This window comes from Cotesia glomerata, linkage group LG7, assembly GCF_020080835.1.
Source record: "Cotesia glomerata isolate CgM1 linkage group LG7, MPM_Cglom_v2.3, whole genome shotgun sequence".
Lineage (NCBI taxonomy): Eukaryota > Metazoa > Arthropoda > Insecta > Hymenoptera > Braconidae > Cotesia > Cotesia glomerata.
Window position 1 is genome coordinate 20,334,950 of NC_058164.1, and position 144,179 is coordinate 20,479,128.

At 31.0% G+C, this 144,179-nt stretch overlaps 12 protein-coding genes across 18 annotated transcripts; 9 read left to right on the forward strand and 3 right to left on the reverse strand.

The window, feature by feature from the left end:
• Nucleotides 1–3,000: 3,000 nt before the first annotated feature.
• Nucleotides 3,001–3,609, forward strand: LOC123269241 (histone H2B-like). Its single transcript, XM_044734843.1, has one exon. The coding sequence runs from the start codon at nucleotides 3,083–3,085 to the stop codon at nucleotides 3,440–3,442; it is 360 nt and encodes a 119-aa protein (XP_044590778.1). The 5' UTR covers nucleotides 3,001–3,082; the 3' UTR covers nucleotides 3,443–3,609.
• Nucleotides 3,610–7,592: 3,983 nt separating this feature from the next.
• On the forward strand, nucleotides 7,593–14,552 carry LOC123269154 (mitogen-activated protein kinase kinase kinase 7-like). The gene is made up of 8 exons (XM_044734727.1): nucleotides 7,593–8,055; nucleotides 8,202–8,427; nucleotides 8,506–8,623; nucleotides 9,739–10,068; nucleotides 10,166–10,568; nucleotides 10,649–10,739; nucleotides 12,920–13,170; nucleotides 14,249–14,552. Exons 1-8 carry the CDS (start codon nucleotides 7,807–7,809, stop codon nucleotides 14,417–14,419), a joined length of 1,839 nt encoding a protein of 612 aa, XP_044590662.1. The 5' UTR covers nucleotides 7,593–7,806; the 3' UTR covers nucleotides 14,420–14,552.
• LOC123269141 (ATP-binding cassette sub-family B member 6) lies at nucleotides 14,548–32,632 on the reverse strand. Of its 3 annotated transcripts, none has more exons than XM_044734708.1 (11): nucleotides 32,375–32,632; nucleotides 28,396–28,824; nucleotides 27,457–27,656; nucleotides 27,205–27,364; nucleotides 20,592–20,803; nucleotides 20,362–20,508; nucleotides 20,063–20,286; nucleotides 19,695–19,975; nucleotides 19,510–19,610; nucleotides 16,210–16,711; nucleotides 14,548–15,024 (listed from the first exon to the last, which is right to left on the reverse strand). In XM_044734708.1, the coding sequence occupies exons 2-11, from the start codon at nucleotides 28,720–28,722 to the stop codon at nucleotides 14,596–14,598; spliced, it is 2,583 nt and encodes an 860-aa protein (XP_044590643.1). In that variant the 5' UTR covers nucleotides 28,723–28,824; nucleotides 32,375–32,632; the 3' UTR covers nucleotides 14,548–14,595. The 3 variants fall into 3 exon arrangements, with proteins under 3 accessions (XP_044590643.1, XP_044590647.1, XP_044590644.1); XM_044734712.1 differs by having other exon boundaries at nucleotides 28,396–28,820; nucleotides 32,375–32,396; XM_044734709.1 differs by lacking the exon at nucleotides 32,375–32,632 and adding an exon at nucleotides 28,907–29,130.
• A 233-nt stretch (nucleotides 32,633–32,865) lies between these two features.
• LOC123269152 (testis-expressed protein 10) lies at nucleotides 32,866–37,733 on the forward strand. Its single transcript, XM_044734725.1, has 5 exons — nucleotides 32,866–33,069; nucleotides 35,708–36,884; nucleotides 36,960–37,191; nucleotides 37,337–37,491; nucleotides 37,580–37,733. The coding sequence occupies exons 1-5, from the start codon at nucleotides 32,869–32,871 to the stop codon at nucleotides 37,681–37,683; spliced, it is 1,869 nt and encodes a 622-aa protein (XP_044590660.1). The 5' UTR covers nucleotides 32,866–32,868; the 3' UTR covers nucleotides 37,684–37,733.
• A 5,143-nt stretch (nucleotides 37,734–42,876) lies between these two features.
• Nucleotides 42,877–46,959, forward strand: LOC123269189 (odorant receptor 4-like). The gene is made up of 5 exons (XM_044734778.1): nucleotides 42,877–43,731; nucleotides 45,171–45,563; nucleotides 45,658–45,862; nucleotides 46,649–46,804; nucleotides 46,884–46,959. Exons 1-5 carry the CDS (start codon nucleotides 43,373–43,375, stop codon nucleotides 46,923–46,925), a joined length of 1,155 nt encoding a protein of 384 aa, XP_044590713.1. The 5' UTR covers nucleotides 42,877–43,372; the 3' UTR covers nucleotides 46,926–46,959.
• Nucleotides 46,960–48,003: 1,044 nt separating this feature from the next.
• LOC123269184 (odorant receptor 33a-like) lies at nucleotides 48,004–52,948 on the forward strand. Its single transcript, XM_044734773.1, has 5 exons — nucleotides 48,004–48,908; nucleotides 49,808–50,224; nucleotides 50,290–50,491; nucleotides 51,456–51,611; nucleotides 52,718–52,948. The coding sequence occupies exons 1-5, from the start codon at nucleotides 48,550–48,552 to the stop codon at nucleotides 52,760–52,762; spliced, it is 1,179 nt and encodes a 392-aa protein (XP_044590708.1). The 5' UTR covers nucleotides 48,004–48,549; the 3' UTR covers nucleotides 52,763–52,948.
• A 1,939-nt stretch (nucleotides 52,949–54,887) lies between these two features.
• LOC123269183 (odorant receptor 33a-like) lies at nucleotides 54,888–67,737 on the forward strand. The gene is made up of 5 exons (XM_044734772.1): nucleotides 54,888–55,708; nucleotides 62,069–62,485; nucleotides 62,554–62,755; nucleotides 63,063–63,218; nucleotides 67,544–67,737. The coding sequence occupies exons 1-5, from the start codon at nucleotides 55,350–55,352 to the stop codon at nucleotides 67,586–67,588; spliced, it is 1,179 nt and encodes a 392-aa protein (XP_044590707.1). The 5' UTR covers nucleotides 54,888–55,349; the 3' UTR covers nucleotides 67,589–67,737.
• LOC123269213 lies at nucleotides 56,057–57,340 on the forward strand. Its single transcript, XM_044734807.1, has 2 exons — nucleotides 56,057–56,204; nucleotides 56,429–57,340. Exons 1-2 carry the CDS (start codon nucleotides 56,069–56,071, stop codon nucleotides 56,911–56,913), a joined length of 621 nt encoding a protein of 206 aa, XP_044590742.1. The 5' UTR covers nucleotides 56,057–56,068; the 3' UTR covers nucleotides 56,914–57,340.
• Nucleotides 67,738–68,231: 494 nt separating the features above from the next.
• On the forward strand, nucleotides 68,232–82,131 carry LOC123269186 (putative odorant receptor 19b). The gene is made up of 5 exons (XM_044734775.1): nucleotides 68,232–68,776; nucleotides 72,776–73,177; nucleotides 73,302–73,506; nucleotides 81,825–81,980; nucleotides 82,068–82,131. The coding sequence occupies exons 1-5, from the start codon at nucleotides 68,415–68,417 to the stop codon at nucleotides 82,107–82,109; spliced, it is 1,167 nt and encodes a 388-aa protein (XP_044590710.1). The 5' UTR covers nucleotides 68,232–68,414; the 3' UTR covers nucleotides 82,110–82,131.
• Nucleotides 82,132–82,905: 774 nt separating this feature from the next.
• Nucleotides 82,906–95,262, reverse strand: LOC123269164 (facilitated trehalose transporter Tret1-like). 3 transcript variants are annotated; one of them, XM_044734739.1, is made up of 4 exons: nucleotides 94,998–95,262; nucleotides 93,660–93,729; nucleotides 93,235–93,582; nucleotides 82,906–85,934 (listed from the first exon to the last, which is right to left on the reverse strand). In XM_044734739.1, exons 2-4 carry the CDS (start codon nucleotides 93,714–93,716, stop codon nucleotides 84,750–84,752), a joined length of 1,590 nt encoding a protein of 529 aa, XP_044590674.1. In that variant the 5' UTR covers nucleotides 93,717–93,729; nucleotides 94,998–95,262; the 3' UTR covers nucleotides 82,906–84,749. The 3 variants fall into 3 exon arrangements, with proteins under 3 accessions (XP_044590674.1, XP_044590676.1, XP_044590675.1); XM_044734741.1 differs by lacking the exon at nucleotides 94,998–95,262 and adding an exon at nucleotides 94,764–94,930; XM_044734740.1 differs by lacking the exon at nucleotides 94,998–95,262 and adding an exon at nucleotides 94,760–94,930.
• Nucleotides 95,263–116,634: 21,372 nt separating this feature from the next.
• LOC123269151 (poly(A) RNA polymerase, mitochondrial-like) lies at nucleotides 116,635–120,935 on the forward strand. The gene is made up of 4 exons (XM_044734724.1): nucleotides 116,635–116,897; nucleotides 116,955–117,166; nucleotides 117,990–118,893; nucleotides 120,268–120,935. Exons 1-4 carry the CDS (start codon nucleotides 116,693–116,695, stop codon nucleotides 120,912–120,914), a joined length of 1,968 nt encoding a protein of 655 aa, XP_044590659.1. The 5' UTR covers nucleotides 116,635–116,692; the 3' UTR covers nucleotides 120,915–120,935.
• Nucleotides 120,936–123,744: 2,809 nt separating this feature from the next.
• Nucleotides 123,745–133,375, reverse strand: LOC123269138 (RING finger protein 207-like). Of its 3 annotated transcripts, none has more exons than XM_044734701.1 (8): nucleotides 133,275–133,375; nucleotides 132,977–133,193; nucleotides 132,461–132,803; nucleotides 132,239–132,387; nucleotides 129,543–130,342; nucleotides 127,275–127,938; nucleotides 125,666–126,064; nucleotides 123,745–124,424 (listed from the first exon to the last, which is right to left on the reverse strand). In XM_044734701.1, exons 3-8 carry the CDS (start codon nucleotides 132,655–132,657, stop codon nucleotides 123,808–123,810), a joined length of 2,826 nt encoding a protein of 941 aa, XP_044590636.1. In that variant the 5' UTR covers nucleotides 132,658–132,803; nucleotides 132,977–133,193; nucleotides 133,275–133,375; the 3' UTR covers nucleotides 123,745–123,807. The 3 variants fall into 3 exon arrangements, with proteins under 3 accessions (XP_044590636.1, XP_044590638.1, XP_044590637.1); XM_044734703.1 differs by having other exon boundaries at nucleotides 132,461–132,859; XM_044734702.1 differs by having other exon boundaries at nucleotides 132,461–133,193.
• Nucleotides 133,376–144,179: the final 10,804 nt, after the last annotated feature.

Genomic DNA, 144,179 nt, shown 5'->3' on the forward strand with positions numbered 1-144,179 from the left:
ATATTAAAGATGACATATTTAAACAAACATATAAATTTTATAATATAAACAAAAGAAAACTTGATGTATTAAATGATGTAGGAAAATAGAGCAATGATAATGCACCATTTAAAATCAAACACAAACTACCTCATAGTCTATTATTGTAAATAATGTACATAGACTTATAGATTTAAGTAAGTTAAGTTAGTTATAAGTCTGTAAAATTTTTAGTTTTTAAGTAAAAATATCTAATAAGGTTTTTCTCAGATTTTTTCCTTAAGGAAGTATAGGACGTACAGTCCGTTCACTGAGTTTCATCTCACAATGCATATCTATAGCTATACTATAGTACGTGACTTAAGAAGGATTAATTTTGTTCGAGACTGTACTTTCAGAAAACTTAACAAGTTTTTACTAGTGATTTAATGAAATTTAGCTTACCGGAATAATCTTTTATGCATTAAATAGCTATATTATAATCAAATAATTGATAATTTATTTTTAATTTGAATAAAATAATAAGTTTTTTAATTTTTAATATTTTTTAAAAAGTTTGGCAACGCAATAAATTTTATCGCGGTTGCGCATGCGTTGACTGCTCTATTCGTGTTTTTGATGTGTACGTGTGTATTATGTTTACAAGTGATGCTATTAAAAATATCAAAATATTAAAGAATTAAAATATTGATTATTTAATTATGTTATGTTTTATAATAAATAATAACAATTTTATAATATTTTTCTTAACCTATTTGATATTTCTTTTAACCTATTTCATTGAAGCTTTAAATTTCCCGCGCGACCCACCATGTACGGCGTTGCCGTCAACATAACCCACATTTGCTATGGCTGACTATTTTTTTAAAATTTAGATTTTTCAAACTCAATTATTTTTATAACTAAGTACCCTCAACTTAATTTTATTTTTTCAATAATTTTTGAAAATTTTTTTTTTCTTACAATGAGTTTTTCGAAGCTTTCTCATTATTTTTTCATCATGAAATTTATTAAAACAAGAGTAGGTGTGAGATTTGGTATGTCATTACAATGTTAAATGACCTGTTTTGAATCTTGTTTTATAAATAAACTATCAACCCTAGGTCTCTGAAATTTTAACACAACACGTATTAAATATATTTCTATCGATCCTAAAAATTTTAAATTGATCTCATTATTACGACTTAACTCCCATACCTCCTTAAGGGGTTAGGGGTAATCAGAATTTTCAAAAAATCAATTATTTTTTTTTTGCATTTTCGTTATGTGTAATATCTTAAAAATATTCTCTGAAAATTTCAAGTCGATCCGATAATTAGTTTTTGAATTATTCGACAAATAACAAAGAGAGCTCGGGTACTTCAAAGCGCTCGGGAGCAGATAGCTAGCGGCAGCTTCAAGAAACCCCCTTTTAGGGTTCTATTGTCATCCTATTCTGGAATTATAAAAGCAGATCCTTACAAAAATACAACCATAAATAAAAAGGAATGTATAGGCCATGTTCAGAAGCGGATGGGGACTCGACTGCGTACTCTGAAAACTAAACAAAAAGGTCTTGGTGGTAGAGGTAGGCTTACAGGAAAAGTAATAGACAAATTAACTGTGTACTATGGTTTATCAATACGTCGTCATTGCGATTCTATTGAAGATATAAAATCTGCTATTATGGCAACTTTTTACCACTACGGTTCGACTGATGAAAATTCGAATCATGATATGTGTCCCAAAGGCGAAGATTCTTGGTGCTCTTACCAGCGCGCTGAAGCAAGTGGAGAGCTTGATACTTATACTCAAGATTATTCTCCCTTACCTCCTGATGTTTTAAAAGCTATTAAACCGATTTACGACGATCTCAGTAATGATAATTTACTTTCAAGATGTGTAGGTGGATTCAATCAGAATAATAATGAGAGCTTCAACCAACTAGTGTGGAAAATATGCCCAAAAACCGTGAATACTAGTTCTACTATCGTACAAATTGCTGCATACATAGCTACTTGTATATTTAATGAAAGTACAAATTCATTATTAATGATTATGGATACCCTAGGACTTAATTGTGAGTCTAATTCCCATCGGTATGCTGAAAAATTGGATGCTGCACGTGTGAAAGTGGCAGATCAGCGCGCCAACGACAACACTCGGGAAGGCAGAATGCTTCGTAGGCAACAGCAAATTGATGTTTTGGAAACTTCCACAATGGCTGAAGAACTATTATATGGCCCAAGAATATATGACTCGATGTAAGTAATTTAATAATTCGTATTTTTGTACGTGAATCTAGTGTGAAACTTTAAACACGTTTTTCTCAAAACTATGTTCTTTGAACTGGTGACAACTGTAACTCGAAAACCGCTCAGTAGATTTTAATAAAATTTATACAGCTTTTAGAATACATAATAAACTCGGGCCTGATCGAAGGATTTTTTTTTTTCAAAAATTTCGATTTTTTAAGACCAATTAACTGTTGATTTTTTCCCAAAAATCTAGACAAAAATTTCCTGAAGCCGCCATTTTGTTAATTTTTGAAAAAAAAAAAAATCCTTCGATCAGGCCCAGGATTATCTATTTATAAAACTAATTTTTTTCATCCGATTGATTTTAGATCAATCTCCAAGGACATATGATTGTCACCGCAAGGACCTTTTTTTGGAACTGGGTCAACACAGACAGCTATAACTTTGGAAATTAAATTTTTTTTTTTTAATTTTCGTGACTTCAAGTCAAAACATTGTATAATAATGCCATATTACTACTTTTGTAAAATAACATGATTTAATAGCAAAAAAAAAATACTGAAAATTCTCATTTTTTCGTGCCTCTGACTACCCCTAACCCCTTAAAATAAAAAATATAAACATAAAGCATAAATATCTAAATATAAGAAAATTAAAATATCTCTATGTAATTGGTTAAGTTGTTCTTACACAAACGGATACAAACAAACAAATATATGTATTAATTACTTGATGTAACATTGTTAAAGATAAATAAAGAATATTTCAAAGTCAAAAGTGCAACTCACCAGTTGCACTCCAGCTAGCAAAGCTTAATATCGCTCAAAATTCAGATTCTCGTCAATCGATAATTATCAATTATTACCATGCCGCCAAAGACCAGTGGAAAAGCCGTGAAAAAATCCGGCAAAGCCCAGAAGAACATTACCAAGTCTGACAAGAAGAAGAGGAAGGAAAGTTACGTTATCTACATTTACAAGGTGCTGAAACAGGTCCACCCTGACACCGGTGTTTCCTCCAAGGCCATGAGCATCATAAACAGCTTCGTCAACGATATCTTCGAACGTATCGCTGTTGAAGCTTCCAGACTCGCTCACTACAACAAGCGTTCCACCATCACTTCACGAGAAATTCAAACAGCTGTCCGTCTTCTGTTACCCGCTGAATTGGCCAAACACGCCGCCAAAGGAACCAAAGCCGTCACTAAGTACACCAGCTCTAAATAAACTTCCTCTCTCTGAATAAAACTGAACCAAACGGCCCTTTTCAGGGCCACCAAATTTTTCAACACGTAAAAATTAATTCCAAGTTTAATTATAAACTAAATGTACTTGATATTTCAATGGTCAACTTAAATTGTACTTTGATTACAATTCTTTAGATTAATTTATCACAAGCTAAACGAAATCTTATTAATGTCTTATTAATATCTGTATAGAACAATTATGTTTTAGTTAAAATTTTGAAACCTTTAAACCATATCAAAATTTAATTTTTTATTTTAAAAATACCTGTCAAGATTAAAAATTTTTAACTTCCCGCTAAGACAATCGAAGATTTTCGAAAAATCGGGAAGTTATTGTTTTCACCCCGTTTTGCAAAAATCGAGGTTTCAACAGATCTTGACGTTTTGAAGCCCTAAGAAGCTTTCCTGACTATTTTTACGATGATGTCCGTACGCCTGTATATATATATATATATATATATATATATATATATATATATATATATATATATATATATATATATATATATACAGGCGTGTGTGTGTTTTTTTTTTTTTTTTTTTTTGGGGGGGGGGAATCCTTTTTACGGATTCTAGGCATAGCTGTTGGCCTGGATATGTGGCGACTCGACGCAGCGTCATACTAAAACTCGACGCTGACGCCCCTACCCACTAAACCCTAAACCCCTTTCTCTTCTATCCTCTGATCCCCCATGGTACCGCCGTAAGGCATTTCTTCGCGTGGGAAGGAATAAGCTGCCGCTCTTCCTTCTGGTGGCTAAGATGTTATTTCTTCCTTCTAGATTCGGTCTTTCGCTCTTTTCCTCTCAATGGATCGCAACTCGGTAAGCACTTTTGTAGCAAAAATGCTTGTGGCGTTCCAGGCAGCTTCTGACGACAACATTGCCTCTACTATTGACTCTGGTTGGGTTCTCTTCTTCAGAATCTTCTCTAACTCATTGCGCTGTTGGTTGAAACGTGGACACACAAAGAAGACATGCTCCGCATCTTCATTGACCCCTGGGCAGGACGAGCACTCTGGGGTATCATCGTGCTTAAAGCGGTGGAGATACTTCCGGTAACATCCGTGTCCTGATAACATCTGCGTTAAATAATAGTTGATCTCACCGTGACTCCGGTTGAACCACACATCAACCCGAGGTATGAGACGGTACGTCCACCGACCCTTATCTGAAGCATTCCACTCTTGTTGCCATCTTGCGATGCTGTGTTGCCGTTCTTCGCTTCTAAGTTCTTCAGGGCTCAGTGTGGTTGACCTTTTTCGTTGATATAGGTTCCGTCTTTCCTCAGCTAGGACTCTGAGAGGCAGAGTACCGGAAATAACACACACTGCTTCCTCTGATATTGTGCGAAAAGCGCTAGCTACTCGTAGGGCACTCAGTCGATATACTGGTCCAACCTTTCTCAATGATTCTTGCGTTTTTAATGCGTCGGCCCAAATGGATATTCCGTAAGTGAGCACCGATGTGACTACTGATGACAGTAATAGCCAAATGCTCTGCTTTGGGCCTCCGACGTTCGGCATCAGTCGTGCGAGACTGGCCCGCACTACTGACGCTTTGGCACTGACATGCTCCACTTGCTGCTTGAAGTTGAGTCGGGCATCAAGCATCACTCCCAAATATCGGATATAAGGTTGTGATGTGATTTCTTGTTCACCGATTTTTAGCTTAATGGTCTCTACCACTTTTCTGCTGGTAATAAGCACTGCCTCAGTCTTGTGTTGCGCCAGTTGCAGGTTCACTGCGTCCATCCACCGGTTAACGCGCTCAAAAGTGAGATCGAACATATGGTTTATCTCGTCAGAGTGTTTGGCAACAATCACTACGGCTACGTCATCTGCATATGCTACGAGTTTGACGTTTCTTGGCAGAGTTAGTCTTAATAGACCGTCATACATAATATTCCACAGGAGCGGGCCTAGGACTGAACCTTGTGGTACACCTCCAGTAATATCATACTCCCTCGGACCGTTCTTCGTGTCATACTTCAAGACCCTATTTTCAAAGTAGCTTGTTACGATCTTAAGAAGGTATTCTGGTACATTCTTCTCTTGGAGGGCCTGCATGATGCATTCCCAATTGGCGGAGTTGAATGCGTTTCTGATGTTTAGGGTCGCCACCAGGCAATACTCTTTCGTTCCACCCTTCCATCTGGTTGTGTGTGTGTGTGTGTGTGTGTGTGTGTGTGTGTGTGTGTGTGTGTGTGTGTGTGTGTGTGTGTGTGTGTGTGTGTGTGTGTGTGTGTGTGTGTAAACCTCTTATAACTTTTGAATGGCTTAACCGATTTGATCGCAGTTGGTGTCATTCGAAAGGTATTCGCCAAACTTAGATTACCTGTAAGGTGGAACCGATTTGGACCAGTAGATTTCGAGAAATTGCAAAAAAAGTAAAAAAAAAAAAAAGTTGTTTTTTTTTTTCATTTTTTGAAAATATCCCCGAATTGGCTGAACCGATCGACCTCAAAAACTAATCAGCTCCTATTCTTTCCCGCTTCACAGCATTATTTATATTTGTAGATAGCTCTTAACTTTGAAAACCTGCATCGATCGCCACCAAAAGCGTCAGAATCGGTTGTTGTGTTCGTGAGATATCGTTGTCGAAAAAAATCGAAAAAAGTGCTTTTTTGTAATAACTCCGAAATTTTTTATCAGATCAATTTTTTTGTTTTAAAATATTTATAGAGCTCAAAAAACTACATCGGTCACCGCCAACCGCGTGAAAATCGGTTGATTAATTCAAAATTTATAGAAGTTTGAAAATTTTAAAAATCGTGTTTCATCGAACTTTGATGAGATTTTTGAGCTTGAAGAGCTTAAAAGCATAGGAAAGCTATCTCTTCGAATTCGGAGAGCTCATAATAATAATTTTAAGCGCCTAGGTATGAAATTAGCGGGAAGATGCAAGGATATGGCCTTCAACCGTTTTCCTAATTTTTTTAATTGTGCTGTATTCAAATAACTTCATCGTGTTCGAGCTCAGATTACTTTCTTCAGAAACTACCAAAATTACCTTCTCCATCTCGTAGAACTCAAAAGCATATCGAAATTAATATTTTGAGCTCAAAAAACTATACTACTTCATCACTAGCGTGCTTAATTTCGAATGCATTGAATTTGAACATGATAAAAAGTTTTGAGAATAATTTTATGATAGTAAAAATTATGAGATAAATATTTGATACTTATTTTTTTAACAAACTATATATTTGAATAGCGCGCTACGCGCGCGCTTTAATTTTAATCAATAGTGAGTCGTGACGCGTTTTTTGCGAGTTTTGACCTAAGACTAACTTCAAGACTTTCATGTATTTTATAAATATAGAAGGATAAATGATAGAAAAAATTTATTAAAAAAATTCGGCATATACCCTGATAGCCAGCGCTTTCTCAGTAAGTGTTAACTTCCAGCAGTTACGGTTAATTTATACATCAAGTTGGCGGTAATTCTTCACTCAACAACAGTTGTAAGCAAATTGACGGAAATCTACGGCCGCAACTTGAATGCAAGTTAACAATCAAACTTGTAGTTAAATTTCCTTTCAACTTTACTACAATTTGACGGAAATACTTATACAGCAAGTTTTGACGTCTATTTGCAGAGTAAATTATAGGTTACTAATAGATAATCGCTCGCTTTGCCAACTCTTTCCGTCAAGTTTGCTTCAAATTGCGGACGTAGATTGACAGTAGGTTATAGGTAAGGTGGCTATCAGGGTAGAAATTTTTTATTTGTTTATCCGACACACACACGTTGAATTTGTTAATAGTTCAAAAAAAATGAATTTAACAGACATGACATTTTGACAGTTTAAAAAATTGCGCGAATGCAATATTCATCGAAAACGTCGGGATTCCCAAATTCCTAAAAATAAAATGACGATAACTTATCTACAATCGTTTCATACAAATAGCGCTATCTACTTTACTTTTCTGTACTAATTACTTTTTATTATGTTAAGAAAAAAATAAACTTGTTAAAATAATTAAAACACTTATAAGTAATTAAATAAACAAATAATAAAAAAAAAATGAAAAACAAAGTACCTGTAACAATTGACTTGAAAACTACATATAACAATAATTTCTCTTAAATTAATTACTACAGTAAATAAATTAATAACTTTCAATAATTAAATAATAAAGTAATTAACAAATTCCATTATCATTAAAAAAAATAAAAAATTAAATTTTCAATAATTTTATAAATCTTCATATAATATTCAATCACTTGCTAAACATGAAACGCGTCATGAGGTTGATTTAACGTCAAGCAGTGTGTGAAATGTCATGTGAATAATATGTAAAAAACTAATTTAACTGCTAAGTGTGAATTTTTGTGTGAAATGTCGAAAAAAACAAAACAAGAAAGTCAGCAATTGGATTTAATAGATTTTGGTGATAAAAAACTTGATTTCAACACATCCGAACCCACAAAAACAAAAACAATTGAATCAACATCATTGTCCTCATCATCATCAGAATCATCACAATTATCAACAAAATCTCCAAGTTTACCTCCCAAATTGTTGAAACAAAAGTCACTTCAACAATTTGTTGAAGAAATTGATTACAATGAAATTGAAACAGAAGAGGTTAGCTTGCTTTATCAATGTTGTTATTATTACTACTATTTTTATTATTGTTATTCATGCTATAATTATTTATTTACATTTTTTACAATTTTTTATATTTTATAAGACTTATTTCAAGAATTGATAAAATGACAACTTTTTGTTAGGTGGTGGGAAAAGGATCTTTTGGAGTTGTATGGAAAGGCAAGTGGCGTGGACGTTACGTAGCAATAAAACATATCAACACTGAAGGTGAAAGAAGAGCATTTGCTGTTGAAGTAAGACAACTGTCACGAGTATCGCATCCTAATATCGTACGACTTTATGGTGCGTGTACTAAAGATCCTGTTTGTTTGGTGATGGAGTATGCTGAAGGTGGATCTCTATACAATGGTATGACTTACATCTTATCAATATGAATTAATAATATTGTTATTGTTGCTTAGTTTTATTGATGAAATTATTTTGCAGTGCTACATTGTGAACCAAAACCAAGATATACAGCAAGCCATGCCATAAGTTGGGCTCTGCAATGTGCTCAGGGTGTTGCTTATTTGCATAATATGAAACCAAAGCCTTTAATTCACAGGTATTAATTGACTAAGATTATCTTATCATTCGCGAGAAATTTAGTTAATAATTTACGCTTAAAAAATGAAGAAAAATAACGTGAACGATTATAAATATCATCACCAATGAAAAATCACTGGATATCTAGATACAACAGGAAAATGGATTTATGATAGTTATTTAATCGGGAATATAGTTTAAATTTGATCGATTAAGAGACTTTTAAACTGACAAATCTTTTTAATTGATACTCATGAAATTCTTTGATTGAAACTTTTTTTTTAACCAATTTAATAACTTATATTTGAATGATGGAAACTACACAGAAGAAACAAACTTCTTGCGCCAAGAAAATTTTAAGGAAGACAAAAGTTATTTTGGAGCAAGAAGAAATTTTCTTGGCTCAAGAAACTTTGACTTCATTCAAGAAATTTTCAATCTTCCTTAATATTTTCTTGAGCCAAGAAAATTTACACTCCAGTCAATAATTTTTTTTTTTTCAGTGTATTTATTTTGTCATTAAAACAACATTCCTTTCGTATAAGAATACCAAGGTGACCGGGCTCTATATCTGCGGACAAAATATCCCCGACAAAATATCCTTAAGACAAAAAATCCGTGGACAAAATATTCTCAAGTTCAATAATATTTTTAATATTAAAAATGTGTTAAATTGACCCTCAATTATTTATTAAAAATCTGTTAATGTCGAAAAAAACACACCCCAAAAACCATGTCAAAAGGGCGCACACGATTATCCGCGTTTGTGTTGGTCTAATATCGAATAAACACACACAAAAACCATGTTAATTTTGTCCACGGATATAGAGTCATAGAACCAATACCAAAGTGTATTTTAAGTATTCACTAATAGGGAGTAAAGCAACATTTAACAAATTATACGTTATCGCAAAATTATTGATGGAAAATCATTTGAGACAATTGGTAATTTAAAATTATGAAATGAAGTAATACAAGAGTAATATAAATTAGTTGATTTTATACATTTTATTGTTTTTGATAACGTTGTTCCTGATAATGATTGTCTTTCTAAGTATAGAGTGAAAAAAAAATTTCAGTCTTTTAAGTATTACTAATATTTTTTTACAACTAATCTGAACCTTTAATTTTCAGAGATTTGAAACCACCGAATTTATTATTAATTCTTGGTGGAAGAACGTTAAAAATCTGCGACTTTGGTACAGCTTGTGACTTGAACAGTTACATGACAAATAACAAAGGTTCTGCAGCATGGATGGCACCAGAAGTATTTGAAGGCTCGCGTTACACTGAAAAATGTGATATATTCAGTTGGGGAGTAATATTGTGGGAAATATTGGCCCGTCGAAAACCATTCGATGACATTGGTGGGTCTGCGTATCGCATTATGTGGGCAGTGCATGTTGGACAACGACCGCCTCTCATTGAAGGTTGTCCCAAACCAATTGAAGACTTGATAACTCGGTAATTTTTTAAACTTTCAATGAAATTTTAAAACGAGCTTTTCATGAATTTTTAATAAAATATACAACACAAAGTAAATAATGATAAATACTTATAGATGTTGGAGTAAGCGCCCTGAAGAACGGCCGTCAATGGACGAAATCGTTCGTGTAATGACTTGTCTAGCTTCATTTGTCAGCGGACATCTAGAACCAGTTGAATACAGCATGTCTGAAGACTATGACGAAAATTATGACGATAACGATGATGAAATCAATCAAGACACTATTGATGTTTCCTGGGATATGTCTTCTAGTCAAATTAATGGTTATCCAGTGAACGGTATTAACAATGATAAAATTGATTTATTAAATCAACCGCAACAATTAAAAACAATACAAAATAGTCAAGAATTTAGAGATTCTAATGTTAATCACAACTTTCCACAAATGATACCAACAAGTAATAATAATAGAGATTCTAATAATCGGTTTCAACCACTTCACGTTGAATGTGATCCTGTAAGTTTTTTTAAATGAAATATTTTTTCATGTTTTAGTAGTTTTTTTTTTTCTTTTAATTTCATAATTATTTTTTTAAGAATGCTTGGGATTTAGCTACGGGTACAGATTCGTCATGGGAACTTCAAAATACAGCTGGTTTTGATAGAATGGGTCCCAAAAAACATAATCGTAAGTAATTTTTAATGTTAATTTAGAAATGCGAAATTCCACTGATTTTATTTTCTTTTTATCATATAAATTATGTCAAATATAGTCCTTCAATTTTTTAACAAAATTTTTAAATTGAATTAACAGACTTGAAAAGACAAAAAAATTCAATTTGAAATTGACAGTTTTAATTTACCTAATGTGTGTTTGACGATAAAAATTATATGTACGTCAAGGATTAACTATGCTACTCTTAATTTTTTAATTCGCAGAGAATAAAACAATCATAATTAGCGTCTAATAACTTTTGACTGTAGAGTTTGGGTTATTTATACTTTTTCGACAAGTTCCGATTGGTTCATCATCATCATTAATGTAATTTATGAAATCAAAGGATAAAAATATCATTTTTAATAATGTAACTATAAATTTAATTGACATTCATTTTTCTTCAGACAACAAAATTATAAATTTAAAAAACTAGTTGCAAATACAATAAGACTGCCATTAGATTCGCATAAAAAACTTTCTAATGAACTTTGATATTTATATTGAAATAAATATCTTCAGGTTCACACTCGATCTATTTCAATATTATGTACTCAATTATTTTATTTCAAAATAATTTACCAGCTAAATTTTAATTAGTATTTTATGTAATAGGAGAAACAATCTGATAGAGTTAAAAAATGTCCAACTATATGTGAGAAAATATTTTGCGTAGACAACGAGCGACAAATACTGGAAGCTTAAAATATTTAATAAATCAAGCAATTATTTTTTAAAAGTCACATCATAAAGTGCGTAATTGAAAATTTCTTCTAAATTAACAGATCAAAAAATTTTGATAAAATTTTACTCTTTTTTTATACATCTGAAACTATTCAATTTTCCTTCGATGGCATTAAATTACTGGAATTTTCAGCATAAATATTTTCAATAACTTGATGGGTCAAATTATCTTTTGTAAATGCTCAATTTTCAAAGAATTATAGACCAAAAGCGCTTCGGAAAATTTGTTTTTAATAATTAGTAAAATAAAAAGAAAACTATCGGATATTCATAAAGAAATCATTTCATATGCATGTATTTCCATTAATGGAAATGCATATATATACTCTTTTACATTGTCAAAATGTCTGAGGGATCAACGAAGATATTTAAAGATGTTTAAAGGCATTACTGTGTAAGACATTGGAATCGGGTAGTATACATTATAAGTTGACGTAATTGCTTGGCTCCCTCTCTTTTATTTTAGCACATAGAGTACACACGGACACACTAAATTATTTTCAGCATGAAATAGCACTTAAGAGTGCTGACTCACACGTTTAATAGCAGAGACCCTGCTGCTAATACTGATATAACTTATCCTAGCTAAACTCTTTACGATCTAATTCTATACAACAATCAATTCATTTTATTGTTTTCGCTAAAATTTTTCGATCAATAAATAGTCAATTGAAAATTTTTATACTCTGAATTGCTGTTCAAAATTGAGAACTATAATTTTTTATTTATTTTTATTTTCAATTAGAATAATAATAAAAATTTTTATTTAATTACAGTTGGTAGAAAATGTGAAATTAAAATTTTTTGAATCGCTAATTGTTAGTTATTAATTTAGAAAACCTTAATTGTAAGATGATTAAAGAAGATAAAAAAGAGTTAAAAGCGAGAGAGAGAGAGAGAGAGAGCGAGAGAGGAAGAGTGAGAAATTTGGTCCAAGACAGCAGGTGTAGCTGAGTCAGCTTCCCCGTTATAGCTGTAGGTTTGTTGTGTTTAGTTTGCGAGAGATTAAACTATCGTACCAGTGTACCAGCTAAATAGAGAGAGACCAGTTACTCGAGTTAATCTTCTATTCAGCGTAATATAACTCTGTAATTCAATAATTTCATTGTTAATTATCTGAAATAAACTTTTGCTAGATGTTGGTATTAAAATAAAAAAAAAATTAATGATGAAAAAAATAGTGGTTGCAGTAGAAAAAAAATAAATATCAAATGATGTTGATTGATAATTACAATTACAAAAAAAATCATTTGAAAAATGTCTTCTAATTTAAATAAAGTCAGTTATTCTAGAGTTGACACTGAATATTTAAAGCATTGTTGGTTTCTTTTACGTTAGTATTGAATTATTATTCTAAACTTATTGAATAAAATTTTTAAACTAAATGTTTTTTTTTGTTATCACAATAGGAAGTAACAACAATGACAATTTGGATGATATTTGCGGACTATTGGAAGCTGATTTACGTCCACTTACACCAGACAATACATGTCAATTATCAAGGACTATATTTGAAGAACACAAACAGCTAGCACAGGATTATCTTAAAGTACAAACAGAAATTGCGCTTGTTAGTCAGTACAAAAGTGAAATGATGAAAAATTTTAATAGTGAAGGTATTAGAAGGCAACAAGAACTTCGGAAGCTTGAAGACGAAAAGGTTTTTATTACTTTTTAAAATATATTTTTAGTTTTTTAGATTTAAATTAAAAAATTTTAGTATTGTGTTGTATGGTGGGTTCGGTTTTTTATGGCAAATTTGTGTATTAAAGTCATTACTTTTTGGGTTTTTAAGTTAAATTTTTTTTTAATAAAATAAATTTTATAGGTAATAAAAATCATGTTTATTTATCTCATTATATCTTCAATGAGATTTTAATACGAAAAATATTGTGAACAAAAATTTTAAAGATTAAAAATAAAAAATTAATGACTAATGTAAACATTAAAAATTTATTAAGAACAAAGCCATATAAAATATTAAAATTTTTATTTAAATTGATAATAAAAATTCAAGTTTTTCAAAACATAAATTCTTATAAAAAAAGAATTAAAAATTTTGTCAACAAAAAAATCACATTTTTTTTTTGTATGATTTAATCTTAAACAAAAAGTTTGTGAAAAATCAAAATTTTAAACAATAAAATTATTAACTAAATTTCTAAATATATCTTGTTAAAAACATTAATTCAAAATAATTATACATCAGTTAGAATAGTATATTACACATCTAGGGCAGGAAAGTAAGAAATGTCGCAGATCACATGTAATTGTTGGCTGAGGTCAACAAATATGTGATCTGAGGCTTTTTTATTTACTTCCCATGGTGTGTAAGGTAAAAGATCTAATTATTGACACTGGCCTAGTTGTTTGGCAATTGAAATTTTATTCTAATTAAAAAAATAAAATTTTCTCAAAAAATCAAGTATCTTAAAATTTATAATTCAAAAATTATATTTGTCAATTTATTAGAGTTGATTTGTTTTTTTTTTTTTTTAATTAAAATAAAATTGCCAGTATCAATAACTGGATCTTTTACCTTATACTATTTATTTTTTTTTTTGTCAAATTCTTATTATATATATGGTCATTTTATTTGTCGATTATTTTTCCAGGGTTACTTTATCGGTGCATAACTTGTAAAATTACTTAGAAATCAAATAACGAATTATAAATTTATATCAAAACCTTAACCTATTTTAGTGTTAATAAAAATATTAACTTTTATTATATCTTAGGAGGCGTTAATAAAGCTTCACGACAACCTGAGAAGACAAGTAGACATGATAAAGGGTATAAGAAGACCTACAACACTAGTAAATTCATCCAATACAATGAATACCATAATGGCTGGTGAAGATGGATGGGTCTGTGTGTCATCGCGACAAGAGCCATCAAGGATATCTTGAACGTTGACTGATTAATTAATTAACTACTCACTGTACTTATAAATACTTTAAATCACCTTCGTATTTTATTTACTTAGGAATAAATACCTAATATTTTTCCATACCATCAAAAATAAAATATGAACAAGTCTCAGTAATAATTATTTATTTAAAAACGAATCTTTTCAATGAAATTTTCAAAAATGAATAGGGGGATGTCCTGGAGGCAATGGTTTTGAATTACTTTCACTACTTTTATTATTTTCCTTACTGGTGTCTTCTGATGGCGCTTCTTGGTCATTTTGTAACTGTGCATGCCACATATCCCGATAAACACCACCATAAGAGATTAATTCCTCGTGTTTGCCACGTTCAACTATTTCCCCATCTTTCAAAACTAGTATTTCATCGGCGTTTATTATCGTCGACAGTCTATGGGCTATTATAATTGTCGTCCGATTATTACATACACGATTTAGAGCTGCTTGAATATTTCTTTCAGTTTGAGTGTCAAGTGCACTTGTTGCTTCGTCTAATAAAACTATTTTTGGAGCTTTTAACATTGTACGCGCTATGGCTACACGCTGTTTTTCACCGCCACTTAGTCTTAATCCTCTTTCTCCAACCTAGAAATTGATTTTAATAATTAAAAATTTTTTTACTGAAGTGGTGATTTAAAAATTTTCGAATATTTAAGACCTCCATTAAAAAAAATTTATACCAAGAATAGAAAAAAAAGTTTACAAATATATTTTTAATATCCAACTTTTTGGCTGATTTTCGTATAATTTTACGTACTTCAACTATAATTAAAACAATTAGAAATATACAAAAAATGCATGTATGATGACATAATAATAATTTATTAAAAGTACATCTTGAACTCTGCACAAAATATAAGTATAAAAAAATAAATTTAAAATTTTTCAAAAAATATAAGTATAAAGATATATTTTTTATGAAGTTTAATATATATTTTTCTGTACTTATGTATCCCTTATATATTTTTAATATATAAGTTTATAATTAAAATGCATAAAATTTATACGAAAATCGACCGAAAGTTGGATATTAAAAATGTGGTTTTAAATAAGTTTGATGTGTTTATGACGCATATTTTTCCCATTTAAAAATATTTTTTTAATAAGGTAAAAGCCCCAATAGATGATCATATACTGGTACATAATTATCTATTGCGGCTTTTACCTTATATATCTTTTCCATGGAGAGATATTTATCATGAAAAAATTTTGGTAAATATTTACAAGTGGGGCACACCATTTTAATTTTCATTTTTTTTGAACGAAATTTCTATTTGATTTTATTGATATATTTAAAAAAAAAATAAAATGAACAATTTAAAAAAAAAAAAAAAAAAGTTAATTATCACAATTGTTTTTAACAAATTTTCAAAAATTTGTAAATTTTTTAAAAATTGTGATAGTCAATTTTTTTTTTTTTAATTGTTCGTTTTTTGGAGTACTTTTTCAAAAAAAAAAAAAAAATATATCAAAAAAGATAAAATAGAAATTTTATCCAAAAGCATGAGAGCCAAAATTTTTTCCAACTTTTGAAGGCAAAAAAGCTATCAAATTCTTGTTTTTTTCTTTCACGACATTTTTTATCATAAATGCACCGTAAAAATAAACAAAATCAAAAAAAATTTGAAAATTTTAATTTTTCACCTAGATATGACCAAAAATAGGGTGGACCATTGTAAATAATTACCAAAACTTTTGTAAAATCTGATCTTTGGATTTTAGTATCAAATATTTAATTATCAAAAAAATAAAAAAAAAAAATATATTTACCTGTGTTTCATAAGCCTCGGGAAACGTTAAAATTTTCTCGTGAATATCTGCGTTTTTAGCTGCCGCAATAACATCAGCTTCTGGCGCGTCTATCGCACCGTACTGAATATTATATTTAATTGTATTATTGAATAAAACAGTGTCTTGAGGCACAACTCCGATGGCACTTCTTAGAGAATCTTGTTTCACCGTTTTGACATTTTGACCATCAATACAAATTGAACCTTGTTCCACGTCATAAAAGCGGAACAGTAGTCGCATAATTGTCGATTTACCAGCACCCGAAGGTCCAACAATGGCTACAGTTTTACCGGCTGGCACCGTAAATGTCACATTTTTCAGTATTGTTTTCTCACCAACGTATCCAAATGTTACGTTGTTGAATTCAACTTGTCCGCGTTTTACTATCAATGGTCCGGCACCAGGAGCATCTATTACTTCTTGGTCTTCACGTAATAGCTCAAACATATTTTCCATATCAACGAAATTCTTTTGTATCGCTCTGAAAAATTAAAAATTTTAATCATTGTTTATAATTTGCTTACAATATACCAATTGAATAAATACTAAAAGTAATAGACGTCTAACAATTTTTAGGATTTTGTTTGGCCAAGAAATTTTTATTAAAAATAATCCACATATAAAAATTTTAGGTAAATATTTACAAGTGGAGTCAACCATTTTAATTTTCATTTTTTTGAACGAAATTTCTAGTTGATTTTATTGATATATTTTTTTTTAATACATAAAAAAATGAATTGAAAAAAAAATAGTATTTTGTGTGACTAGGGATGAAACAAAACGATTTCAGACCAGAGCGAAGTTGCCTGCCCGAGCGAAGCGAGGGCTGGCATCACTCGGTCCGAAATCGTTTTGTTTCATCCCGCGTCACACATTATATTTTTCATATAGGGTAAATACCCCAATAGATGGACACCCCCCAATAGATGGACAGATATTACTTCTAGAAGCAATTACATTAGTTTTAAGAACAAAAATCTTAAGTCGTTATTTTTTTTTATGTCTACAAGTAGTTCTGAGAGCGAAAAGTAATTTTTTTTAACTTATTATTTAAAATAATAGTATAAAAAAATTATTTAAATTGGACGTCTCGAGGTTTTGCTTCGAAAGCGCCACCACTAGTAAGCATGTGACAGATAGCTGGTAGACGTTATTTGTTATTATTATTAAAAATAATAAAAAAAGTAAGATTTGTACATATGATTACGCCTATATTTTACTAACAAAGCTAGAAATATAATATTTTAATGATAAAATCGAAAAGAAATTATAGAATTTAGTGTCCATCTATTGGTGACACTTTTCTGACCTTTATCCAATAGATGGACATTGAGTTTTATGATGAATTTTCTTATTTTTTTTTTTTTAATTTTATTGTTGGATTAATGTGAGAATAAGAGTAAAGATTATAGCAAACAGACATGTACTGAAAATGAAAGTATTATTATGATTATTGAAGAAATTGAAGAGAAAAAAAAAAACGCTGAATAAAAAAGAAAGTTGAGAGAAGGAAATTTAAAAGCAAAAGAGAACAGACCTATTAAAAGGAAGAAGAAGACAACATAAAATGTTTTTAACGTTGTGTTTTATAAATTTATATTGATAATTTATTAATTATTAGTATTCTTTATATTAATATATTTTATACATTACTTTACATGAGAAAGCATTACGTGTTCAAAATTAATAAAATTACTTTATGATTTATTTTGAAAATTACCATCCGATTTATCACCTTTTCTCTTTAATTTTATCAAGCTTTATTTTTTAGTGTAAAAAATTAATAAATTAATTATTTCTGAAATAAATAATGAATCGAAAATATCGCTTGTAAGTAGTGTCCATCTATTGGTATTGACTGTCCATCTACTGGAGATTTTGTCCATCTACTGGGGTTTTGGACTTTTTCTTACATTTTTCTTTTTTATTAATTACTATATACAACGTTTTACGAAGTTTTACTTATTTTTTCCTACTTAATTATATATTTTTACATAAATATAATTTACTTTATCACAACTTATCTGTATATTACTATATTGTTTTTTTAATAGAACACGAGAATTTGCTTAACCGTCCATTTATTGGGGTATTTACCCTAAGTTGCATTAAAAATGCTAGTCTCAATGTCTGGAGCCAACCAGAACTAGATAGTTTCAGATGAATAGCGAAAATACCATTTTGTTATAAAACTTATAATAAAATAGAAAGTAATAGTTTATTTTTTATCAAACATTATTCGTAAATTGAATAGTTTTCTTTTGTCATTCTTATTTATGCTTAATAGAATTATAATCTGTCAGTACAGTTAACGGTTAGAATGACAATTATAAAAGTATAAAATAAACAAACAATTGATAGGATTGAAAATAAAGCTGCAACTTCATCTCGCGGGCAGAAAATCGTCATTTTCTGTCCACCGGGAAGAAATGATTGATTCCTGTCCGGCACAATCGCATTGGTCTGAAATTGTCTAGTTTCGGTTGGCTCAACAGGCATTGAAACTCGCATTTTCAATGCAGATTATATGAAAAAGTTGATTATCACAATTTTAACAAACTTCAAAAATTTTCAAAAAAATTTATAAATTTTTTAGAAAATTGTGATCTTCAACTTTTTTTTTAAATTTTCATTTTTTTATGTATTTTTCAAAAAAAATATATCAAAAAAAGATAAAATATAAATTTTATCTTCTGAAGGCAAAGCGATCGAAATCTTTATTTTTTTCTTTAAGAGCCGGTCCCTATGATTGCAGCTTTTCATTTCTCGTCTAAATAAAGAAGATTTTCGAAAAAAACGCTCAGCTACGTAATAGATTTTTAAATTATCTATTTTATAGCTGAGCGTTTTTTTCGAAATTCTCATTTGTTTAAGAGAAAAACATAAAACTGCAATTAGCTTTATCATCACGAGTGCAACAAGGATAGTACCGTTTCTCGCCGTGAGTGCGACGCGAGAAAAAGATGGGATCGGCACTTAACGACATTTTGTATCATAAATGCGCCGTAAAAACAAGCAGAATCAAAAAAAAATATTCTGAAAATGTCAATTTTTCACCTAGTTATGGCTCAAAATGGGGTTGACCCCACTTGAATATAATTACCAAATTTTAAAAAACTATCAATGTGAATTTTCTTAAACACTTTTTTTGCATCAATTAATGTTTTTAAACCTTTTTTCGTATTTTGATCATTTCATGATAAAATATTCAAGAAAAATAGCTAATTTTATTATAAATTAAATTTATTTTTATTGAATAATTAAAAAATGTATTATTACCTGTAGTATGTTCCAAACCAATTCAATGGAACATAAAGTTGAATAATGTAACCAGCGAACAATACATAGTCTCCTACAGTTAATGTTTTTTCATAAACAATCTAAAAAAAATAATTTTTAAAAAGATCTAACAAATATTTTATAATTATTATAGTTATAAAAATAAACAAGTAATTGTATCTAACCATGTGAAGACACAAAAGAGATCCAGCAAGTAACCCTCCGCACACGATAACATTCTGCAGAGTATTAAGCATATTCAAAGTTATCGATGACTTCCATTCTTCAATTTGAAATTTCAAAATAGCTTCTCTGTAACTATCAACTTCGTAACTTTCAGCACCATAATACTTGACAGTTTCGAAGTTCAGCAAGCTGTCGACGCTTCTTGCATTACGTGCATTATCCGCCAGATTCATTCGTCTCTGGAATTTTGTACGCCACTCGGTGATACCAATTGTTGCGACTATAAGAAATCATTTTAATTTATATTATGAATATAATAATATTTTTGCTGATTAATTGGTGAAAAAATGATTAAAAATATACTTACGTATGTATAAGAACATTGTAATAAAGACAATGAGTCCGAACCAGTGATTAAAAGCGGTAACGAAGAAAATAATAGCAACAATAATGTCAACTATGGTGGGAACAATAGAAAATAATATGTAATTTAGTAAATTGTTTATTGAATCTGTTCCACGATCCATTATACGTAATACTTCGCCAGTTTTGCGTCCGAGATGCCATCGAAGACTTAGACTGTGTAAATGTCTGAAAAATAAAATGAAGAACTTGAATATAAATGTGATGATTTTCTTTTTTTTTTAATTAGAGAATTAAATTTACCTGAACAATTCAACTTCAACTTCACGTGTTGTATACTGTTGTATTCTTATCCATAAAAATGATCGTAAATTGTTTAATACACCCATACCACCGGTACCACCGCCTTGTAAAAATTTAAAAAGGACATAAATAACAATTAAGTCCCACCTAAAATTTAAAAAATCTATTATATAAAAATAAATTATTAATTTCTTTAAAATTTATAGTTGATTTGAAATTGAAATAACTACCTATAATTGATGGAAGATAAATCTATAACACTGTCAACAATTTTTTTACTATATATTGGAACATATAGATTAATCACACGACCACCCGCTAACAATGAAAAACAAAATAATACTCGTAATTGCAGTAAAAAACTCTTTGGCCATAAAAATGGACTCAGTGTTTTTATTTTGTACCAAACATTCTTCCATGTTGATTGATTGTCGTCTGGACGCTATGAAAATAAAAATGTTAATATTAAATCTTACTAAAATTCTAAAATTTACACTTTTTTGTGAAAAGTGAAACAAATTTTTTTTTTTAATTGCATGGAAAAAACTTAGGTAAAATAAAATTGAATTCCAGTTAGCTAAAGTTGAAAAATTAAAACTTTTAATATGATTTATTGAAGCTTAAAAACTAGACAAAAATATAAATTTTTGAGGCAGATTCGTAGAACAAAATGTTTCTCAAATTTTATTATAAATATGAAAAAAAAAATTTAGAAAACGATTGACCCCAAAGGCCATCCCTGCAACTTCCCGCTAATTCCGTTAATACCTGGCCGCTTTTTTTGAGCTCTTCGAGCTAAAAAATACAATCTGTGTGTTGTTTTGAGCTCTCCGAGCTAAAAAAAAAACCATTTCTATGCTTTTGAGCTCTTTGAGTTCAAAAGTCTGATAGAAGTTTCAAAGAACACTATTTTTTGAATTTTCAAACCGCAATAACTTTTGAATGAATGAACCAATTTTTACGCGGTTGGCGGCATTCTACGCAGTTTTTAAAGCCTCATAAAAAATTTCTAAGTTTTAATTGGTCAAACTAGAAATTTCGGAGAAACTCCGAAAAAACACTTTTTTCGGTTTTCTTTCGTTCACGATATCTCTCGAACGAATCAACCGATTTTGACCGGATTGGCGGCGATCGACGTGGTTTTTTAAGGTTGAGAGCTGATTAGTTTTTGGAATTGAACTATTAAGCCGTTTAAAAGTTATTCCAAAAAAACCACATTTGAAAAAAATTTTTTTTCTATTTTTATTGAGATTTCTCCAAATTTCTCAAAATCTATCGGTCCGAATCAGTTCAAATTATCAGGGAATCTAAGTTTGGTGAAGATCTTTCGAATGGCACCAACCGCGATGAATTCGATTCAACCGTTCAAAAGTTATGAGAGGTTTACATACTTGCACACACACACACACACACACACACACACACACACACACACACATGGGTCAGAGGAGAAACTGCTACCAGGCGCGTCTCCCCGTAGCGGATGGGAGAACGCTCGCTGTACCTGGTACAGAGGGTAGGAGCCAAATAAAATACGTTCCCGTGGACAAAACTCCCCTTTAATGGGTTGGTCACACTAACTGACCTAACAAGACGATCGTTCCCTGCTGTGACCCACTGGGAGTGACCGGAACCTCGTGTCGTAGTTTCCGACGATGCAGGCCACGGCTGATGTGAGCTTGCTCTGCCGAGGTGTAAGTTGCAGCAGTGAATCAGGAGCCAGCCACTTCGGGCCTTGATCAGGAAGTACGCAGTGAGTGTTAGAGATCGGAATCTTCACCGCTCCGAGCGAGTCTAGTCCGTCCGTGTATTCCGGGACTGGCTAAGTGTCGGCTAGGCCTCAGGGAACTGGGGTAGGAGTACTATCTCCGAGGGTACACCCGTTCCTAGTTATGACAACCCGCTCCACTCCGTACGATGCGCTGGTGAATTTAAAAGTATGAGTAAAATTCAGGAAAACAACAATAGTGAAAACGGGCCTCATGCCCAACAAGCAGCGATTGAAGCAAGCGCTGAAATGAAGCGGTCGCAAGCGTTGGAACGCCTTGAAAAGCTGACCAGTGAGCTAAATGACCTCGTCCAACCTAAGGTCAATATCCACAAGGAGATTAAGACCAAGACGACCAGCGTAGCCAATGCCCTCCAGAGATTCAAGAAACTTGATGAAGAATGGCGTTTAACAGTACGACGCACTTCTCGCACTACACCGGAGAGAAGCATTCAAGCAACTGTCGTGAATGAAGAAGCAATGGACACTGGAGCCGAAGGTGACGGTGAATCAGTCGCGGAAGACAGAAGCAGAACTAGCAGCAAGTCAACTAAGAGAAAAGATCGATCTTCTCCCGACCCAACGATCAGCCAAGTTGTGAAGAAAAAGGACCTGAAACCAAGCCCTCCGAAAAACACGGCAGTGCAGAACGCCGAAAAAAAAGAGGTGACTGAATGGCAGAAGGTCCAATCCAAGAAGGAGAAGAAGGAGCAAGCGAGAGAGCGGTTACCAAAACAACCGGTGAACAAATCTCGGCCAGAGCCTAAGCGGAAAAAACCGCGCAAATGGATCAGACCTGACGCGCTAATCATCCGCCCAGCTGATAAGGCCAAGTATGCCGAGATACTACGTCGTATCAAACAAGACGTCCCAGAAGACCAGGTCCGCAATACGGTCGAAAAAATCCACAGGACCAATGCCGGAGACATGCTGATTACGCTATCGAGGGAGAGCACCGACAAAGGCCAAGCCTTACAGAAAACTATTGCGGGCATCCTTCAAGCAGAAGCCAAAGTGATCTGTAAAGGGCCACAGGAGACCATCGAGATCCGAGACATCGACGACACGACGACGAAGGAAGACATCCAGGTCGCCTTGAAAACAGAAGTCGGAGAAGCCTGTGAAATACCGCTAGAGGCAATAAAGATCCGTAAGGCCTTTAGAGGTACGCAGATGGCAACAGTCACACTACCAGCGACCACAGCGCGAAAATTACTGGACGGAAACGGCAAGATCCGAATTGGTTGGGTTAACTGTCGAATAAGAGCGACGACGAGACCGATCCAATGTTTTAAATGTTGGCACTTCGGGCACTTTGGATCACAGTGCAAAAATGAAATAAACAGGTCTAATCACTGCATCAAATGCGGTCAAGAAGGACACAAGATCGCTGAATGTAAAAATCCAGCTAAATGTGCAATTTGCGCGGAAAATCCAGAAGCAAAAGACCTCGCCCACTATGCCGGCACTAATAGGTGTCCGATATTCCAGGAGGCGCTTCAGAAGATAACAAACAAAAGAACATGAAGATATTGCAGCTCAACCTCAACCACTGTGAGGCCGCGCATGACCTGCTTGTTCAGACCACGCGCGAACTAGAGCTAGATTTAGTGCTAATTGCAGAACCATATAAACACCTTAGTACCCAACCATGGGAAACGGACAGCACCCTCAAAGCTGTCATCTGGTCCTGTGGCAAACTTCCTTTTCAGAGTGTCGTCAATAATAGAGAGGCTGGTTTTGTAGCTGCGTGTGTAGATGGGATCCGTTTCTACAGCTGTTATGCGCCGCCTAGTTTCTCTATGGAACAATTTTTAGAGTTTCTTGATCGATTAGTCGAAGATGCAAGCCAATATTTTCCCGTGGCAATAGCTGGAGACTTCAACTCTTGGGCGGTGGACTGGGGCAGCAAGCTCACTAATCCACGTGGAAAAGCACTACTGGAAGCAATGGCTACACTGGACGTAGTCCTCCTCAATACCGGCGATGCACCAACATACACCAAAGGAGAGGCAAGTTCAATTGTCGACCTAACGTTCGTCAGCAGTAGTCTATTGAAAGGGAGCTATTCCTGGGTGGTTATGAACACCTACACTGCCAGCGACCACAGTGCAATACTTTGGGAAGTATCGACTGGCCAGAATCCACGAAGAGCAACCAGACAGACCAACGCAGTTGGATGGAAAGTTAAATCTTTTGACCCAGATGTCTTTGTCGTGGCGTTAGACAACGACCCGATCACCACTTGCAGTGCTGAACAGAAGACGAAGGAACTAATGAGAAGAGTCTCCCAGGCCTGCGACGCCACTATGCCTCGAAAACAGGACATGAATCAACGACCGGCGGTCCACTGGTGGAACGACACCATCAGTACCCTTCGTAAAGAGTGTCTTAGAAGAAGAAGATTATCCCAGCGGGGCTATCGACGACCTAACTCTGCAGTGTTATTGACAGATTACAAAAAGGCCCGTCGAGAATTGAATAAAGCCATCAAAGAGAGTAAAAGACGCTGCTGGAAGGAGCTCGTAGAAGAGGTAGAGAAAGATCCATGGGGTAGGCCGTACAAGGTGGTCATGACCCACCTAAAATGCCAGCCAATGCCGTCACCCACATGCCCGCAGCTCCTAGAGAGGATTGTTTCCACGCTGTTCCCGAGGCAACGTAAGTTCGCCTATTCATCACCGCAGCTCAACCACGAAGACATTCCACCTGTCACAGAGGAGGAACTTATGGAGACATGTAAACGTGTAGGGAATAATAAGGCGCCTGGATTGGATGGAATCCCGAACATTGCATTAAAAACAGCTATTAAAGCAGCGCCAGCATTATTCTTAGAGACCTACGATTCGTGCATCAAAGAAGGGATCTTTCCTGGAAGATGGAAACAGCAAAGATTAGTACTACTTCCAAAGGGAAAAAGCCACCGGATGAGCCATCATCTTACCGCCCACTCTGTATGTTAGATACGGCGGGCAAGATACTAGAGCGTATAATTCATCAAAGGATAGAAGCTGTTGTTGATCCACTCTTATCAGACAACCAGTATGGATTCCGGAAAGGACGAGCAACCCTTGATGCAATCAACCTGGTCGTCAATACAGCCAAGGAGGCAATCGCCGGGAAGAGATGGAAAGGTGGTACGAAAAAGTATTGTTTGGTAGCTGCTTTGGACATCAAGAATGCTTTTAACTCCGCCAACTGGGACTGCATTATGCGAGCTCTCGAAGACAAAAAAGTACCAGAATACCTGCTTCGAATGGTAGCAAGCTACTTTTCGAATAGGGTCCTGAAGTATGACACGAAAAACGGTCCGAAGGAGTACGATATCACTGGAGGAGTACCACAAGGCTCAGTTCTTGGACCACTCCTGTGGAACATCATGTACGATGGACTCCTGAGAATCGCGTTGCCATCAGAGGTCAAGTTAGTTGCATATGCCGATGATGTAGCTGTAGTGATAGTCGCGAAACATCTGGAAGAGATAAATCTGGCCTTTGACATTACATTCGGCCGCATCAACCTATGGATGAATATGATGAATTTGGAGCTGGCCAAGCATAAAACTGAAGCAGTGCTTATCACTAGCAGGAAAGCAGTAGAAACAATCAAATTAGAAATCGGAGAACATGAAATTACATCACAACCATTCATCCGATACCTGGGAGTGATGCTCGATGCCCGACTGAACTTTAAACAACAAGTCGAACATGTGAGTACTAAAGCATCAGCAGTGGTAGCTAGTCTATCACGACTAATGCCGAACGTCGGAGGTCCAAAGCAGAGCAGAAGACTATTATTATCATCTGTGGTCACATCAGTGCTCACGTACGGAATATCCATTTGGGCTGACGCATTAGAATTACAAGAAGCATGGAGAAAGGCTGGACCAGTATACCGTCTGAGTGCCTTAAGAGTAGCTTGCGCCTTCCGAACAATATCTGAGGAAGCAGTGTGCGTCATTTCTGGAACTCTGCCCCTCAGAGTCCTAGCTGAAGAAAGACGAAACCTATACCAACGGAAAAGGTCAACCACACTTAGCCACGAAGAACTCAGAACAGAAGAACGATATCGCAGCATCGTACGATGGCAATTGCAGTGGGATGCCGCAGGAAAAGGTAGATGGACTTATCGTCTTATACCAAAGATCGACGTTTGGATGAACCGGAGCCACGGTCAAGTCAACTATTACCTGACGCAGTTGTTGTCAGGACATGGGTGCTTCCGAGAGTATCTACACCGCTTCAAGCACGGCAACTCTCCGGAGTGCCCGTCCTGCCCAGGAGTTGCTGAAGATGCAGAGCACGTTTTCTTTGTGTGCCCACGTTTTGACCCTCAGCGAGATGAGTTAGAGAATTGTTTGAACAAGAAAGTCCAACCAGAGACGTTAGTAGAAGCAATGTTGTCGAGTGAAGCTGCCTGGAACGCCACAAGCACTTTCGCCACAGAAGTTCTTACCGAACTGCGTTCCATTGAGAGAAAAAGATCCAAAGTCAGAATTTAGAAGGAAGGTAGAAACAACACCTTAGCCACAAGAAGGAAGAGCGGCAGCTAATTCCTCCCCCTGCGATGTAATGCCTACACGGCGGTTTCCATAGGGGATAAGAGGATAGAAGAAAAGAGGTTTAGGGTTTAGTGAGTATGGGCGCTAGTGTCGAGTATTTGCATGACACTGCGTCGAGTCTCACATATCCAGGCGAAACATCTATGCCTGGAATCCGTAAAAAGGATTCCCCCCTCCTGGAAAAACACACACACACACACACACACACACACACACACACACATACAGACATAGTGACACCCTCGCGGGAATAGTCAGGAAAGCTTGCTAGGATCTCAAAACGTTGAGATCTGATGAAAACTCGATTTTCGAAAAACGGGGCAAAACCAATAACTTCCCGATTTTTGAAAATTTTCAATTTTCTTAGCGGGAAGTTAAAAATTTTTTAAATGTTCATTAGAAAATTTTTTAATTAAAAAAATTTTTTTTACAGTGTATTTCTTTTTTGTCTTGTTTTGTATGGTCAATGTTAAAGAATAATATATTATAATGAATACTAATTAAAATAACTTACACTTTGATAATATCTTGAATTAACATTATTATCATTCAGTGTATTATAATCAAGCTCAGAACTACCAAATATTCCAGGCGCCCTTAATCCTAATGCGAAGATCATCAAATTGCTCACATATCTCAAGACAAATAATGACATTTCTATTTGATCACTCGGTCTGAAACAAACAATCCATCATTATCATTAATTTATAAGATAAATTTAATTTTTAAAGCTATATTAATCGGTAAAAATGAAATATAAGCTCACGTATTCAAATGGAACCACCATTCGGATTTACCAATATTGAAAAAAGATAAATTTTCACCAATAAATGCAAATGTCCAAAAACCTAGAAGTACTAAACCATGACCACGTGGTGGTACTGATGGCAACAATTTGTGCCGTTCTACCCTTAATATTAATACAGAGTACGGATAAATAATCATGGTTAGACATGTAGTTAATATCTGAAAAAATTTTTGAAAGATTAATTAAAATTTTTTATAAACACAAAATTTAATGATTATCTAATCTAGTAATTGATATTTTTGCTAAAATCTGATAATAATCAGTAACATTATTCAAATTTGATTAATCAGTAATATTAATTAAATTTGATTAAACGCATAAAAAGTTTTTTTGCGAGTAGGCCATGCGTGATAAAAATGAATTTTCTTCACAGAATCAATCAGTGATGAGCGTAAACTGTATTTAATTTTTTAATTTTTCTTATAAGTACTGTTACCATAGTAACGATTCCCATAGCAATCGTTATCATAGCAACAATAAATTAGCAAAACAATCGCGATTTTAATTTATCGTAATACTTGAAAATTTTACAAATATTAACAAAGAAATTTCGCCTAAAAAATAATTAAAATTCTTTTCCATTTTTTATTTAATTTTTTACTCTTTATCATGCATTTTATAATATTTATATTATCATTGTAGATAATTGATGAAGTTGGAAAATAAACCAACGAAGCGTCATACATTTTTTAAAATTTAACATCTATTCTCTGATTAAGAAATCTAATTTGAAATGATTGAAAACAATTTGAAATGATTCAAAATGATTTAACTTATAAATAGATAAACACTTCGCATGAATGGAATCATTTCAAATTAGATTTCTTAATCAGAAATATTCTTAAGTACAAGTTCCCGATTACCCTACTAAATAAATAATGAAAATTAATCACTTACCATGTAACCATAAACTTTTTTATCATCCAATATCGTAGCTTGTAGTATAATCCTAGTAAAACTAAGTACTGGTACAAGATATAAAAATAATTTTTGTAAATTATACAATTTACTTCGTGGTAATGAAGTATTTCGAGGAGTTCCATATTTCCAGTACATCCCTAATTGCAATGTACCAAATATTAACAAATATAATGAAATAACTGCAGTAGAAACGGTGTCCAGGAAGCATTTTGACATTCCATGAGTCACCCATATTTCATCAAATGTTACATTCGGTGGACAAAATGTCATTGATATATTATTATTGCTATCCATCGTATCCATTTTATAAACAGCTTTATTTATTTTTGTACTTTAGTAATTCTTTATCAAATGCCACTTTTATCAAGTATAGTTCGATAATGATTTTAGATATTCGCTATCTATCTAAAAAATAAATTAAAATAATCAAATATTGAGAGAACTATTGTGATTTGCATATCTTAAGTAATTCAAATAATTTTTTTACTTTTAGTTTTATCCAAATCAATGAAATATATCGATTTTATTGGAGTTTATAGGTAGGTTTAAAATTCACAACTTCTAAATTCGAGGCATCACGTGTTTTAGAAAAAAGATGGTTAGTTTTTATCGTTTAAAAAAATGCTGATCCGAAAAAAACCTGTTGGATGTTCGGAGAATAATATAATATGAAAGGTTCTAGTCTAGTTATAGGGCAAACCGGATTATTGTATAATTTTAACATAGAAAAAAATTATTTTCGGCTAAAATAAAAAAAAAGGTTTTAGCTAATTTAAGAATAAAATTTCTAAGCATTTCTATAAAATAGCTTGGTTAGAATAAGCCTTTACTTTCAGTAAAATAAGTTTATAGATACGACCTTGAAACGAGATAAGTCATGATCGAGCTGGATTATAAGTTTTTTATACGAAGCAAAATATTTAAATTATCAGCGTTTCGACTCGATATAGAGCTGATAATTTTCTTTTCTTCAAGGTTTTAATTTAAATTAACGAACTAATAAATCAATTTCAGTTAAAGTTCTTAAAAGATTTAATTTATTCATAGTTTTTATTTTATTCAACGATTTGAATTTCTATGGAGGAAAGTTTAATAATTTTATCACTGCCACGAAGAACTTGCTGCTCACTTACCACTAAATAAAAAAATTAATTAATTAGTCACTTGAATTTTTCCCTGATACTCTTTATAAATTTTATAAATCTTTATGTATATTACCGATTAGCGTCAGTATAAATATAAATGAATAGTTTATTTATTTATCTAGAAAAAATTTTTATTGACAAAAGCGTAGAAGTGGGGCTTCTATTTTCAGCCATAGAATATCTAAAAATTGCCATCTTTTTTATCAACTTTCCTCCACTTTTAGCGGAATAATGATTTTTGGATTTAAAAATCCAAAAATTATAATTTCGACTTTTAAAAAAAATTTATATGGTCAAAAGTCAAAATTTAAATTTGAAGACTCTTCAAATCCAGAAATCTGCTTGAAAATTTAGAAAAAAAAATTTTTGAATATTCTTACAGCTGGTAATGATAACAGGTTAAGTACCACTTCATTGTGATTGATATATTTGTATTAATCTTCATCGAATAAATTTTAAGATAAGAAATAATAGCCGTGAAAAATTATTATCGTAAGGAATTTTTGTGTACTTGATTGATTTCTATAGAAATATATATATTTAAAAAATTTTTGCTGATAAATTTTTTCGAATCGAAGTAGGCAGAACACTTATATATATTTAGCTAAAACTCTTTTTACACTTTTTGTAGTTATTCTTGTTTAGAATGAGTGTTCTCTTAAATATACTCTCAACAAAAGATTTATTTTTAATTTTCTAAGACGACGATCTTTTTATATAACTCAATTATTTGAAAAGTGTGTATTAACTTCAAACAATACATGTGAAGATGCCAAAAAAAAAGTAAAAAATAACAAACAAACAGTTTATTTTTATTGAACTGAAACAATTACTATTGTTAAACTTAATTACTTTACTATTTAAACAATTAAAAAAATTATGTAGGTATATAAAATAATAAATAGTTATTATTCTTTTCAATCTAAGTGATAAAATTAAACAATAAATCATATTAATATAAATATACGTGCTCAGTATTTATAACAAATAAATTTTATTTGGTTGTCATTTCAATATCGTACAATCATTTTAATCAACACGTGGGGCTTATATATATATAAGTTAATTTGATACTCATTCCATTGAAAAAATTGTTTGTAGTAGACAGAATAATCACCGAAAATTATTCAATAAAAAAGATAGACTATTTAACGGTTAACGATGGTATGCCGTTGTTGACATTAATTTAATCAGTAAGGCAGCTTAGTCATTGTTATTACAAGGCCCCATAATTATAATCTTATATCATTTTTCTCAAGAAAAAAAAAATTTACTAACATAAATATTTCAAGCCATAAAGATTTTTATAAAATTTAATTTTATTTTTATTTTCCTGTAAATTTCTTCTCAAAAAATATACTTATTGCAATAAATTATTTTTAATGGTACGAAAGAATTAAATAATGCTGATAAAAATATCGCTTCTGTTGAAACTTATTTTAGATTAAATATTGAGCTATTAATACATTGTTCCGTAATTGAGACATAGAATGTTTTTTTTTTCTTTTTTTATCAGATTGCTTATAACTAAATATGAAATTTTATAAATTACATGAATGAACTATCAAGTTACGTGGAAAAAGATTTTTTTTCAAAAAATAGTAATGGTTTAATAAGACCATTTTTTTTTCTAGAAATCAAAAATTATTTTTTTCTTTTTATAAATTAGAATTATAAGTTTTTTCAAAATTCAGATTTTTTATTCTAAACATTATATACATCATAAATATTTATCGAATTTCGAGTGATGAATATTTTTCAATTTTTAGTAATTACAAATGACCAAATTTTATGATACAAATTTATTAAAGAAACATCAAAACGTTTAAAAAATATTTCTTCGACTTTCAAACCCGAAAAAAAAAACCAAAAATTTTTCTAAAAAATACATAGGGTAATTTTTTTAGTTGCATGGAAAAAAAACGCGGGAACAGTTTATTGAATGTTTTTTTTTTTTAATTTGAAGGAACAAATTTATCAAGCTATTTAATTAATCACAAAATGTCTCATGATCTCTTTGAATTTCTTAACATCACAAAATAAAAATTTAATTTATTTTTAATTAGAGTAAATATATTCTTCAATATCAAATTATAAAAAGAAATATTTATTTTTCATGACAAATATTTAAAATAGTAATTTATATGTTTGTATGAAACATTAAATTACAAGAAATCAATTAACTCTTCAATAAATCTTCAAGATTTATTCTCTATTCCTTGTTCTAATCTGTACAAAAAAAAATATTCAATTCAGGTATTTAAACTACTTCAAAAAAATTAGACGGCTATCAATTACAAGACTCAAATTTTATCCATACATTCTAAACAAAAAAATTGAAAGTAAAAAAGAAAATCTCTACTTTCCAAAAATAATTATTTGTAATTTAAAAAATTAAAAAAAAAAATTTACAGTCCACTAATTACTGATTTAAAGAATTTTCGAGCAGTTAATGATTTTTTAATCTAAAAGTTTATCACTCAACTCCAAACTGAAATCGAATGAGTTGTCATAGAATTCAATTATTCAATTAGATTTATGGAACATCACTTTTGGATGAAGATATTTATGCAACAATTAAATACCAACTGCATCAACATTTTTTAAAAAACTTCCAATCACAAAAAATAAATTTTAAAAAATTTTAACCTCTAACGTTTCATGAAATCGTACAATTGTAATTTATTTTTTCAAAAATAATAAGTATTATTAATGGATATTGAGTAATAATTAGCAACAATTGAATTACGTTATTGGAATAATATTGATTGAATAAACAATTCATTTATTTGAATAAAATTTTTACTTACATGATATGAATTTTTACCTATTTATTTACTTCCGAAGACTTAATTATTGTTGCAAGTAAAATGAATAATAAAAAAGTACATCATAAATAACAAAATGTAAATAGTTGTTTTTTTATAATATTTATCTTTTGTGTAATATACTTTTTGGAGAGTCATTTACAATGCCATGTGATGTCACTGAATTATTACATTATGAATGAAAGAAAAATAAAATGAGCACAAAAAGTAACTACGTACACCACTGAAAAGTGAGAAGCGACAAATCGAAATTTGCTCTGCTGGCTTAATAACTAATTATCTTACCATATTATGGTACAACGTGTTTTTTGAAATTTTGTAAGAGTAGGGGAAGTCCATATGGATATTTTTTTAACACGCTGTTTACTATTTGATAACCTAAAAAAATATTTTACAGTAAATATTGAATACCGCTTAGAATATATTTTTTTTAAGTTTTAATTGAAAAGAAGAAATTATAAAAATAAAATAATAAAATGGGTAAAAACAACAGACATAAGAAAAATATAAAATCCGAAAAATCAAAAGTTAAATTAAAACAAGCGAAGTCAAAATTGTTACCCAAAGGACAAAATATTACTGATACGACGTTTAAAGTTAAAAAAATAGTAATTAGAGAACAATTAAAGGAACATGATCAATCTGAAATTTTGAGTCGAAGAAAATTAAATGTTAAGGTAATTTTACTGCTTTTTTATTTTTATTAATTTTAAAAAATAATTATGAAATTAACAGACATCAGATCATTTTTCTAGACAAATAAATTATTATAAGAATTAGAAATTAAAAACAAAAAAATAAGAATTATATTTTTTAAAATACTCTTTTAATAATAACTAATTTTTAAAATTAATCCAAAAAATGGTCAGATGTCAGCTAATTTTAGTATTTTTATAAAAATTTTTATGGGTATGAAAAAAGTAAAAATTTCTTGACTTTGTTGGAATTTTAGTAAATAAACATTTTATTAATTTTTTTTGCAATCATACTCACTTAATTATTCAAAAGTTTTTAAAAATCAGCTGTTTGCAAATTTTATACTAATCAATTTTTTAATTAGTGTTTACATTTTTTTATTCATTTTTTGATATATTTTGTAATTTAAAATTTTTTCATGCCTACAACGCTTACAATTGTTAATTTTTTTGTAAAAATAATGCTATGGAAGTCAGCAATTGTTTGACAATTTTTGGTTTATTTTATAAAAATAGTATATTACACCCCTAGGAAAGTAAAATAAGAAAAAAGTTTGGAAAATCCAAAAGTGCACGACTCATAATGCTCATTTAATAATGAAATATATAAAAAAAAAAAAAAAAAACTTAAGTCGTTCAAAATTAATTGCCGAAAAAACAGCTGTAGTAGGAAGGTACTGCACAAGCGCCCCTGGTGGAATAAAATGTACATAATATCTATAGATATAGATATATCACCATCCATGTTAATTTTACATGGATATATATAGATATACAGTCTTGTAGTTTTCGTTTTTTATTAATTGTAATTAAACGACACTGAATTAATTAACCATTCGCATTCAGTGACCTACAATCGTCGATTAGAATTAAAAAAAAAAAATTAGGAAAACGGTTGACCCTGAAGGCCATCCCTGCAACTTCCCGCTAATTTCATACTTAGGCGCTTAAAATTGCACCAATGACGTTTTTGAGCTCTTCGAGCTCAAAAATACAATTTATGGGTTATTTTGAGCTCTCCGAGCTCAAAGAGATTGCTTTCCTATCCTTTAAAGCTCTTCGAGCTCAAAAGTCTGATAGAGATTTGATAAGACACTATTTTTTGAATTTTTAAACCACAATAACTTTTGAATGAATAAACCGATTTTTACGCGGTTAGAAGCATTCGACGCAGTTTTTCAAGCCTCACAAAGAATCTCAAATTTTGAATTGATCGCGCTAGGAATTTTGGAGTTATTCCGAAAAAACACTTTTTTCGGTTTTCTTTCGTTCACGATATCTCTCGAATGAATCAACCGAATTTGACCGAACTGGTGGCGATCAACATGGTTTTTTGAGTTTAAGAGCTGATTAGTTTTTGGAATTGAACTATTAAGCCGTTTAAAAGTTATTCCAAAAAAACCACATTTGAAAAAAAATGTTTTTTCAGTTTTTTTAAGATTTCTCAAAATCTATTGATCTGAATCGGTCCAAATAGTTTTCAAAATCTAAGTTTGGTCAAGCCCTTTCGAATGGCACCAACCGCGATGAAATCGGTCAAGCCGTTCAAAAGTTATAAGCGGTTCACATACTTTTACACACACACACACACACACACACACACACACACACACACACACACACACACACACACACACACACACAGACGCCGTGACAACCTCGCGGGGAAAGTCAGGGAAAACAATAACTTCCCGATTTTTGAAAATCTTCGATTTTCGTAGCGGGAAGTTCAAAATTTAACTCAAATAATTGATTTTTTCACAAGTTACAGTGTTTCCGGGGTTTCATAGATGACGGATAGGAAAATTTTTTAACCTATTTTGATGTTTTTTTCCGTTTCTATTGCAGGAAATCAATTTTTAGAAAGTATGGAATTAATCTCCAATAAATTATCTCGACAATAGTATGCAAAATATCTTGATTCCGTGAACTAACAAGGCTATCATACTAAAAATAGTTGCTAAAATGAGGCGAAAAAAATTTTTCGATCGTAAAGCACTCTCTGATGCTTCGCATCATGAGTCGTGCAAATGTCTCAGATCACATGTGATTGTTGGCCGAGGCGAAGCCGAGGTCAACAAAACATGTGATCTAAGGCTTTCTTATTTACTTCTCGAGGAGTGTATACTATTTTTTTCCCTGAGGAAGGCGGAAAGCGGCAACTTCGTTTCGCGCAGCGGGGCTAAAGTTGACGTTTTACGCCCAGAGGGAAAAATTAATTAATAATAAAAAAAAATTACATAGTTTTTTTAATTTCAACGAGTAGAATTCTTATATAGTAATTTTTCATGAAAATTCCTAAAAATTGTGAGCTGTCTATGTACATCAGTATAATAACAAAAATAGTATATTACACCCCTTGGGAAGGAAAATAAGAAAAGCCTCAGATCACATGTAATTGTTTGCCGAGGCGAAGCCGAGGTCAACAAACATGTGATCTGAGGTTTTCTTTTTTACTTCCCAAGGGCTGTATAATATTTTTTTGTCCGAGGAAGGAGGAAAGTGGCAACTTTGTTTAGCCCAGTGAGACCAAAGTTGCCACTTTCCGCCCAGAGGGCAAAAAAAAATGAATAAAAATTCTTTATTTTTACGAATTAATACTGAAAAACGATTGTTACAGGATTTACTGACCCGTTTTCACCATCACAACTCGTCATTCCGACAGGAAGCAATAAAAGAACTAGACGATATCCTTAAGAACCACCCATCTGAAATACTTAATTCAAATTTAAGTACAATATTACAAGGACTGGGTGCATTAGTACTCGACAGAGAACAAGATATCCGGCGTGATACCTTGAAGACATTATCTTTGATTCTAGGATCCATAAAACCCGAACATCTGGCTCCGTTTTCAGGAACCTTAATTTCATATTTATGCTGTGCGATGACTCACATAACACCCGCGATAAAAGAAGACTCGCTAAATTTCCTAGACATAATTGTCGAAAAATCATGTCACTTGATTGCCAAAAATTCACAAAAAATTCTTTCACTCTTCTTGGACTTTATTTCGAAAAACCAAACTCAATCGAATCGTCAACTCTCAACAACATTGAGCTCGAAGCTAACGACTGTTAAATGGAGAAACAAAGTGTTTGATCGTTTGTCCAGTATTTTTAGCACCATCATCAACGATATTCGCTTGAGGTATTACTCCCAAGAAGATTCTATGGAAGAAAAAAAAATTAATATCCAGGAAAAGACTTTTTATCTACCTCTTTACAATAATAATACCAAATTGTTTCATATTAACTTTGATAACAATTGCAATGATCTGATAAGTAAAAAATACAATTCTGAATTTTATGAATTCATAAAGTACATCGATGTCTTGATGCCATTGATTTTTGAGAGCTGGGTTGAAGTTAGACCCCAAGAAACGTCCGGTGAAAATAGTTCACTGATTTCGAATGACACCAAAGATTTTCTGACGTCTATTACGTCCATAATTCAATTGATCATCCAGTTTATTGACATCGTCAAACCGAAAATAGACGACACAAATATTGCCCTTGACTTCTGTAATAAATATAAAAATAATATATCGAAATATTTCATGAACAGCTTTCCTTATTCTTTCAAAGCTGTCCAAATTGTTGCTGATAAAAAGACTACCGTCAGTAAAAGACAGAATGATTTTGAGTCAGCAGTAATTAACACTTGTAATAGGAATTGTTTAGAGCAGAATTTGGCTCTCAGCTCTATTTACATGTGGATTGTTTCGTATAGTCAGACTAATAGATTAAATGAAGTCAGTAAACAAAATTGTCAGAAGATTGTTCAATTTGTTAATGGTAATTATAATTGTTTTATTTTTTAAATATTCGAGTGTGAAATTTATAGTATTATAATTTATTGTTTTGTTTTAGATTCCCTAAATTATTGGAATAACGATCCATCTATTGTCTCACAGTTATTAAAACTTGTCCGATTGATTCTTATTAATTGCAGTAAAATATTGTACAAAAGTGGTGTTAATTTAGAATCAACTGTACGAGCGTTAATTGCTACGAGTCTCAAAGATTCAACGTTGCAAGTTAATATTAAACTGTTCAAAATATTTTGTGATATTTTGTTGGATCAACAGAATGAAATTAACCAGTAAGATACTTGATTTTTATTACGAATTAGAGCGGAGTTTATTTTTAAATTTGTAATGAAATTTTGAGACGAATAGTTTAAAAAGAAATTATTTTGTGCAATTTTAAGATTTTTATGACTAATTAAATAATTTTTATATTTTCAGTGATAAAAATTTTATACAGTTCATAAAAAGCTTACCTGACATGTTGTTGAAAGAAAGTATTCACGATGACATCATTAAAATGATAAATCAAGTTGTTTTAAAATATCGGCAATGGGTACGTGTTGGACTTGAAAATAATCACAGCAGTATTTTAGGTATTTATTTTTTTTAATATTAACTAATTTTTTTCTTTTTTTTTTTTTTTTGATAATATTAAGAACTAAAAATAAATCTTTGTTGCAGACAACGCAAAAAAAATACAGATAATTGGTGCTGATAATGAAAAAGACTCACGTTTAATGATTTGTAATCTATTTTATTTTATGGATGGTCAACTTTATTATTGAATATCTGATAAATTTAATTTGAATTTCGAAAAAAAAATATTTTAAATGAAAATAAAATTTATATATATATTTAATAAATAATGCTAAGTTAAAATATAAAATTGAGGTAATGTCATTTATTATTCAATCAATAGTTATTTTTTCCTACACAATATAAAAAAAGTTTTTATTCAGTTTATATCTAATCGATTGAATTACCTGGAAATGTTGAAGCTTTGTAAGTAATTATTAAAAGTTTAATTTTCATTTATTAAAATAATATTGAAAATGTCGTTAAAAAAAAAATTTCCGAAAATATTGTGTAAATTTCTGAAAATTTGTAACTTATTTCTTCAAAAGTTGGAAAATAATTAAGAGATAGATAACAGTTGGAACGAAAAGATGACACTTATTAAAAAAAAAAGGTAATTTTTGAGGTTTTTAAAAAGAAAACTATTGTAACAATTGATTTGAAATTTTCAGGCCATGTTTATACATACTTCAAGCACACATAAAGACTTTTTCAAATAAAAATCCTCAACATTTTCGTAGTTATCAGGAATCCTCCCAGTAACCAATACAAAAAGTTGCGAAACTACTGCAATAAATGTGACTTTCACAGTGCTAGAAATAAAAAAAAAAAAGTTTATTAAGCTAGAAAATATTTTTTACATAATGACGCAAATAAAAAAAAAAAAAAAACATTAAAATTTTAAAAAATCGCGGAGTTTAAAAAAAAAAATTGCTACAATTTTACTTTTTATGTAGTCAAAAAATTGGAGTGTCATTGTTTAGTGAATTAAAAACTAAAAACCAAAAAAATTTAATTATTCGGATTATTTTTCGTCGAGTCAAAACTACAGCAAATTTGAAAAATATAGTTTATTTAAACTACATATTTATGTAGTTTATTGAATTATTAAATATGTAGTTTATTAAATTTCAGTTTCTAAAAAGAACGCATTTGAAGATGAATGTAACGTACCTTTTGACAGATGATTCGTCTTTTTAAAAATTTGTTGCTCAAAAACTATTTAAGATACCTATTTAAAATAATATTATTTTTAAGAAGATAAACTTTCGGAAAATCAAAAAAAAAATGTCGATTTCTTTTTTTTTCACTCTAGTAGTGCCTTGTAATAAACTCATCAAACTTATAACTTGAAATTAACATATCCAGTGTCAAACAATACTAAAAAATATTTTCATTTGATTAAAATTGTAATTAAATTTTTTTTTCAAAAAAAAGTTTAGGTGTAATATTGGTTACTTAATGAAAGTTTCTTGTTTTCACATGTATTACGTCATATATTTCGAGGCTGTTGCTAACAATCCAATCAATCGAACAAACAAAAAATAATAAATAATAAATTGATTAAATTAAACGAAGCATCGTAAAATTTTACTTTTACTTGAAAATTAATATCCTCATCAAAATTATTTATCAGTGAAAAAATTAATCAAGCTAAAAAAACAAAAAGTGCACTTTTAGCTAACGGACTATCATTTTTTAGAAAGGTAAGAAGAACAATTAATAATGTATGACTCTTGATAAAAAATTCATTACTATTCGATAAACTTTTATTGCAACTTGCATTAAAAATTTATAAAATAATTTCTTCCCTGGAATTAAAATGAAATATTTTCCAGTCGTTTACGCACACTCGAAGATAAAAATTTTTAGCCAATCATACGGTACTCAGCAATATGAGCTTACAAATCGTCCAACCCCTAGTTGCGCAGAAATCATTTGATCATCATATTAAAACATACAATGTCTATCAATAATATAAATTACAGCGACCGCAGAATTACGCGAACCTTGAACCGTGTGACATACAAAATTTCCAAGAAAAATTTAATACATCAGCCAACTCAAAAAAGAACAATTATTAATTTAAAAAAATACATGTATCGTGTGAAATTTAGTTTAATGATGATTCAATTTAATTTACAATTTTTGTACTTGGCTAATTATTTTTTTTTTTAAATTAATTATTCATTGTCTTGATTTTAGAATCATCATCAGTGCTGGTGGATAAAAAAATGAATACCCAATAAATTACCTTCGGTTATTATATGGTGAACCATTATTAATTTATCTTATTGACCATTATAATTACTTTTATTTATGGTGTTCAATATTCTGTAATATCAGGTATTTATTTTTTAAATAATTTTTTCTTAAAAATGCTATTGTCTTCTATAAGAAATTTTATGGAGTACCTGGAATATCAGGTATTTATTTTCTAATAATTTTTTTTTAAAAATACTATTTTCTTCTATAAGAATTTTTATGTTGCTTGTAAAAAATGTTGGTCAGTACTATTTAAGAAAAAAAGTATGTAACTGAATTCAACAGACATCTAATAATGAAAAAAATTTAGCAAAACAATCCCCCACGTAGAAATTTAAAAAAAATTATAAACGCGAATTTTTAAAAATATATTCTCTATAATAATTGATTGGTTATAAAAATTCCAAAAATTGCCAGATGTCTGCTTATTTCAGTATCATAAAAAAATCTGTTTTGAATATTTTTTACTTGCTTAAGTTCCTCTGTTATTAGTTTTGTCTATTATTTGTGTAAATTTTATTTATATAGTTTTTTGATCTACCCCACATCAATATAGAATAAATAGCACTGGTTTTTTTGTATATTTGTGAGTAATTAAAGTAATTTGATGTTGCAAAAAAATTGCGCATATTTTTTCATGCAAATAAATTATTTTGTAAGAATTTAAAATATAGCAATGGAATTAAAAACTAGAATTTAAGAAAAAAAATTTTTATTTATCAAAAATTCATTTATGAATCCAATATAAAATTTTAAACTTTTATTAATATAAATTATTATTTCAATTTAATTATTATTTACTACTCAATAAGATTAATTGCAGCGACAGCACATCTTATGATATTTTAATAAATGAACAAATTCAAAATATATGATATACAAGCTTGATCTGGATTCAGATTTATAACCATGGTAAGAATAAGAAATTATTATTTTTACTATGATTCATAGTTAAATACGATAAATACTTTCAGATTGATGCAGTTTTGGACTAACCATCTTTTACAGAAAATTGGAGAAGAGTTGAGATTTTGAAGTGGTCGAAAATGACAGGATTGACCATTTTTCCCAATTATAATTTTTCTGGAAATCCTTAAAACGCAATTCCAGAATAAATTAAATATGTTTTAAACTCCTTAAAATCAATAATATCTATTGTGACAATGGCGATTGTCATATATGGAAATAAAAAATAAGTTATCAACTTATAAAAAGTTCTAAAATTTTAGTCGTGTTGTATGAATACATCGTAGCATAAAAAGTTATAAAGTTTTGATCGTGTTGTATGGATACATTGTAGCATAAAAAGTTATAAAGTTTTAATCGTGTTGTATGATATGAATACATTGTAGCAGATGTATATACTTACTTACCAACTGCAAACTTTAGTTATGGTGTTATATGTTTCTCTGTTAAAGTTGCATAATAGTAGCAAATTTAAAATAATTTGCCAGCAATTTTTTTAACAACAATGGCTTTTATTGTTTGCAAATAACAATAAATACAATTGACCAACAATACAACTTCTGATGACTCTCTTTGTGCTTCAAGGACTAGAACATTATTTTTGTAGTTTTCCAATTTTTTCAATGATTCTTTAACTTTCTGGACGAATTATATATCAAGGGCTCTACTCTTAAGCTTGAATAAATTAATTTTCTAATAATTGTAAAAAAAAGTTTTGAAAAGCGGTTGAACTTGAAGCTTTCCGCTATTTTAAAGCTCAAAAACTTACCAATTAGTTGATTTTTGAACTCTAAGAGTATTGCTTCAGAACAACATTGTTTTGAAAATCTTATACTGCAATATTTTTTTAACGGATTGTTCAATTTTGTATTTGTTACTATTGTTTAAAATTTGCTGAAAGTGACTTTTTTCATTATAGGTTTCCAGGTTTTTTATTGGATTATTTTTTTATGAACTGTATCACTTGAAAAATTTCGTCAAATGCTGCAAAGTGAATCAAAATTATACAACTCATTTGAAAACGTGTAAATCGCCAAATAAAATAAATTTGAAAAAGTATTAAATCTCAGTTACAGATCACCAATATTAAATAATCGATTTCAATTTATCAATACACTGATAGAAAAGTTAGCTTGCCTCAAAAAAAAAACCTTTCGCCAAAAAACTACTTTGAAGAAACTGATTATCTTGAGTCGAGAAAAAAAATTAGGAAAACGGTTGACCCTGAAGGCCATCCCTGCAACTTCCCGCTAATTCCATACCTGGACGCTTAAAATTGCACTTATGTCGTTTTTGAGCTCTTCGAGCTCAAAAATACAGTTTATGTGTTGTTTTGAGCTCTCCGAGCTCAAAGAGATAGCTTTTCTATGCTTTTGAGCTCTTCGAGCTCAAAAGTCTAATAGAAGTTTGATAAAACACTATTTTTTGAGTTTTCAAACCGCAATAACTTTTGAATGAATGAACCGATTTTCTTGCGGTTGGCGGCATTCGACGCAGTTTTTTAAGTCTCATAAGGAATCTTTGTTTAAATTGATCAAACGAAAAATTTCGGAGTAATTCCAAAAAAATACTTTTTTAGGTTTTCTTTCCTGCACGATATCTCTCGAACGAATCAACCGATTTTGACCAGATCAGCGGCAATCGACGTGGTTTTTCAAGATTAAGAGCTGATTAGTTTTTGGAGTTGATCGATAGAGACATTTGAAAGTTATTTCAAAAAAACCACTTTTGAAAAAAATTTTTTTTACAGTTTTTTTTAGATTTCTCAAAATCTACCGGTTCGAATCGGTCCAAAGTATATTCAAAATCTAAGTTTGGCCAAGTCTTTTCGAAAGGCACCAACCGCGGTGAAATCGGTCAAGCTGTTCAGAAGTTATAAGAGGTTTACACACACACACACACACACACACACACACACACACACACACACACACACACACACACACACACACACACACACACACACACACACACACACACACACACACACACACAGACATAGTGACACCCTCGCGGGAATAGTCAGGGAAGCTTTCTGTGACCTTCAAACGTCGAGATCTGATGAAAACTCAATTTTTGCAAAATGGGGTAAAACCAATAACTTCCCGATTTTCTCAGCGGGAAGTTAAAAAATTCTTGAACCAAGAAAGTCCTTATTGGTTTGAGTGTATTTTTCTTAGTTTAAGAAATTTTATTTATTCCCGAGTCGAAGAAGTGAACTTAGATGAGCTTAAATCAATTGTTGAGTTCATTTAAGTTAATTTTTTCGACTCGGGTTACTCAAGAAAATAAGTTTCTTCAAAATAGTTTCTTAGCGCAAGATTTTTTTTCTTGAGGCAAGCTAACCATTTTATCTGTGTACCTTCTCCGTTGATGACAAAATGAAATATCAAGTTACAATTCAAGACAAAGCGCATGTCAACCCAACCCCAATGCTTGTTAGATTCATGAATAATAAAATACCTTATTATTCTTAGCTTATTATGAGTAATGAAATAAATTACCGCAATTTGAATATATTATTGATCTTTTATAGTTTTGAGAAATAGCATTCAAATTAAATATAATTTATGATTACAAAATTTCTTAATTTTCTATGCAAAATACTATTTAGTGATAGACATTGTGGCGCCCAAGTTCGAGTAGGAAAATATCAGAAATAGTCTAATGACAGTTCTAAGTCAATGTTTATACGTTTTTACTTGTGTGGGTCTTTGGAGACCCTTGGAATGGGACGGCTTAAAAGCACGACTCTACGATTTATACACTATTTTCGTATTATTTTCAAATTACTCTTTTTTTATTTTTGGTCTCATGGACGTCGATTATAAAAATATTGATTTTTTGGGCTCGATCGATCTTATTTCACTGCTACTTCAGTTTATTGAAAACACTCCAAAAATATCATGTTTATTGGGGAATCGTTGCTCTGTATTGAGAATTATTAATAATTTTAATTGTGATCCATTTGACGCTAAGAATAACGATGAGAAAATTATTCAACAGAAATATGATAAATTTAATAGGTAAATTAATTATTTTAATATATTATCAAATAATATTGTTTTTTCTGAATATGTGATGGTTAAAAATCAGCTGAAGTTATATCTTCTTTCAACTTTTTTAAGTACTTTTTAAAAACTTATTCTTTTGAAAAGTTGAAATTGAGCAATATAAAAACGAGTTCTTTTATTAAATTTTTTATTTCAATTAAAAAAATTTGACATTTATATGACTGATTATAAATAAAACCAAAAACTTTCAAGAGTGATGATCAAGCCTAAATAATACATAATAAAGCCCACATTGTTGATCCACTGATAATTATAATTACTATTTAATATCACTTTATTTATCACTGAATCGTTTTATCTAATTAAATTTTTCATTAAGATAGTGGATAGAAAGAAATCGCAATATAATCATTAATTTGACCTTATCAAACTTTTGTAGTTACATTTAGAGTGCTGGACAAAAATTATAAATTCAAGTGAAATTATAAATGTAATAGCCATCCAATGTATGGAATTGAGATACGATGTGTTATCCGGAAGTTATTTAAAGATAAATCTGTAAAAAGAACTACTTATCGATATTTTTGAAAATTTTAAAAGCTGTGGAATAATTTGGAAAATTTTATTTATTTATTAAACAATAAACCTAATAGCTCAAGCCAATAATATGATTACTCAGTGTATTCGGTAATAAAAGGTATTACATATAAAAAATTGATTCTCAAAAAAATAATCAGAGAAGTAAGTTACAGCGTTAATAAAAGCTTTCATGAATTTTAACACATTTGACATGAATTTTTGCACAACTCATGATGCAGAGCATCAGAGAGTGCTTTACGACCGAAAAATTTTTTTCGCCTCATTTCGGCAACTATTTTTATTATTATACCCTTGTTAGTTCACGGAATCAAGATATTTTGCATACTGTCGTCAAGATAATGTTATGGAGATTAATTCCATACTTTTCAAAAATTTATTAAGTACTTGATATGCACGTGCAATAGGAACGGAAAAAAAACATCAAAATAGTTTAAAAAATTTTCCTGTCCGTCATGTATGAAACCCTGAAAACGCTGTAACTTGCAAAAAAATCCATTGGTTGAGTCAAATTTTTTTTTTTGAAAAATTCTTTGAAAGAATTGTTGGTCACCGAATGCGAATGGCTAGGTAACTTAGAGTCGTTTATTTGCAATTAATAAAATTTAAAAAAAAGTCAAAGGACTGTAAGGTAAAAGCCGCAGTATATGATCATGTATTTGTAGATCTATATTCTCAAATATAGGTATACAAATACATGGAGTGATCATATACTGGTACATGATCATATATTGGGGCTTTTACCTTATATCTAAAAATTATAAAATTTTTTTTTGTTAAAATTTTCTCATTCAGCTGATTTTTAATAGTAAATTAAAAAAATTATCCGACTAACTAAAGTATTTTTCATCCAGACAGCTTAATTTGTGGTTTCCTATATTTGGTTTCATATCAATCACGTGGTATACAATTAGTCACATTTTGTTAATGGAGTCACCTACATTATTACCCTATAGAGGTCGGATACCTTACAATTACTCCAATTACCATAAAATTTACTTATTGACAGCGATGGAACAAATTTATTCCGTGTTGAGTCTTGCTAGCATCAATGCGGCATTCAATACTCTGTTTCCAACAATAATGTTTCAAATTTGTGCTAAACTTAATATTCTCAAATATCGTTTTAAAATGATGATCAAACAATTAGAGAATACTGAGGATAATGAGCTGAGTGAAAAAATCTGCAATCGAACTCAAAAACAACTGATTGCAAATTGGGTGGAAAGTCACGTTAAACTTTTAAAGTTAAGTAAATTGATAAAATTTTAATTTCTATGCTATTGTGATTATAATTAATTTTTTTTTAACAGAAAAATAATGATTGACTTATGATTTTAGTTTATTTAATTGTGTTAATACGTTATTCACAAGCGCTATTTTTATTCATTATATTGTTAATTCAATTTTACTGTGTACTATTGCATATATTTTATCACACTCTCCATTTGGTGATATCGCTTTTGTTAGTAATGTATTTTTTTTTGTTGTTAAATGTTCGCAACAGTTTTTACAATGTGCTTCTGCTCATCAAGTTACTATAGAGGTAAAAATTTATAAATTATTTTATTGAATGTTAACTTAACAACATAGTTCTTACATTATTTATAAATTACACTCTTATAGAAGAATTTGTTATTATTCGATAAACTTTATTAACTGTAAATAAATAAATATTTATTAACTGTTAATAAAGATTTGTATCGACCGCAACTCATTTGTATAGACTCATAATTTCAATAGATAATAGACCTTCGTTAGATCAGATGAGTTGATGGTTTTTCTAAAAAAAAGCTGAGAAAATAAAATTATTAAAAAAAATTGGTTGTAATAAATTATAATTTTTTTTTTGCGGTGAAAATTATCAATGTATATTAACTAGTAATTAATATTTTTAAACTGTTATTTAATGTATTTTTTCTCCTAAAAAAATACTTATAAAAAAAAAAAATAAATATAATATTTATTAAATGATCCAAATTTGTCTGAATGAATGACTTTATATTAACAGTTAATAAATTCTTATATCAATATACGAAATAAAATCAGTTGTAAATGAGATATTCTACGCCAAATAAAACGATCAGAAAAACTTTTATTTTTGATCACCTGTTTAAAGATATCGAATTATAAAAAAAAAAAAAAAACCAATCTCTCTTCAAATTTTTGCATGTAACAAAAATTCATCGAAATTTTTTTTTTTTTCATGTACTTAATACAAAAAAAATTTCTAAAAAGTATTTCTATATGCGAATTAGAAGTTTTAAAATTTATTCGTTTTTCGATTTTATTCAGAATCATTTTTAAAAAATGTAAAATTTTGTTCAAATAGTTTGAAAATCTCCGTAAAGTAATTTTTGATACTAAATGGTATACCACTAAAAAGGCTGTCCAAAAATCGATGATCATAATAATGTCTCAGTCAATAATACCTGTCGAATTTGTCAGTGGATACTTTGTTACTTTATCACTAGATTCATTCAAAAAGGTGAGTATACATTTAGAATATGTTACAATTATCCCAAGCAATGTTAAATAATAGGTTTTTTTTTTTTAATTACAATCAGATAATAAAGCTATCATATACGATTTACAATGTTCTGGAGTGAAAATTATTTATTCCTGATTGATTGAGGTGCTGAATAAAACAAGATTAAAGTCATCCAAGAGTTTTGGTCCTGTCAACGTAAATGTGACTTACCTTCAAAAACGTTTACTGAATATGTAGAAAGAAATAATTGTCACATGAATAGTTCTTTGTCAGATATATGGTTTACAGATAAACTTGTCACTGTTAATCTCTCAAATGACTGAAGTTTTATAACAAATTTTTATTTAGAAATTGATGTAGTATAAGTATATACTTTTTCATATGCTTAGAGTAATTAAATATTCTTTGATATTTATTACAAAAACTGTGTATCAACTATAGTTAGTAACCATTGTAGAAAACTGTAACAAAAAATAGTTTTTTATTAGCAAAACATATTATTTAAATTTACCACAAAAAATATATTCATTTAAAATTTTAAATCTAGTTTATCAGACATAGTATATAGAACAATACATTGTATCTATGTCAATGTTTATACATTAAATCACAAATTTGTTATGTACTTTATTAATTATTGTTATTATTATTATTATTGTTATGTACGTTATTTATTATTGTTATTGTACGACATTTTAAATATTTTTAACTTACTATAAAAATAATTTTTTTCAGAACCCAGAATCAAAATGTTGCAAAATATTAAATTATTTATGATAAAACAATTCGATTATTCATTATGTGTAGTAGGGTGTGCCAAAATGTAATTTCCGTAGAGAACCTTTTAAAATTGGAATTTTGAGTTTCGCTTTTAAGAGCAGCTGTGTTTAGGCATTTTCTGAGATATTTCGGGGTGAGACGATAAATTTTATTTTCATAGAATTTTTTAGCAGGAGATTCAATTGTGCACTTCCGGCGAAATTTTGAATTTTCAGCGGAAGTGCCCAAACTAAGCTCCTGTTAAAAAGTTCTATGAAAATCAAATTTATCGTCTCACTCCAAAATATCTCAGGAAATACCTAAACACAGCTGCTGTTAAAAGCGGAACTCAAAATTTCAATTTTAAAAGGTTTTTCACGGAAGTTACATTTTGGCACACCCTAATGTGTAGTGAATAATATTTTACAAGTCTTGTCTCTTAAAGATATAATTGTATAATTCTATAACATTATCTTATTTTGAAGATAAAACATTATGCAATGGTAATATCAAACATAGATGATTGAAAACTTATCCGAAAACGAATAAAATTTTGTCGAATTTCTTCCTCACAATATAGCGGAGTATTAAAGTTTGTCTCAAAAGTTATAACAGAGCGCATGTCAACGTAACTCTACCGTACGTAATGAATAATAAAACACTATCTCAATTACGAGTTATTTTACAAATTATCCTAATTTGATTATAGTATTCGTTTTTAATGGCTTTTGGTTCGAACTTTGAAGCTCTAGGTACAGTTGATTATAAAATTGCATAATTGTCTCTTTGTTGTAGCAAATTAATGTCCAGTCTTAGACATTCAGGTACCTAGACTGGAATAGGGAAGTGGAGAAAACAACCACCATACCTTTAATATTTATTCGCGACATATGTTTGTGTCAATTGACTGATAATCTTGAAAATTTGTAACCGTATTATTATTCATTGTATTTCAACCCTGAACAATAAATAATAAAATAAAAATGAACCTCATTACAAACAGTTGGAAAGTTTTCACCTGGCTAGGACTTTTCAGACCGATTAAATGGACAGGATTGAAAGCACGAATTTACGATTTTTTCACAGTGATTGTTTTATTTTGCAACTACACATTTTTTGCATGCGGCGTTATGGACATCGATTTTACTAATCTTGACTTTTATGCCGACATCGAGCTTATCACATTGATGCTGCAATTCGTCGAAAATACACCAAAGATTCTGTGTATGCTACTGAATCGTAATGATCTTATAGAAATAGAATACAAACTTAAAAATGATCATTTCGAGCTGAAAGATGATGAAGAAAAAGAAATTCAAAAAAAATTCGATAAATTTAGCAGGTAATCTTCCTAACATTCATAAGAAATTATTAAATTTTTAACTTCCCGCTAAGAAAATTGAAAATTTTCAAAAATCGGGAAGTTATTGTTTTTACCCCGTTTTTCGAAAATCGAGTTTTCATCAGATCTCGACGTTTTGAGGTCCTAGGAAGCTTCCCTGACTATTCCCACGATGGTGCCTCTGTGTGTGTGTGTGTGTGTGTGTGTGTGTGTGTGTGTGTGTGTGTGTGTGTGTAAACCTCTCATAACTTTTGAACGGCTTGACCGATTTGATCGCGGTTGGTGCCATTCGAAAGGGTTTGACTAAACTTAGATTTTAAATACAAGTTGGACCGATTCGGACTGATAGATTTTGAGAAATCTTAAAAAAACTGCGAAAAAAAATTTTTTCAAATGTGGTTTTTTTTAATAACTTTTAAACGGCTTGACCGATCAATTCCAAAAACTAATTAGCTCTAAACATCGAAAAACCACGTCGATCGCCACCAAGCCGGTTAAAATCGGTTAATTCGTTCGTGAGTTATCGTTGACGAAAGAAATCGAAAAAAAGAGTTTTTTTCGAATTACACCGAAATTTCCGGTTTGATCAATTTGTGTTTGAAAATATATAATAGAATTTAAAAAACTGCGTCGAATGGCGCCAACCGCGTGAAAATCGGTACATTCATTCAAAAGTTATTGCGGTTTGAAAATTCAAAAAATAATGTTTTATTAAACTTCTATCAGACTTTTGAGCTCGGAGAGCTCAAAACTACACGAAAATTATATGTTTGAGCTCGAAGAGCTCAAAAACGTAATAAGTGCAATTTTGAGCGCTTAATTACGAAAGTAGCGGGAAGTTGCAGGGATGGCCCTCAGGGTCAACCGTTTTCCTAATTTTTTTGTTTCTCTTTTCGAAGGTCTGTTCTCCTTAGTTACGCGACATTGCAAGTATCAGCACTTATATATTACACGATAGGACGTATCCTAGCCATGGAATCACCAATTATATTACCTTATAGGAGTAATATACCATTCAATTACTCCACAAGCAATGAAATATATATGTTAACTTCCATTGATCAACTCTTCTCTGTATCAAGTCTCATTGCTATAAATGGCGCATTTAATTTAGTCTTTACTTCGACAATGCATCAAATTTGTACTAAGGTTCGAATACTTAAATATCGTTTCAACGTTATCATCGAGCAGTTGGAAGATAATCCTAAAATAAATTATAGTGTCGAATACGATACGAAGAAAAAAATTTTTATGACTGAAAGGAATCAAGATGAACTTATCGCTAACTGGGTAGAATGTCATAATGAACTTTTAAGGTTGAGCCACTAAATATACGGTTTGTTGGGATATGAAAATACTTAAATAATTTTTCAAATTTCAGTTTGTATGACTTCACAAAATCCGTTTTTGCAAAAGCTGTTTTCATTCATTATGTCATAAATTCGATAGTAATATGTACGCTTGCGTATATACTGAGCCACTGCGAAATAGATAACATTTTTTTCGGTAACGTGTCTTACTTTTGCGTTAAATGCACACAACAATTTTTGCAATGTTCTTCTGCTCATCAAATTACTTTGGAGGTAAAGTATATCAATCTGTGTATCTTTTTTTCAAATAATTATTCAATAATATTTATAATTTTATATATTAATTTTAATAGGGATTTTTATAGTTAAATTTGGTATCATTAGAAAGATCGACCTAAATTTTTGTTTTTTCTATTTTTACGTATTTTTTGGTGATAGTCGATTTTTTATGTAAGATTTTGAAAAAAATTTGACTAGTTTATTTGCCTTTTATCTATTAATTTGTTCCGTCACATTTGTCCATAAAATTATTGATAATTGATTCACGGAAAGATTAAAACCCGACTGGTTCGTGTTCTGCACCAGACTCAGTCGTGTGCGGGTTACTTTGCACGGATTCTGGTGCATAACCCGACTGAGTCGTGTGCGGACCAGACTGAGTCGTGTGCACATATGACACATGCATTTAATAATGAACAGACTATTAAATCTCAATTTTTTCAGAGAAGGACAATTTATAGTTTTTAGAAAAGACGTTTTTTCTTTTTAACAATATATATTGTTATTTTTTAGTAAAGGGAGATGTCACGGCTAGAGCACAATCAGAAAATTCTAAATTTTTGTATAGTTGTTAAAATTATTAAAATACAATTGTCATTAAATTTGAAATCGATTAACCTCACCAAAAAGATATTTGCATTTAAAAATGCAATTTTTTTTGACAGACAATATAGGAGAAGATAGAAAACCACAGTTGTTTTTGCCGTTAAGGGACAGCCATATTTTTGTAAAATACTGATATTTAATAGAATGCTATATTTATACTTTATATATAACTGTTGGCGATCCAGCCTAATACATACAGCTATATTTATAGTCTAAAAAATTGAGAAATCTGATTGCATGATTATTAAGAAATTATCAATAAGCTATACGGAAAAAAAATTGGACCCTTTTAAAGATTATTTTTTCTGTTTGGAAGCAGATAATTCAAAAAGATATTTTTTTCATTTTGTAGTTTGAAGATCTCCGTGACATGATTTTTACTACCAATTGGTTTGCTACGAAAATATCAATACAAAAATCGATAATTATAATAATGTCAAAATCAATAATACCAGTTGAATTTATCAGCGGATATTTCGTAACATTATCACTAGATTCTTTCAAAAGAGTAAGTACGATAAATAATTAAATTTAGTTTAACTCGAAAAAAATGAAGCGTTCATATTTTTTACCAAAAAATAATTAAGGATACCGGTTAAAATTGAATAAAAAAATTTATATCATGTTGAATTATAGTTGCCTTTGTTAAGAATTCCGATTGAATTATGCAAACCGTAATAAAAATCTGAACAAAAACAGTTTCACTGTAAAAAAATCGCGCCAAGTCCACGTTCATAAAACTATTAAGAAAAAAAAAATTGTTTTTCTCTTTACAAAAAGATATAAAATAAAAAAATTAAAAAATCCAAGTAACCGATATGATTGTTTATGATTTTCGGAAATTAAAAGTTTTATGAACGTGGACTTGGCGCGATTTTTTTTACAGTGAAACTGTTTTTGTTCAGATTTTAGTATTTTTTGTAATTATAATAAAAATTTACAATTGGTACCAACTTAAATCTCGCGTTGGCTGCATTTTTTATAGCAAACTATCCTCTTGAAGCTACAGTTTATGTAAAAATAATTCCAGCGCACCCTGGCGGGTGTAGATGCAAGCTGTGAAATATCTTTTTTTAACTGTAGTTTCCCATCTAATGAAGGATTACTATGCATTCTCGAATTATTTAGTCTGTGACAGATCACTTTGCCCATCGAAAAAAAGTCAGGATCGAAATTTTTGCGTTGCTATAGTTTGTGCTGATTAAATTTAGTAATTTCAAGTAGATTAATTGTTATAAGTGAATATAATTAATTAATAACAGTAAAATAAAGTATGAATCACTGTTATAATATCCAATTTAGGAAAAAAAGTATCGTAGAATTAAATAAAATTTTGCAACCTCAAAATACCGTTCTGCTTACAGTAAAAATAGTCGGTAGTCTGGTGCTCCGTTGACAACGGATTTGAACGGAACTTGGCGCCAGATTCTACCGAATATGTGGATTATTATTCAATGATTGAATTCGATTAATTTCAACCGGAAATTGATCGGTATAGATTGCACTAAATCGGAATTCTTAACAAGATTTTTGATTAGTTATTAAAAAAATTTGTATTGTAGTTACTAAATCTAATATTTGTGATTGTTAATATTTTCTTTGTGTATTATTTAGATTCTAAAATTGTCATACACCATTTATAATGTCCTTGAAGGATAATCTGTTCGTCAGAAAAAAAGGAAATTTGGATTCATAATTAGTGAAGCATGATGCTGTAGATATTCATGTAATTTCATAGAATTAGCAAAATGTGTTATTCATAATTCGTAGAGTATGATTAAAATTTTCTAAAAAATAATTAAATTCACAATGTAGTTAATCACTTCAAGTTTATCATTAATTGTAAAATAAAGTAGAACTTTATAATCAGAATCAATGAAGACTGCAATGAAATAAAGTAGAATTTTGACGTAAATCAAAATAAAAAAATTGGGAAAACGGTTGACCCTGAAGGCCATCCCTGCAACTTCCCGCTAATTCCATACCTAGGCGCTTAAAATTGCACTTATGACGTTTTTGAACTCTTCGAGCTCAAAAATACAATTTATGTGTTATTTTGAGCTCTCCGAGCTCGAAGAGATTGCTTCCTTGTGCTTTTGAGCTCTTCGCGCCCAAAAGTCTTATCAAAGTTCGATGAAACACGATTTTTTTAAGTTTCAAACTGCTGTAACTTTTGAATAAATCAACTGAATTTCACTCGGTTGACGGCGATTGATGTAGTTTTTTGAGCTCTATAAATAATTTTCAACAAAAAAATTGATCTGATAGAAAATTTTGGAGTTATTACAAAAAAACACTTTTTTCGATTTTTTTCGACAACGATCTCACGAACGCATCAACCGATTCTGACGCTTTTGATGGCGATCGATGCGGGTTTTCAAGGTTAAGAGCTGATTAGTTTTTGAGGTCGATCGGTTTAGCCAATCCGAAAATATTTTAAAAAAATGAAAAAAAAAAAACAACTTTTTTTTTCACTTTTTTTGCAATTTCTCGAAATCTACTGGTTCGAATCGGTTCCAACTTACAGGAAATCTAAGTTTGGCGAAGACCTTTCGAATAACACCAACTGCGATCACATCGGTCAAGCTGTTCAGAAGTTATAAGAGGTTTACACACACACACACACACACACACACACACACACACACACACACACACACACACACACACACACACACACGTACGGACATCATCGTAAAAATAGTCAGGAAAGCTTCTTAGGGCTTCAAAACGTCGAGATCTGTTTAAACCTCGATTTTTGCAAAACGGGGTAAAACCAATAACTTCCCGATTTTTCGAAAATCTTTGATTTTCTTAGCGGAAAGTTAAAAAGAAGTTTAGCAAACCTGCTCATTAATTGATCAACAGTTACCTTATCAAAATTTGATTAATAGAAAAATCCTTACCATCAAACATTAAAATCCAAGTTTCACAATAATAATATTCTGTGTTTCACATTGTAAATTTGTATTTTGTGGCGGCTAGCCCATTGTTTGTTTGAAACAAAAAGATGCATGGGGATATAACAATAAATAATAAATGACAATATGGAAGTCGAACAACGTCAGAGTTTCAAAGTACTCACTTATGCTGGCACAAATTTATAATTTCTACACCAGTATGGTAATATTTTTTCATTTATTATTTTTTAATATCTGGATAAGTGGATATGGCGTTTCAAAATTTTGAATTTGCTGCTAGCTATGGTTGATCAAGTATCACTGATAGTGGGATACGTCAAAAATATTCCAAAAATAACTAGCGACCTAAATTACCGTTATGATATTATTGGTCATGACAAATTGCTGATTCATCTACTTCGATTGAAAAACGCTGACGATAATTTTATTCATGCAGAATGATAATCGGTTTGACAGGGAATTAATACTATATTAAAATAAAATATTTTACTATTCAATTTCAGAATACATTCAGATTACACCGTGTGGATGAAAGGTAAGAATAGAATTGACAATTTTTATTTATTAATAATTCTCATTTTCCATAAAAATGAATTAACTATGTCTCTTTATCAACATGATGTTTCGATCGAAAAAATTTTTATGCTTAAACTACTAAATAAATATTTTTATGTGCGATATATATATATATATATATGTCTGAATCAATTTACTATTTTTTCGTTTTACACACTTCAAACTATCATAATATTAGATTATTCATGATAATAAATTTAATTGTTTATTATGTGTAGTGAATAATGTTTTGCAAGTCTTATCTTTTGAAGATAAAATATTATGCAATTCTAATGTCGAATATAAATGATTAAAAACTTATCCGAAAACGAATAAAATTTTGCCGATTTTCTTCCTCACAATGTAGCGGAATATTAAAGTATGACTTACAAGCTAAAACAGAGCGCATGTCAACGTAACTCTACCGTACGTAATGAATAATAAAACACTATCTCTATTACGAGTTAATTTACAAATTATCCTAATTTGAATATAGTATTCGTTTTTAATGGCTTTTGGTTCGAACTTTGAAGCTCTAGGTACAGTTGATTATAAAATTGCATAATCGTCTCTTTGTTGTAGCAAATTAATGTCCAGCCTTAGACATTCAGGTACCTAGACTCGAACAGGGGAGTGCAAAAAACAACCACCATACCTTTAATACCTATTCGCGACATATGTTTGTGCTGATTGACTGATAATCTTGAAAATTTGTAACCGTATTATTACACATTGTATTTCAACCCTAAACAATAAATAATAAAATAAAAATGAATCTCATCACAAACAGTTGGAAAGTTTTCACCTGGCTAGGACTTTTCAGACCGATTAAATGGAAAGGATTGAAAGCGCGAATTTACGATTTATGTACACTTATTGTTTTATTTTTTAACTATTCATTTTTTGTATGCGGCATTATGGAAATCGATTATGCTCATTTTAATTTTCTTGGCGATATTGATCTTATCACACTAATACTGCAATACATTGAAAATACACCAAAGATTGTTTGTATGCTACTGAACCGTAGTGATCTAATAGAAATAGAATACAAACTTTCAAATGATCATTTTGAGATAAAAGACGATGATGAAAAAAAAATTCAAACGAAATACGACAAATTTAGCAGGTAATGTTTTAATATATGTAAATTTTTTTTTTTAATATTTTTTATCAGTGATTTTTTAATAAAATTTTTTTTTGTTATGTATGTATTAGCGATATTCCAAAAATATTGCTTTTATTTGAAAATTATGTCTCAAGTTTCGTTCTAGAGATCACTATGTAGTACCGTTTATACGTACACTTCACATCACACAGTTTAAATAAAAAAAAAATAAAACAGAGTAGTTACCTAGCAACTGCTTATTTATTCTTCATAACGTTTTTTGTGCGCTTCGAGTTAATATTACATTTATCTTATCTATCAAATTTAATTATTTTAATACCATTTCACTGATTTAATTTTAGTTATTAATTGTTATTTACAATGAATAAATGTAAAGGAGATGTTAAATATCCTCTTGATTTACTTAAAAAGAAACTTAAGAAGTATCAAGACTTCATTGACAGCAGTGAGCTTTCTGATGATCCCGATGAAGTTCTTGTAGACCCTGGATCAGATGGTAAATACATCCTGTTATTTTCTTTGGGCAATAAATTCATTTTTTATGATTTATTGTACCTTTTTTGACTGGGTTAAGTCTCTTTAATATAACGAAGTTCTGGATTTTATAAAATCTTTGATTATATGTTTTACTTCATTTGAATAACTGCATCAGGAAGTGTTATTATATACCTCTTACTTTCCTGGTCGCTATCTTAACCTAGCTCTTTTATGTTCTTGCAGACTCGCTTGATGACGACCATAGTCAGAGTGTTTTAACATCTGACTCTGATTCCTCCTCAGAGGTTATCAAAAATGTCACGAAGGCGTCAAAGCAGTCACATGAGACGACTGAGGCTGAAGCTCCTCATCTTAGTGATGCTGTCCGTAAACTTTTGGGCACCGATAAACGAGCAACGAAAGACAAAACTTTCAATTTTCATCCTGAATTAGTGGGATGCTGGAAGGATGTTCTTAAATCTGGTTTGGATAAAGAGGCAAAATTGCGTATGATTGATATAGTCCCGAATAAAGGTAATTGCCCTCTTTCTGCGCCGGTTTTTAATCCAGAGCTGATCCCTCTCTTGCATACGACGGCGCGTTCTCGTGACAAATATCTTTCCAACGACCAGGATATGTGTGGTCGTAGCCTTGTAGCCCTTGGTATGGCTATTTGCAGCATTTTCAATGACGATTCAGAACCTGTGGACAAGGATGAGCTCCTCTAACTTCTCTGCGACTCCAGCAGCATGCTTTGCGAACTAATGTTCCAATTGTCTAAATCTAGATCTAGACGTTTTCAGCTTTATTCTCAGGTTGACGAGAAAAAGAAGACTGTCCTCGAGGAGTCTGTCACTGATAGTTTCTTGTTCAGCGAGAATCTGGGGAAATGAATCAAGGATTCCAATGTATGCGAGAAAACTGGATTATCTCTGAGATCTCAGTCTTCAAAAAATAATTCTGTTAAGCCCAGAAATTTTTAAACTTAAAAAGCCCGTCTGCTCCTCGGAGTCAGTCCAATCAGGCGGGCTACACCCGGTCCTCTTTCAAACAGAACTTCCAACGGGGCAATGCGGTATCGACTCGTTCCCGCACACGGAATCAAACTCCTGCAGTTCAGGCCAACCAAGCCCAGTTCCATCCTCCTGCTCCAAAGTAGAGGTGAGTGTTATTGCTGGTCATCTTAAACATTTTTCACAAGCCTGGTTAAAGATAACCTCTGATCCTTTTATTCTTGAAACTATTTCTGGGTACAAAATTCCATTTACTTCTACACCAGTTCAATCATTTATTCCAACCAATGATTCTGTTTGTCTTAATAATAAATCTCAAATGCAAGATGCTTTGAATGATCTCTTATCTTTAGGCGCAATTCAAGAATGTAACCCAGAAGAGGGTCAATTTTTATCTAGTATCTTTTTAATCCCTAAAAAGAATGGGAAAATGAGATTTATTCTTAATCTTAAGGAACTTAATAAATTCATAGAGACAACTCATTTCAAAATGGAGGATTTCAGAACTGTTTTAAAACTAATTGTAAAAAATTGTTTCATGGCTAGTTTCGACTTGAGAGATGCTTATTTAATGGTACATGTCCATCCAAAATTTTGGAAATTTTTAAGATTCACGTGGAATAATCGTCTTTATGAATTTGTTTGTCTGCCCTTTGGTCTCAGTACTGCCCCGTGGGTTTTTACAAAAATCTTTAAGCCTGTGATCAGTTACTTAAGGAGCTTAGGCTGGTTATCTGTCGTTTACCTCGATGATTGGTGGTTATTAGGTCTAAATTTTGATCTTTGTTCCCGAAATGTAAAAATTTCTAAAGATTTTTTAGAATCGTTAGGATTTATTTTAAATGAATCAAAAAGTAATTTGATACCATCGACTTCCTGTACATTTTTGGGCTTCTCTTTTAATTGACAAGAAATGTCCATTCAATTAACCGATCAAAAAAGATCTCACATTCATGATCTACTTTTAAAATTCCAAAAATCATCTGTTTGTACCATACGAGAGTTTTCTCAGCTAGTAGGAAACCTAACTGCAGCTTGCCTAGCGATCAACTATGGATGGTTACATTCAAAGGCATTTGAACGTCAACTTTATCTGGCTCTTCTGGATTTTGGAAACAGTTACGACAGTGCTATGCAAATTTCTCCTTCTTTGACTTCAGAGTTCAAATGGTGGACAGATAAAATTCTTACTTCAAAAAATTTTATCCGTAATTCTAAATATTCCATTACTATCTTCTCTGATGCTTCATCTACCGGTTGGGGAGTTTTCTGTAATGGAAAAGTGTCATATGGACATTGGAATTCTTATGAAAAGAACTTTCATATTAATTACCTGGAGCTTCTTGCAGCCTTCATTGGTTTAAAAACATTAGCATCTGATTTAAATGACTGTGAGATCTTGCTACGCATAAATAACTCAACAACAATCGCGTACATTAATAAAATGGGTGGTACAAAGTACAAATATTTAAATGATTTGGCTTATGATATCTGGTCCTGGTGCGAGGATAGGAGTCTCTGGATATTTGCTTCTTACATCCCTTCAAAGGAAAATATAGAAGTTGACCGAGCATCTAGAGTAGATAATATCGACACTGAATGGGAACTGTCTGATTGGGCTTACCAAAAAATTATTAATTCTTTTGGTAGACCAGACATTGATTTATTTGCTTCTTCTTCCAATTTCAAGTGTAAAAAATACTGCTCATGGCATCGTGACGCTTATGCATTTTGTATAGATGCATTTACGATCAACTGGAGCCATTTAAACTTTTTTGCTTTCCCACCATTTTCATTCATTTTAAAAACATTAACAAAAATTCAATCAGATCAGGCTTGTGGAATCGTAGTGGTTCCTGACTGGCGTGCCCAACCGTGGTACTCTCTCTGGTTATCCCTACTAGCTTCAGATCCTATTATATTTCAACCCGACAATAATTTACTCCATTCTCCTTGTAGACAAATTCAACACCCGTTATCTCAAAAATTATCTTTGATGGCCGCTCTGTTATCAGCCAAGCCTTCAAACAAAGAGGCTTAAATGAAGATTGCATTTCTTTATTAATTAATTCAATTTCACCTTCAACACTGAAACAGTATTCAAAGCCAATTGGAGATTGGGCATTATTCTGCTCTTCTCAAGGTTTCGACATCTTCAACCCTGAAGAGGAAGTTATCATGACGTATTTAACCAATAAATTCAACGAAGGTTCTGGTTATAGTACTCTTAATACTATACGTTCTGGGCTTTCTCTTATATGCAATTGTAATATTGGTACAAACCCTTTAATATCGCGACTTTTAAAGGGCGCGTATAATTTGAAGCCGTCTCGGCCTAAGTATGACAGAATTTACAATTTAGATCCCCTATTAGAAAAATTAGAAGCTCTAAGACCGTTAAATTCATTAAATTTAAGTGAATTAACTTTTAAACTGGTTGTCTTACTAACTATTATTACTGCACATCGTCTTCAGACGATTGCAATTATAAAAAAACGTAATATTAAAAAAAGAGGAGATGATTATGAAATTCAGATTCCTGACAAAATCAAAACCTCGCGACGTGGTGCTTTCCAACCTCTTTTATTGTTACCAAAATTTAGAGCAAATCCGGATTTATGCATAGTTAATACCTTAGAAAAATACATTAAGGTTACGTCACCATTAATTGCTAATACCTCAAATAATAACTTATTTATTACAATTAACTCACCACATCGTAATGCATCTAAAGATACCATTAGTCGTTGGGTCCGCTCCTTTTTAGTTAAATGTAGCGTGGGTGATAATTATACACCACACAGTATCACACATGCGTCAACTTCTTCTGCTTTAAAGAAAGGAGTTGACTTGAGCATCATTAAAAATTTGGCAGGTTGGTCAGAAAAATCAAAAGTGTTCGAAAAATTTTATAATCGTCCTATTGTTACCGATAAAAATATTTTCGCTAATTTCATCTTATCTTAATAATATATTTTTGTTTCATTCTATGTTAATGTTTCATTCGATTAAAAATTTAATTTTGCTATTGCATACTATTATCTATTTCATTCATATGCTTATATACATATATATATATATATATATATATATAGAATCTGTTCATTGCAGCTCTGAACATCTACATAGTGATCTCGACAACGAAACTTGAGACATAATTTAAGAATTGAGCGAACTCGCCGAAGGCGAGTGAAGCTTAATTATAATTATGTCGATAGTTTCGTTCGAAGAGATCACTCCCTCCCAGGATTTTATATGTGTAACAAATATGTTACAAAATATTGTCCCACCCAGTGATCTCTTCTTTACAATACTTGACTGAACTTTATGAAGAATAAATAAGCAGTTGCTAGGTAACTACTCTGTTTTATTTTTTTTTATTTAAACTGTGTGATGTGAAGTGTACGTATAAACGGTACTACATAGTGATCTCTTCGAACGAAACTACCGACATAATTATAATTGAGCTTCACTCGCCTTCAGCGAGTTCGCTCAATTCTTAAATTTATATACGCAAACATTCAACATATCTATGTTTCCAATAGGCATGTAATACTCGGTCAATTTTTATACAAGTACATTTCATCACGCTTTACAAATGCTATTAGGGCATTCACCGGAAGAAATTTTCATGAAATGCATAATCACTAACAAAAAATTTGATTAGAAATTGTGTAAATTCAAACTTGTTAAATTGAAGATGCAAAATTCTACTTTTGTTCCAATTCGATCTTTTTATACATATGAGGCATTCCACGGCAAATCATCTACTTTTGAACCCAACGCCTTCTTATTTTACTGAAATTTTTTTACCGGTTTTTATTTTAATAAAGGTGGTTTTCAGAAATTTTTTTAATCAACCAAACTAGGTTATAAATATTTTAAAAACAAATGACAATCATCGAGATATTTTCGGTTTTTCCAAAAGTCAAATAAATCGTTAAAAATGGATGTTTCATTTTTACTACTTAAAAAAAAAACAGTTATATTTTTAGAAAGTTGGTAATTGGTTAAAAAACATTGAAAAAATTCTGAGGAACATCTTCAGTGCAACAAAGAACAGTAAAAATTTTTCAGCACACGGGAAAAAAAAACGGGAATAATTACAGTATAAAATGTAAAATCGGTCCCGTGGTAATCAAAACTAGAAAAATTACAGTTTGAAATAACATTTTTCTAAATTCAATTTTTTAATTTAATTTTCAGAGCTTTGAATGTCAATATTACATTCAATAATGTAATTCTTATAAAATCTGTAATAATTACAATCTGAAACTGTAATTTTTTCAGTTTTCATCACGAAGCGCCACGTTGCATTATATACTGTAATTTTTCGAGTTTTCTTTTTTCCGTGCAAAATTGAAAGTGGTCGGATTCAAATGTAGTAGATTTGGTGTGGAATACAACGTATATATAAAAAGACAAAAAAATTATTTTTATTATAAAACTAAACGAAAGATTAAGAAAATTTTTACTAGAAAATATTGGTAGTAAAATCCAATTTTATAAAATTTGGTAAATGTTTCTTCAAGTTTTACGAACTTTTTTTTTTCAAAAATTGATTTTTCCGAAATTATTTAGTATAAAGAGTAGTAATTGCAATCAGTAAATATCAATGATTGCTCTATCATATATTCTGATTGACTATGTTCAGATATTAATGAAACTACTTGTTATAAAATACTACTGAAAATCGTGATGCTGGATTCAAATTCACGACCTCAATTCAATTATGATTGGATGCTTGTACAACTAGTGAATAAAAATAAAACCTTAATTTTTTAAACTTATCGGATACACTATTATTACATTTGCTAATTATTTTGATTCAAAATAACAATTCATAACAACTCTTGTTTCCTTCTTAAAGGTTTGTTCTCCTATGTTACGCGGCGTTACAAACAGCATCTCTTGTATATTACACGACAGGACGTATCCTTGCCATGGAATCACCAATCATCCTACCTTATAGAGGGAGAATACCATACAATTATTCCAACAGTCATAATATTTATATGTTGACTGCTCTTGATCAACTTTTCTCTGTGTCCAGTCTCATTTGTATAAACGGCGCATTCAATTTAGTCTTCACTTCAACGATGTATCAAATTTGTACTAAAATTCAGATACTCAAACATCGTTTCAAAATTATCATGGAGCAATTGGCCGATAATGTTCAAACGGATGACCCTGTTGAAGATATTGCGAAAAAGACAATGGTGATGACTGAAAAATATCAAGATCAACTTATCGCTAACTGGGTGGAAAGTCATAATGCACTTTTAAGGTTGAGTCACTGTTGTATAAACGGTCGGTTGATATATTAAAATACTTAAGTAATGTTTTAAATTTCAGCTTGTATGATTTTACGAAATCTGTTTTTGCAAAAGCTGTTTTCATTCATTATGTCATCAATTCGATAGTAATGTGTACGCTTGCGTATATCCTAAGTCACTGCGAAATAGACAACATTTTTATTGGTAACGTGTTTTATTTTTCTGTTAAATGTACGCAACAATATTTGCAATGTTCTTCTGCTCATCAAATTACTTTGGAGGTAAAATATATCAATTTGTGCATTTTTTGAAGAATCGACTTAATTCAAGAGAAAAATTATTAAAAAATTTCTTTGCTTTGAATTAAGTAAAAAAATTCTGGAAAAACATTAAATTTACTTAAATCAAGAAAAAATTTTTAATTAAAAAATTTTTCTGCTTGATTTAAGATTTTTTATTTCAAATCTATAGTTAATTTTTCTACAAAAAATTTTTTCAGACCAATTAATTGATAGAAATATTTTTTGGTACATACAAAACTATTTACGGAAACTGATGATTTGAAAAAAAATTTTTTTTATTTTTTAGTTTGAAGATCTTCGTGATATGATTTTTAGCACCAACTGGTTTGCTGCAAGAATAACTATTCAAAAGTCAATTATTATAATAATGTCAAAGTCAATAATACCAGTTGAGTTTGTTAGTGGATACTTCGTAACTTTATCGCTAGATTCGTTCAAAAGAGTGAGTATATTTGCTTACTTTTCTGAGAAAAATTTTTGATTGGTATTCGCTCCAAGCTCAACTTTCACATTTACATTTTTTTTAGTATGGACGTAAAGTTAATAATATTTATTAAAATTACTAAACAGTAGTAGATATTGCTTCTCTTTTTGTTTAAAAGTTATATTTTATACCCTTGCTGTAAAATAAAATTCGTTATTTAGTCCAAAATAATTAAAAATGTTGATCAGGAGTTTCAATTTTTAGACGTGACTAACTTAGAAGTGACCAAAAACGATGCATAGATTTCATTTTTTCCAAACCCCAGAAGAGATGAAAAAAAACAGTCTTTCAATAGAATTGCTCAAAAAGGGTAAGAGCTAGAATGAAAAATATCGAATAAAAATTGTAAAAAATTAAATTTTACGTTAAATTGATATCTTGATTTTTTCGCTATTACTATCATAAAAATCAACAAAATTAGGGTGGCTAGGAACTAACGAATAATAATGTTATTTTAAAAAAATTATAACGAGCTGAAAAATTGATAAGTTCACAAGATTTTTTTTTGTTTTTTCTCACTAATTTTTAAACTTTATTAACTTCCCGCTAAGAAAATTGAAAATTTTCAAAAATCGGGAAGTTATTGGTTTTACCCCGTTTTTCGAAAATCGAGTATTCAACGGATGTTGACGTTTTGAGGTTCTAGGAAGCCTCCCCAAATGTTTCCGCGGTGATATCCGTATGTATGTATGTATGTATGTATGTATGTATGTGTGTATGTATGTATGTATGTATGTCTGCGTGCGCGCGCGCGTGTGTGTGTGTGTGTGTGTTTTTTTTTTTTTTTTTTATAGAGGAGGTCAAATACATTTACGTATACCAGGACGAGATGTTTGTCCTGGGTATGTCGGACTCGGAAGTCAATATTATTGACAACAATACCGACTAAACATCCTCCTCTCTCTCTCCCCATAGATGTTACGGGGAAGACTGGATCGGGACCGCGTTAGCATTACTTCAATCCAGTCCGTGTTGCGTCTCACGATGGTTGCTCCTAGTTACTAGTCTCTTTCTGCGATTTTTTCCTTTAAAAGACGCGTGGGTGTTAGGGGGGTGTTAGGGTATTACGGGGGTTCCCTTTCCTTTGTCTAAGAGAACCAATCTCTATCGCTTCCAGACCGCGGGAAACGTGCCAGTTGCCAAGCATGCGTTGTAGGTGTTCAGGAGTATGTCTGGGTATTCCAGGACTACAATCTTGATCACCGCTGCCGGGATGCCATCAGGTTCAGGTGCCTTTCCTGTTTTGAGTGACTTGGCAGCGTCTTGTAGTTCCTTAGTTGTGAAGGGTGTTCCTTCGCTGTTTTTAGCGTAGTGTTTCTTCTCCCGCGGCGGGTGTTTGGGGAAAAGCTCCGCTACAATGCTGTCCATTAAGGCAGGAGATTTCGGCGCTTCTGATGAAGCCTTTCCAAGTCATTTGGTGACAATTTGGTAGGCTTTGCCCCAGATGTCCTTGTCGAGATCATTACAGATCTGTTTCCACAATATCGCTTTTCTTGCTTAAATGGTTCGGTTTAGCGTCTTTTTGGCCTGCTTGTACTCTTTTGAATACAAGTCCTCGCTTGGGGAGCGTTTAGCGGCTCTCGTTGCGCGACGACGCAGCTTATGACATCTTTTGCGAAGTTCTGCTATGTCTGTTGATCACCAGTACGCCGGCCTGTGGAAACTCCTATTTTTCAGCCACGGCATAGAGGCGTCACATGCGGCAGCAATCTCCTTCATCATATTTAGCACTGCCTTTTCCGTCTCGCTGCAAGTATTCGGAGTCGGGTTGTTCTGAAGGATAGACCAACTTCGTGCAAGTGAAGCTCGCAATGCCTCTGGATCAAGCTTTCTGGCATTCCACTTCCGCTTAGAAAGGTCGCGTTGTGAAACCGGAGTAGATGACAATCCAACGTTGAATGTCACAAACTGGTGGTCACTGCCACTGTATTCTTCGGATACAGTCCAGTCTTCGATCATGTTGGCAGTCCTTGGAGTCGCCAGGATGGACTCTTGGTACCCTGGTCTTCTAAAGGTCGTGGTGCTCCCGGTGTTCAGCACTATGAGGTCGAGTCTAGCCGCGACGTCAACGACCTCGTTACCTCTGGTGTCGAAGAAAGCAGCGCTCCACTCAGCCGATTTAGCGTTGAAGTCTCCGGCTACGATGACTTCGCCGTTGAACTTAGTGACCGCATCTTCTATATTTGCCAGTTTCTGTCGGAACACACTAATCCCTTCGTTAGGTGTGAGATAGACGCTCATGAAGTAGGTTGTGAGGGTTTGAATCCAGACAAAACCTGCCCCACTTCCGCTGTTGTTGACGGTAACGTTCTTTGTGTTCACAATCCAAATTGATGCCGTGCCAGTTTCGTCTGTGAACCATGTTTTACCTTCGATGTTTAGATATTGCTCGTAGATAAAGCAGACGTCGATTTTATCTTCAAAGACACACTGGCGCAGCAGGTTTTGCGCCAAGGCGCACCTATTCAGATTGCCTTGTAGTATGCGTGTCATTTCTGCCCTCTCTTGGCTTCTGCAAGTGCTGTGCGGAATGCCCTGCAAGCTCCAGTGCCAGAAATATGGCATAGACCATCCTGGGCATCTTTGTCCGGAGCGCAAAGAAAGCATTTTGGCTTCTCCGTGCAGTTTACGGCCTTGTGGTTCTCTCCGCCACACTTGTAGCAGCACCTGCTTCTGTTTGGTCCCGCACACTGGCGTGTTTGGTGTCCAAAACTAAGACATTTAAAACAGCGGGTTACTTTGGCAACTGGGCGTATACGACAGTTCACCCAACTGATCATTATATGAGCCTTGTCAAGGGTCTTAATCGCACTGGCCTCGTCTACTTCCTCGTGGTGTGGGTTTTGTCAAATTTACCCGTTTGACCTTCAGGCTGTCAGTGAATTCACGTTTGAGTGCTTCACGGACTTCGCTCTCGGTAGAGATTTCATCCAAGTCGAGGATCTCGATCGTTGTTGTTGGTGTTAGCGTCTTGACCGTGCCGATGTTTGCAGTGGCTGACCTTACTGCATCGATGAAAGGCTTGCTGTCTTCGGTCTTTCGAGCCATTTCAAGGAGAACACCTCTATGTTTCGTCTTTTTAATAGACTTTATGTCTACGTTCGTCTCGACAGGGCTTACCTTGGCCTTGATTTCCTTTAGGATATCAGCATAAGCTTGGCCGTCTACTGGTTGGATAAGAACAGCTTTAGTTCTTGTCTTCTTTCTCCGCGGTTTCTTAGAGGCACCCTTACTTGACTGGTTTGGAGCTTTATTAGGGGGAGCCGCTGTTTCATGCTCTTTTTCCTTCTTCTTCCTATTTCGGTCCACTGTAGTCCAGACGTCCTCCCAGGCTGTCTTTTTCTGTGGTGGCTTCTCGATTATTGAAGAAGGGCTGGGCGTGGACAGCTGCCTCTTCTTGTTATTGTCCTTTCCTTGCTGTGGTAATTTTTTAGGAGTGATCAAAGATGGCTGTGGTTTTTTGGTCAGACTCGGAGTTGTTTGAGTCGTTGAGGCCGACATGCCTGGTGATTTGTTGGCTAACCTATATGCTGTAGTGATAGATGTAACCAATTTTCTAATCTCATAATGGAGATTCTTCTTGTCTTTTATAAACTCGGCTGACTCTTCGATCTTGATGCCGAGCCTCTCCATTGGTGACTGTTGACCTGTAACGGTCGGTACAGAGTTGATTCTTCCTCGGTAGGTTTGATTAGTGACAGGAGAAAAAGGTCCTCCACTTTTTGGAGGAATGTTGCTCAGCTGTCCGTTCTCTGCCATCTGGGCTGATTTCGTACTCCCTGTAACCTTGCTAGCATTGCTAGACAGCAGAGCCATGGGGTCTTCTCCACTGTGTGTGTGTGTGTGTGTGTGTGTGTGTGTGTGTGTGTGTGTGTGTGTGTGTGTGTGTGTGTGTGTGTGTGTGTGTGTGTGTGTGTGTGTGTGGCCGTATGTAAACCTCTCATAACTTTTGAACGGCTCTACCGATTTCATCGCGGTTGGTGCCATTCGAAAGGGCTTGACCAAACTTAGATTTTAAATACAATTTGGACCGATTCGAACCGGTAGATTTTGAGAAATCTCAAACAAACGACAAAACAAATTTTTTTCAAATGTTGTTTTTTTTGGAATTACTTTTAAACGGCTTTACTGATCAATCGATTTTTTTTTCTCTATTATGTTATTCATCCTTCCACAAATCAAACATTAGTGTCAGAAATTTTTTTTGCCTTCTATAGAAGAATTATATTTTTAAGCAAGTATGAGTTCGTGACTATTCATAATTTTTAATTTTTATTATTTAGATCCTCAAATTGTCGTACACTATTTATAATGTACTTGAAGGGTAATCTGTTCTCCGGAGAAAAAAGTAAATATGAATCATCTAAGATCATCAGTAAAAAAAATTATGCAGTAGGTATTTGTATTGTTTCTTAGAAAAATTTGTTAAAACAATGGATAAATAATAATTATGATTTTATTAAAAAATAATTAAATCCACGATGTAATTAATTACTCAGAGTTTATTATTTATTGTTAAAAGAAGTATAACTTTTGTCATTATAATTATCAAAGACTGAATTAAAACAAAAAAACATAAACGATTAATCAGGTAAAAGAGAATTCAAATAATTACTTACCACAGATCCTAGTACACATAAGTTTTTGGTACGTAAACAGATCAATAGTTCACAAACTACTGATTTGAATGTTAGTCGGAAATACCTGGTAATAAATAATCATCAACCAACATTAAGGATTCTGCGAAATAGTCACATGACATTATTGAATTTTCATTGAAATGACGAAGATTCACATGAATAACAAAGCAATATAAATTTCAACGAAACTAATACATGACTATAGAGCGTAAATTTTGTAATCCCCCTATCGCATATCACTTATATATCAATATTTTAAAATAGTATTATAAATAACTGTACGTAATTTATGTAATTTTCTTGAAAATGCCTCTAAATTATTAATCAACTGTTACTTGACTGAAAAGCACTTAATATATAATAGCTTGCTCTATTAAATATTAAAATCTAAATTGCACAATAATAACTTTCTGGATTTTACATTGTAAGTTCGTATTTTGTGACGACTAGTCTATTGTTTGTCTGAAACAAAAAAATGCATGCGGATATATAGTAAAAAATAACAAATGGCAATATGGGAGTCAAACTACCTCAGAGTTTCAAAGTACTCACTTATGCTGGCATTTGGAGACCTCGTGAATGGAAAGGGTTAAAAGCACGAGCTTACGATTTATACACCAGTATAGTAATATTTTTTCATTTATCATTTTTGACATCTGGATTACTGGATATGGAGTTTGAAAATTTTGAATTTGCTGCTATGGTTGATCACGTCTCACTGGTAGTGGGATATGTTCAAAACATTCCAAAAATAACCAGCATTCTAAATTATCGTCAAAATATTATTGAAGTTATTGATAAACTGCAGATTCATCCACTTCGATTGAAAAACTATGACGAGGAACTGATTCATGCGAAATATGATCGACTTGACAGGTAATTAATATTATTTAATCATTGCTTATAACAAATTATAGTGATCAATAACAATATTAAATTAACTTAATTCAAGAGAATTTAGCTTGAATCAAAAAAGTTATTTTGAAAAATCCGATTGTGTTCGATCAAGAATTCTTTGTCTTGAATTCAGAGACTAATATCTTCGATCGATAACACCGGCACACAAAAAAAAAGTTGTCAGTACTTTTGACGGGACCCATTTATCTTTATGTATTTCGACCCACTGAATCCGAATTTGAGGTCAGTTTGACCCGTACACTGTCAAATTTTCGAGAAAACTTTGAAAAACCGAAAAAAATGACGAAAATCGGCTGTTTAGGCGATTTAAAATGATTTAAAAATTTTTTTTGACCTAAACTAAGCATGATTTTTAAGTATTTTGATTCGCTTAATACTTATCTGAAGTTTATTTAGACCATAAGTCATTAAAAGTTTAAGTAAATTCCAAAAAACCCTGAAAAATTGCAAAAAAAGAAAAAATAGCAAAAAAAAAGCTAAAAATTCCGGATATTGTGCTAAAAAAAATTTTATAAAATTAGATCAATCATGATTCTCATGTATTTCGATTCGCCGAATATAAATCTCGAATTTATATGGCTCAGACATCTCTAAAAATCTAAATAAATGGCAAAAAACCACTGAAAATTAAAATAAATCAAGTCCGTTATGATAAAAATTAATTTTCAAATAAAAATAAAAAATTTTTAACATGTTATCCGATCTGTGGAATATAAATTTTAAATTTTTTGACCTAAATCCTCAAAAAATTTTAAATAATTCTACTTTTTTTGATATCGTTTTTATTACACCTGTGTCTTGGTGGAATCCTCTTGCAACACTACTGTTAGGCCAACAATCAGGGTTCACAAAATATCCCTGCTTTTTATGTTTGTGGGATAGTCGCGATCGAAAAAATCACTATGTTAAAAAAGAATGACCAACGAGAATGAATTAGAATCCTGGTTCTCACAATGTTACCTGAGAACCTCTAATTGATCCTTCCAAGTACTTACTACCGCCACTTCACATCAAGCTTGCTCTTATGAAGCAGTTTGTCAAAGCTTTAGACAAAGATGGCAACTGTTTCAAATATTTGGGGAGAAACTTTCCAGCTATAAATGATGCAAAATTGAAAAAAGGAATTTTCGATGGACCCCAAATTCGGACTTTATTTCAGGACGATAATTTCGAATATGAAATGAACGAGATTGAGAGAGCAGCATGGGCAAGCTTCAAAGAAGTATCACAAAACTTTTTAGGGAATACGAAAAGTGAGAATTACGTGAATTTAGTTGAAGAGTTGTTGTCCAACTACGATACTTTAGGTTGCTTGATGAATTGAAAATTGCACTATTCAGATTCTCACCTTTCACACTTTCCTGAAAATCTTGGCGATTACAGTGAAGAGCAAGGCAAAAGATTCCATCAAGACATTAGTGTAATGGAAAATCGTTATCAAGGAAAGTGGGATATCAATATGATGGCAGATCATTGTTGGACACTGAAGAGAGATCTACCTGAGAAAATAAGAAAGCGAAAGAGAAACCCTTTATGTAGATCATTTAAAGATAAAAGGGTTAGATATAAGCAGAGAACGAAGTAAAATTAAAAAATAAACGGTTTTGAAAAGATATTTTTAAAGAATTAAAATTTTTTGAGGATTTAGGTCAAAAAATTTAAAATTTATATTCCACAGATCGGATAGCGTGTTAAAGATTTTTTATTTTTATTTAAAAATTGATTTTTATCATAACGGACTTGATTTATTTTGATTTTCAGTGGTTTTTTGCCATTTATTTAGATTTTTAGAGATGTCTGAGCGATATAAATTCGAGATTTATATTCGGCGGATCGAAATACATGAGAATCATGATTGATCTAATTTTATACAATTTTATTTAACACAATATCTGGAATTTTTTGCTTTTTAACTTCCCGCTAAGAAAATTGAAAATTTTCAAAAATCGGGAAGTTATTGTTTTTACCCCGTTTTTTGAAAATCGAGTTTTTATCAGATCTCGAGGTTTTGAGGTCCTAGGAAGCATCTCTGACTATTTCCGCGATGGTGCCTCTGTGTGTGTGGGTGTGTGTGTGTGTGTGTGTGTGTGTGTGTGTGTGTGTGTGTGTGTGTGTGTGTGTATACCTCTCATAACTTTTGAACGGCTTGACCGATTTGATCGCGGTTGGTGCCATTCGAAAGGGTTTGACTAAACTTAGATTTTGAATACAAGTTGGACCGATTCGCACCGATACATTTTGAGAAATCTTAAAAAAACTGCGAAAAAAAATTTTTTCAAATGTGGTTTTTTTTTAATAACTTTCAAACGGCTTGACCGATCAATTCCAAAAACTAATTAGCTCTCAACATCGAAGAACCACGTCGATCGCCACCAAGCTGGTCAAAATCGGTTGATTCGTTCGTGAGTTATCGTTGACGAAAGAAATCGAAAAAAAGTGTTTATTTCGAATTACACCAAAATTTCTGGTCTGATCAATTTGTGCTTGGATATATATCACAGGATTTGAAAAACTGCATCGAATGCCGCCAACGACGTGAAAGTCGGTTCATTCATTCAAAAGTTATTGGGGTTTGAAAATGTTTAAAAATAGTGTTTTATTAAACTTCTATCAGACTTTTGAGCTCGGAAAGCTCAAAATGACATGAAAATTATATTTTTGAGCTCGAAGAGCTCAAAAATGTAATGTGCAATTTTGAGCGCTTAATTACAAAAGTAGTGGGAAGTTGCAGGGATGATCTTCAGGGTCAACCGTTTTCCTAATTTTTTTTGCAATTGTTTGCTTTTTTTACAATTTTTCAGGGTTTTTTGGAATTTACTTAAACTTTTAATGGCTTATGGTCTAAATAAACTTAAGATAAGTATTAAGCAGGTCGAAATACATAAAAATCATGCTTAGTTTAGGTCAAAAAAAATTTTTAAATCATTTTAAATTGCCTAAACAGCCGATTTTCGTCATTTTTTTCGGTTTTTTAAAGTTTTCTCAAAAATTTGACGATGTACGGGTCAAACTGACCTCAAGTTCGGATTAAGCGGGTCGAAATAGATAAAGATATATGGGTCCCGTCAAAAGTACAGACAACTTTTTTTTTTGTGTGCCGGTGGAGATAATAATTATAATTATTGTCTCTTGATTCAAGAGTATATCAACTTCAGTCATACAATATAATAATTTTGTTTTCTGCTAAGTGCTATATATTTTTCATTCAAAAACTAGTTCCTTTATTTAAAATAACAAAAAAATCTTTGAAACAAAACGTTTAATCAACTTTACCGTGTATTTTTATTGAAAAAAAAAAAAAAAAAAAAACAAAATTCTTGGATGAAATATAAGTTTATCTTGTACATTTAACGATGCTTCTAATTTTAACTCGGGATCCACGAATTTTAATTTATGGGTTTGCAAAATAATTGCTCGAATTAAGATAACCAAATATTATGTTGATTTCTGTGATTCGAAAGAATATATCATTTTTAGATAGTTCTATTATATATTTACTTCTCTATATTAGTGTTTTTAGCAGCAGTTGAAAATATGATTTTCCCTAATTAAGCAGCATGATTTAAATTATAATTATAATTATAAATTATAATTATATTTAAAAATGATTAAGAAATTAATGATTTCAAATCATGTAAATCATTCTAGAAATTTTACAATTAGTCATTACGAATGGTTTTTAAAATAATGGAAAATTGGCAAATATGAAATGATTAAAAATTTTTAATCATTTCTAATCCTGCAATAATGCTCAAATTTTTGTCACTAGTTATAATTTGAAATGATTCGGGTAGTATTGAAAATTTTTTATGATTTTATTCTATCAGAGACCACTCATCTCGTAAAATACTTTTCAAAATTTTCAGCAGTAAACATAATTAAGACAGTTATCTGAAAATGATAAACCAATCGACCAAAAACTTTAAGTGAAATAAGCTGTATAATTATATTCTGCAGAATGATCACTTTTTGGTTTCCAAAATTAGGGATGACTTCAATAGCGTGGTATACAATGAGACATTTTGTTGCGATAAATACACCGTATGGATTACCTTACAGAGGATACTTTCCATACAATTATACGGTGAACCCCGTAATTTATTGGTGCACAGCTGTCAAACAAATGTACTCCGTCATAATTCTTGCTGTTGTTAATGCAGGCTTTAATGTATTTTTGCCGACAATGATGTTCCAAGTTTGTGGTAAGCTCACTGTGCTTCAACATCGTTTCAAATTACTTATCAAAAAATTGGAAATTATTGCATCTACGGACAAAAAAGTTTTAAGTGAAGATAAATTAAAGATACTTGAACAACAATTGTTACATGATTGGGTCGAGAATCACATAGCTATTCTGAAGTAATGTATTTAGTTTTGTATATAAACAAATTATTATTAACTGACTGGAAAAATACAAAATATTTTTTTATTAAATTTTTTTTTTTACTTAATATTTTTTTTTAATGGATTATATTTTTTTCAGTTTATTCAAATTTATCAATATACTATTTTCAAAGGCGGTATTCATTCATTACGTTACAAATACAGTTGTATTGTGTACTGTTGCATATATGTTATCCCAAACTCAAATCAATGATCTGAATTTTGTTACTAATGTGTTTTTTTTTATTGTCATGTGTTCACAACAGTTCTTACAATGTATCACCGCTCAGCAGGTAACAATAGAGGTAAAGTACATTTTTGCATTTTTATAATTAGTACAAAAAAAAACTACTTGGTACAGAGAAAATATTTTTCTTCATCACATCTTTTTTCTTTCAAAATATTTTCTTCATTAAAAAAAAAATGAATTCGCTAATCAATAAATTAAAATTCTTTGTTGAGTAGAAAGTTCTTCGGAAGAATTTTACTCTACAATGATGCACTTGTTGATGTAAAAATTTCACTTTAAAAAATATTTTTTTAGTATTAATTAATAAACCGAAAAACAGACATCTAATGAACTCACTCCATAGAATAGTAAACTTCCTCAACGGATCATACCAGAATTTACGCTTAATTATCAAAAAAAAACTTTATTGCACACCTCATACCGCGAAACAAGGTCAAGTAATTTTTTACTCTTAAATTGCCTTTAACACAACCAATTTGCGTTTATCCGAAAATATTAGTAAACGTATTTCAAGAAAAAACTTTTTAAAATATTAGTTGATCCACAGATTCGGTAGAATCTGGCGCCAAGCTCCGTTCAAATCTGTTGTAAACGGAGCGCCAGACTACCGACTATGTTTACTGTAAGCAGAACGGTTATTTTGAGGTTGCAAAATTTTATTTAATTCTACGGTACTTTTTTTTCCTAAATTGTATATTATAACAGTAATTCATACTTTCTTTGACTTATTAATTAATTATATTCACTTACAACAATTAATCTACTTAAAATTATTAAATTTAATCAGCACAAACTATAGCAACGCAAAAATTTAGATCCTGACTTTTTTTCGATGGGCAAAGTGATCTGCCACAGACTAAATAATTCGAGAATGCATAGTAATCCTTCATTAGATGGGAAACTACAGTTAAAAAAAGATATTTCACATCTTGCATCTACACCCGCCAGGGTGCGCTGGAATTATTTTTACATAAACTGTAGTTTCAAGGGGATAGTTTGCTATAAAAAATGCAACCAACGCGAGATTTAAGTTGGTACCAATTGTAAATTTTTATTATAATTACAAAAAATACTAAAATCCGAACAAAAACAGTTTCACTGTAAAAAAATCGCGCCAAGTTCACGTTCATAAGACTATTAAGAAAAAAAAAATTTGTTTTTTTCTTTACAAAAATATATAAAAATCCAAGTAACCGATATGATTGTTTATGATTTTCGGAAGTTAAAAAAAATTTTGTTATAAATTTAAAAATTAAGAAAAAATTTTGGAACGTACTTGGTGTGCGTCATTGTGTATTTCAATTTTTTTAAAGTTCTAGTAAATAGATTTTACGAATTTCATTAAAAGTAAAATATTTTGCAACCGAGCACACTAAATACGTTCCAAATTTTTTTTTTAATTTTTAAATTTGTAACAAAATTTTTTTTAATTTCCGAAAATCATAAACAATCATATCGGTTACTTGGATTTTTTTATGTTTTATTTTATATATTTTTGTAAAGAAAAAAAAAAATTTTTTTTTCCTAATAGTCTTATGAACGTGGACTTGGCGCGACTTTTTTACAGTGAAACTGTTTTTGTTCGGATTCGGTAGAATCTGGCGCCAAGTTCCGTTCAAATCCGTTGTAAACGGAGCGCCAGACTACCGACTATGTTTACTGTAAGCAGAACGGTATTTTGAGGTTGCCAAATTTTATTTAATTCTACGGTACTTCTTGTTCCTAAATTTTATATTATAACAGTAATTCATGCTTTATTTTACTGATATTAATTAATTATATTCAATTATAATAATTAATCTACTTGAAATTATTAAATTTTATCAGCACAAACTATAGCAAGCTCAAAAATTTCGATCCTGACTTTTTTTCTATGTAAAAAGTGACATGCCACAGACTAAATAATTCGAGAATGCATGGTAATCTTCCAATAGATGGGAAACTACAGTTAAAAAAATACATTTGACAGCTTGCATCTACATCCGCCAGGGTGCGCTGGAATTGTTCTTACATAAACTGTAGCTTCAAGAGGATAGTTTGCTATAAAAAATGCAGCCAACGCGAGATTTCAGTTGGTACCAATTGTAAATTTTTATTATAATTACAAAAAATACTAAAATCCGAACAAAAACAGTTTCACTGTAAAAAAAAATCGCGCCAAGTCCACGTTCATAAGACTATTAAGAAAAAAAATTTCTTATTTCTTTACAAAAAGATATAAAATAAAAAAATTAAAAAATCCAAGTAACCGATATGATTGTATTTGATTTTCGGAAATTAAAAAAAATTTTATTGTAAATTTGAAAATTAAAAAAAAAATTTTGGAACGTACTTGGTGTGCGTCATTGTGTATTTCAATTTTTTTAAAGTCCTAGTAAATAGATTTTACGAATTTCATTAAAAGTAAAATATTTTGCAACCACGCACACTAAATACGTTCCAAAATTTTTGTTTTAATTTTCAAATTTACAATAAAATTTTTTTTAATTTCCAAAAATCAAATACAATCATATCGGTTACTTGGATTTTTTAATTTTTTTATTTTATATCTTTTTGTAAAGAAATAAGAAATTTTTTTTTCTTAATAGTCTTAAGAACGTGGACTTGGCGCGATTTTTTTTTACAGTGAAACTGTTTTTGTTCGGTTCTTATATATTCTCCGTGCGTGACTGCAGTTCCATGGTATATGGGTGAGCTTAAAGTTGCTGTAATAGAGCTTTGTAATGAGTGTATGATTAAGACTTCGCAATTAGAATAATTTGTTGTTATAAATTAAAGAAATGTTTTTGCATCTGAAATCAGGTTAGAATTCATATTCGTTCCTGTGAAGTTGTAATTAGAAAATTAGAATTATTTTCGGAGTTACAACGGCTTTTGTGATTCAGCGATTAAACCGGTCAAGTGGAGCGAATAAAACAATACTCGGCAGGCATTGCTAATGTTATATGTCCTACTGTTATATGATATGTATCGTCAATTAGCGTTCGTTTAGTAAATAAGTAAATAAATGTTTCAAATGAAAAAACTAGTCGTTGAATCGAGAATATAAGGTCGTTAGAAAAAAATAAAATTATTGAAATACATAGTTTTCGAGAATTGCTCTTGGGTAAAAAATTCGATTGTACACAGAGAGAATTTTATGGTAAATACAACTATCCGAGTATTGTAAAAACAGGCTTCTTAGTATGAATGATTGCAAGAACTATCCAAATTGTTAACTGAACCATCCAGATAGTTACATTTACCATCTGGATAATAATTATTACCATCTGGCTGGTAACTTAAAGATGGTAAACTTAATCATAATATATGTTAACCGCTAAAATCATGTTGATTGTAAATTCTACAATCATGATGGTAATTATTACCATCGCAGCTGGTAATATGATTAGTCACTATGTGATTACTGTTTGAGATTTATCAAGTAGCGGCGACATCTTTAGTCTCCTTTTCTAATAAGTTTAGTAATGGCGCCATCTCTAGCATAATTTTAATTCAAACTCCCGCCTAAAGACTCGAAGCGCTTTCTATCTAGTAATTTTCGAGAAATCGATCTCTCTCTAGAAAAGTATCAGGCATCGTTCTAGAAATCGATTTCTGCGCATGCTTACCAGAACGTTCTGGGCCTCCCGGCTTTAGTATAAATACAGGCGCCAAGTGCCACCGCTTCAGTTTTTATTGTGCAATTAAACAGTTAACATCCAAAATAAGAAGTCTAACCTTACACATCAGTAAGAAAACTTTCAAGTAAGAGGCTCTTCTCGCAGCCGTCATTTTAAGTATACCTCCTGGTGCAAGTCAAGGTTTCTCAAAGGAAATCGGGCATCATCTTGCTTAGAAGAGCACCTCTAAGGGACCCCCGCGCCTTCTAAGCCTTTCCTTTGAATACACCAGAAGGTTCTCAACGAAGGGTCACGCGTCCAAAGAAACTCTCTGTCGGCTGATACTCACTGCCACGAGCCTATATTCAGTGCAACTTTTGTTTAAGATTTATTCCAGTATTCATAATTTGTAATAAGATTTAAAATAAATCTAAGTTTAAATTAACCGCGCTGCTTCATTTACCACCTCCTAACCACCTCAACATCTCCTAACAATTACCGTGACTTGTGAATTATAAATAAACAAAAATTTCGCTTTATTAAATAATGACTTTTGTTAAATTGCACTGTACTTTCTTAAATATTGACGTTTTTGAAGATATAAGCATATATTTTATATATTTATATATAATATATATAAATATATAAAATATATGAAAAATTGATGTGGGTACTCAAATGAAAGGTCTCGATGAGTGTAATGTCGGGGTAAGCTTACATCTTTAAAAATGTCAATACCCGCGAAAAAATGATCAGATATGAACAGGCATGAGTCTTCAGGTCTGATCAGATATGAAAAATGACCGGGTCTGATCAGACCTGGCCAGGCATGTTCATGTCTGATCAGACCTGTTCATGTCTGACTCGATCAGGTCCATAAAAGAAAAAAAAAAGATTGGTGCCGACGGGGATTCGGACCATGTACGTTACGCTCTTCAGACTGATACTTGACCTGTTGACCTAATGACGTATCTTAACTCTTCCGTACCTTTTAAACTACTTTAAGTAATTTAAATTTTATACATGATTTATCCTTATAGTTAACGGAGTTCTATACTTAATTTATTAATTATTAATAATTAATTATACACAGTAAAAAATTTCGCGTCATTGCGTCAAAAAATTTTGTGTTAAAAATTTTTATATTAGATATTTAACACTTTTTTGCGTTGATTTAACAAAATAAATGTTAAATTTACACATAAAAGTGTTAAATATTTAACAAAAAAATTTTTAACACTAAGATTTTTGACGCAATGACGCAAAATTTTTTACTATGTATATTAGAGTGATTTATTTGGGACGGTTATGTATTTTTTTCGCTCCATTAACATATGGTTCTATGTAAAGTAAAAAAAAAAATTTCTTCAAGGTTTATTCCGTAATTATAATTTTATTGTTTCCATTTAAATTTGAAGTTTTTTTTAATTAAAACGTATAGGAAATGAAGAATTATTTGTGTGTTCTACAATTTAGCAGCCTTTGTCACTACTGCAATGGACCAAGGCGTAGCTTGAGATAATAACAGACACCTTGAAAGGACTTATCGCCTATCGATATCAACTGATATATTTTGGTATTTTCACGCTATCAAACTCAAACTTTTACTAAATAATCTTATTTTTCGCGTATTCAATGGAACACAGTAAAAAATTTGATGTCATTGCGTCAAAATTCATCGTTAAAAATCATCGTTTTGGCATGGAAAATTAAAAAGTTCATGCTTATATAAGCCGAAATTTTTTATGAAAGTTGTACATTAAAAATTTATAAGGGGATAGAAACTGATACATCATACGGAACGAATTAATTTTAAAAATAGAACTGCAGTCTATAGTTCGATAAAATTTTTCTTCCAGACTTAAAATATCATTTAACAGGGCAAATCATGCATGAACAGTTCTTGTCAGCTGATATATGGAGTTTTAATCCTTATCTATTTTAGGCTAGATCAGACATGATCAGACATGGACAGGTCTGATCACGTCTGAGCGTATTTAACACTTCAGATATGAACAGGCATTACAAAATCACATAAATATACTTGAAGAATATTACGATAACTGGAAAATAAAAATCAACGTTGATAAGACCGAATTAATGATATGTTCACATAAAAATAAGAAAAAAATTGCAACTCTACAAATGAACGAGCAAATACTTAAAACTACAAATAGAGCCAAATATTTGGGTCTTATATTAGATAATAAATTAACATTTAACGATCATATAAAAACAATTGTTAACTATATAATTTACTAAATCGCAACAGTCAAGTATCTATCAAAAACAAGTTGACAATATATAACATGTGTATACGACCTATCTTGCTATATGCTTGTCCTATTTGGAGTAACACGAGTGATACAAACTATAAGCGCCTACAAATAGTACAAAATAAATGCCTTAAAATGATAATTAATGCCAAACCGAGAACTAGAATAAAAGATATCCATGAATCATTGAAAATCCAAGAGCTTTAACATATAATACACACTCAATCAATAAACTTCTATACCAATAAACTCAATACGTTAGAAATATTGTCAAACACTTGTATTATTAGGGATAAAAACCCCTGGCTAAAATATAAAGTACCTCAGCAAATAGTTAGTCATTAACAATTGTAACTAGTCTAAGCATAATGTGATAGTAGATATAAGTAGATATAAGTAGCATAAATATAAATATATCTTATTAGGTTTTTTGTAACTTTTTCCCTAAAAATAAACAAAATTATATTGTAATTACTATACTAAAATGGTATCGACATTAAATACTAGCCAAGTCCAATGGACAGGATTGTAATAAAATAATAAATTATATGTAATAATGTACAAATGGTTAGATATACCATTAAGAACATTGTAACGCCTTATTATATCAATAAAATTTTCTGAAATCTGAAAAAAAAATAAAAGTTTTTGCCAGATCAGCTTGGGCTCCCGAGCGAGTGGTACACTCTGCGGAGAAGTTACAAGTGCTGTGTTGCGAGCAGTTGGAATTGTTATATACTTAAGTATATACTTTCTGTAATTAACTTGCCCACACAGTGGATCGTTTTGTCGCCAGGTGGACCTGAGGTACTCGGGTCACCGAATAGCCTCTATTGCACGGCAAGAGGTGAGTCTGTGGTACATAGTCTGTCGTTTTCGAACGAATATTGGGATAAATAGCTAGGAGGTTGGCGACACCTGGACTTGGAGGTACTCCTCGTCGGAACACCTAGGGGGAGATACGGCTGGGCGTCGAGGTACTTGACATATCCCGGTATCTCTAGATTTGGACAACCGAGCCTCTCTTGGTTGATAGAGGGAACTGGGGAGAGTTTAGATAGAGCCGTGGACGCGACGCGAAGTCCCCAGTAGGCTGCAAGTAGGTTACGGCTTGTCAGTAGTATTTGTATATGTGTATATTAGATTTTGGGGTAAAAGTTAAGATAATACGTATGTTTATTGTTTGTAATATATTGATTATTGTTTATTGTATTGTTGTATCTTGGTTTGTAATAACGAATATGAGTTGAATATTATCTTTTATGTTTTTATGAGTTTTGATGAATAAATTAACCTTAGGGGACGGACGGGCAAGACGGAGAGGGCGGGTAAAATGAATAATCGTTTTAAATCGCTGGTCGGTCGATAGAAATATTTTAGACAGCAATCTATCAATCTATTATGTAACTACACTTACCGTTATCGATAAAGCATTGGTTTTGCATACTTATGGGAATTTTTTTTATAAATATTGAAATTTAGGAAAAAAAAAAAATTTTAAATCGTAAGTATACAGTACTTAGTTTAATGTTGTTAAGGACGATGCAGATTTGATTTTTTTTCTTCATATTCAGGATGCGGTTGATATTTTTGCGACGATTGTTTTGATTGAAATGTATTTTCCAATCAGTATTCGTTTTACGCGACCTGAGTATTCATTTTGCCCGCCCGTGGTAGGGCAAAACGGATAATGTTGACTTTTTTTTTTTTTTAATTTCGAAGAAGAATTTCTTTGTTATTATTTTTATTTTACTTTAATTATAAACTTCAATTACCCAAAAAATTATTAGCCAAAGTTAAGAATGGATATGATTATAATATATATTTGTTATTTCATTTTTAAATTAACATATCCGTTTTGCCCGTCCTTCCCCTATATTTGGAATCTGTGTTATTATTTAGTTAATTTTAGTTAGTTGTAAGTTTATCTGTGTTGCGTGATCCCCATCCAGACCCTGGACACGGCGAGCTAGAGCACGGGGAAGTCGTGTTCATCACGACGAGGCTTTAAAACCTTCCGTAACGTCACAACGTCCACGTAAAATTTTTTTCAAAACGTTTTTTTTTTTTTCAAAATAGCAACATGAAATGATTTTAGACAGTAAAAGATAGTTTAATTAAAATGTTTTTTCGGTGTACATCTACTTATATTATTGTATAAGTGTAATATGGTTGTGATGGAGGCATTTAAAGATCACAAAATTGCTTGACCTTCACAAGTCGAGTATAAAGCACAACCTCACGCGCTTTGCGCTATGAGGCGTGCAAAATTCTCTCCGTGTATCTATCGAAATTTTGGTCGTTTTAACCAAGATGATAAGATCCAAGACAGGATGAAGCTTTTTTAGAAAAAGTTTTTTGAATCATGTTTATTTCTTCGGAATCACGATATTTCATCTCATTTAATTATATAAGAAATAAATAGAATAAACTATAATCAAAGTTAATTAATAAAGGGATCTAATTAATAATTGATAATCACATTTTCATTGCAGTTTGAAAACCTCCGTAATGAAATTTACAATAGTGATTGGCATTCTTCAAGAACTACTATAATGAAATCGATGTTAATAATAATGTGCAAAACATCTCGACCTGTCGTTTTCATCACGGGACACTTCGTTGATTTATCATTAGATTCATTTAAAAAAGTAAATACACAACTGTAATCCACTAACACAAGCAATGCTATATTTCTGTCTCCAAAAAATAATTAATAAATGCATTCTTTCATGCAGATTATAAAATTATCTTATACGATTTTTAACGTACTCGAATAATTGAAAAAGTTTTGAAAGTACTCAAAAATCTAGAATCTTCTAAGCCAAGAAACCTCAACTTTCCAGGACATTTTATAAGTATCTGGGTTATATTAAAAGAATCGAATGTTTAAAATCTAACAAGACGAGTACATTACAACACTATATTAAAGAAAAAATATATTTTGTAATATCTAAATAAATAATTCGTTCCTTTAAATTCTTCTTAACAACAAATATTTATTAATAAAATCAATAATTATTTCTTCACCTTATAAAATCCAGTATAATTAATTTTCATGTTCTAGTAACTGGAGCAAAGTCCTATGGAATAGTCCTTTTAAGTTCATCAGTATTTTATCTTACAATAATAATAATAATACTACATGTTAAAAATCCATAAGTTTTAATTATATTAATTGGATAATGATGATGATGGTACGTTGAAGTATATAATGAGTCATATCTAGTTAATCTTACATCTAGGTCGCGGTTAATCAGAACACATATGTTACAATAAATCAAATCCTTCGGTTCACGGTAAATGGCTATCATTACAATTAAAAGTAAGTAGAACCATATCTATATTTTTATTTTTATATTATATTACTATTACTACTATAAAGGGGTTCAGTATGTGAATCATTTATCTTTACATACTCAATTTCAAATTTTATTTAATTACAATAATAATATATCATATTTTATTAGCATATAATACATACAAAAGAGTATAATACATGTTTTATAATTAATAATAATAACGATAATAATAACTAATAATCATAACAATAATAATTCATCATTGATACAATGATTGAAAATAATAATTAAACACTTACACTATACATTTTATATACAATTATAATCATTATACATAATTAATACTGATTTGTAGATTCGTTGCAATATCAATTGTAAGTCATTCATATGGCTGTAATTGCTTTACAAGTTTTACATAAAATATATGTTTAAAATAGATATTTTCAATACTCTGTAAAAAATTTTGACCGAAATTCTAAATATTAGTAAAGTTATAACGGAAATTCGAAAGCGCGCTGAACTTCCTTAAAATTTTAAAATTTATATGTATAAAAATATATTTCATAATAACTGATGTTTTAAATCTTCAACTAAAAGATAAATTTTATTTTAAGAAACTGCATTAATATAGGGGAGACTGGGGCACGACGGCTCCTTGGGACACAACGGCCCTTCTCAAAAATTAGATAAAAATTTTTTTTTTATTTTCCGTCTAGTTAAAATCCCCTAATTAAAAAAAAAAAACAGGTAAGTCGTAAATATTAATTCAATTTTTAAGCGTGTATTCAATTTGTGTATTTATGGTTACTAATTATCGTAATTTATTGACAGTAAAATTTTTTTTTTAAATAATATTTTTTCCTTTTTTCAACTAGCAATGGACACGAATAATGGGAATGTGAGTATGCCCGATATTCTCTACAACTAGATTGTACTTATTTTAGGAAGAAAGAAAAACAAAATAATGAAAACATTTACACCGAGAGAAAAATATGGTTCTCTGAACTAGGAAAACCTAGTCAGTAAGTATCACCACTGTTTAATTGAAGTTCTTATACCTAAAATTATTTATTATACTGTACTCCAAAATCATAGTTACTCAAAATATTTTTAAATAAATATGAGCATAATAGTCATCTTGGTTCACTTGAACTCAGTATGTCTCTCTACATTTTAAGTTACTGCAACTCGATTATCTATCGAAAGTTAATGATGACAAATTTTGGGAAAGGAGAGAAGAAAGGATAAAGGAAAAGGAGGGACCACTCGGTGGGAATTTTTTAGTGACCGAAAAAATAATTCGGACAGCCTGGATCGGGAGCCGAATTTGAATCTTTTGGTTGCACCTCAAGAGCTCTTCTAGTGAAGCTATCTGAGACATTGTCTGTAACTACCTTTTAGTCACCTAATAATTTGTTAATTAACATGATAATATTAAAATATTAATTAAAATATAGTTTATATAACTTTTTATCAAAAGTTACTTTAACTAATGCATAATTTGAGTAACTACAAAAAAAAAAAACGTTCAAAAAACTATATATTTACACTTGTGATGTTATACTTATAATTCAACTAACTATTCACTTTTCTTTCAGTGTAATGTCCAAAGGTCGCTTGCCTTACCAAGTTGAGAGTAGAACACTACTTCAAACGCTTTGCGTTATCAGGTGCACAAATCATTCAATCTAGACTATATCGAACCAAAATAAATCTTTCTGACACAATACGTAAATTTGATTAATCACACAATTTATAAAAATATTACTGTATAATAATATAAAAATTCATTTAAAAAACAACCTATCTAAAAGTCTTATTATTATCATTTCAAAATGATTGTCAGCAACAACTACCAAGAGAGAAATCGGCATGCATAATTATGTGTCAATATTGACTCATGAGTATCTAATGATTCTTTGCTGTCATGAAAACTGATATCTAGAGTGCGAATCTCTAAACGGTATGAAAGCGAGTTTAGGTGTAAACTAAATAATATAAAATAAATACCTAAAAACAGTCAAGAATGGTCATTCTTGACAAATTTTCTACTGTATGAACAAAGTATGATTATGAATAGACTATTCATGTCGATTTTCCCCTCCGCACATACAATATTCAAATAAAACCATGTTCTAAAGTAGAAATTTTGAAAACTCCAACATCCCTAGTCTCCGAATTGCTTCCTACAGCATTAGAACTTAATACAACGTCTTTTTCATCACTCAAATCCATTCCTAAGTTATTGTACTCTTTAGGCACAACAATATCATTTGGATAGATCACATACTTATCATCAGGTATCGTTGAAAATCTATCAGAAACAATAATACTACTATTGATACTATTTTGTAAATTCGATGATGAAAATCCTTTGCCAATTTCTTCCAAACTTTTGCCTTTAGTTTCAGGCACAATGAAACTGGCAAATAATGCACCGACCAAAGCCGCTACTGTGAAAATATACAAAGTTGCTTCAAATCCGATCAAGCTATTCATATGCGGATAAAATTTTACTGCAGCAAATGTCATAACTTGTGCAATCGCTGTTGTTAATCCACCAGCAGTGCTGCGATATTGCAGAGGATACAATTCGGATGTCATCACCCAAGGTAAAGTGAGATAGCCTATCATCGAAAATGCAACGTGGAGTGCAATACATATCAATGGCACCCATTTAGGTGTCCCTTGATACTTTATAGCAAGTGCGATTCCACCAGATGACAAAGCCATGCCCAATCCACTGGTGCATGCGAGGCTTTTCCTGCCAAAATGGTTGGCCAAGCCCGCTCCCAGAATAGCTGCCGCAAGTCGTATTATACTTATTCCAACACTAGCGACGTATTCGTCAATATCTGTACCGATGTCTTTTAAAAAATTTACTGCGTAAAACAAAATTACGTAAATACCGCACATCTGTTGAAGCGCGAAGAATAAAAACAAGATTATGAATGGTTTCCATATTGTTTTGATCACTTTTAATAAATTTTCAGACTTTTTCTCCGACTGTTTAATACTTGATGTGCATAGTTGCTTGTATTCGTCTTCGCAATCCAATCCAGGGCCTCGAAGCCACAACAATGCTTGTTTGGCCTCATTCAGCCGATTTTTGCGGACTAACCATGCTGGTGACTCAGGTATTACTCTAGTGAGAGCTAGCGAAATTATTGCTGGAATTATACTTATCGCAGCACTACTGTGCCAAGTAGTCAAAGCGCCGAGCGCATAAATTCCTAAGACTCCAAAGGATACCAGAATTGGGCCCGCTGACGCTAACCAGGCTCTTTGGTGTGGAGCTGCTGCCTGTAATTTAATTTTATATGAAAATGATGTTTATAGAGGTATTTCTTTTTACATAAATATTTATTATTAACAGAAAGTTATTAGTTTCATTGTTACAGACGTAAATCGAGCTTTTGACCAGATAAAAAGTTTTATCCTATCGAATGGCGAAAATTGTTTAGTGCAGCTATGCGTAAACTAAAAATTATTTTTCCATGAGAAAGAAATGACTAATTTGTCAATCTTTGATAGCTTAATATTAAGTTTAGTAAAATTAAGTTTGATTAAAATATACTTTAAAAGTAAATAAAGATATTATTAGTTAAAAGTTAGAAATGTGCTCAGTTATACCTAGCAAGAAACTGAAATGATATGGGTTCGATTTCGAGTCCAGGTCATAGAAAAAAAATAACTTTAGGATGAAGTATAAATGTTCATTTTTCATGAAAATATTTATGAAAATTTTAATTATTTTTAACAAAGAAAAAAGTTTCTTAGTTAAGTTATTATCCTCACCAGAGTCGTTTTCTTAGGATTTTTTTTTAAACTTTGGCAGATTAATATTTATATAATTCTGCATCGATTGGCGCAATTTGAGAATTTTTGACCATCTAGTTTCCGAGATATTTAATTTCAAAATTTGAGTTTTGAACGCTCTTATACATTACGGTATACGGTGTAACGGGTTGTTTATGCCTGTTCATTGGCCCCTAATTAATTTAAATAAAGAACAATCCAATAAACAAAATGATTCTAAATTAACAAGGGCGCCACCAGGATTTTTTAACACGGTTCCTGGAACCGGAAACCAGAGCTGAGCTTATAATCTACAGGGAGAGAGAGTGGAGGAAGGTGATCTGGAATGAATAAACTTTTATTTAACAATATCCGGACTTTTATTAATAACAAATCAACTTTAACAAATTTTGCTGACAATTCAGCTCACTTATAAACTAACAACTTATTACCTAGCGACGCGGAGAATTGACTGCGAAATAAACGATATTTACAAACGACCCTTTTTCCAAACGACGATACAATGACTAGCTGGGATGTTCTAACGGACGGTCTTCCACAACCTGGTTACAACTAGTTGGGCTTTGTCAGAACGAACGGTCTCCCACACCTGCCTAAAACTAAACTTAATCCTGCAGTGTCCTCCCTTGAGCGTCTATACTGCAGTTTCTATCTTACTACCGTGGTACCCCACTTGGCGTCTATACCACGGCTTCTAACTTACTACCGTTGTACCCCACTTGGCGTTTATACAACGGCTTCTAACTACGTCGCGTTGTCCACTTGGCACACACGCTCTATCAAAATTCTTAATCCTGACGGTACCCTCTTATGGAGCGTCTATACCGCAGTTTCTAACTAAATCGCGCTGTCCACCGGACCCTCACGCTCTATAGACTGTCTGAACTACTCTCCTCGACAAAACCAACAAGTAGAGAATGTACACACTCACACACACATATCCTGCACGATCTTCACACACATAACCCGCTCACACACACACACACACACACACACACACTGGCTCTACTTAACTTTTATTTTTGACTTATAAAATTAAACTCCAAAAATTACAACATTAATTTTTATTAAAATTTTCAGTCATTAGCTCGCAATTAAATCGTAAACCATTTTCACAACTAATAATTTAATTCTCAAAAAATCTACACTAAAAACCGATGCTTGAATTTATTCTAAATTATCCACGAGTTTAATACTCAACATTAAATAAATTTTTAGGAACAATATCGACGCATAAATTTATTTCAATTCAACTCGTAATTTATTTCTTAAATTTTGAATAAATTCTTAAGAATACTCTTTATAAAATTCTAACTAATTTTCTGGGACTTAATCCACGCCGTTAAATATTTTTATAAATAATTCCAATAAAATAATACTTTTAATTTTCAATAGTTCAATATATAAAATGACCACGTGGAATTTTTCGATTTATAAATAATTAATAAAACAATTTATCTCAATGTAAAATAAATTCACGGAAAATTATCCACGGGTATTCAATCTTAATTGCGTCGAAGTTCAGTAGCCAATTCTCAATAAATAAAATATTTTTAAATAATTTCCAATAACAAATTATATTAATAAATGATAATTCAATTGTTATAATTTATAATAATAGTCCAGTTGTTAATTTTGTAAATTGTTGCATAGTAAAATTCACAAAGGAATTTGCGCGCTCAAAATGGACGCCGTTGTTCGTAACTGCGTAGCACGTTTTGGACCTCGGGTACCGAATGCTATGTCATGTCGATTGGAACCTTCTCGATGTTCAGAATTTAATTAATAAAATAAATTTATTTAAACCAATCTAAGATGTTGACAATTATCAATTGGCCAAATTAACAAATCAATTACTTACGACTTCCAAACCCAAGAGGTCTAGAACATTCCTCGGGTATAAAATCCCCAAGAAGAATGTTCAAACTGCTAACGAACCAAATTAATTAAATAAATAATTATTATTAAGCAAAATTCTTATAGACAATTGAATTACCAAAAATTAAATTAATAAATGAGAAGTAGTACTATTAATGAGCCGGGTATGCACCCCAAGGCTCAACAAAGAGGCAAAAGTCTCAATACCTTAACAAGTTATATACTTGAAGAAAACTCTGGTACTGAATCGGCTTCCTTCTTTTTGGATACTTTGGCTGGTGATGTTGCTTCAGTGGACACTGCACTACTTCTCACTCACCGCAGCTACTCAACTGACCAAGAAACCCAAAATTTCCCCCACTTAATGCTAATGGGTCCCGAAGACCGAGACGCGCCAGTGCTGCGTCGAATAATTATCACGCGTGTGCGGTTTTACCGTCACAGGGTAAATAGCCCTGTTACAACGGGATATCGAAAAGTTTACCTACAAACATTTTTACCCTGATAGCCATCTTAACTTAAACTTTTATTCAATCTACTGCCGAAATTTGTAGCCAACTTGATGAAAAGTTGCAAACCAAACGTTTTTACTTAAGTTGTCTACAAGTTACAGTGCAATTTGACGTCAAGACTTGCAGTACAAGTATTTTATTCAAGTTGTAGTAAAATTATAGTACAATTTAACTAAAAGTTCGGTGTTAACTTGTATTCAAATTGGGGCTGTAAATTGCATTCAATTTGTTTACAACTATTGTACTATAAATTTACGGCAAACTTGATGTCAAGTTAACTGTAACTGCTGAAATGCAACTACTTTTAATCAAAAGCGTGGCTATCAGGGTATATCTTAGAAACTTTTCCTAGGATCTTTTTAAAAAACTAGAGTAACGTTAACTAACGACTAGACAATTTAAAAAAAAAAAAATTCATTTATAATTTCATTTAAATTTATAATTTCATTTAAAATATCAATTTTGACGATATGCAATTATTTTGAAAAAATAATAAATTTTCAATTTTTTAGCATTTGCTAACAAATATTCGTTAAACAAAAAATATTTATTGTTAAGAATTATATTACTTAATGATTATTTAACTTTGGATTTTCCATTGAATGGCCACGACTAGGTTACCCATCCTTGGCCCAAGTCTGGCGTGCCATCAAATGGGCAGAGCTAGGTGAGCCAGCCTTGGCCCAAGTCTGGCGTACCATGAAATGGCCAGAGTTAGGTGAGCCAGTCTTGGGCCAAGACTGGCGCGCCATTGGACGGCTGAGGTTAGTTAACCCAGCCTTGGCCCAATTTTGGTTTACCAAAGGAACGGCCAAGGCTGAATTGCCCAGTCTTGGCCCAAGTCTGGGACGCCAAGCCTGGCGTCCCAGTGTTGGCGCAAGCTTGGCCCCGTCGTTCAACTCTGGGGACTCCTACACGGGAAGCCTTGTTTTGACCGGTCAAACCGTTCGAACGTTGTTAGTGACATCCTCGTAAAAATAGTTAGAACTGCTGCCTATGACCTCAAAACATGGAGATCTAATGGAAACTCGATTTTCGAAAACCGGGGTGAAACCAATAACTTACCAATTTTTTGAAAATCATTGATTTCTATAGCGAGAAGTTTAAACTGTTTCGGGTTTTTTATAATCAAACATCACACGTCTTCATATATATTTATATATGTTTACATACAATTATAAATTTTTAAGGTCAGATATGCTTGTACACATGCACAAATATAATAATAACAATGAACCTGGGATTTTTGGTGAATCTGAAAGGCAAAACTTTCTTAAAGTTGCGTTATGAATCATTATGATGTCATCTGCATAATTATCAAATTTTTTCAAGAAAGTGTTGTTAATATACTTATTAAGATATTAATTGAATTTGCGAATCTGACAGAATTATAGTCAAATTATTTGTTTGAATTACGCAATAGGATTTCAGTAATTTACTGCAGAAGATGGTTTTAAGAGAAATCTAATAAGAGAAGAGTAATCATGTGTGTTATACGTATTCTCTCGGAGCGGTTTTGTTTTCAAGTCCCCAAGTAGATTAAGTGATATCATATTTAAATTCTGAATTCACTTTTATTTTTTACTATAATTATTTAACAAGTCTATCAAATAAACAGTGTCACGTTTTAAAAAATACATAATTATTGCTTTATATGATACCGATTAATTATATAAACTTTGAAATGCAAATTATTCATAAATTAAATTACAATTCAACTATGGTTTCCACCAATAAGACTGAAAATATTAATTTTTATTTATGTTATACGTTTCTTTATTCATTTATTATAATAAGTACCTATATTTTATAGACATGTTCATAAATTTATTTTTCTAAATCTGAAACAGTGAAAATCACTGGAAATTAGTGGTATATTCACTATTTCACCACTTGGTATACTTATAGCTGTGAAACAGCGAAATTCCACTGATTCATTTTAAGAGAGTATCATATCTCGAAAAATGCTTTTTAAAACAAACAAAATATGGTTTAATAAAATATGTAAATGTTTTATGTAAAATACCTGGGAAAAAATATCTTTCATCTACGTAAATCAGTGAAGATAAAAAAAATAGCGAGCTACATTTACGTAGATATAAGGAGGTATAATGATCCGAACAAAAACAGTTTCACTGTAAAAAAAAATCGCGCCAAGTCCACGTTCATAAGACAATTAGGAAAAAAAAATTTTTTTTTCTTTACAAAAAAATACAAAATAAAAAAATTAAAAAATCCAAGTAACTGATATGATTGTTTATGATTTTTGGAAATTAAAACAAATCTTATTGTAAATTTAAAAATTAAAAAAAAAATTTTAGAACGTATTTAGTGTGCGTGGTTGCAAAATATTTTACTTTTAATGAAATTCGTAAATTCTATTTACTAGGACTTTAAAGAAATTGAAATACACAATGACGCACACCAAGTACGTTCTAAAATTTTTTTTTTAATTTCCGAAAATCATAAACAATGGATTTGAACGGAACTTGGCGCCAGATTCTACCGAATCTGTGGATATCACAATTATATTTACTTCGATCTACAAATATTCATAGGTTATCTCTATAATTAAAGAAATAAGGAAAATTTTGTCTCCGGCGTATTTATATGATAAAATAATTTTTTGAAATTAAATTTCGTATTATCGGAAAGTTCTTGACTTGAACTTGAGATGTTTCAATGTTTCACATGCTTTTCAGAATATGAAAAATACAGATAAACGTCGTTTGTTTATTTATTTATTTTGTTTTGTCCATGTGGATGTAGTTGTATGTCAAAAATTAATTTATATAATTAAGAGACTAAGAAAAATTTTGTAACGGGTATTTCTTTATTGAAAATGGATTTTGATGTTTTTTCAGTGATAGACATTTGTGATTCAAATATTTGAGAGAGTAAGGAAAATTTTGTGACTATCATATTATTATTTTGAAAATGATTTTCACTTTTTCAAGGTTTTATACATTTTTGAGTGATAGTTAATTTTTTATGTCAAGTTTTTGAAGTAGTTTTAAATAGCTTGTTGCTTCTGTAAATTTTTTTCACGTATTTTCCATTAAATTATTCGTAATCGATCTCGTCAGCACTATTATTTTACAAATTTATTTAAAAAGTACCCAAACCATGTATAGTGTGATTAAAAATATCAAAAAGTCATTAAGACAACGTTATCTTATTTATAATCTGTAAATCTCTACAGTCGCATAGTGACTTCAGGTTGCTAGTATCAATTACAAGATCACCGTATATCAACTTAGATCTAAGTAGTTATACGGACGTTAGAATTGTGATCTCTTTATATTTTTTTACATCTACGTACATCTATATCGCATTTTTCTTATCTCCATTGATCTAAGTAGATTTACGTAAAAAAATATTTTTCCTCAGAAAAGACTATTTTAAATACTTTAGTTATAACGATCAAAACTATTAATTGATGTTTTTAAAGCTCTTATGTTATCACTGTGAAAATTATATTAATTTTTACTTTGCATGCGAATAACTTTATGATAGTACAGACGCGCAAACATTTATTATGGAACACTTGTAAATTTTTTAGTCTTGAATTTAACTTTTTGGGATTTCCATAGTAAAATTATCGACAGTTTCATATAGCCCAGCGATATTAAATGCACCAATAGTAAAATTTAATGTCAATTTTTCAGTGTATTTAAACTGGGAGCCATAATTAAGGTTGTATTAAAAAATATTTTTGTCAATTATACATTTCTAAATCATAATGATAATGTCGACTTATTAGGGCGTATAAAAAAAAATTTTTAATTTGAAAGAATTTTTCTTTTTCTAAAAAAATTTTTTAGTTTAAGAATTTTTCTATTCAAATCAAAAAGATGAAGATCTCCAAAATTATTTACTTCAAATAAATTTTTTTTTTCTGTGTAAATCATAACTACGTCAACCATAAACAAAATAACTACGTCAACCATCGAACTAATGGGAAGAGAGAATATAGCTCTCGAACAAAAGGGAAGATGGACCATCCATCTTTGGGCTTAAATAAAAAATCTACTAGTCACTTGACCTAATATGGCATAAAAACTTTAACTAATATATTATCTGGTAGGTTTTAAAATATCATGAATAACCAAATTGTAAGTATAATCTAACACTGAAAAAAAAAATTAACTTGATTCAAGAGAAAAATTCTTGAATCAAGTAAAATTTTCTTAAATCAAGAAAAATTTTCCTTAAATCAAGAATTTTTCTACTCAAATCAAGAATATTAAGTTCTTCAAAATTATATACTTGATTCAAGAACATTTTTTTTTTCTGTGAACGATAGCGGAAATATTTTTTCAATATGAGCAATAAATATCCGCGAGTAACTACTTATCAATCAAGAAAAAATAATAAATTTTTCTCTACATTACCTCAGTTACGTATAAATACAGAGCATTAGCCATCCCAGTACCGATGCCGCCAATAAATCTTCCAGCGTATAATGTCGGTACGTCATGTGCGAATGCGATAAGTAACCAACCGGTAACATGAGGCAATGTCGCCAATGCTATTGCCGAGCGTCTACCCATGCACTCCGCAGTTATCCCGGCAATAAATGCCCCCAATGGATTTGAAATAACCCCTAACGAAGCTACCCATGATGCTTCATTGATGCCCGCAAAATTAGATTTCAACAATTTCGGCACTAATATCGCACTGAATCCTTGTGATAGTCCGACCGATATTTGACCAGAGTGCGCAGCCAAGCCGGCAATTATCTGAAATTATTAACGTTGAATCATAAATTATTGTTATTACCATAAATTATGAATTGGAATTGTTAAAAAGTACTTACACCTTTGGCGTCAGCAACATAGAGTAACTTCCACCAGTATCGCGCTTGATCTTGCATATTGAATTTTTTCCTAAACGATAAACAAGTTGCAGCTATTCCATTAAATTATTATTGACAATACGTTTAAATAAGATATGTAATATGTTGATCACATGCTGAAAATTAATAATATGAGTCACGAGAAATTTTATAGCATAATTTAATTTATGAATGGAACGAAAGCATAACAGACTAAGAGAAGTGTAAGATGAGTAATTTCGTTTAAATTGAATGATAAGACTCTATTATCAATGACTCAAAATGCTTGAGATATTTTGATTAAATAATAAATACTTTTGTTTTTTGTTATTTAATGGTAATTTGTTTCCTTCGATCCTTACAGAGTGAAAGGAAGACAAGTTAGTGGAAACTAATAAAAAAATTTTTAATTAATAATGTCTGTTTTAGTTGAAGTTTGCCTGATAAAGTTGAATTTACGAAATGTGTGGGTATGTATGCAACAATTTAGCCTGTTCAAGCAACCTTGTCCAAATTTTTGTACATTATTAATTCTTCCCGTACTGAAAAAAAATATATGCCGCATATACGGGGGCAAAAAAAAAGTATGTGGCGTATATATTTTATATGTGCGACGTACATGTATTTTTGTCAGCATATATGCGCAAATATATTTTTTCAGTGTGGGTTGTAGTACAATGAACGATGCTAATGGTTCATTATGGAGAAGCTTACAAAATATCGGTTGGAAATTGTTGTGCGATGATTTTTTATCAGGTAGTTTATTATTAAAATTAAAACGTGACTTTTTTGTAAATAATTTTTCTTCGTTATTTTGTTTTATAAATTAATTAATGTGACTTTTTAGTAAAAAAAAGAATAATTTTGCAAAATATTTTATGACAAAATAAAAAAAAATTTTTAAAAAAAATCTTTTTTTAAAGATCAACGAAACCGATATGAAAAAATATTTAAACGTCTGTTTTTTCGGTTTATTTAAAATAAATACCGGCTTATCTCATGAAGGATTAAATATTTTGCAACAAACTTTTTAACGACTTATTAAACAATGAAATCGTTTTGCCAATTTAACAAACACTAACTTACGAATTGTTGAAACAATAATAACAATTCTTATTATTATTATTATCTCACTATTACACACCAACTTTAATTGACCACATTGTGTAAGATTAAACTCTTATGCAAAAACGGATAAGTTTTTTATTACACTAAATAAGTCGCTCGTATTTAAAAATCATCGGAATTAATCAACATCTTTTACATTAATTTTTTCAATTACTTTAAAAGTAGAAAAAAACCAATTCGTAAAAATTTTACCTTTCTATCAAATAATGTTTAAATAGAATTAAATCACTCAGTATCGAAATTTACAGCATTGTGAAACCAAATTTCAAAAATCACAGTAAAAGTCACCATTTACTATAAAAACCATCACTTAAAAGTAAAATCAGTTTAATTTATTGAAATAAATTAAAAAATAAAAGTAACTTATGAATGTACGTTGTTTTTTAATAATCCTTAATAAAAGCCAGCCACTGACTATCGGCAATTTTTCAACTCGTACTGAGAGCATTCGGACTACACTCGCATTTATATACTTATATTCATGTTGCAGTAGACACCGATTGTCATTATTGCTAATCGTTAAAAATTCCGAAGTAATAGTTGTGAAAAATTTTTTTGTTTAATATTTTGTCATAAGATTATTCAATATTCCAAATACGTGATAATGATAATGTTTTCCGTTTGACATAATTTATGTGTTTAAAGAAAATAAAATAAGTTTATTTTTCAATCATAAATTATGTGGTAAATAAATAAACAAACTTTTCTTAGTTGTCTTATTTGGAATAAATTTAAATGAATTGATTTATTGTTTTACTTATAGTTTGAAATACGATAACCTTTCTATGTCAATCATAACAAAGTAACTGTTAGAATTAGATTGACATAATGATTTGTGATCAAGTTAGCAAATTTTTTGTAATTTAAAACAAAAGTTAATTAAGTTAACATCTTTTTACTATCTAGCTTCATGCAAATATTTTTCATGAACAATTAATATTTTAGTGAACATAATTTCTTCTGACAAAAAAAAAATAATTTTTTCGGTCTGTGAATTTTTTCGAAATTTAATTTTTGAAAAAAAAAGAATAATATCATTTTATTTATACACAATATTATTTTATTTATACACAATTTCTAAAGTAAGAACATCTGACATCTTTCACGTCGTATCTCTCCTATTGCGTGTGTAAATAGTGGCATTGAATTTTCACATATGCGTGTCTTCTTTCGGAATTCTCAAAGTTTAGATTTTTCAATTTGATAAAACAGTTTTTCTATTTCGAAATTAAAATTTTTATCTTTAAAATTTTTTTCTTAATTTTCCAAAATTTCAAAATTTTAAGAAACATTGTAATAAAAAAAAAACTCATTTCCGAATAATAACTGTAATTTTTTATTTTCACAAAAAGTGAGCAGTTAATTAATTATCATTATAACTTTGAGTACAAAAAACTGATGTTATCTATATCTCTATAATGTAGATAATCTATTATGTTATAATTAACAAAAGTTTCATTTTTAGTACGCAGAGCTTACACATAAACACTTTTTGACTTATTCGAATTTTTAATAATTCTATCTTTTTATTGAAAAATGTTTCGAATTTCATTGGCAATCCATTAACATCACTTTTTTTTACTATTCTTAAATTGTTGAAAAGTAAATTAAATCAGACTTAAAAACTTTTTTTACAAATTACTTTTCACTTATAAGTTTTGACTTTTTCAGACTAAGAGTGTACTGTAATCTATCAAAAACGCATTACTTTCTAAAATTTTTACTCTTTTATCATCTTTAATAAGTAGTATAACAATAATATTATTTAACACAAATAAAAATTAATTTTTTGAACTTAAAAAAATGCAAAGGTAAATATTTTGCAATCGGATCAATTGCCTTAACTTAAAAATTGTTAAATGGATAGAACTTTCAATAGCAAAATTTTAACACTAAAAACTTTTTTTAATAAATTTTTTATTCTATCCTGAAAGTTTCAATAAAAATAAAAACTAAAACTACGAGAAAAACACACAAAATTTTTTGTAGTAGATCCGAAATTTAATGTTTCTTACTCTTTTGGTCTTTTTTGGTATGTAATTACAAATGCATAAAACTTGAAACTCGTTATTCAAGAGAATAAATTAATTCTTATTAAAATAACTGATTATAAACCATTATGCAATAAAGATCTTAGTAATTAAAACTGAAAAAAGTAAAATAATTAATAAGGAACGAATACAATCCAGGATCTAAATAGTAACATTGTTTACTTGTTGATAAATAAATGTAAAAAAACAACAAACAAACAATAAACAATAATAAATAAAAAAAAAAAAAAAAAAAAAGTAATTGATCTGAAGGCGGAACAATTCAAGAATTCAAGAACATTGTCTGTCGCCCGAGGGTAACTATCACCCACTTGCAAACATAAAACATAAATCCCCTTATAAGTATTAAGAAATCTGTATCAAGGACATTAATCTCCGGAAGTTCAATGTCTTAGAGACATTTAACTCGTCTAAATTCATTTGAGTCATCAATGTAAATGTTTATTACCATACTGCTTATCCTTCAATTAAGATTAACATTGATTCGATAGTCCTTGCATACATTTACATTGTATTTCATTTAAATGTCTTTAATTTTTTCTCTTCTATTGAAGAATTAAACAATTATTTACTTACCCAAATTTAATTTTCAAACAAATTATGTTTAATGTTCTCATTATCTTACGATTAATTGAACACATATCTGAATTACATAAATATTTAGTATTTTTTTTCTCGATAATGGTAATGGAGATGAAAATACTGGATTGTTCCTATGATTAATTTATCGATTGATTTTAATTGTACAGATTAGATAGATAATCACCGCAATGCAAATTGGATTTACTGATAAGACCATTGACGTTTGTTGCATAATAATTCCACAGGGTAATTGGTAGGTTTGCCTACCTGGTATGTATGTACAATCTGCGATGTTTAATGTTCAGTTTTATCAAGAGAAGGAAAGAGAGAGAGAACACGACGACGGAAGGTCAGACTCTAGAGGTGGAAGTAATGTGTCAATATGATGAAACTTTGATATTCATACGATTTTTTTATCAGATATTTAAACAAAAATTTATAGAGAATCAGTGCACTAATGAATTTATTAAATTTTTTCCATCCGCGTCATTCCAAGTTACGTGAGAAATATTTTATTTTTTATTGCCATTATGCCGTAATTAGTTTATTATTCTATAATTTTATCAAAAAGTTCTTTGTTTTGACTCAATTCGTGTGTAACGTAATATTTTTGTTCAAGTTACACAACTTCCGTGTTTAATAGAAAAAAAAAAAAATATTTGTATTTTTTTAATTTCAAAAACTTAATATTAAATTTAACAAAAAGAAATCTTAATAAAATAAATTTTAATAGTTAATAATTTTTTTGGCAATTAAATTTTTTAACAAAAGCGATGGTTTTTTGTCTGATAAATTTCACAACAAAGTAATTTAAGCGAAAAAATTATTTGTTGAAGTGACAAACTGATTGATGATTGTAAAAAATTTTATCAAAAAAAAAGAAGATATTAATACCTTAAGTTAAATTTGTTTGATTGTATTAAAACTTATCAGATACAACGAATTTGGTCACGCGATACTTAATAATATGGTATTTTTATTATTATTCTTATAATAATTCGATAAGATTATATAAGGGAAAATATTGTTGCCTGTGTCGGTAACTTTTAATTTGTTTGTTAGTAAAAATAGATTCGTGTATTAAACATTGTTTCTTAGGTAATTGCCCTGAGTGTAAGTATACTCATTGATGTAAGATAATAATAACAATAATTGAATTCATCTTGAGTAATTACACAATTATGCAATCATTGAGTAACAACTTGCTCGATTATAACCTTGACAATGACCATTGCAACTAAATCCGATAGTTTAAAAAAAATGTGTGTTAATCTATTTCTTATTCATATATCAAACATATTTTATTACACCTTATTATTTTGCAATAAAAACTTTATTTTTATTATTTTTTCATTATCAGATTTTTTATAGAGGCTATAATTTAAACTTGAATTATGTAACAAATAAATTTTTATTAATTAATGGATTCAACGTAGTTATTTAAGGATAAAAATTGATTAAGATTAAGAAAATTTTCGAGAAAAAATTTCTTTTGAAAAAAATGAGCAATGTTGTAATAAAAAATTAATTTGATGAAAATTTTTAACAATTTTATTTCTTAGGTGAAAAAATCAAAATTTTTGTATCAGTAAATTTTCTTGTAGAGAAAACAATTTTAGAGAGACAGCGTGTGAATTTTTATCAAATTTTTTTTTTCATATCAATTATAATTCATTTTTGTAAGAAAGACACGGGAATGTTATAATGATTGCACATTGAAAGTTACAATGAATATTATGTAAAATAATTACATGGATAAAAGGTACATACCAATTCGATAGAATTTGGAATCTGTGCAAGTCGAAACAATACTCTATTTAAATTTCATGTCTAGAGCTAAAAATGCAATTCTATAAAGCGACCATGCCAGCGGAGCGGGCGAGTAATAGCTAGTATTATAATAAGTAGATTTCGAGATTTGGAATTTAATGTGTATTATTAGTTTTACTTTTAGTTAAATAAATAAAAATGACTTTTATTTATTATTATTATTATTATTATGTTATTAAATGCTCAGGGGGGTTGTCCCCGGAGTCCGATTCTCCGAGGGCCCAGCCTGAGCTCCATCCATTACTGCTGTACCACTCCGCACAACAAGGCGGTTAGTGATCACAGCAGGCCAAAGTCATTTTCCTAAGTAGACGGAGGGAACCTAGTATGACAGCCTTTTGCATCCTGACCGCCAAGAATTCAGCTTTTGATGAGCAAGCTGGAACTCTGGCAAGTGAGGATACAAAAGACTGTTTCATCCCTCCGAGGACGCCAACAATCAGGACGACGAGCTTGACACGGTAACCTGGGTAAAGTTTGCCAATTTCAAATAGGAGATCCTGATATATCTGTCTTTTGTGCTCTTCTTTGGCTGAGATGTTGTATTCAGCCGGGGCCGAGAACTCAATGACATAAATGTCACGAGTGGCCTTGTCGAAGAGCACAATATCAGGTTTGTTGTGATCGATCCGCCGGGTTGTTGCAAATGGCATGTTCCAGTAAATTTTGCAACTGTCATTCTCAACAACCTGGGGAATATCTCCTGGTAGATAAGGCAGCACTGGTGTCATATCAATACCGTAGTAATGACGAAGATAGTAGTACAGTACTCTCAGGGCAGCGTTGTGACGCTGGATATATGTACCTCTCGCCAACACAGGACATGCCGACAAAAGGTGCATGAGCGTCTCCGGATGTTGTTTACACATCCTACATGACGTGTCCAGAAGCTGCACCTGGAGCACCTTGCTACGGTATTCTAGAGTGTTAATGACACCATCTTGGCAGGCAAATATGAACCCTTCAGTCTCGGACATCAGGCCAGCTGACTTTAAGAAGGAAAACGTCAGCTGGGTGGACAAGCCATGATCACGCACGTGTTTGAAGAACACGCTGTGCATGGACTTGTCCATCAGTTCGCCTAGGAGTAGTTTTTCCTCGGCGTTCCTGATGACGCTCTTGAATTCCTCCTTTCGGAGTTCCATAAGAGCGTTTATCTCTCCAAGACCAAGGGTTCTTGCTGCATATATAGCTGCCTTATACAAGAACGACCCCTTATGCGCATTCTCATGTTAATGAACAATTTGCATAAGAAAGTCATCCTCATCTGCAGTGAAATTGACAACTTCGTGTGTTAAACCCAGGACTAAACGATCGTGAAGCCGCTCCAAGCTCTGCAAGCCTCTCCCACCGATCGACCGGGAGAGGTATAATCTGGCGACTGATGAATTGGGGTGCATGCTCCGGTTCATGTTGATAGTCTTACGGGTTCTGATGTCGAGATCTCGCAGATCCTTTCGGGCCCATTTTAAGACACCGAAAGAGTATAGTAAGACTGGTACAGCGAGCGTGTTAGTAGCGGAGACTTTATTTTTGCCGGAAAGTTCGGAGGACCAGATTTTCCGGAGTCTCCTAACATACTCGCTACGGAGAGTTGCTTGGACTTCGGAGACCGCATGCATGCGGTGCTCTTCCATTCCTAGATATCTATACAACTCTCCGGCATCTAATTGTCTTAAAACGCTCCCATCTACCAACTCGACATCATCACCCGTAACAGAGCACTTACCCCTCGCCAGATGTACGACCGCACACTTGTCCAACCCAAAAGACATTCCGACATCCCGCGTGTACTCTGCTACGATGTTAAGGGCCGCCTGTAGATGATCTTCATCAGCACTATACAGCTTCAGGTCATCCATATAAAGCAGATGGGTAATCGAGTATTTTCGATCACCTGGAGGCCCCACAGAGTACCCACGAGTTTTACGGAGAGCAACAGATATAGGCAGCAGTGAGATGCAAAACAGCAAAGGGCTCAAGGAATCACCTTGGAAGACCCCTCGTTTGTACTCTACAACTCCGGTTATGTGCAATGCGTTTCCACTTCCAATGTAAAAACGCGTTCGCCAGAGCTGCATTGTACGCCGAATGCATTCCACTATTTCAGGATTGACCCCCAGGCATTTGAGGAGATATAAAATCAACTCATGAGAAGTTGAGTCAAATGCTTTGCGATAGTCGATCCAGGCTATTGACAGGTTGCGTTGATAGTAGATCGCATCTTGTGTGACACATCGATCAACTATCAAGTTCTCTTTGCAACCTGACAGGCCTCTTTTGCTGCCACGCTGTTCATATATCTGTTGCCATACAGGTTCTATCTCCTGCAAAATACGGTTGTTTAAAATTTTTGTAAAAATTTTATAAACCGCATTCAAGCAGGTGATAGGCCTGTAATTCTTTGGGTCAGACAAGTCACCATTTTTTGGTATCAGTACGGTTCGCCCTTCCACGAGCCAGTCTGGAATCGGTTCGTCAGCTCTAATGTACGATGTAAATATACGGGCCAGATGGAGGTGGGTAGAAGTAAACTTCTTCCACCAAAAGACATTTATGCCATCTGGTCCCGGGGCAGCCCAATTTTTGCTGCCATTTAGAGCTGAACGAACTTCATTCACACTGACTGCAGGGCTCTCTTCATCAGCATTCTGTCTACGGTGTTCCCGACAGAATGCTTTAAAGTCGTCCAGAGCTGGAGTATTGGCGTTCACGTTTGGTTGATCTCCATACAACTCAGTCCAAAAAGCTTCCACCCGCTCAGGTGTTGGATAATTCCCGGTAACATCGGTCTTTGGTGTCAGAAAGCGTGAAGGGCTGGATCGAAACAACGAGTTGTCGACCAACCGCTTCAGCCTTTTCTCTAGTGACTTTTTGGCAGTCACTAGAGCCCGCAATTTATTGAGAGACTCTTCCTTGATGACAAGAAGAGTACTCTTATTCAGTGTGTGATGACGCCACCGAAGTTCAGCAGCAATGCGCCGAATTCGGGGCGTGTATGCTCTTTGAGTTGTTTCAAACTCAATCACACACTGAATGCGGGAGACCTGTTTCCGGGATCTGTCAATTTTGAGTCCAAGTTGTGAGATGCGCTGTCTCAACCTTGCCTCGATCGAGAGACAATGTCTCTCTCTCGGAAAAGCCGAAACTGCTGCACCATACACAACCTGGCTCACAGTGAGCAGGGTGGAATCCTCCAGGATGTTTGCACGGAGATCTTCATTTACCGCTTCTAGCTGTTGTTGGGAGTAAGTTATCTTTTAGATATACTTACTTGCCGTCCTATAAAGGGATTGTTGTCAACCAAGGAGGAACGGCGTCGCTCTTGGTGTAATTGCGCCGGAAAGGAAAGTCTATTAGACTGCCTTCTATCCGGCACAAGCGATCTTCTATTACGCCGAAGATAAGCGGCATAATTACGCAGGTGTTTAGGCGTAAAATGCTCTAGCTCCGGATGCATATCACTCCAAAGAGTGTGCATCCGGGCCATATAACCGCTCACCCCCGGCTCGCTACGTTGGTAGCACACCAAGAGGTCGACTCGTAGTTCCTCCGTCCACTTAAAGTAAGTCCTTAAAGCGCCAGGGTCGTCATCGTTCATCGGGTCCGGCGTGCTCCTCCCACCTGATGAATGGTCCTCATCCGAAAAGGACCGGTTGTGGGGAGCACTTCTGAGATTACGTCTTGTTGTAACTCAGTATTTCAATGCAGTGGGTAGTTGGCCCACTGCATCGGCTACGTCGTTCGCCTACAGACCTGGTGTTATGGTCTGCGTTTCCCGCGATGCGCCGCTTGGAGGCCACGTAGCAAGCACCGCTTATTATTATTATACGTGACTGAATAAAGTAGTCAGTACTTGTCTCGGATAGCTTAACTGGTAGAGCCCTTGGCGCGTAACCGAGAGATCTGGGTTCGACTCCCAGTCTGGGCTGTCTGATTATTTTTTCAATTACGGAAAAATTCCCACTGAGTAGGTTCCCCCCTTTCCCCTATCCGTTCTTTCCCAACTCCCTTAAAAAAAAAAAAAAAAAAAAAAAAATTTGCTTTAATATGGCTCTTTACCGTAAGATGGACGGTGGCGTTGTTTGCTCGGTGGGTCTTATATACGTGACTGAATAAAGTAGTCAGTACTTGTCTCGGATAGCTTAACTGGTAGAGCCCTTGGCGCGTAACCGAGAGATCTGGGTTCGACTCCCAGTCTGGGCTGTCTGATTATTTTTTCAATTACGGAAAAATTCCCACTGAGTAGGTCCCCCCCTTTCCCCTATCCGTTCTTTCCCAACTCCCTTAAAAAAAAAAAAATTTGCTTTAATATTATTATTATTATTATTATTATTATTATTATTATTATTATTACTGTTATAAAATATCAAAATTGCATTAATGCAATCGATTAATTTTTATTTTTCAACTTTAATTTGTGCCGAAGAAAATTACGTTTTTCAATTAAAGCGATCTGGCTCATATTTTCCTGATTAATTTTTTTATTTAAATTAAATTTTAAAATATTCTGTAGCTCACATTTAAAACAAAAAATTTTCTGTTTTGAATTAGTATTTAAGCTTTTTTATTTTTTATTCTTCTTTCACTACAAACAAATATTTTGTAATTATAAAATAGAACAGTTTAAAAGAAATTTTGTGCGAAATGTAATTCCACTATTTAAAAAATTATTCACTGTAATTTAAAACTATAGTTTTAAATCGAAATAGTGACTTTTGACTATGAAATAGTGACTATTCACTATTTAGTAGTGAAAAGTATACCACTATTTGAAATAGTGATCTACTCTGCACTGCAAAAATAGTGAAAATAGTCACTATAGTCACTATTTCGATTTAAGAGAGTAGTTAATAAAAAACAATAAGCGTGTTTTAGTATTTCATTTCATTGAAATTTTTCGATCAATTAATTATATAAATTTAAATGCAAATATTTAAATCTCTAATCATACAAGAGGGGTGCCACAACTTAGTCCTAACTGAGACCATATAAAATGTTATGTTTTCAACAAGGTGCGATATCTCAAACGTCTGATATCGGGATAAGCACATTTAAGAAATGTGACACTTGCCGAAAATAAGTTTTCATAAACGTTACTTAATCTTAAAATGTATATGCTAGAAATGTGATGTCTAAAGGATGTTCATGTTAAGAAACGTTATACTTCAAAAATGTAAAGCTTCTAAAAAGCGATAGCATCACAAGTATGCCATTTGTAAATCGTTCAAGGTTCTAAACGTGATGTTTCCCTAACGTCATACGTTTAAAAAAATTCAGCCGCGTTACCGACTGCAAAACAACTCAAGTTCAATCGATATTATAGATTTCTTATGATACTATACCTGGAAATTTTCGTCTATAAAATCACACTGCCACCCTGATAGCCAAGTTGGCCGCAACTTTCTGTCAATCTACTGCCGCAACTTGTCACCAACTTGGCGGAAACTCTTGGAAAGTAACTCGGTTGGTGTCAACTTGTTCACCAAGTTGTCACCAAGTTGTCGGCAAAAGTTGCTCTGAAACTTTTTCACACCAAGTTGACGATAAGTTTCTCAAGAAATTTGGCGACATATTGCGGCAGTAGATTGGTCTCTTTTTTCTCAGAAACTTGTAGCCAACTTGGCGCCAACAGTTACAAATTCGGAAGTTGACCGCAAGTTGTCGCTAAGTTGGTGGCAACTATCTGACACTAACTTGGTTGGTCTGAAACTGTAGCTATCAGGGCAGATGTACAAATGTCAAAAATTTTATTTGAGAAAAATTCAAGTCAGAATAATATTGACGAGCAAACTTAAATCCTCTTTGAGTTTTGAGAACATAATAGTTGAAAGTCACAGGACCATTTAATTGAAGCATAGAGAACACATTTAATCAATTAAAAGTTTTAAAATTTCAGTAATTTCGAAAGAAATAACCAATGCAACAGCGAATTTTATAAAAAGATAGGAGAATGTAATTTTTATTTAAACATGTATATACATATGGGTGATTTTCTGTAAGAATGTTTTTTGCTGTCCCAGGCATTTTTTTATTAGAAAAATTGTTATTTTGTTACTAAAAAAATTAGGAAAACGGTTGACCCTGAGGGCCATCCCTGCAACTTCCCGCTACTTTCGTAATTAAGCGCTCAAAACTGCACTAATTACTTTTTTGAGCTCTTTGAGCTCAAAAATATAATTTTCGTGTAGTTTTGAGCTCTCCGAGCTCAAAAGTCTGGTAGAAGTTTAATAAAAACTTAATTTTTTGAATTTTCAAACCGCAATAACTTTTGAATGAATGTAACGATTTTCACGCGGTAGGCGCCATTCAACGCATTTTTTCAAATTCAATGATATATTTTCAAACACAAATTGATCAGACCGGAAATTTCGGTGTAATTCGAAAAAAACACTTTTTTTCGATTTCTTTCGTCAACGATAACTCACGAACGAATTAACCGATTGTGACCGGCTTGGTGGCGATCAACGTGGTTTTTCAATGTTTAGAGCTGATTAGTTTTTGGAATTGATCGGTCAAGCCGTTTAAAAGTTATTAAAAAAAAAACCACATTTGAAAAAATTTTTTTTCGCAGTTTTTTTAAGATTTCTCAAAATCTATCAGTCCGAATCGGTCCAACTTGTATTTAAAATCTAAGTTTAGTCAAACCCTTTCGAATGGCACCAACCGCGATTAAATCGGTCAAGCCGTTCAAAAGTTATGAAAGGTTTACACACACACATACACACACACACACCATCGCGGGAATAGTCAGGGAAGCTTCCTAGGACCTCAAAACGTCGAGATCTGATGAAAACTCGATTTTCGAAAAACGGGGTAGAAACAATAACTTCCCGATTTTTGAAAATTTTCAATTTTCTTAGCGGGAAGTTAAAAAATTTACTACGAAAGTAAAAAAACATTTCTATTTGGAGCATTGAAAACTAAAATGAAATAAATTTTGGTTTTTACACGCTTTATATTAGCTTCACTTGTATGTCAGTTTGTCAGTATGTCAGTAACTCTCCGTGGGTAATCTGCGCGCCTGCGGCCTTCCTTGGTTCTGGTAGCCGTTTCTCAGGCTCGCTCTCCGAAATCGAACTCTGATTCCCCGTATTTATAATATTTATAAATAATTATTTTTTATTAGCTTCACTTGTATGTCAGTATGTCAGTATGTCAGTATGTAACTCTCCGTGGGTAATTTGCGCGCCTGAATATTTTTGATAATCAACAAATAATAGTTTAAAAAAACTAAAAAATCACGCTTTTATAAATAAACCAAACTAAAAAGTAAAAAATAAATAATAGTTTAAAAAAACTAAAAACACGCTTTTTATAGAAAACCAAACTAAAAATAGAAAATAAATTTAAATTAAGAATAGTGTTAAAAATTTCAATAAATATAAATTAATAATAGTGTAAATAAAAAAAATGTATTTTATTTTAAAAAGCGTGGGGTGCTTTTTAAGATATTATCAAAATGATAATCACTCTACTCATATCTGTCAATAAAATATTTATAACTATTGACACCATGCACCTCACGCTTTTTTTAAAATAAAATACATTTTTTTTATTTACACTATTATTAATTTATATTTATTGAAATTTTTAACACTATTCTTAATTTAAATTTATTTTCTATTTTTTAGTTTGGTTTTCTATAAAAAGCGTGTTTTTAGTTTTTTTAAACTATTATTTATTTGCTATAAATTCGTAAACCACCGAAATAACAGTCCCCTGGGCTGTCCCATTCCCAAAATTAAAACTTTAATATTAAATTTTAAGTTATTCGTCAATAATATATAATTTGGTCCATAATGTTTGTAAACTTAATTAGTTAACTAACAATCTTCTTCAATAAAAAGTACCCGTGAAAAAATTTTCTGATCAGACTGTCAGGCCTGATATAAACCGTCCATATCAGGCCTGATATGGAAATTGGCCATATCAGACTACATATGCCTTGATATAAGTATATCAGATTATATACCCGCCCCGGTAAAAAAAATTATATATCATTATATTACATAATTATAAATGAAAAATGGCCCTATATAATTATGTATAATTATATATAATTATTTCCATAGGAAAAAAAAAAATCGGCGCGAGTGGGAATCGAACCGTGGACCTACCGCTTGAAAGGCTAATTCACTACCCGTTTACCTAAGAGACTTACTTGGAGAACAAAGTTTATTATAACTACAAGTAATGCAAATTATTTGTTTAGTATATGGAACTATATATTGCTGGAGGGCCTGGCTAACAATTTTTGAACTTGACAAAACTAATAATTTTTGTGAAATTAAATTTTTTTTTAAGTTCCTATTATTTCATCCGAAAAATACTATATGTTAAAAGGTTGTTAATCATTGGAATAACAGACTCTTAGATAGAAAAAGAGAATGTTTTATGATAATCATAAAATACCCACTGGAGTAAAAAAAATTGTATAGAATTCTATATGATGCATATATAATTTATATGAATTATATATACATCTATATAATTATAAATCAATTACATATGCTTCTATATAATTAGATATGAATCATATATAATGATATATAGATTTTTTACTTGGGTATGCCTTTATATGAGTACATAAGACTACTTATGTGCTGGTAAGTGTATGAGTATATCAGACTATATGAATCCATATCAAGTTATATCAACCTTGATCAGGGATTTTTTTTTCAAGTTTATCAAAGTATATATAACTTTATAAGGTTATATCAGGGCATATCAGGACCTATTAAAAAATAATGTAAAATTATATATCAGCATATCAAGCTATATCGTCTGATATAGACATTATCAAATTGATAAGGCTTGATCAGGCCTGATATGGCCAATTTTCATATCAGGCCATATCAGGACATATAAAAAATTAAATATGGACATATCAGATCGTATCAGGCCAGATATGAACATATCAAAAATTTTTATATGGCCTTATCAGCTCATATCAAGCCTGATCAGAATATTTTTTCACGGTTACCGAAAATTAATTTGTATCCCTTTGGGGACACGGGTGCAGATTTATGACCGACAATTTGATGAATTTTTTTAAACAAATGTTTTTATATGTTGCCCTTAATATAATGACCTGAAAATTTGCATGGATGTTCAAAATAATATAATAATGTGCTAATGAATTTAATTTTGTAAATTTTATGCAATAAAAATTACAGATTTACTTATCGATCGATATGAAATCAGTATTTCATTAATATTTCAAATTCGTGTTTATAAAATGTGAAAATCAAATTCTTTAGCACTTCTAAATACAATTTGTAATGTTAATTAGCATTTATTTTTAAACAATTTCTCGAAAATTCGTTAGGAAATTTAATAAATACATTGGGTCGTAATTTTATAAACAATTCGAATGTCAGTCACTGTAATAGAGTAGTGCTGGCGTCAAGAGATGGCGGTACTAGTAAATGTCGTGATATTTTTTTACTGGAAGTCCTACAGATGGCAGTCCATATACCGCATGAAAATAAGTTATGATTTGCAGAAGCAATGCCAATTTTTCACTAGTCTCGTAGTTATAGGAAAACATTTCATAAATGCATTCAAATAAATTAATAGTTTGCTAATAATGTTAAGTATTTTACGACGTATAATTTTTTTATTCCAACAAAAAGTAATTAACGATAAAAAATCGATATTAATTTTGAATGAAACAGTCAAAAAAATAGGAAATACGAATAAACACCAAAATTTTGGTATTAATTTCAAATTTTTAGTTATAAAAAACGATGAAAATTAGGGCCCTTATTTTGAAAATCTTTCTCAAGGACTATAGTAACTTTAGGAAGCTTCTCTGAATGCTTTCGAGATGATGTCCGTATGTCTCTATGCATGTGTGTGTGTGTGTGTGTGTGTGTGTGTGTGTGTGTGTGTGTGTGTGTGTGTGTGTGTGTGTGTGTGTGTGTGTGTGTGTGTGTGTGTGTGTGTGTGTGTGTATCTGTCTCTGTATGAATATGACCCTCTTATAACTTTTGAACGGCTTGGATTGGAATCAACGAAGAGGGGTTCCAAAGAGTTCCACTCAAGTTAGATTTCCTGAAAATTTGAACCGATTCGATCGTGTAGATTTTGAAAAACCTCAAAAATAAAAAATTTGAAAAAGTTTTTTTTTATCAGCTCTTAAAACCTTAGAAAACCACGTTGATCGCCGCTAATCGGATCAAAATCGGTTCCTTTGTTCATGAGATATCGATGACGAAAAAATTCGAAGAAATCGATTTTTCCAAATTATACCGAAATTTTATATCAAATCAATTAGCACTTCCAATTTTTTTATAAAACTCCAAAAACAACGTCGATTGCCGTCAACCGGGTAAAAATCGGCTGACCTATTCAAAAGTTATAGCAGTTTGAAAATTTAAAAATCAGTGTTGTATTAACCGTCTATCAGACTTTTCAGCTCGTAGAGCTCAAAAGCTCAGAACAGCTAACTCTTAAGCTCGGAGAGCTAAAAATAAGAAATCAATTATATTTTTGAGTAAAATTTTTTATTGTGTTTTTTAATTTTTTTTATAAGTTTTTTTTATTATTTAATTTTGTCCAAAATGTTCTTCATTGTCCAAATGATTGTACAAATAATATTGTCCAAATGTTCTTCATTGTCCAAATGATCTTCATTTTAATACTGGAAAAAAATAAAGACATTAGTAAGATGATAAATAGTTATGATGCTAATTGAGTATTATTAGTTTTTTATAGTAATTAATTAATGCACTGATAAAAAATTTAACTTGACTCAATATCAAGAATCTTGAACCAAGAACACCATTTTGAAGAAAATCAAACTCTTGACTCAAGAACAAAAATTCTTAAATCAAGAAAATTGTCTTGAACCAAGAATTATATTTTGACTCAAGAATTTTTCCTCTTCACTCAAGAAATTCTTTTTCTTCAAAATGGTGTTCTTGGTTCAAGATTCTTGCTCTTGAGTTAAGTTAAATTTTTTATCAGTGTGGTTATAGTTCAAAAATTTACCTCCTTTGAAAAATAAAAATTTATTTAGCCGGAATTGCGATACCCGCGATTTTGATAACGGCCTCTGCCGACCCGATTTTGGTAACGGCCTCCCCGCGATTACCACGATTTTGGTTTTTTTTTTTTTTTCCAATTTGCTCGAGACTTCCCCGCCGATTCTTGCCGTTTTTTCCCCGATGTATCTTCTTCCTTATTAGATTTATCTTCCTCCTCATTACTAATTAGAGCACCATTCTTTTCAATTGGCGGTATTTCCGGGGTGCTTGGCTCACCTTCTCGAGCCTCCTGGTAAGCCTGAATGGCCTCCTGCGCAGTCTCAAAGAGGATCTTCAAGTTTTTTATTAAAAAAAAAAAAATTCAGTACATTAATAAATTTACCGTGTCTTTAAAAATTAATGTAAAAATAATTTTACCTGCTTTTGCAGCATCCTCCACTCCTTCCATTTCAGATATTTTTTTTTCCTGACAAAAAAAGTATAGAAATTTTCAGATATCGGCTGATTAAATTGTCATAAAAGATGAAAAGAAAAAATTTAACATTTAGAAGATTTCAAAAATTATGCGTGTAATTTTTTTATTTTTCTTTTTACTTCTAAACAATTTGTTGAAAGAAATCAAAAATTGTTGAACGTCGGCTAATTTCACTATCATAAATTTTTTTTGAAGTGAAACTTCTTTAGGTGCATGAGGGTAAAATTTTTTACGGATGAAACGCAATAATAATAATAATAATATGAGCGTAACGCAGCATGCAACGTTCGTGACGAAGAAGAGGATGGGCGATTAAAACCGATTGAGAAAGAGTGAGAAAGGGCGAGCGTAGCATGAAGCAGGTAGCCATGGAGTGAGAGTAGGGAGCAAGCAAGTGAGAAAGATCGAGAGAGAAAGTGAGATAGAGCGAACGTCGCACAGTGACATAAAGCGAGAGGTGGGAGAGAGCTATAGTGCGAAAGATTGAGAGAGAGAGAGAGTAAGGGCGATCGAGAAAAATTACACGCTATTGGTTTGTGTATTTGTTTAGTAGTTAAATGTTAGAACTTTAGATGGCATTCTGTCACATAACATCTTATGCCGTGAACGCAGATTTTTGAAGTGAAACTTCTTTGCGCGCATGAGGGTAAAATTTTTACGGATGAAACGCAATAATAATATGGGACGTTTTTGTCCAAGAAGAGGGAGAGAGCGATTGAGACCGATTGAGAGAGAGTGAGAAAGGGGGAACGTAGCATGAAGCACGTAGCCATGGAGCGAGAGGTGGGAGAGAGCTAGTGAGAAAGATTTTATAATTTGTATTAATTTTCGACACATTATTTTAATTAGAACTAGCAACCTGCAGTTACTATGCGACTGTCGTGATTTACGAATTATGAACAATAAAACTTTGGCTTATATTTATAAACACACTGTACATAATTTTAGTACTTTTTAAATAAATTTAAAAAATAATAGTGGTATCATAGGATCAATTACAAAAATAATTTAATGGACAAATGTGACCGAACAAATTTAAAGAACCAAAAAACTATTAAAAACTCCTCCAAAAAAATTAATTTGTTTCATTAAATTCATTAAACCAAAGTTTGTCCCAGGCATTTTAAGATCAGTCCCCTGTCAGAAGTTCAAAGCCAAAAAAAAAAATCCAGCGTCTTATTTTACCTTTTGTAAGGTTTATAAGGATCTAACTAGCCTTGAGTTAAAAACTATAGGGCTGTTAGCGCTTCATCGCCATTTTATTTAGTGTCAACGCACCGTTTGTGCTGGAAATATGTGTCTGGGCCACTTCAAAACTCAGTCCCCTGGCAGCTATTTTTATTTATAAAATTGGATCCATAAGTCTTAATATTATTCTAATTAATGTAAGTATTCATTGAGAACTTGAAAAGTTTAATGTATTGAAATAGTTTGCTTGATTTTTCTCAATTTGATAAAAAAACAGTCCCCTAGCAAACAGTCCCCTGTCATGTTATATGGCAAAAGATACACAAATATCGAAAAAGCAAAAATTAATTCGGCTGTTTATTTATTATGATTAAGCTGATAGTTTCTTATTCCTTGTTAATTTTTTTTCTAATAAAATCAAAAATAATTTGGTCGGACAATTTTGTACAGAATTAAGACGTCCTTACAGAGAATCACCCATATATATACATACTTATATAAACTTTTGAGCCATATGTATTTCCTAAATTAGTTGACGAGCTGAGTCAAAATATATCCAAATTTTTGAAAAGTTTCGTCATGAGGACCAATACAATAGTTAGATTTTCATACGATTCTCTACTATTCAAACACTACATCAATTTCATGAAAAACGTCCATTGCATAATAGTATTCCGGTGGCTGTAGAATCACACCTGGAATAATAAGTTTAACACTTTTAATTAATGCTATTTCTATTATCAATTTTGTAGTTTTACATGGTGATATTAATGCCATCGAATTTATGTTCACCATCTTTTTATCTTCTTATTTTATTTCACAGAACATAACATTTTTGGTAGCTTTAATTATTCGTTATGGTACAAATTTTTCAAATATTGTCTGCAAAATTTAAACAATCTATCTATCAGATCTCGATTGGATCCTTTGAAGAATGGACTACTGTATTTCATTTATTCCGATAGCATTAATCACTCGATATTTATTACATATTTAATGGACATTACTTCCTACTTCTAATACATCCTCCTCTTCATCAGTCCCGATATCTATATCATATAGGTTCTGCTCTTCTTCTTGATACGCGGGCTTCAGAAAAAAACTAGCATAAGCTAGGAAAGATTGAATGTTTAAAATATTTTGGTCGTATAATATCCAAGCATTGTTAATATCCTGATCTCTTTTTAATGTTTGGCTACGAGGATCGCGGATAGAAGTTCTAAATGCGTTACTGCTTGTAAATCTCGCAATTTTTCTGTAAGATAATAATAATATTAATAATAATAATAATAATAATAATAATGACATTAATTAAATACTTTTTTCCAATCAAAAATTATTACCGTAGTAATTAAACCCGCGAGTGGATTTCAATCACGATAATGTCTAACTAGTTTTACGTTTAATTTCTTAGGTATAACAAGATTGAGCCAAGTATCGAGTTAGAATAGTGTAAAAGAGTTAGTGGCTGTTAGATTAAGATGATAAAACTAATTATAAAATTATGCATTGAGAGAAAAATGAACTCGATTCAACGCGACTTGGCTCAGTTTCTTTACATGTTAGATTTTTATTAACAAAACAATATTGTCTACAAAAATGTTAATTATTATTTAATATTTCATTTTCGAATTATGTTATTATTATTATCATTTTTTATTTATTGATTATTTTCTATTATTGATAAAATTTCTAATAACATATATTAGACGATGTGACTTTGGTCAGATTGAAATTCATATAGGTATTTTCATTATCTGAAGAAATCTACTGCAACAACTGAACTCCTACAGTCGAAATGGCCGATTGACTTTTTAAACGTAAGGTAAAAGCCCCAATAGATGATCACGTACCAGTATATGATCACTCCATGTATTTGTATATCTATATTCACAAATATACCCTGATAGCCAAGTTGGCCGCAACTTTCTGTCAATCTACTGCCGCAACTTGTCACCAACTTGGCGGCAACTCTTGGAAAGTAACTCGGTTGGTGTCAACTTGTTCACCAAGTTGTCACCAAGTTGTCGGCAAAAGTTGCTCTGAAACTTTTTCACACCAAGTTGACGATAAGTTTCTCAAGAAATTTGGCGACATATTGCGGCAGTAGATTGGTCTCTTTTTTCTCAGAAACTTGTAGCCAACTTGGCGCCAACAGTTACAAATTCGGAAGTTGACCGCAAGTTGTCGCTAAGTTGGTGGCAACTATCTGACACCAACTTGGTTGGTCTGAAACTGTGGCTATCAGGGTAGGTATACAAATACATGGAGTGATCATATACTGGTACATGATCATCTATTGGGGCTTTTACCTTATATGATTTTAGGGAAACATCACGTTTAGAACCTTGAACGATTTACAAATGGCACACTTGTAATGCTATCGCTTTTAGAAGCTTTACATTTTTGAAGTATAACGTTTCTCAACATGAACATTCTTTAGACATCACATTTCCAGCATATACATTTTAGGATTAAGTAACGTTTATGAAAACTAATTTTCGGCGTGTCACATTTCTTAAGGTAGTTCCAGCATGAAATCACTTTTCGACAGATTCGACTGAAATTTTTTTTACGGGTTCAGAATAGCTTTATTTATAAATTCCTAAAATTTCATCATTTTTGACCGTTTAGATCGCGAGATATTTAAAGTCAAAGTTGGCGATTTTGAGGGTCATGTTCCATTTAAAGTATGTAAAATGTCCGGTCTCTCCAACTATTTTTTATTATATTAAAAAATTCTCTCGACAGAATTGGAAAAAAACTTAGGAGAGTGTTGAAAAATGTTTTTAGAATAAGTTAAAAAAAAATAAAAATAGCACCTCACCGTTTTGTTATCGAGATATAATAATTAGAAGAAATAATTTTCGATCCATTTCTAACCTACTCATTGAACAATTTATAGCGATTCGGCAACGCCGTACGCAACGCTCCCTGAAATAGTGTAGCATAAAAAGCGGGAAATTCAAATCTTTCACGGTTTTCAAGAGCAACGTTGCCAGATCACTAGACTAACAATATGTAATTGTATGTATGAACGTCTGTGTGCCGAGGCTTTTAAATTTTTGTCCATAGTAAATGCTCTGACTATACTATACCACGCTGGAGCTACGTTAAATGTGCTTATCTCGATATCAGGCGTTTGGGATATTGCACCTTGCTAAAATCATTACGTTTTGTATAAGGTAAAAGCCCCAATAGATGATCATGTACCAGTATATGATCACTCCATGTATTTGTATACCTATATTTGTGAATATAGATATACAGATACATGGAGTGATCATATACTGGTACGTGATCATCTATTAGGGCTTTTACCTTAGTTTCTGTTAGGACTAAGTTGTGGCACCCTGCAAGAGAATTAAAAAAACCCACAAAAAACAGTTTCACTGTAAACCGCCGCGCCAAGTACACATCCAACTATTGTTACAAACTATAATAATTCAATTTTTACAAAAAACTATTGAATCGAAAAAAAAAAACGAAGTACAAAAAAAGTACTTTCGTATTTCAATAGGCGTACCGCTTCTGTGCAACCCGAGGACGAAATTAAAAATCTACATCAACAATACGACTAAAAAAATCAATAATTTCGCGGTGCTTTGGCCTGATTTAAAAAAATTTTTTTTTTTTAATATTAAGCATTCGATTAAAAGGAAGTTGATCAATAGGTCTTACATAAAGATTTCTAGTCGCATTATTTATTAATTAATTATTGCGTGATAAATCAATTATGATACCATTTTTTGTGAAATTGTAGGTATGATTTAGCATTGGTGCGGCGGTGGTGCAGCGGTAGTGCGGCGATGCTAGGGGGAGTAAATTTTTAGCGTGCGGCGTAATAGTCCGCCAAACGGCGGTCGTGCAGCAGTGGTGCGGCGGTATGGTGCGGCGGTGGTGCAGCGGTGGTGCGGCGGTCGAACGAAATTTATTATTTTTCCGTAAAAAATAATAATTTCATTTTTACTCGGGAAATAAGAAAATTCGCCCTAAATTTGTAAAATCTCTCGTAGAATCGAAAACAGGCGCAAGCAAAAGTTTTCAAACTGGCGATATATTAAATAATTGTTAAGATCCAATAATTTTTTGTAATATATGCATAATTGGTAAAAAGAAACTTATTAACAATGATGTCAAGTGTTAGTGTCTTAGCAATAATAAAAAAATATAGAGCTAAATATGTGAGGAGGTTATGTTGACATATGATGAGAGAATAGAGACACGTTGTCTCACGCCATATATTGGACGTGTACTTGGCGCGAGCACTATCGTGTCTCCGGATTTGATTACATTCCCTGATAGCCACAGTTTCAGACCAACCAAGTTGGTGTCAGATAGTTGCCACCAACTTAGCGACAACTTGCGGTCAACTTCCGAATTTGTAACTGTTGGCGTCAAGGTGGCTACAAGTTTCTGAGAAAAACAAGACCAATCTACTGCCGCAATATGTCACCAGATTTCTTGAGAAACTTGTCGTCAACTTGGTGCGAAAGAGTATCGAAAGCAATTTTTGCCAACAACTTGGTGAACAACCGAGTTCATTTCCAAGACTTGTCGCCAACTTGGTGACAAGTTGCGGCAGTAAATCGACGGAAAGTTGCGACCGACTTGACTATCAGGGTTTATTATTGATAACTGGAAGTATTGATAAGCTAGAAGTGAAAATGTTCATCAGTCGATAAGTAAAGATTCTTCAAAATAATAATAGTGTAGCTCTGTAGATATGCTATAGTAAACGCACGTGGGTCAAAATAAAAATAAAAAATGGCACTGTTCATACGTGCATCATCTAATAAATCGTTTTTATCATTTATAAATAAATATCACCAAAAATTACTAATCAATTCATCAAAAAAAATTGTGATTACGCGCAAACCTGTTCTGACAGAAAATAATTTAACCACTTCACAGAATTTCGGGACGCTGACTGCTGATTATAACCAAAAAAATGACACCGAAAATTCTCAAGGTAAATGTTTTTCCAAAATAAGTTTTTGAAGTTTAATATTGCGAATGTTTTTATTAGGTGAAAGTAGAAATAATCACGGGGGACAAGAAGTTGAATCGTTTGGACTTTTTGACAAGTTTTTATTACAACGCAAGTGGGAAGCCAAAAAATCAGTTATTATTCAAGTTAAATCCGCAGAATCTTATGAAGATTTATATTCATATTGTCAAACTTTTGGACCTATTCATTACATTCGACATTATTCGCTGAATGATGTAGATAAGAGACCAGTGAGTATTTATAATGTAAAAACTAATAGTTGAAAAAAGTAATTGATAATGGCAGAAGTATCATCAGCAGGTCGGTGAATTTCATTTAATTTTTAATTAAAAACATATAAGTTATGATTGAGGTAAACGCGAAAATGTCAACTATTTTGTAAATTTCTGGTTATTACATTTTTTTTCTTTTGGCTTTTGACAACTCGCTAATTGAATTTATTTTAAATCTACAATTTTAGAGATTAATTTCGAGAGTACCAAGAACTTGAAATTAAAATATAACTTATGACATTAAAGTTAGCAGTCACTTAACAATTTTTTAATTTTATTTATCAAAAAAATTTGTTGCAAAAAATTATTTTCAAAAAATTGCATTTTTTATTTTTTAAAATTTCTACATGTCAATTTTTTTTTTCTAATTTTTTTTTGCCATAATTTATTTTTTATAAAATTTTTAAAATTATTAAATATATGCTAAATTAATATTCATGTATAACATTTATAATTAACTCTAGATTTAACAATGATATTTATCATTCTGAAGTCTTAACAAAGGAATTATTTTTGGGAGCCTAAAAATAAAAGCACGTAAACAATAATTGTATTTATTAAAAACGGATTAATACTCCATAAGATAATATTAATTTCTTTGTTGCATACAAAAGTGCGTGAGAAAGAAACAAACAATTATTACCTAATTAGGGTATTAAAATGCCCATTACTCTATTAAAGATAACAAAAATTTTAACCCTACACAAAGTAAAAATTATTCGACCTATCATCTGCATCAAACAACCAAATAGTATTAATAATAAATAATTATTTATTTCAGAATTTTTTCTTAATTGAGTTTCAACATTTATCATCGTTTCAATCGTTCATGGAAGAAGCTACACACTTGGACATTAATGACGTCATGCCAGCTCGTTCACAAATTTTATATTTTCGCGAAGAGCAGCGGCAAAAATCGAGTTCATTACCAAAAATTGAAAAAAACAATACGATACCGCCGCTAAAAATCCCCACTCATAATCCAAATAAAGCTATAACAAATGAATATATAAAAAAACTTATAAGTATAGATAGATCAGTGTCTGAACAAATGATGTTAATTTATGAGAATATCAAATTACAGGATATCGATGTACGATTACGTTTTCTAGTGGCTAATCAAATAGAGTCAAGTTTATCCGGTTTATTTCCGAATTCAGCAGTTTTACCATTTGGTTCATCTGTTAATGGGTTTGGTAAAAGTGACGCGGATCTCGATTTAGCAATTAATTTACGAATAAAATCGGGATCACCAACAAGTCGGGTAGTGTTTCACACAAAGGAAGCAAAATACGATCACCGGGAACCAATGATACGTTTATTAGATTCAATATCTGGATTAATGCGTACTGCTATTCCAGGCGTCTCAAGAGTGGCAAGCATACTCAAGGCGCGTGTTCCAATTGTCTCCTTTGATCATGTTTATACCGGCATGGAATGTGACCTAAGCATCACCAATTCGACAGCTATTTACATGTCGGAATTACTGTATTTATTTGGTGAATTCAATGATAAAGTAAGGCCTTTGGTTTATACTGTTAGACTGTGGGCTTCATTTGTCGGTTTGACTAATAGTAGATCACCTGGACCATGGATAACTAATTTTTCACTCACATTACTCGTATTATTTTATTTACAACAAAAAGGAATTCTGCCGTCCATTGATTATCTTTACCGTCATGCAAGTAAGTATTTTATCTCACTCAAATAAATGAATCGTTTATTTGAAAAACCCCATAAGTCATATTTTTTTAAAAATCGGGTTTATTCCATTTTTCGGTTCTTTGAGTTTCCCTTCATTTATACCAGCACCAAAAAATATTAAATCCGTGTTCAAGACCTAACCAATCGGTTGATATAAATCTCGTTTACTTGAGAAAGCCCATAAGTCAGTGACTTATAGGGTTTTTCGAATAAATATTCAAGTTCAAAATTCCAAAAATAAATTTCTTTTTGTTTTATTTTTTTTTTTTTTTTTTTTAAACTTCTAAGCGGAAAAATTAAATTCAATGCAAAATACTTAAATTTTAATCATTTTCGCAGTATGGGTTTAAAAAAATTAAATTAAATTATTGTTTTATTGTTTGATGTGATTTCATTGACTTTAATTTTAAAATAATTGGTTATTAGATAATTAGAAACTAAATATACTGTTCGGCTGCCCAATTTCAAAACACAGTAACTAACATTTAGAAATTTTAAAAAATTTTTCTTATTAAAAAAAAGTTTGCCTGCCAAATTGATGAAAAATTTAATTTATGAATAGAAAATACTTGAATATGCATATTTTTAAGAAAAAATACTTTAAATTAAGGTTTAAAAGTTATAAAAAATGCAACAATATTAAAAAAAATTAGGTATAAAAATTTTGCAGTTACTGTGTTTTAAAATTGGGCAGCCGTGTTAAATACTTGAATTTTAATGAGTTTTACTATATTTGCTTGATGGATTAAAATTAAAAATATGTTGTTTTATTGTTGACTCTGATTTAACTGATTTAAATTCTGAAATTAATGATAACCAAATAAAAATATATTATATTTACTATTAAATACTTTGATTTCAATAATTTTTGCAATTTTAGTTTCATTAAGTTAGATTGTAATAAATTAAAATGTTGTTTTATTGTTGACTCTCAGTTCACTAATTTGAATTTAAAAATAGATGATTTATTATAATTTTCGTTAGTTGTAGTTCCAATACAAATTTTGTACTTTATTTTATAAATATAATAAATGATTGACAGAGAAAAATTAATAAATTAATGATTTTATTACTATTTTGTTCGTTTTGGTGAGAAACCCCATAAGTCAATCAACTTCAAATCATTATTGTGAATAGTAGTAATTAACAATTAAATTTTTTCATGCTCGAATATTTTTTCGGGATACTAGCATTATTATTATTCATCATTGGTTCATGATGTTAATGCAAACTTAACCGAGAAAAATGTTTTTTGCTTCTGAAAAATTTAATATTTTTGACTTATGGGGTTTCTCAAATAAACGATTCAAATGGCTTCGAGAAAATTTAAAAAATAATATTCTATTGTTTTTTAGGAAAATCAGATGTGCGGATTGCAGATACTACAGTGGACTGCACATTTTTACGTGATATAAAAAAATGGCCTCCATCCAAGTGCTTATCTTTATCGTTAGAAGAGTTGTTATTCGATTTCTTTTGTTTTTATTCGGAATTTGACTTTGCATCACTAGCTATATCGTTACGCGAAGGGAAAAGTATTAATAAACCACACTCTAACCATGCAGGACTTTATATATGTAACCCGTTAGAAACATCGTTAATGGTAAGTAAAAATGTATCTGTTACCGAAACATTGTCATTATCCAGCAACGTACGAAGAACTACATCGCTTATGGATGGAGGTAATTATTATTACCGTCGTGGTTTGCTTGATATATTTGTGGGAAAAACCAGATTCGAAAGAACATACAAAAATCCTTTAAAAGTTAAGCCTCCTGCTATCAATACTGGACCGTTATTTAAAACATTATTTTCTTCTGAGATGACTAGTAGTAATGACAACTATGATAATATAAACACAAAAGATAGAAGTGATAATGATAATAAGAGAAACTACACAGGTAATAATGTAAGCCAAATCGATAGTGGTAGTAGTAAAAATGATGATAGTAATGATAATAAATTTTTTAAAAATCAAAACAGACGTCAAGAACCCAGATGAAATTTTTCAAATAAAAAAAATTTTAAGAAAAAGTCATTTTTATTTTCTTAAAATTTTATAGTAAAATAATTATGCTCCGATAAATTAAAAAATTTATTATATTTTTTTCTAAAATTTTTCATTTTGATTTTGATTAAAACTCAATAAAAAAACTCAAAGTATTTTATAAAAATATTTAACAAATAATTTTTACCCTTTAGAATTTAGTAACGTTTTTATCGAAATAAAACGATTTTTTTTTATATTTTCGTATTATGTAATTCATTTACATAATCTGAAGTTACAGTTGAAAAAAAAAAAAATTTTTTTTTAAATCAACAGTACTAAAAAAATATGTAAATTTGGATGTAATTTTGTATCATACTTATAGAAATACTATCTAATTTTTAGTAACAAATTAAAGTAATTTTTGTATTGAGCTAGAAATCTGGATTTAAATTCCACCCGTTTTTTTTTTTCATAAATTGGTAAAACTATGATTTGACATAATTAAAACAAATGTGAACTTAACAAGGTGGATTACATATTTCACTCCTGCTTTAAAAATATTCCAACTATTTGAAGTTTATAATTTTCTTTTCTTGTTAATAAAATGTACATAATTAATCTATAAATAATAAGTTGAAGTGTAATAACTTTTGTAAAATAAATAGTAGATAAAAAAAAAAAATTAAACACAATTATAAATAAAATTTTTTTTATATAATTCGATTTATTAATATTAACTTATTCAATAAATTAATTATAATTATTCTTTCAATTTGCGACTTTTAATCCATTTATATACCAAGTATACATCTTTTGATACGTATATTTTGTCCACTTGTATATATTTATATTTATATATAACATTATTGAATAATTTACTGAATTCAAAATTTTATTTGTTTTCGTTAATTATTCATAATTTTTATTTGTTTAATTACTTTTCGGCCATTATTCGGTGATTAATCACTTATTTTATAATATTTACGATTTATATTAAGTATATTTAATGTCCTTGTAGTGAGCATACTAGAATTATTCTGAGAATAAAATTAATTATTATTTTTTTTAAAAGAAATATTTTTTATTGTATTTAAATCGACTCAATTTTATTGAAATTAATTATTTATTGACAAAAAAATTTTATTTCCCTAGAAATTCTTTATTTTTGATCATTATTTATTTTATTTATATACAAGAACCCTTGAATTACAAAGAAAATGTCAAAAATCAAATAATACATCGTAGAAAACTCACACAAAAAGTATCTTTAAGTAATTTTGAAAGTTGAAGAAAAAAAACTTTAAAAAAAAAATTGTATCATTATATACAACGAGAAAAAAATCTTTTAATTAATTTAACAAATTTAAAATTAAAATTAATTTACATAACTTCGATTCAAAATAAATTTATCCTTAAAATTCGTCCAATAAATTGTCCGCTTTTTGCATCATTTTCATCGCTCAAGAGCTCTACAATGCGTATATTTATTATAAACGTACTTTATCGTCCATAAAATTGAATTTATTTATTTATTGTTTAAATTCGTAATACCATGGCAACTGGCAGTGTTGTTTTCTAATACAAATAATCTTACATTGATTATTATTATAATTATTATTAATTTTATTTAATATATACTTTTTAACAATATTCAATATTTATTAACTAATTTGATTAATAAATTTATTAAAATTTTGATAATATACATCAACTTTTTGAATTTCTGAAATGTAAAGATAAATTTATCCTCAAACTTGCTAAATAATAACATTTTCCTAACAAATAATACAAATATGAACTTGTAAATAAAATAGTTGAAATATAAAATTATTTTACAAATAGCAAGGAGGAAAAATTTGCCTTTGCGTTTTTTTAAACAATTTTATATAACGTCCTTATCAGTAAACTTTTTTTTTACTTCTTAATTTAAAATTAAAATTAACTAATATTTTTTATTAATTTGCCCCATTCAATTATAATTAATACTATTCACTTTTTTTCTAATAATCTAATAAAGGCTCCTAAAAGTGCGTCATATATTATTTCAATTATTTAATATCATTATAAATAATTATTTAATATCTGCGTGTGTTTCAATAATTATTCTTATAATTATAATAATTTATATTATTAACCATTAAGAACATTTATAATGCAATGAATGGTAATATTTGGGAAGAAAAGTAACAATGTACAATATTAAAAATAACAAGGATAAAAATTATAATCAACTGGCACTGCCGGTTTATTTTTGAGCGTCTACAGCTTTTTTTCATTAATAAATAAATGTTAATATTCATGTAAAATTTTTTTTTATCTAATTGATAAATTATTTTTTGTATAATACATAATTTTTCGAAATTAATCTAAATTTCAAATTGGACTGAAATGGGCACGAGCTCAGAAAATGCTTTTTTTGTTGCGTATAGATATAGCGGATACTTAAAAGTGAAACATCTAAAATATAATATTTTTGTAAGCTCAACGGTGAATTTCTGCCTTAAATCCCTTCAATAAGCTGCTGCAACATGAAATTTATGAAAGCAAAACTTTTAATGACTGCCCATTTCCTTCCGAAAAAAAGTTTCGTTAAAAAAAATAACTTATTAAACTATAAAAATATGTATATTTAACTTTAAAAATGTAACTTTCATAAACTAAACAAAACAATGCTTACTCGATATTGGCATGGATGAGTAATAAATTACTTCACTATCAAATATTAAATATATACATATACATATATATATATATATATATATATATATATATATATATATATATATATATATATATATATATAATAAATAACTATACCTCAAAAAAGACTTATCAAAATTCAAATCCAAATTATACAACAATATATACTGTTATAAAATAATAAATAACAGTATATAAATATTAATTAATTAGTTTTACTTTTACGATGATGCCGATGATGATGAGCATGGTAATGCCTCTGATTTCTAGTTTCTTGGACTGCAGCAACAAGAGTCCTTACCGCTTCCTCGTGGCCTTCTAAACTGTCAGCCTTCTTCAGAGGACCAAGACCAGTCGCGTTTGCTTCAGCAGCAGCAATAATTGCTGAATGAGCGGCGGACCGTTTACTTTTAGGTCGTGGGAACGTTTCCCATGATCGTTGTTTCGAAACAAGACTTGGTGTAGATTTAGCTGTTGATCCTATTAGTACTAGCAGTGTTTTTCGCGGGTCTTTGCCAATTAACGCACCATCAGTGAGACTTGATCTCCTGCTACCACCAGATCCTGTGGTGCTCAGACTGTCACAGCTCGCCCGTCTTTTTCTTCTGCCATCAGCGGTTTTTTCACTTGAGTAAAAAACATCCTCAGAATCACTTGCGGGATATACTCTCACGCTTTTTTGACGCTGCTCGTTCGCTTTTCCTGTTCCTGTTGTTGGTTCTTCTGGTGCTGCATGAATTTGAGCTTGAACTCGGGATTTTTTAACGTCTCCTAGGGTTGATGCTTCTGATATTCGTTGATATTCACTTTCTTCAGTTGCTCCTTTTTTAAATGAAAATAGAAAACAAACATTGCATTAATCATAAAAATTAAATTAATATTTTTGTAATTTTTGGAAAGTTATCATTATTTAAATGAAATTCTTTGTATAAGTATTCAGAAAAAAAAATTAAGTTGAATCAAGTAAATAATTTTGAAGAACTTTATCTACTTGATTTAAGCAGAAAAATTCTCAAGCTAAGAAATTTTTCGATAATTATTCACAAGTGGGGTCAACCCTATTCTGGGCAATAACTAGGTGAAAAATTAACATTTTTTAATTTTTTTTTATTCTGTTTGTTTTAACGGCGCATTTATGATAAAAAATTTTGTGAATGGATAAAATAAAGATTTTGATAGCTTTTTTTCCTTTAAAAGTTGAAAAAAATTTTGGCTTTTATGTTTTTGGATAAAATTTCTATTTTATCTTTTTTGATGTTTTTGATATATTTTTTTTAAAGTACATAAAAAAAGAACAATTAAAAAAAAATTGATGAATTTGATCAAAAAAAAAAAAATTTAACATGGCCCAGCATGGGTTGACCCCACTTGTAAATAATTAGCAATTTTTCTTGATTTAAGTAAATTTTACTTGATTCAAGAGTTTTTCGTCTAGATTCAAGATAATGAAACTTTTCAAAGTTATTTTTTTGGTTCAAAAATTTTTTTCTTGATTCAAGTTAATTTTTTTTTTTTAAATTCAGTATATGCTTATTACAATTTGCAAAAAATGATGGGAGCTTTGTTCTTTTAATAAATTTATTACTCAAATTCTGTTAATTAACTATTTGATCAGCAATTTTAAATCCATTTCATAAATTTGATACTTTGCAAAAATAACTACCACAAGTAATCAAATATTTTTGTTATTTAATATTCTGGAAAATATCCGTATAACGTTCTGTCTACTATTATAGAAATATTAGGGCGAGTCTAGAGCTGAAAACAAACAAAAGAAACAATACAAGTGAAACGTAATAATCAATAGAAAGATTCTTCTTTTATAATTTCAAATTATCGGTTTTTTTTTCTTGAAGAAAAATAAATTATAAAAAAGAAAATTGCAAAGAAAAAAAACTGCTTCTGTCTTTTAAATTTTAATTACTTAAAGCCGATAATAAAATTTTCGACTTCTTTTAATTGTCTCATTACAGAATCAATACCCGGAGCTTTTATCCTAACTCAAAATTGTTGAGTTTTTCTTTAGAATTAATTTATAAATCATAATGACAATAAATAATTACCAGCATTATCTTTTTGAGACTGACTTTCACTGTTTTTATTATCCTGCTCCACACCATCGGCATTATTGTCGCCAGAGCCGCCTTTCAATGACCGATAAAGAGAACGTACTTTGCTGGTAGAAGACGAACCAGGTGGTGTTTTAGGCTTGTGACCACTGTCAGGTGACTTTCGTGACCGACGACTTTGACTACGATCTCTGCTCCCTCCTTCTTCTTTGTCTCTACCTGGTGATTTCTTACGGTCTTCGCGGGTTCGTGCTTTTTCGATTAATTGACTCAGTACCCCGCGTTTAGCTTCTGATGATTTGGCCGTACCATAAACAATAATATTACCACCGGAATCTAAAAGTGCTCCTACTCCGCCCGAGGGAGTTCTGCATCTTGGCACATCTTTTGATTCTGTAACAGAAAAATTTTAATTATCTTTATGAAAGAAATCTTAAACTTACACCGAAAATAATTACTTTTACAAGAAATATATGGTTTTATTGATGTAAGAAATTAACTTGATAATCAATCAATAAAATAAAACTGTAAATGAGCAAAAGTTCTTGAGAAAAGTTTTCCTCTAACAAAGCGCTTTACTGTTTTCAGACAAATTTGTTTCTTTTGGGTTAAGATACTATTTTATTTCATTAAAATATGAATCAATTTATTTTAACTTAAATCTATGTTCGTATTTTATTTCAATTTCAATTTTTTAAGTAAATTATCCGGTAAACCCCACTGAAAAAAAAAAAAGTAAATTTGACTGAAGAGCAAAATTCTTGAATAAAAAAAATCGTTATGAAGAACTTTATCGTCTTCATTTAAGTAGAAAATTTTTTAAACGGAAAAAAAAATTTTTTTTTTGTTTAAGCAAATTTTACTTGAGTCAAGAATTTTTCTCTTGAATCAAATTTACTTTTTTTTCAGTGTAATCGGTTAGAACTATTCTTACAATAATCAAAAACGTTGATTATATGAACATGCACGTAAAAAAGAAAGAGGGAAAAATTACATTATAAATAGTGACGTGTCGCTTCAAATTTAAAACTAGAAAAATTGCAATCCAAAATAACATTTTTAAAATTCAAACTTTGAAAGATAATTTTTATAGCTTTAAATGTAATATTTATACATTTTACAATGTACATCTTACAACATTTATAAAAATTACATTCTGAAACTATAATTTTTCTAGTTTTTTTTTTTATGAAGCGCCACGTTACATTATATATAATGTAAATTTTCCCTCCTTTTTTTTTCCATGTGATTTTTAGAGTAAAATAAATTTACGAAATAAACATTTATTAATATTTACATTTAATCCAAAAGTAACAATTCGGGTTTAAATGTTTTCGAGAAGAAACTAATTCTTACTAAGACTATAAGTACACATCTTTAGAAGAAAACAAAATTATTGTTAATTTTCGAGCCATGTTCTTGAATAAAAAATTGAACAGTTATCGACCGAAGATATTGGTCTCAAGTCAAGATGATAAGATTGAAGACAAAAAATTCTTGAAGTGCAATAACAGGTCGTGTTTAAAATATGTTTGTCCTTGGATCAAGATTATTCTTGAATAAAAAATTTCTTTATCAGTGTAAAAATAAAAAATTCTCTTACCTTTTATATAAAAGATATTATCAGCCATATTAGAGCCCTTGGAATGTCGACAATCTTTGGAAGATTGCTGCTGCTGCTGCTGCTGTTGTTGTTGTTGTTGCTGCTGCTGTTGAGGTTGCTGCTGTTGGGGTTCTTGCATCTGCAGCCTTGTAAAATGCTCCAAAAGTGCTTGTAAATGTTGATGACTAGCAGCATCAGCAACAGCAGCGTTCATTTCACCGGCGGAAATTCCCGCAGAGAATGACTTTATAAAAGGTTCCATTTGTTGGGATACTGATTGCAATTGTTTGAGATCAGCTTTCAATGTTAGAATATCTTTCATCTGAGAATGGAATATCTCCTTCTCAATGTGTATTTTACATAGCTGTTCTTCCCACAGCGCATCGAATATATTTCTCAATCGCTCTAATTCAATTTGGTGATGCTCCAATTCCTGTTCAAGTAATCGACAATCTCTTACAGCGTGTTCATACCGTACACTTATCGGTGGTGTGTTGACACGCCTCAACACAGTTACATCACGTTGCAATTCGCTTATCCGATTTTTAACAGCTATTAATTGGTCATTCAATTCTTTTAGTTGGGAATCAAATGTGCGGCAGTGGCTGCTGAATTGCCCGTTGTCTGACCCCAATTTTGATATTCTAGATGTTAATTTCGTGGTCTGTAAATTATAAAGAAGATATAAATAATAATTATTATCTGCATCTGATAAAGTTATTCTGAATACGATGGATATAATATAATAAGTTCTTGACCTAGTTTCATCGGTTATAATGGCCAAAAAAAGATTACGAATTATTGAAATACGAAATAGGCTGAAGGAGGACGGAATTGGCTGCCTGAGGAAATAAGTTTGTGTCATTATTTAGATCGGATATGATGCTTTAATTGGGATATTGATTATTATAAATTTACTATTTATGCACGCCCATTAGATATCGCAAACAAGAAATTAATTTTTCTAAGAATAAGAATTAATTTATAAAATTTTAATTTTTTTGCAAGTCGACAAATGATGTCCACAGTCTATATCGAATCACCAAATAAATACTTTAGTTCAGATATATTAACAGGTTTTGAATTGGGGATGTTTAGATCCCATTCTATGTCGGTATAAATATGCTTAAATGAGATAACTGAGACACACCATCTTAGTATGTCAGCCACTTTTGAGATGACCGAAATAGCAGTACGCATTAGCCCATATATTGAATCTAATAAACACCATTGGTTCCCGGTAATTGTATTTCGCTTCTATTGTGTGAAATACTACTCGACTTGTTAGTGATCCCGATTTTATTCGTAAATTAATTGCTAAATCGTGATTCGAGTCACTTTACAAAACCCGTTAACAGATAAACCTATTGGTAAAACTGTTGAATTCGGAAATAAACCGGATAAACTTGACTCTATTTGATTAGCCACTCGAAAACGTAATCATACATCGATATCCTGTAATTTAATATTATCATAAATTAACTTCATTTGTTCAGACACTGATTTATCTATACATATAAGTTTTTTTAAATATTCATTTGTAATAGTTTTGTTTGGATAATTAGTGGCGTTTATCAGCAATTCTTGATAATATACTAAATTTTTGCTGCTGCTTCTTTTGAAAATATAAAATTTGTGGACAAGCCGGCATAACGTTATCAATATCCAAGTATGTAGCTTTTTCCATAAGCAATTGAAACGATGGAGAATGTTGAAATTCAATTCAGAAAAAATTCTAAAATAAATAATTCTTTGTTATTGGTACTATTTTGTTGTTTAATGCAGATGAAAGATCGGTTAATTTTTACTTTGTGTATGATAAAAATTTTTGTTATCTTTAACAGAGTAATGAGCGTTATAATATACTAATTAGGTAATAATTGTTTGTTTCTTTGTCACAAACTTTTATATGCAACTCAAAGAAATTAGCATTATTTTATGGAGAGTTAATCCGAGTTCCTAACACATACAATGATTGTATTATTTTCGAGTTTTTCTTTTTAAGCCGCGAAAAATAATTCCTTTGTTAAGACTTCAGAATGATAAATATCACTGTTAAACCTAGAGTTAATTATAAATATTATATTTCAATTTTAAGCTCTTCGTACTCTTGAAATTAATTTGTAAAATTATAAATTAAAAAAAAATTCAATTCGTGGGTTGTTAAAAGCTAAAAGAAAAAAATGTAATAACCAGACATTTATGAAATACTCAACATTTTTCACGTCTACCTCAACCATTACTTTAACAATGTTCTTTATTACTCACCTGAAGTAGTGACTGCTCATTAGAAATCTGATGAGTGTGCTCGTACAAATCTTTCTGTTGATGCTGCTGTTGTTGCGCAGTATTTATTTGTCCCAAAAAAGGTTGTAATGCCCGTGCGAATTCAATTCTATAATTTATTTTAAAGTGACCAGCCAATACAGGTGGTCTGGACGGATGTCCAAGCTGTGCGACGCGTCCAAGTCGCTCAAGCATGGGATGAGCAAGCTCTAAAAATTGGTATTTAGTGGCACCACTGGTAAAAACTGTGCACAACATTAAATGCATTTGCAATACAGGTATTGCCGAGCCTAGACTAAGTAATTGTCCTCGGACCAACCGCTCTTTTGTTTCAAATTGACGTTGCAGTTCCGCCGATACAGATGTATGTGTTTTAGTAACAGCCTCTTGCATGCCCTGGCAATAAGAATTAAGTGAACGTTTTTCCGATTCTAAATTATGTCTCAATTCTTCCAATTGGCTTTTCAGTGCCATTAAACTATCGTGTACGCCAGCTTGCAATTCGCAAAGTGAATTGGCAGCGCGCTCCATTTTTTTATTAGCCTGTTGCCATGCTGTATCAATGTCAACGCAATGAATTCGTGCATCTGCTGGTGTATCACGAAAACAAGTCGCGCATAACATTGATTTGGTACTTTGGCTGTACATTATAAATAAATCACCATGCGAGGGACAACGTCTTTGAGTATCTTTTGAGCATTTACTCATGTGCACAACTTCGTGTGATGAAAACATTTTTGCGCGATGAGTATTTTCACGGCAGTGTGTACATAGTGCTTGACCTATGAATTATAATTATGTCACTATATTAATATACAGAGCTACGGAAAGATTTTTATTAAGGGAAAAAAAGTTTAATAAAATGGATGCTGGGTATTTTTAATGAAAATTTCTTCGAAGGTATCAGGTCAATGAAAAATTTTTGCAAAACGTATCAAATTTCAATCTAAAAAAAAGAACTTGTCTTTTACTTTTCACAGCATTTTAGCCTTAAAATTTGACTATTGTTTTATATGAGAAATGCTTAATTTTACGATCACCTGATTCTTCGGGTAAAAAAAAATTTTTTTTTTTGTTTTTGCGGTATTACTTATCTAAATTTTTCAATGAAAGTTGAAAAAATTTTAATTCTTTGGTTTGAAATTAGAAAAACTCCAATTTGTCCAGTTCTTTGTAGAAATTCGTAAAAAATCAATTTTTAGAGTTTCATAATATTTTTTTTTTTCCTATAAAAGCATGAAAAACTCAACGAATAAAAGAAAGTGTAATAATATCACGATTTAAACTTTTTTTAAGAATTGAGTTAGTTTATTCTTCAAATTTTAATATTGAAAAGAAGCAGATGACCATAAAATGAAACATTTATTGCTATTAATTTATTCAAATAATTGTCAAAAATTGAATTACAAAAGTTTTTGGTATTTAAATTATCTTCAGTTATTTTATACATAATAATGTGTGAGTTCATAGGGTGGAATTTTTTCATTTAAAGCCTGAAATTATAATTTGTCTCATATTCATTTTTTAATTGAGAATTTTAATTCAAAATTTTACAGCCCTTATTTTTATTTGATTAACTTTCTGTAAAATAATTGCTAAATTTTTTTTTAAAGATTGATTAAAGTCTTATTGATTAAAATTAAATATGCTATAAAAATGAATTCTTATAATTTTTTCGTGTCTTCAAAATTTTGTCTGGAAGTTAAATTTCAAATTTTTATAGATAATTTTTATTCCACACATATTTTATTTACAATTTATTGTGTTTCATTCACAAAATTTGAATTAAAACTTTCAAAAAACTATATTTAGTTTTGATTTTATATTTTTTTGATTTTTATTGTAGCCAGTAAGGCAAAAATTAATTTAACGATAAAAAAATTTATTATTTTTGATAGTATATTGTGTGATAAGAGATAAAACAAGACGCTTTCAGACTAAGTCTAGGGTGGAGTTGAGAAGTGGCACTACCCGAACTTTGAGATCGTGTTTCATTCTGTGTCACACACTACTATGTTTTTCAAGACTTTCTGCATTGAAACCAAGTTTTAGTATCACCACCCAGTGAAAAACAATCCAATTTAAGGACAATGAACTATTATATTACCAAGAATGTGAATTCTGATTGCAAATCACAGTAAAGAAAAAAAAAAAAATTCTAAAACTAAAAATCTTAAAAAATATGTTTTTGTATTTGCAATAATTTATTCAAACTGAAATAGGAATTAATTATTTTTGCTAAAATCTCAGCGAAAAATTAAAGATTTTAACTTCTAATTTTATTATTTACAATTTAAAATTTATTTAAAAAAAAAAAATACGAGCATTGAATTGAATTGAAGGCCATTCAATAAAATTGTGTCATCTAAAGCAAAATTATTTTGAAAGGTTTTGTGACTATTGACATTTACAGATCTGTGATCTTGATTGTGTATTCTACAGACAGATTATGATAAATATAAGTGTGTAAGCTCTGAGTATATCGATGAATTGATGCAACACAAAGGTGTCCCTGAGACATCTGGAAGAGTTTTGAGTGTCATTATAAATAAAGCAGCTTTTAAAAATCCCTTTGAAACGTCACTTAAAAGCAAGGAACCTTTGCACCCTATCCCCTTATACCCAGCATGGTACTTGATTCAAGAAAACAATTATCAACAACCAGATAAATAACTTACAGCAAGTGGTGCAAAAATACATTGTTGATTTATCACGTTTGTCACAATTGGCACATGCTGGATTTTCGTTATTAGCTATTTCGATCAATTGACGTATCAACTGATCAACCGGTGGCATCTGGGTTCCTTCCTTTAATTGGGTTATTTGTCTGGAAAAATGATTATAATTAATAAAAATCTTCAATAAAAATAATGAATAAAAATGGTACGCTGTAAAATTACCCGCAAATAGGACAAATAACTTTCGAATCGAGGTGAGGTCCACGAACACATCTCGCACAAAGAGTATGAAAACAAGACAGTAGACAAGGCTCAGTGTAATAATCCTGACAAACACCACAAGTCAATGGATTCCGTTGTGATGTGTTTCCAAGACCAGCAGTTGCATCTACATCAATACCATCTGCCGAGTTCGCCATTCTTGGAACCTTTGCTTCGCTTTAACTTAACAGAACTCACCCCTTACTGAACTATATCAGTTGCTAAACCATCCAAATGCTTTTCAAAGTTGTTCACCTGACAACCCTTGTGCTTGATTTTAAAATCGAGCTCCGCATATCGGTACCTGCATTGACACTCCCCGTGTTAAAAAAACTTAAATCGATTCCCCTTCTAAACAAACTACACAACATTACAAACAAAATGAAACTCAATACAGCACTAAAGTTAAGATTCAACAAACCATTTAACTTGACAAATTAATAGGTTACGGTAATTAATAATTAATAAATTGTTTACCCGCTCTAAAGACGCGTCGACTGATGATGCGTTTCCGCAATCAGCTCTGTTGTTTTATCCCACAGTCCTCCACATTATTGTGACGTACTAACTATTCGAGATGTTACTGCTGGTGGTATGTAGTGGTAGAGGTGGTGGTACCACCGATGATGACAGAGCTTCCAAACCATCCCCATCCCCATTAACGAGCTTGCGCTGTTACGAATTACGTCATACCCTACGGAATACACTCAACCAATCAGATAACGTCTTTATATAATGCTTTTTTGTTGTTATTTTTTTAAATATTTTTTTTTACTTTTTGGCTGTGTACAGACTACATTCATGGATGAATACACTTGGGATCTGTATTATTCCAACGGTCCTACCCTTCCAACGGGTCAACGGGCGTGAAAACAACCAGCCGAGGAGCACACACTACAGACCTACATAACATTTATTTACACATTTATTGTCCCTCTTGTTTAATCCTCCGTTCTGCTTACATTCGATTTTATTTGGATATTCGATTGATTTTAAAAATTTTTATTTGTTTTGTTTCCATTTTTTTGCTCACATATTTATTATACTTTGCATTTTTTAATGATCGAAATGAATTTTTTCATTTGCAAGTTATTTTTTTGTATTAACTAAAATAATTATTTCTGATGAAATATTTTGCTTCTATTCATGTTTTGTCAGATGTGGTTTAATTATTTTAATTGAAATGTTTTTAATTGAATTTCGTCATGAATGAAATTCATTTGTAAATAGGTGTAACTTTATTAATAAATTAAAGAAAAAGTGAAACGTAGAAAAGTTTTTTTTTTTTTTTTTTTTTTTTTTTTTTATTGAAATAAATTTAAAATTGAATCGAGTTAAGTGTTGATGATGTTTTTTATTATTATTTTTTTTTAATTAGCTGTGAATTGAATTCAACTTGGCGCGGATTTTCAAAGGCGAAGCGCTGCTGTCAGATTTTTAAATCGAAATAATAAAGTTGAAACTTTTTATAAATCTAAAATGAAACTTTAATTATTTTTACAGCTTTTTTGATGAAATTAGTTTTAGTAAAGCTTGTAAATATATGTTGTAAAGCTTAATAAGAAATTATATTTACTTCATTGCAATTTTTGTTGTAATAAATAATAAAATTCAATGCTATTAATTTGTATGACGTATTGTAATGTGTTTGTGTTACTTTTCTTTTTTTTAACTTCCCTGATAGAAGGATTTGTTTATAGTTAAAAATATTTGTTAATATTTAACAAATCATTTATTAGAGACCACTTTTTAGTCCTTAACAAATATTTTTTAGTATTTAAAAAGATTTATTAATATTTAATAAATGAATATCAGATTTATTAAATACAAACGAATGATTTTAAATACTAAGAAATATTTGTTTAATACTAAAAAATGGTCTCTAATAAATGATTTGTTAACTATTAACAAATATTTTTTAATACAAATAAATCCTTCTATCAGTGTTCCCGCTAAGGAAATCGAAGATTTTCAAAAATCGGGAAGTTATTAGTTTTACTCCGTTTTGCAAAAATCGAGTTTTCATTAGATCTCGACGTCTTAAGGTCACAGGAAGCTTCCCTGACTACCCCCGCGATGTTGTCACTATGTCTGTATGTATGTATGTATGTATGTGTGTAAGTATGTCAACCGCTTATAACTTTTGAACGGTTTGACCGATTTCATCGCGGTTAATGCCATTCGAAAGGGATTGGCCAAACTTAGATTTCCGGTAAATTTGAACCGATTCGGACCGATAGATTTTGAGAAATTTTGAGAAATCTCAAAAAAACTAAGAAAAATAACTTTTTTAAATGTGGTTTTTTTGCAATAACTTTTAAACGGCTTTATCGATCAACTCCAAAATCTAATCAGCTCTTAAACTAAAAAAACTACGTCGATCGCCACCGGTCCGGTCAAAATCGGTTGAGTCGTTCGAGAGATATCGTGAACGAAAAAAAACTAAAAAAAGGTTTTTTTCGGAATCACTCCGAAATTCCTAGTTCGATCAATTTATACTTAAAAATTTTTCATGAAACTTTAAAAACTGCGTCGAATTCTTCTAACCGCGTGAAAATCGGTTTATTCATTCAAAAGTTATTGCGGTTTGAAAATTCAAAAAATAGATTTTTATCAAACTTCTATCAGACTTTTGAGCTCGAAGAGCTCAAAAACGTCATAGGTGCAATTTTAAGCGCCTAAGTATGGAATTAGCGGAAAGTCGTAGGGATGGCCTTCAGGGTCAACCGTTTTCCTAATTTTTTTTGTTGTATTATTTTTGTAATTTAAGGGAGTATTCTAGTCTAGAAGCATGAATTTCAGGTAATTTTTTGAAGTACCGTAAAAAAAAGGCAATCAATATTTTTACAATCCATTTTTTTATAAGTTATTTATTAATATTACAAGTTATTTATTAATATTACAAGAATACAGAACAAAATAAAAATTTTAAAAAGTTGAAAATTCAAAAAATTAGCAGCTGATGAAGTGGGGGGGGGGGGGAGGGGGGGTCTCAAAAAATTGGCACGTGACCATGCCCACGATTCCAACCCTCCTAGCAATCGGAAATAAAAAAATAAAAAATATTATTAATCTAGAGTAATGTGGCTATAGCTTGAACTACGGTCATCCCCAAATTTCAATTTTTACTATTTTTAAAAAATTCAAAAATGTAAAAAATAGTAGTACAAAAAATATTTTTTTTTTTCAGGCAGTCACCATTTTGTGAAAAAATTTTTTTTTCAACTTTTCCCTAGTTCATGCCATAGCGACATTCTTCTAAATTAATAATCTTTTTTATTTTTCAATTTTCGATTGCTAGGAGGGTTGGAATCGTGGGCATGGTCACGTGCAAATTTTTTGAGACCCCCCCCCCCACTTAATCAGGTGCTAATTTTTTGAATTTTCAACTTTTTTTATTTTTTTCTGTATTCTTGTAATGTTAATATATAACTTATAAAAAAAATGGATGATAAAAATATTGATTGCTTTTTTTTACGGCACCAAAAAATTACCTGAAATTCATGCTTCTAGACTAGAATACCCCCTTAATGAAGACGTTAAAGACTTCAATTTTGTAGTGACTTTGAACAAAATACTTTATACTATATATTTATACTATATTTATACTTTATAATATTTCCGATTGCTACAAAATTTGACTTTTCTATACTCTAATTATTCGTGACCACGTTCAAGAGTTACGGTTCAATTTTATTCGAAAAAATTTGATAATTTCAATTATCAATTTAATTGATTTAATTTTTCTATTTTTCTCGTGACAAAAGTATATAATAAGTGAAAAGAAAAAATAGAAGAACAATAGAAAGCCATCCATCTGGCTGCAAACGTAATGATTACATCACCATCATAATTTAGGAAGTTACCATACAAATGTAAAGCGGTATAATAATTTCTAAAAGTTTTGTTCGTGTAATTAATTTTATTTTAATATTTCATTGAACTATGATACTAAAATCAATAGGCACCTGACAGTTTATAAAATTTTCATATAACCTGCATTAAAAATGCGAGTTTCAATGCCTGTTGAGCCAACCGAAACTAGACAATTTCAGACCAATCCGACTGTTGCCGGGCAGGAATCAACCATTTCTTCCGGGTGGGCAGAAAATGACGATTTTCTGCCCGCGAGATGAAGTTGCAGCTTTATTTTTAATCCTATCAGAGTATCTTTTGTTTATTTTATACCTTTATAATTGTCATTCTAGCCGTTAACCGTACTGACATATTATAATTCTGTTACTAAGCATAAATAAGAATGACAAAAGAAAACTATTAAATTTACGAATAATGTTTAATAAAAAATGAATCATTATTTTCTATTTTATTATAAGTTTTATAATAAAATGGTATTTTCGCTATTCGTTTGAAACTATCTAGTTCTGGTTGGCTCCAGACATTGAAACTAGCATTTTTAATGCAACTTATATGAAAAATATAATGTGTGACGCGGGATGAAAAACGATTTCAGATCGAGTGATGCCAGCCCTCGCTTCGCTCGGGCAGGCAACTTCACTCTGGTCTGAAATTGTTTCGTTTCATCCCTAGTCACACAATAAACTATTATTTAACAAGTAAATTAGTTTTGTAAAATTTATTTGACGAAGTGAGTTATTATAAAACAATTTAAATATAAAATAAAAAAAAAATATGGAAAATTTCGATATCGTATAAAATTGAGGTGTTCAATCGTTTCTATTCGTCAACATTTATTTCTAACATATCAAGTTGGGGGGCTGACATGTATGCACTGATAAATAATGACCCAGCAACATTTTTGCCGTATCTATCAGCTCACAGAAGTTGTAAGATGCTGCTGGAGGATTCTTTGTCTTATTATACTTATTATCTAAGGTTTATTATACCTTATTATCTAGGGCTTTATACTACGCCACGCTTCAAAATCGAAAAGAATGAATAGCTATTGCTTTAAAAGATCTGGTCTTCAGGAAGATTGTAGATGACTACAAAAGCAACAGTTCCATTTATAATTTTTAAATTTTTAAAAAATGAAAATTTTTTATTTTTTTGTAATAATTTTTTCAATAAAAAAAAATTTATATAAATTTTTAAATTTCGGTTAACTTAAAAACTTAGCACCCCAAGCGGCACAAACTTTTTTTTGTTAATGTTTTTGTTGAATTTAACTTGACGATTATTAATTAATTTTTTAAAATTAACGTGTTAAATTAAGTGGTCAATAGAGCGCGCCAGTCTGAGGAGCGTTTAATTTAAATTCTGTGTCATGGCGGTCCGGCGCATGCGCGCTACTTTTACAATTTATATATTTACGCTATGGAGGGTAGAAGTACTTCTACCCTCCATAATTTACGCAACTAAAAATCTTGCACGTGTCAAAGATAGCCACTAATAATATAAATAAGGTAAAAGCCCTAATAGATGATCACGTACCAGTATATGATCACTCCATGTATTTGTACATCTATATTCACAAATATAGGTATATAAATACATGGAGTGATCATATACTGGTACATGGATCATCTATTGGGGCTTTTTCCTTAGTACTTCTTTATTTTTTTTTAATTTATTTGAGCAATAAAAATGAAATAATTGTTGATTTTTTTTTTTAATTAAATAAGAACTAAAAAAAAATTCCAATAGTTTTTGCAAATTTTCTACATGTCAAATTTTTCTAATAAGTTTTTTAATAAAAAAGAAATTCTACTAGTAATTTTTTCTAAATTTAAATAATAATAACAGTAAAAATTTTAAATAGTAAAGTAATGTTAAATACAAAGAAGAAATAAAAGTAAAAGAGAGCCTATAAGATATTTTGTATCACATTCTCTACAGTTGACAGAGGTACAGTGTAAAGTTTAATATTTAATAACATATATTTATCTATTATTATCATTACAGTAAAGAAGATATAAAATGGATCTTGAATTAAATTCAACAACAGTTGGCAACTCACTGATGCATTAAGCCATCGAAGAAAACGAATTGGAAGATCTTAAATTGTTATTAGAAAATGGAATTAACGTAAATGAACCGATAATAACAACTGGAGAATTTGCTGGATTCACAGCATTGCATGTTGCATGCATGAAAAATAAAGATCACTTGGTGGAGTTACTAGTTAATGATTATAAAGCAGATGCCAATGCAATAGCTGCTGACGGGACTCAACCCATTCTTTTGGCTTGTTTTTATGAACCACTAAGCGAAACATCAACCGGGATTCTCAAACTAAAAATAGGCAGTAAAATAAAATCATTGGTGGAAGCTAATGCAAATGTTGATGCCAAATTTGGAGAAGAAATTTTTTCGAAACACGTCAAAAACAGAAAATGGTGTCCCGATTTTGATGACAAAATGCCACTAGTTGCATATACTGTTATTTATGATAAACCATCAATAATTTATCATCTTAAAAAAGTCAACGTAGACATTATAAGTCTTACAAATAAAACATTGCTGATGCACGCTGCTGAACACGAGTATTATAGATATATTTCAGCTGTTATGTCAAATGTTGAAGATCCTGAATTGATGGATAAGTTGGTAAACTACCGCGATAATGATGATGTACCGCTAACTCATTATCTATTCCATCCTAAAAAATAAGGAAAATCTCGATATCATGAAATTACGATGTTCCCTTATGAACATATCGGGATACATTTTATTTCTAACTTATCAAGTTGGGGGGCTGACATGTATGCACTGATAAACAATGACCCAGCAACATTTTTGCCCAATCTATCAGCTTACAGAAAGTGTCCAATGCTACTGGAGTATGCTTTGCCTTATTATACTTCTATGTCCTTATCTATGGTTTTATACTACGTCACGCTTGCTATAGATGAAAATTCTGAGCATATAGTACTTATCAATCCAGAAATTGTGCGATTTGATTCTCTAACACTAATCAGAGATAATCGAGAACAATGCATAGCTGTTGCTTGAAGAGATCTAGTCTTTAGGGGTGCATTCAGATTACTTGGTCCAGAACAAGAAGTAAAATTGATGGATGAATTAACCCTTCAGCACTCTCGCAAAACGATTTACTATCATTACTCGCGCGATGAGAAAAACTCTCACGCCTTATGTGGAAGCACACGCAAGCTTATAGTCCCTTTAATTTAAAAAATCTTAAATAAAATAAATTTCTTAAAACAAAAAAAAATTGACTTATTTAAAAATAATATTTAATAATAATACATCCAAACACAAATGCACTCTTACGGGAACCAACGAACTGTACCGATCAGACCCGATTTTTTAAATTCTGACCCCCCTACTTTACTATTGCGATGAGAAAATATCTCACAGAGTTAATAAAATTTATTTTATTTTTTTATAGTATAGAACAATTAAAATAATAATATTGCAATCTGAAATAATATTAATTTTTTGGCAGATAGAAAAAAAATCACATAGTCATTCCATTTGAAATTTGAAAGAAAATTTGAGTTATTGATGAGCGTGAGAGAAAATCTCATAGCGAGAGTGCTCAAGGGTTAATTGCCAGCGACAAAAAACTCAGGAAGATTGTAGATGACTACAAAACAAATTTCATTGAAAAAGAATCACAAAAGAATTTTATCAAATTTGGCGATCAAAAAATGACAATGTATGATTTCTTAATGCAAGTTTTTGACAATAAAAAATTAAAATTTTTGGCGCGAGAAGAGGATTTACTGGATGCCCTGTATCAAGTTTTCGATTACGATTTTGGTAACTATGGTCTCTATCAGATCTATTATAATCTAATTAAAACCAAGATAGAAGATGCTAAGGAAAGATTAAGACTTTTAGAAAAATTGAAGAAAGTTTCATCACTTAGAGAAGCTATACCGTTACCGTTTGAAGTGGTATTAGATATTGTTGAGCATCTAAAGAACAAACGCTTGAACGTATTTATAAAAGCATTCTATAATCCGTAATTTTATATTGAAACTAGTTTTAGTTTTTTAGATTTATTGAGAAAATTTATTTTTCAATTTTCAACAGTTTACATAAATAATTTTCAGCTTTCGCTTATTTTTTTATAAATATAAAATACTAGCCGTGAACACCCGCTTCGCAGGGTTATTTTTAATAGAACAGTTATTTGTTAATATTTAAATTTTTTATGAAGTTTTAAAAGTTTCTAAAATAATCCAACATATTTTCGACCGATAAGAATATTGACATACATTTTTAAGCTTTCTAATTTATTCGGAGTTACTCTAGATCATTCTAGAATTTTCTAAATCACTCTCATTCAATCAGAATTTAAACGTAGATTTTAGAACTTTCCAGACCATTCGAGAAATTTACAAAACATTCTCATTGGATTAAAATCTAAACGTACGTTTTAGAACTTCCCAGATCATTCTAGAAATTTCTGGATCATTTTAGAATTTTCTAGAACATCCTCATTCGATCGGAATTTAAACGTAGATCTTAGATCTTCCCGGATCTTTCTAGATCACTCTAGAGATTTCTGGATCATTCGAGAATTCTCTAAAACATTCTTATTCGATCAGAATCCAAACGTAGATTTTAGATCTTACCGGATCTTTCTAGACATTTCTAGACCACTCTAGAAATTTCTAGATCATTCTAGAATTTTTTAGATCATTTTAGAATTTTCTAGAACATTCTCATTTGATCAGAACCTAAACGTAGATTTTAGATCTTCCCAGATCTTTTTAGAAATTTCTGGATCATTTCAGAAATTTCTAGAACAATCTAGACCATTTTAGACCAATGATAGTCTCACATTTTTAAAGTTAACATTTTTCAACCCCCGTATCTTTTACACCCTTATAATTATCGACTTGCAACTACCATAGTGCACGATGGGAACCTTGTACCTATTGCCACATACAAACACTATTCGTCTGCGATGCGTAGTTTTGGCTGCAAAGTGAAATATCGGGACACACACCTCCAATTTTATATATATATATATATATATATATATATATATATATATATATATATATATATATATATATATATATATATATATATATATAAAGATTATGGTAAAAAAAATATATTATAAAAAACCATTGCATAATTAAATACCACAATTGTGATAATGGAAGAAAGAAAAAATATATTACTTGTATCAAAAAAATAAAAAGTTTATTATTTTTAACTTCCCGCTAAGAAAATCTCAGATTTTCAAAAATCGGGAAGTTATTGGTTTTACCCCGTTTTACAAAAATCGAGTTTTTATCAAATCTCGACGTTTGAGGGTCACAGGAAGCTTCCCTGACTATCCCCGCGAGGATGTCACTATGTCTGTATGTACACGGTGAGAAATTTCCATTATTTTTTATTCTGCATGGATTTTAGATATTACAATGGTGCATATTACTAGTGAACCTTATTGACTCAGAATAAAATTTTACAATGGCCCATAGTAATTTCCGAAACAAATGAAATCAGACATAGTAAATGGTAGAAATTGAAATGTACCATAGTAAAATGAAATATGCAATAATTTAAATTTCCGAATGTACTATAGCAAAAAAAATAAGAAAACGTTTGTAAAAAATAAAAAATTTTAGAGTAAAAATGTTTTTAGCAATCAAAAAATATCAAACCAAACAAGATTTTTTGTTTGCAATAATTTTAAAATATTTTTTTAAAATATAATTTTTTATTTTTTTTCATTTTAACAATGAACGTAGGATTTATTTTGACAGTTAATTTTATTATGAGTATTCTTCATTCACTGCGCGTCCGACCGTCTTATCTACATCTAAATATTTTTCAGTGAGCCGCTGTGCTAGTCCGGAGGTCTGTTTACGTGACAGGTAAATAACCAGGTGTAGGCTCACACGTAACAATAATTATAAACACAATATATAACTTTTAAATTATTTTTTATTATTATTAGAAGTGTCGGTTGCAGGTTAACCATCAAATGTTTGTTTTCATTTTAATTTTTCACGGTAAATTATTAAATATTTTATTATTTATGAATCTTACAAATTTTCATTAACTATTCATGTGTTGATGGATTTATAAACTAATATTTATTTAAAACTTAATGTTTATTGCAATTTTCATAACACCGTTAACCACTACTGATAGCGTCTGTAGACTTATGTTGACAAAACAAAGCAGCACGAAAAAATGAAAGAGCGCGCGTCGCGACTGACGCGCATACGTTTACTATGGGACATTTGAAAATTTCATAGTCACAATTTTAAATTTAAACCGAGTACACGTGACTAAATGTGAAACTTTTTTATAAATTTTTATTGTCGACTGAGCAACAGAAATTTTACTATGGAACTATAATGAAAAGTTTTAAGCACACTAACAGTTTTTGTTCTGTCAGTTTACGAAAATTTTTTATATATGTTTATGTAACAGTTGCATGGTCAAATTTACTATGGTCCCTAGTAAATATTGATTGGTACAATATGATATTCTTAAATTTTTATGGTAATATTTTAAATTGAGTCATTAAGGTTCAGTCTTATTATGTATGCATAGTAAATTTCTACAGAAATTTCTCACCGTGTATCTATGTATGTATGTATGCGCGCGCGCGTGTGTGTGTGTGTTGGAATAACTTTCGAACGGCTTTATCAACTCCAAAAACTAATCAGTTCTTAACCTTGAAAAACCACGTCGATCGCCGCTAATCCGGTCAAAAACGGTTGATTCGTTCGAGAGATATCGTGCAGGAAAGAAAACCCAAAAAAGTGTTTTTTCGGAATTACTCCGAAATTTATAGTTTGATCAATATAAACTTAAAAATTTTTCATAAGACTTAAAAAACTACGTCGAATGCCGCCAACCGCGTAAAAATCGGTTCATTCATTCAAAAGTTATTGCGGTTTGAAAACTCAAAAAATAGTGTTTTATGAACCTTTTGAGCTTGAAAAGCTCAAAAGCATAGAAAAGTTATCTTTTTGAGCTCGAAGAGCTCAAAAACGTCGTAAATTCAATTTTAAGCGCCCAGGTATGGAATTAGCGGGAAGTTGCAGGGATGGCCTTCAGGGTCAACCGTTTTCCTAATTTTTTTCTCTTGTTAGTGACTAATGAAAAAATGGCGACAGAGCTAAAATATCTTAGGGGGGGGGGAGCACTGTAGTTCAAATTTTAATTTTAAATTTAACAAAAATGTATAATTTGTTTATTTCTAAACAGATTTAATTAAGAAAACGCATATTAATATATGGGTGATTCTCTGTAAGGATGTTTTTTGCTGTCCCAGGCATTGTTTTATTGGAAAAATTGTTATTTTGTTATTAAAAAAAATTTATTACGAAAGTAAAAAAACATTTCTATTGGGAGCATTGAAAACTAAAATGGAATAAATCTTGGTTTTTTTGCTATAAATTCGTAAACCACCGAAATGTCAGTCCCCTGGGCTGTCCCATTCCCAAAATTAAAACTTTAAGATTAAATTTTAAGTTATTCGTCAATAATATATAATTTGGTCCATAATGTTTATAAACTTAATTAGTTAACTAACAATTTTCTTCAATAAAAAGTACCGAAAATTAATTTGTTTCATTAAATTCATTAAACCAAAGTTTGTCCCAGGCATTTTAAGATCAGTCCCCTGCCAGAAGTTCAAAGCCAAAAAAATCCAGCGTGTTATTTTACCTTTTCTAAGGTTTATAAGGATTTAACTAGCCTTGAGTTAATAACCATAGGGCTGTTAACACTTCAAAACTTAGTCCCCTGGCAGCTA

Coding starts and splice junctions, on each gene's coding strand:
- LOC123269241 (XM_044734843.1), top strand. CDS start 3,083: ATGCCGCCAAAGACCAGTGGAAAAGCCGTGAAAAAATCCGGCAAAGCC.
- LOC123269154 (XM_044734727.1), top strand. CDS start 7,807: ATGTCGAAAAAAACAAAACAAGAAAGTCAGCAATTGGATTTAATAGAT. Junction 10,569..10,648: donor TTCACGTTGAATGTGATCCT/GTAAGTTTTTTT, acceptor TATTTTTTTAAG/AATGCTTGGGATTTAGCTAC. Junction 13,171..14,248: donor GGAAGCTTGAAGACGAAAAG/GTTTTTATTACT, acceptor ATTATATCTTAG/GAGGCGTTAATAAAGCTTCA.
- LOC123269141 (XM_044734708.1), bottom strand. CDS start 28,722: ATGGATACGATGGATAGCAATAATAATATATCAATGACATTTTGTCCA. Junction 19,611..19,694: donor CTCTTTTGTGTCTTCACATG/GTTAGATACAAT, acceptor TATTTTTTTTAG/ATTGTTTATGAAAAAACATT. Junction 16,712..19,509: donor TGGTTTGGAACATACTACAG/GTAATAATACAT, acceptor TTAATTTTTCAG/AGCGATACAAAAGAATTTCG.
- LOC123269152 (XM_044734725.1), top strand. CDS start 32,869: ATGGGTAAAAACAACAGACATAAGAAAAATATAAAATCCGAAAAATCA. Junction 37,192..37,336: donor CAACAGAATGAAATTAACCA/GTAAGATACTTG, acceptor TTATATTTTCAG/TGATAAAAATTTTATACAGT. Junction 37,492..37,579: donor TAATCACAGCAGTATTTTAG/GTATTTATTTTT, acceptor TCTTTGTTGCAG/ACAACGCAAAAAAAATACAG.
- LOC123269189 (XM_044734778.1), top strand. CDS start 43,373: ATGACAGTTCTAAGTCAATGTTTATACGTTTTTACTTGTGTGGGTCTT. Junction 45,564..45,657: donor AGTCACGTTAAACTTTTAAA/GTTAAGTAAATT, acceptor TTATGATTTTAG/TTTATTTAATTGTGTTAATA. Junction 46,805..46,883: donor CACTAGATTCATTCAAAAAG/GTGAGTATACAT, acceptor AATTACAATCAG/ATAATAAAGCTATCATATAC.
- LOC123269184 (XM_044734773.1), top strand. CDS start 48,550: ATGAACCTCATTACAAACAGTTGGAAAGTTTTCACCTGGCTAGGACTT. Junction 50,225..50,289: donor TGTCATAATGAACTTTTAAG/GTTGAGCCACTA, acceptor TTCAAATTTCAG/TTTGTATGACTTCACAAAAT. Junction 50,492..51,455: donor CTCATCAAATTACTTTGGAG/GTAAAGTATATC, acceptor TTCATTTTGTAG/TTTGAAGATCTCCGTGACAT.
- LOC123269183 (XM_044734772.1), top strand. CDS start 55,350: ATGAATCTCATCACAAACAGTTGGAAAGTTTTCACCTGGCTAGGACTT. Junction 55,709..62,068: donor AAATACGACAAATTTAGCAG/GTAATGTTTTAA, acceptor TCCTTCTTAAAG/GTTTGTTCTCCTATGTTACG. Junction 62,486..62,553: donor AGTCATAATGCACTTTTAAG/GTTGAGTCACTG, acceptor TTTAAATTTCAG/CTTGTATGATTTTACGAAAT.
- LOC123269213 (XM_044734807.1), top strand. CDS start 56,069: ATGAATAAATGTAAAGGAGATGTTAAATATCCTCTTGATTTACTTAAA. Junction 56,205..56,428: donor TGTAGACCCTGGATCAGATG/GTAAATACATCC, acceptor ATGTTCTTGCAG/ACTCGCTTGATGACGACCAT.
- LOC123269186 (XM_044734775.1), top strand. CDS start 68,415: ATGGGAGTCAAACTACCTCAGAGTTTCAAAGTACTCACTTATGCTGGC. Junction 73,507..81,824: donor CTCAGCAGGTAACAATAGAG/GTAAAGTACATT, acceptor TTTTCATTGCAG/TTTGAAAACCTCCGTAATGA. Junction 81,981..82,067: donor CATTAGATTCATTTAAAAAA/GTAAATACACAA, acceptor TCTTTCATGCAG/ATTATAAAATTATCTTATAC.
- LOC123269164 (XM_044734739.1), bottom strand. CDS start 93,716: ATGCAAGATCAAGCGCGATACTGGTGGAAGTTACTCTATGTTGCTGAC. Junction 93,583..93,659: donor ATGTTGCTGACGCCAAAGGT/GTAAGTACTTTT, acceptor TAATAATTTCAG/ATAATTGCCGGCTTGGCTGC. Junction 85,935..93,234: donor TGTATTTATACGTAACTGAG/GTAATGTAGAGA, acceptor ATTAAATTACAG/GCAGCAGCTCCACACCAAAG.
- LOC123269151 (XM_044734724.1), top strand. CDS start 116,693: ATGGCACTGTTCATACGTGCATCATCTAATAAATCGTTTTTATCATTT. Junction 116,898..116,954: donor TGACACCGAAAATTCTCAAG/GTAAATGTTTTT, acceptor TGTTTTTATTAG/GTGAAAGTAGAAATAATCAC. Junction 118,894..120,267: donor TTATCTTTACCGTCATGCAA/GTAAGTATTTTA, acceptor ATTGTTTTTTAG/GAAAATCAGATGTGCGGATT.
- LOC123269138 (XM_044734701.1), bottom strand. CDS start 132,657: ATGGCGAACTCGGCAGATGGTATTGATGTAGATGCAACTGCTGGTCTT. Junction 132,388..132,460: donor GTTATTTGTCCTATTTGCGG/GTAATTTTACAG, acceptor TCATTTTTCCAG/ACAAATAACCCAATTAAAGG. Junction 124,425..125,665: donor GTCTCAAAAAGATAATGCTG/GTAATTATTTAT, acceptor CATTTAAAAAAG/GAGCAACTGAAGAAAGTGAA.